Source organism: Chlorocebus sabaeus, chromosome 11 (assembly GCF_047675955.1).
Source record: "Chlorocebus sabaeus isolate Y175 chromosome 11, mChlSab1.0.hap1, whole genome shotgun sequence".
Taxonomy (NCBI): domain Eukaryota; kingdom Metazoa; phylum Chordata; class Mammalia; order Primates; family Cercopithecidae; genus Chlorocebus; species Chlorocebus sabaeus.
This window is the reverse complement of record NC_132914.1, coordinates 53,280,027-53,420,253: the sequence shown is the minus strand read 5'-3', so window position 1 is coordinate 53,420,253 and position 140,227 is coordinate 53,280,027. Positions and strand designations below refer to the sequence as shown.

At 45.1% G+C, this 140,227-nt stretch overlaps 5 protein-coding genes, 1 long non-coding RNA gene and 1 other non-coding gene across 17 annotated transcripts; 4 read left to right on the top strand and 3 right to left on the bottom strand.

Annotated features, from left to right (window-relative positions):
* Positions 1-9,351: 9,351 nt before the first annotated feature.
* On the bottom strand, positions 9,352-9,515 carry LOC119624081 (U1 spliceosomal RNA). The gene has a single exon (XR_005240169.1). It is a non-coding gene; the product is annotated as a U1 spliceosomal RNA (small nuclear RNA).
* A 28,990-nt stretch (positions 9,516-38,505) lies between these two features.
* MMP19 (matrix metallopeptidase 19) lies at positions 38,506-45,130 on the top strand. 3 transcript variants are annotated; one of them, XM_037996975.2, is made up of 9 exons: positions 38,507-38,835; positions 39,132-39,217; positions 40,446-40,576; positions 40,861-41,007; positions 41,835-42,080; positions 42,853-42,981; positions 43,583-43,747; positions 43,905-44,032; positions 44,206-45,130. In XM_037996975.2, exons 1-9 carry the CDS (start codon positions 38,746-38,748, stop codon positions 44,542-44,544), a joined length of 1,461 nt encoding a protein of 486 aa, XP_037852903.1. In that variant the 5' UTR covers positions 38,507-38,745; the 3' UTR covers positions 44,545-45,130. The 3 variants fall into 3 exon arrangements, with proteins under 3 accessions (XP_037852904.1, XP_037852903.1, XP_008001766.2); XM_008003575.3 differs by having other exon boundaries at positions 38,571-38,835; positions 40,792-41,007; XM_037996976.2 differs by lacking the exon at positions 40,861-41,007 and having other exon boundaries at positions 38,506-38,835.
* A 5,661-nt stretch (positions 45,131-50,791) lies between these two features.
* On the top strand, positions 50,792-60,931 carry DNAJC14 (DnaJ heat shock protein family (Hsp40) member C14). 4 transcript variants are annotated; one of them, XM_037996973.2, is made up of 8 exons: positions 50,792-50,878; positions 51,944-52,091; positions 52,878-54,346; positions 58,396-58,502; positions 58,713-58,832; positions 59,172-59,332; positions 59,429-59,531; positions 59,715-60,931. In XM_037996973.2, the coding sequence occupies exons 3-8, from the start codon at positions 52,934-52,936 to the stop codon at positions 59,923-59,925; spliced, it is 2,115 nt and encodes a 704-aa protein (XP_037852901.1). In that variant the 5' UTR covers positions 50,792-50,878; positions 51,944-52,091; positions 52,878-52,933; the 3' UTR covers positions 59,926-60,931. The 4 variants fall into 4 exon arrangements, with proteins under 4 accessions (XP_037852901.1, XP_072876946.1, XP_037852902.1 ...); XM_073020845.1 differs by lacking the exon at positions 50,792-50,878 and adding an exon at positions 51,071-51,251; XM_037996974.2 differs by lacking the exon at positions 50,792-50,878 and having other exon boundaries at positions 51,977-52,451.
* A 505-nt stretch (positions 60,932-61,436) lies between these two features.
* ORMDL2 (ORMDL sphingolipid biosynthesis regulator 2) lies at positions 61,437-63,904 on the bottom strand. Its single transcript, XM_008003574.3, has 4 exons — positions 63,806-63,904; positions 62,748-62,922; positions 62,428-62,579; positions 61,437-61,654 (listed from the first exon to the last, which is right to left on the bottom strand). Exons 2-4 carry the CDS (start codon positions 62,919-62,921, stop codon positions 61,519-61,521), a joined length of 462 nt encoding a protein of 153 aa, XP_008001765.1. The 5' UTR covers position 62,922; positions 63,806-63,904; the 3' UTR covers positions 61,437-61,518.
* Positions 63,905-64,145: 241 nt separating this feature from the next.
* On the top strand, positions 64,146-129,915 carry SARNP (SAP domain containing ribonucleoprotein). 6 transcript variants are annotated; one of them, XR_012094514.1, is made up of 13 exons: positions 64,146-64,253; positions 77,947-78,046; positions 80,779-80,825; positions 81,055-81,122; positions 85,874-85,925; positions 87,112-87,185; positions 87,635-87,663; positions 88,777-88,872; positions 90,709-90,734; positions 92,484-92,552; positions 122,285-122,374; positions 125,314-125,484; positions 129,655-129,915. XR_012094514.1 is itself a non-coding variant. In XM_073020848.1 (12 exons), the coding sequence occupies exons 1-12, from the start codon at positions 64,218-64,220 to the stop codon at positions 129,679-129,681; spliced, it is 714 nt and encodes a 237-aa protein (XP_072876949.1). In that variant the 5' UTR covers positions 64,146-64,217; the 3' UTR covers positions 129,682-129,915. The 6 variants fall into 6 exon arrangements, 4 of the variants coding, with proteins under 4 accessions (XP_072876949.1, XP_072876948.1, XP_008001762.1 ...); XR_499202.3 differs by lacking the exon at positions 88,777-88,872; XM_073020848.1 differs by lacking the exon at positions 125,314-125,484.
* LOC140712771 (uncharacterized) lies at positions 97,711-122,265 on the top strand. The gene is made up of 2 exons (XR_012094515.1): positions 97,711-120,355; positions 120,915-122,265. It is a non-coding gene; the product is annotated as an uncharacterized lncRNA (long non-coding RNA).
* GDF11 (growth differentiation factor 11) lies at positions 129,907-139,203 on the bottom strand. The gene is made up of 3 exons (XM_008003573.3): positions 138,733-139,203; positions 133,509-133,906; positions 129,907-132,995 (listed from the first exon to the last, which is right to left on the bottom strand). The coding sequence occupies exons 1-3, from the start codon at positions 139,172-139,174 to the stop codon at positions 132,615-132,617; spliced, it is 1,221 nt and encodes a 406-aa protein (XP_008001764.1). The 5' UTR covers positions 139,175-139,203; the 3' UTR covers positions 129,907-132,614.
* Positions 139,204-140,227: the final 1,024 nt, after the last annotated feature.

Below are 140,227 nucleotides of genomic sequence, written 5' to 3'. Positions count from 1 at the left end.
AACCTCCTCTTCCTGGGTTTAAATGATTCTCCTGCCTCAGCCTCCCAAGTAGCTGGGATTACAGCCACGTACCACCACGCCTGACTAATTTTGTTGTTGTTGTTTTGAGACGGAGTTTCGCTCTTGTTACCCAAACTGGAGTGCGATGGCGTAAACTTAGCTCACTGCAACCTCTGCCTCCTGGGTTCAAGAGATTCTCCTGCCTCAGCCTCCCCAGTAGCTGAAATTACAGGTGGGCACCACCACGCCCGGATAATTTTTTGCATTTTTAGTAGAAACAGGGTTTTACCATGTTAGCCAGGCTGGTTTCGAATTCCTTACCTCAGGCCATCCGCCTGCCTCGCCCTCCCAAAGTGCTGGGATTACAGGCGTGAGCCACCACCTCCAACCTGTTTTTTGTGTTTTTAGTAGAGATGGGGTTTCACCATGTTGGCCAGGCTGGTCTTGAACTCCTGACCTCAAGTGATCCACTGCCTTGACCTCCCAAAGTGCTGGGATTACCGGCGTGAGCCACAGCTCCCGACCTGATATGAATTCCTTCTGCCTGAAGTTCCTTTCCTTGAGTGACAAGCTTGTTTTAAATGGGTTGTGAAAACAATGCCTTATCTAACAATAGTGTTTCAGATAATAAAGTGCAGGCTGTAACAGTCCTCAAACACTAAAATACAAAGGCAAATTCAGTGAATTATTCCTATTTATTCCTACTAGATTGGGAGCTCCGTGTGGCCGTAGAAATGACTAGTCTTATCCATTTCTAAATCCCTGATTCTTGGTACCTAGTGTATAATGAAACATAATATAGATGTTTGTTTTTTGAACAAATCTAGTCCCTAGGGTTTGGTGTCAGAATACCTGGGTTCAAATCTTAGTTCTTTTTTTTTTTCTTTTTGAGACAGAGTCTTGCTCTGTCTCCCGGGCTGGAGTGCTGTGGCGTGATCTCAGCTCACTGCAACTTCCACCTACTGGGCTCAAGCAATCCTCTCACCTCAGCCTCCCAAATAGCTAGGACTACAGGCATGCACCACAATGCCTGGCTGCTTTTATAATTGTATTTGTAGAGACAGGGTCTTGCTATATTGCTCAGGCTGGTTGTGAACTTCTGGCTTCAGGTGGTCCTCCTGCCTGGGCTTCCCAAAGTGTTGGAGTTACATGCCCAGCCTAAAGTTAGTTATTATTGATGACGTTTTGAAACAGAGAACTGATGGAAAGATCATGGAAAACGATGAGAAACCAGGTATGTACTTCCCAAGACACCTCAACAAAATAGTATTTCTTTTCCTGATGTGTTAACCATGGTCTGGATCTTGCCAACATCCCTACAGACATCTGGTTTTGTCAGCACAGATAGTAGATCCAACTCTTGAGGATAGACTCATATTAGTCAAGTTTACAAGGCTGATTTATAAACGAGAACATATAAATTAGAATGTTAGTTTATCAATTTATACAAACCAAGCCTACCATGAGGAATAGAACATTTCAGTCAGCACAACTAGCGCTTTCACTGCCCACAAACATTGCTCCTTGGTTTACTAAGTTATATTCAGAAGGTTACTTGGTGAGTATGCATATTAGTTTCCTGTGACTGCTATAACAAATTACCAAACTTGGTGGCTTAAAATAGCAGAAATGTATTCTCTGAAAGTACTAGAGGGTAGAAGTCCAAAATCAATATCACTGGATCAAAGTAAAGGTGTCAGCCAGGCACGGTGGCACACGCCTGTAGTCCCAGTTACTAGGGAGCTACTAGTACTAGGCAGGGTGAGTTAGGAGGATTGATTGAGCCCAGTGGGTGGAGGCTGCAGTGAGCTATGATTGCACCACAGCACTCCAGCCTGGGTGGCAGAGGGAGACTCTGTCTCAAAAAAAAAAAAAAAGAGAAAAAAACCAGGCATGGTGGCTCACACCTGTAATCCCAGCACTTTGGGAGGCCGGGTGGATCACCTGAGGTCAGAAGTTCGAGACCAGCCTGACCAACATGGTGAAATCCCATCTCTACTAAAAATACAAAATTAGCAGGGTGTGTGGTGCACACCTGTAATCCCAGCTACTTGGGAGGCTGAGGCAGGAGAATCATTTGAATCCAGGAGGTAGAGGTTGCAATGAGCCAAGTTTGCACCATTGCACTCCAGCCTGGGCAATAAGAGCAAAACTCCATTCTCAGAAAAAAAAAAAAAAAAAGAAAGAAAGAAAAATCAAGGTGTTGACAAGGCTGCACTCTCCCTCCCCAGGGGCTGTAGGGGAGAATCTAATCCTTGTCTTTTCCAGCTTCTGGTAGTTGCCAGCATTTCTTGGCTTGTGACAGCATCACTCCAATCCCTGCCTTTATCGTCACATTGTCTTCTCCGCTCTTCATGCGTGAAACCTCTCTCTCTCTCTCTCTCTCTCTCTCTCTGTGGAGGATACAGGTGACTGTATTTAGGGCCCACCCACATAATCTAGAGTAATAAAATCTCAAGATCCTGAACTTAATCACATCTGCAAAGACACCCCCGCCTCCCTTTTTTTTTTTTTTTTTTTTTGCCACATAAGGCATTGTTTACAGGTTGTAGGGATTAGGAAGTTAAGATCTTTTTTCAGGGAACATTTTTCAACTTATCACAGCATGGAAATTGGGACTAGGGAAGTGACCTGGTTTAGATGTGTGTCCCTCCAAATCTCATGTTGAAGTATGACCTTCAATGTTGGAGGTTGGAGGTGGGTGTTTGGGTCATGGGGGCAGATCCCTCATGAATGGCGTGGTGCCCTCCCCATGGTAATGAGTGAGTTCTCACTCTATTAGCTCACACAAAAGACGGTTATTTAAAACAGCCTGGAGGCCGGGCGCAGTGGCTCAAGCCTGTAATCCCAGCAGTTTGGGAGGCCGAGACGGGCGGATCACCAGGTCAGAAGATCGAGACCATCCTGGCTAATACGGTGAAACCCCGTCTCTACTAAAAAATGCAAAAAACTAGCCGGGCGAGGTGGCGGGCGCCTGTAGTCCCAGCTACTCGGGAGGCTGAGGCAGGAGAATGGCGTGAACCTGGGAGGCGGAGCTTGCAGTGAGCTGAGATCCGGCCACTGCACTCCAGCCTGGGCGACAGAGCGAGACTCCGTCTCAAAAAAAAAAAAAAAAAAAAAAAGAGCCTGGAATCTCTGTTGCTTCCTCTCTTGCCATGTGATGTGCCTGCTCCCGCCCACCTTCCGCCATGAATAAAAGCTTCGTGAGACCTCACTGGTGCCATACTTGTACTGCCTGCAGGGCCATGAGTCAAATAAACCTCTTTCTTTGTAAATTACCCACTCTCAGGTGTTCCGTTATAGCAATGCAAAATGGACTAATACAGGGAGTGAGTTATACTGCTAGAAAGATTGAAGACATCAGGCTACCATTGTGCGATGCATTTACTTCCACAGTTGGGATGGCCTAGTGGAGTGTCCTGAATACTCAAGTCCATTGCCAAGATTTATTCTCCGAAATACCATCCTTGAATGATCACTACCAGTGTTTGCCTCCTTTTTTTTTTTTTTTTTTTTTTTTTTTTTGAGACGGAGTCTCACTCTGTTGCTCAGGCTGGAGTGCAGTGGCATTATCTCGGCTCATTGCAACCTCTGCCTGCTGGGTTCAAGCTATTCTCATGTCTCAGACTCTCAAATAGCTGGGGTTACAGGCGCCTGCCACCATGCCTGGCTAATTTTTGTACTTTTAGTAGAGACAGGGTTTCACCATGTTGGTCAGGTTGGCTTCAAACTCCTGACCTCAGGAGATCCACCTGTCTTGGTCTCCCAAAGTGCTGGGATTACAGGCATGAGCCACAATGCCTGGCAACTCTGCTCCTTGATAGCTCTATCCCAACCCCTTTTAGTTGTTGATATCACAGAATTATATCTTTTTTTTTTTACTTTTTTTTTTTTTTGAGACCCAGTCTCCCTCTGTCACCCAGGCTGGAGTGCAGTGGCACGATCTCCACTCACTGCAGCCTCCACCTCCCAGGTTCAAGCGATTCTCCTCCCTCAGCCTCCCAAGTAGCTGGGATTACCACCACACCCGGCTAATTTTTGTTTGTTTATTTGTTTGGAGACCTAGTCTCACTCTGTTGCCCAGGCTGGAGTGCAGTGGCACAATTTCGGCTCATTGGAATCTCCGCCTCCCGGTTAAAGAAAGTCTTGTGCCTTAGCCAACTGAATAGCTGGGATTACAGGTGCGTGCCACCATGCTCAGCTAATTTTTGTATTTTTAGTAGAGATGGTGTTTTGTCATGTTGGTCAGGCTGGTCTCAAACTCCTGACCTCAGGTGATCCGCCTGCCTCGGCCTCCCAAAGTGCTGAGATTACAAGTATGAGCCACCGTGCTCGGCCTAATTATTTTTTGTTGTTTTTTTGTTTTGTTTTTGAGACAGAGTCTTGCTCTGTTGCCTAGGCTGCAGTGGCGCGATCTCGGCTCACTGCAACCTCCGGGTCCTGGGTTCAAGCGATTCTCCTGCCTCAGCCTCCTGAGTAGCTGTGATCACAGGTGCTCACCCCCATGCCCAGCTCATTTTTTTTTTGTATTTTTAAATTAGAGACAGGGTTTCACCATGTTGGCAGAGGCTGATCTAGAACTCCTGACATCAAGTGATTCACCCGCCTCGGCCTCCCAAAGTGCTAGGATTACAGGCGTGAGCCACTGTGCCTGGCCTAATTTTTGTATTTTTAGTAGAGACGGAGTTTCACCATGTTGCCCAGGCTGGTCTTGAACTCCTGGACTCAAGGGATCCTCTCTCCTTGGCCTCCCAAAATGCTGGGATTACAGGCATGATCCACCATGCCCAGCCAGAATTACATCTTTATACATTATATGCCCTACAACATAAACTAACACTTCTTTAAAATGCATTACTCTCTGAAATGATGTAGAAAACAGAATGTGGATTTACAAACTAAAGTTATAATAATAATACCTTTTAGACTAATAGTTGTTTTTGAAAAATGTGTTAGTCTTTTAAATCATGTATTAAGCAAAAAGTAGTTACAAACCATTGTTACAATGCTATCTTTTATAATTGCCCATGTATTTTCCTTTTTTTTTTTTTTTTTGAGACGGACTCTCACTCTGTTGCCCAGGCTCGAGTACAGTGGTGCAATCTCGGCTCATTGCAACCTCCACCTCCCAGGTTCAAGTGATTCTCCTGTCTCAGTCTCCCAAGTAGTTGGGATTACAGGTGCACGCCACCACACCCCGCTAATTTTTGTATTTTTAGTAGAGATGGGATTTTGTCATGTTGGCTAGGCTGGTCTCAAACTTCTGACCTCAAGTGATTCACCCGCTGTGGCCTCCCAAAGTGCTGGGATTATAGGCGTGAGCTACTGAGTCTGTCCCTATGTATTTACTTGTTGAGGTCTGTGTTTCTTCATACAGCTTCAAGTGACTGTCTAGTGTTCTTTTATTTCACCCTGTAGGACTCCCTTGGACATTTCTTGCAGGGCAGGTCTAATGGTAATGAACTCTCTCAGCTTTGTTTTTTGAGAATATTTTAATTTTTCCCTCACTTTTCCAGGTTCATTATTTGAGAATATCTTAATTTTCCCTCACTTTTGAAGGATAGTTTTGCTGGATATAGAATTATTGGTTGAACTTTTTTTTCCCTTTGAATATATCTGGCATTTCTGAAACTCTGAAGTTTTTGATGAGAAATCTGTTCATGATCTTACTGAAGATCCCTTGTATGTCATGAGTCACTTCTCTCTTATTACTTTTGGCTTCTCTCTGTCTTTTGACAGTTTGATTATAATATTTGTCATGTAGATCTCTTCAAGTTCATCTTACTTAGAGTTTTTTGAGCTTCTTGGCTGTTCAAATTCATGTTTTTTAAATCAAATTTAGAAAGTTTTCAGCTACTGTTTTTAAAAATATTCTCTGTCCCTTTCACTTTCTCTTCTCCTCTGGGATTCCCACAATGTGTATATTGGTCTGCTTGATGATGTCCCACAGGTTCCTTAGGCTCTGTTCACTTTTCTTGAATCTTTTTCCTTTCTGTTCCTCAGGCCTGATCATTTCCTTTGTCTTTTATTCAAGTTCCCTAATTCTTTTTTCTGCCTGTTCAAACTGCCTTTTAGTTAAATTTTCTCTTCAGTTATTATAATTTTAGCTCCAGAATTTCTTTTTGGTTTCTTTAAAAATTTTCCATCTCTTTATTGATATTTACATTTAGTTTATGCTTCATTTTCTTCACTTTGTCCATGTCTTCCTTTAGTTCTTTGAGCGTCTTTATGATAGTTGTTTTAAAGTCTTTGTCTAGTTTATCCATCATCATGTCTTTTTCTGGGACAGCGTCTATTGATTTATATTTTTCCTTTGGGCCCTTTCTTCTTTGTATATTTTCTGATTTTTCACTGAAAACTAGACATTTGAATCTAATAATGTGGTAACTCTGGAAATTCTCCCTTCCCTGAGAGTTCTTAGATATTATTTTTGTTCTTAGATATTATTTTTATTGATCACTTTTTTGTTTTAATTAATTTATTTATTTATTATTTTTATTTTTATTTTTTTGAGATGGAGTCTTGCTCTGTCCTCCAGGCTGGAATGCAGTAGCACGATCTTCACTCACTGCAAGCTCCGCCTCCTGGGTTCATGCCATTCTCCTGTCTCAGCCTCCTGAGTAACTGGGACTACAGGTGCCTGCCACCACGCCGGGCTAATTTTTTTGTATTTTTAGTAGAGACGGGGTTTCACCATGTTAGCCAGGATGGTCTCGATCTCCTGACCTCGTGATCCGCCCGCCTCGGCCTCCGAAAGTGCTGGGATTACAGGCTTGAGCCACCACGCCCAGCCACTATTTATTTATTTTGAGATGGAGTCTTGCTCTGTCGCCCAGGCTGGAGTGCTGTGTTACAATCTCGGCTCACTGCAACCTCCGCCTCCAGGGTTCAAGCGATTCTCCTGCCTCAGCCCTCCTGAGTAGCTGGGATTACAGGTGGGCGCCACCACGCCCAACTAAATTTTTTTGTATTTTTGGTGGAGATGGGGTTTCACCACATTGGTCAGTCAGGCTGGTCTCAAACTCCTGACCTCATGATCTGCCCACCTCGGCCTCCCAAAGTGCTGGAATTACAGATGTGAGCCACCACACCCAGTCTATTTTATTTTATTTTTGAGATGGAGTCTCGCTCTGTCACCCAGGCTGTAGAGTAGTGGCGTGATCTTGGCTCACTGCAACCTCCACCTCCTGAGTTCAAGCAATTATCTGCCTCAGCCTCCTGAGTAGCTGGGATTACAGGTGCCCGCCACCACGCCAGGCTGATTTTTTTGTATTTTTAGTAGAGATAGGGTTTCACCATCTTGGCCAGGCTGGTCTTGAACTCCTGACCTCGTGATCCACCCACCTCGGCCTCCCAAAGTGCTGGGATTACAGGCGTGAGCCACCGCGCCCAGCCTGCTTTTTTATTTTTTAATTATTGTAGGCTGTGTCCATTCTGAGGATTGGCCTGAGATGTGAATTTAGGGTCTTCCTTCTCAGGTCTTTTCTGAGATTTTTGCTGTACATGCATGGTCATTTTCTAATTTTGCCCCACATGTGTAGTTGCTTCTGAATGTCCAACTCTTTAATGTCTGGGTTCCAAAAGGAGAAAAAGAGAAAAATGAAGTGTGGCTAGAGGAAAGGGTGTTGGCTTTAAAGGATTTAAAGGGGAGAGGTTTGCGACGATGGAAGGGAGTAAAAAAACCAAGGGCACCCAACCCTTTTTCTGCAGTTCTGAGACCAGAAGCAGCAATCAATTATGAGAGCATAGATAACCAATATTTGGAAAATAAGGTCCTTTTTTGTCTACCCTGGCTCTATGAACTGTGGCAAGCCACTCCAGGAACACAGGCACAGCTGCCTGCAGCTGAGGTGTGAGGAATGAGTGGCTAAGGGCTGAAAAAATTTACTGTGCTAAGAGAGCTGAAATTGACTGAAAGTAGCTGCAATTTACAGTCCAAGCCCTGCCCTGGAATTTGCAAGCATTCAATAGACTCTAGAGTTTCAGAATAGTTCACACCAGACAGATTCTACCAGTGCAATTATCATGTAGGTGAAGAGATAGATTCCCAGTGCTTCCCACTCTGCCATCTTCCTAGAATCCTTAGATAATGTAGATAATCTATTTTTTTCTTTTCTTCCTTTTCATTTCCTTTTTACAGGCAGCCCACCAGAACTTGAAGATTCTAGAATAGATTTGGAGTGACTGCCTAGATAATCTATTGATTCCGTTGTTTCTCCTTGGTGACATCCCTCTGGGGCCTACCTCTATACCTTTCAGTTGGGACTGGCTGCTGCAGCAGCAGAACTGGGCCTGCTATATAGTTGATATCCTGGAATTTCCCTTTGCCACATCGTAGCAATGATCTTCACCCATCTCATGGGTAGACTCTCATTTTCTGGCCCTCATATTTTCTTTCTTGGCTTAATTCCTTTTGGTGGAGAACACTGAAAGAAATAAAAATATTTTACCCCAAAATATATTTATTTAACGTATGTTGAGACGGCTGTCAGACAGCCAGAAAACAGAAGTAGCTCTGCAAAGCTGTCTTTTGTTGGAGAGATTTGCATCTGTAGAGAATCTGTACTGATGTAGCCATCTCTTGCGTTATCCAGATCCAGAGACGATTAACTGAGAGTTTGATATCTTTAAAGGTCTGAAGGAAACATTTACCATCATTCCTCTTTGAGGGCTGCTACCTGTGAGGTTTCATTTGCAGAACAAGACCACTCTTGCTAGCCAGGCCTCCTCTTCTCTCGCTCCCATAACCTGTTTTGTCACTATAACCTGATTTACCACCATAGTTCGTTTTTGGCCATGCTCTAAGACACCATTCTTTCTGCAACCTCACGATGGTATATAAGCTTCTGCACCACACTGGGGGGTGGGGTAATCATTGTGTGGTTTTCCCCCATGTGCACATTAGTAAATATGTATGCTTTTCCCCAATTAGTCTGCCTTTTGTGAGATAATTTTTCTTTTTCTTCTTTTTATATACTTTTTTTTTCTTAAAAAAAAACCTGGCCATCCAGGTGCGGTGGCTCACGCCTGTAATCCCAGCACTTTGGGAGGCTGAGGGAGGTGGATCACCTGAGGTCAGGAGTTTGAGACCAGCCTGGCCAACATGGTGAAACCCCGTTTCTACTAAAAATACAAAAATTAGCTGGGCATGGTGGCGTGCGCATGCAATTCCAGCTACTTGGGCTGAGGCAGGAGAATCGCTTGAATCCAGGAGGCGGAGGTTGCAGTGAGCTGAGATCATGCTACTGCACTCCAGCCTGGGCAACAGAGTGAGACTCCATCTCGAACAAGCAAACAAATGTATTATATATTTGCAAAAACAAGTGACCTGCTTTTTGGAATGAAAAACATCAGGGAAGAGTGCAAACACAGTTCCCCACTACCACAAATTGTTTACTTGAGTTTCCCACATTTGGGGAAATTGCAGGAGTCAGCACATCCAGAGTGCAAAGGAGAAGCCTCGCCCTGGAAAAATCCCCTTTGTGATCATGATATCTCCCCTGCCAGGTAAGTATTGTGAGTTGGTTTTTCATTGAAACTTCAGTGGGCAAAGGGGAAGTTTCCCATTGGCTCGTACACTTTTGGCACTGTGAGCAGAAGACCAAGGCTCCACTCTTCTGGAAGCCACAGTGAAGGGAACCCAGTGTGTGACAAGCCGGAAGAAGGCTAAGAATTTCTCAGTCAGGCTTCCAGCCTCTCTTTCTGTGGAATTTGGTCAGGCAGATGGTAAAAATCACTGTTTGTCCCTTTCTCCTCTGCAAAGTCTAATGGGAGAAAACAATTTGTGTGACTAAATCTTGAGTATAGCCACTCTGGTGTACTTTTTGGTATGACTATTCATATTGTTTGATCTCTTTCCTCCCAGAAATAGTTTCTTCCTTTGTCTTTGTCTTTCTGTGTTGCTCTTGTCGTGAAGAGAGGTACCACAGAAGCGCATTATTCCAGCCGACCCTGCAGACTGCTCAGTTCTGTGGTTCTGGTCACACTGGCATGTACATTTCGTTGTGGGTCCCCAAAATATAAGCCCAGTGAAGTTCCCCTCTCAGCTTGTTGTATGTCCTTGAGAGCTTGATGGATGACCTAGTGGGAGCACTTTCTCGTAGTTTCTGCCATCTGAGGGGTTGTGATTTTCAGGTCATGTCAGGTTGCCAGTCTGAAAATGGCTGGGAACCCAAGACATGTAAGATTTTAAGCAACCTACTTTTTGTTCTGAATGTGTCAAGCTCTCAGGAGAGTTTGTCTTAATAATAAGTTCCGGCCGGGCGCGGTGGCTCACGCCTGCAATCCCAGCACTTTGGGAGGCCGAGAGGGGTGGATCACGAGGTCAGGCGATCAAGACCATCCTGGCTAACACGGTGAAACCCCGTCTATACTAAAAATACAAAAAAAAAAAAAAAAATTAGCAGGGCGTGGTGGTGGGCGCCTGTAGTCCCAGTTACTCAGGAGGCTGAGGCAGGAGAATGGCGTGAACCCGGGAGGTGGAGCTTGCAGTGAGCCGAGATCGCACCACTGCACTCCAGCCTGGGCGACAGAGCGAGACTCTGTCTCAAAAAAAAAAAAAAAAAAAAAAAAAAAATAATAATAATAATAAGTTCCATTCATAAGGGAATTTTGTGGTGGTTGTTGTTTTTGAGACAGAGTTGCCCAGGCTGGAGTGCAGTGGCTTGATCTTGGCTCACTACAACCTCCGCCTCCTGGGTTCAAGTGATTCTCCCACCTCAGCCTCCCAAGTAGCTGGGACGACAGGTGCGTGAGACCACACCTGGCTAATTTTTGTATTTTTACTAGAGATGGGTTTTCACCATTTTGGCCAGGCTGGTCTTGAACTCCTGGTCTCAAGTAATACACCCACCTCGACCACCCAAAGTGCTGGGATTACAGGCATGAGCCACCATGGCTGGCACATAAGGGATTTTTTTTTGTTTCAACCCCTGTTGCCAAATTAATCCAGAGAAGATCCAGTCCCAGGAGGGCTTACGGAGTGTCACAGATTAATGAGTCTGTGACTGCCAGCCCCTGCCCCCAAATTTGTGGGTTAGTGAAGGAACTGTATGCACAAACACCATTCTTAACTGTCTGTGGCAACAAGAGTCTTTGTTATCTCAGGCTACTCCTGGGAGTGAATTTTTGGGTGGAGATCTTTGGGATTGCCTTTTCTACTGCTCTCTAGGAAACACCTCTTTTTCTAGACCTGGAAAATTACATCGTGGGCTTTCCATGAAGAGACTATTGGATTGAGTCACTATTGGAATAAATGCAACATAGGCAATTCTAATCAGTGGCCAAAAAATGGATTCCTGAAATCAGAAAGACCCCTCAATTAAAAAAAAAAAAAGATTCTAGAGATTCTCATTCTAAATAATTGTGTTTATTTGTATTTATGAGAGTAAATTAAAAGAAAGACACATAATCATGTCATGGCTAGTCTTAGAAATTCTCTTGGCTGGGCTTCGTGGCTCATGCCTGTAATCCCAGCACTTTGGGAGGCCAAGGTGGGCAGATCACCTGAGGTCAGGAGTTTGAGACCAGCCTGGCCAACATGGTGAAATCCCATCTCTAGTAAAAATACAAAAATTAGCCGGGCGTGGTGGCACATGCCTGTAATCCCAACTACTAGAGAGGCTGAGGCAGGAGAATCGCTTGAACCCAGGAGGTGGAGGTTGCAGTGAGCCAAGATCATGCCACTGCACTCCAGCCTGTGCAACAGAGTGAGACTCTGTCTCAAAAAAAAAAAAAAAAAAAAAAAAAAAAAAGAAAGAAAAAGAAAAAGAAAAGAAAAAACGAATACATGAAGGGCTGGCCCTTTTCTAGTTTAGCGAAAACTAGAGAAGATAAAAAACTAAAACCTGAGGCCAGGCACAGTGGCTCCCACTTGTAATCCCAGCACTCTAAGCGGCAGAGGCCGGATTGCTTAAGTCCAGGGGTTCGAGACCAGCCTAGGCAACATAGCAAAACCCTGTCTCTACTGAAAAAAGAAATACATAAAATTAGCCAGGTGTGGGGGCACACACTTGTAGTCCCAGCTACTTGGAGAGCTGAGATGGGAGAATCACCTGAGCCTGGGAACTCGAGACTCCAGTGAGTCAAGATTGCACCACTGCACTCCAGCCTGGGCAATCAGAATGAGACCCTGCCTTCAAAGAAACAAAAAACCCTGTATTAGTCAGGGTTCTCTTAGAGGGACAGAACTAACAATATATACATATATATATAGTAGTTTATTAAGTATTAATAAATACAAAATATTAGCCGCACGTAGTGGTGGATGCCTGTAATCCCAGCTACTCGGGAGGCTGAGGCAGGAGAATCACTTGAACCGGGGAGGTGGAGGTTGCAGTGAGCTGAGATCGCGCCACTGCACTCCAGCCCGGGCAACAGAGTGAGACTCTGTCTCAAAAAAAAAAAAAAAAAAAAAGAGAAAATTATGTGCTTGGTATCTCTGTTCTCTTACTTTCTAAAGAATTGCTCTCCCATTTACTTCTACTTCTCCCGGCTTCTCTTTCCCCTTCATTAACACAAGAAAGGATCTAGAGGGGACTTTTATTTTATTTTATTTATTTTTACAAATATTTATTTTATTATTATTATTTTTATCATTTAAATATTTATTTTATTTATTTTATTTTATTTAGTATTTGAGACGGAGTCTCACTCTGTCACCCAGGCTGGAGTGCAGTGGCGTAATTATGGCTCACTGCAGTCTTGACCTCTGGGCTCAAGTGATCCTCCCACCTGAGCCTCCCAAGTAGATGGAACTACAGGTACGTGATGTGCCACTACCCTCAGCAAATGTTTGTATTTTTGTAGAGATGGAGTTTTGCCATGTTGCCCAGGCTGGTCTCAAACTCCTGGGCTCTAGTGATCTGCCTGCCTTGACCTCCCAAAGTGTTGGGATTACAGGCGTGGGCCACCGCATTTGGCTTAGAGGGAACTTTAAACTACGTCTCTACTAAAAATACGAAAATTAGCTGGACATAGTGGCGCGTACCTGTAGTCCCAGCTACTCAGGAGGCTGAGGCGGGAGAATCACTCGAACTTGGGAGGTGGAGGTTGCTGTGAGCTGAGATCGTGCCACTGCACTCCAGCTTGGGCGACGAGAGTGAGACTTCGTCTCAAAAAAAAAAAAAAAACAAACTTCCATGGGGGATGGGCTGATCACAGGGTGGGCTGGTTGGTGTTGCGTTACCCACCAGCTTTGGGGGAATGTCCTTGCAGCAAGGTGCACTGTGGAAACATGGTGCTGTCTCCTGGTATTTCCCTCTTTTGGTGGGACCCAGGATTCAATGTAAAGTTAGAATTCTTGATTTTTAGGCTGGGTGCAGTGGCTCACACCTGTAATCCCAGCACTTGGGGAGGCTGAGGCAGGTGGATCAACTGAGGTTAGGAGTTCGAGACCAGTGTGGCTGACATGGTGAAACCCCATCTCTACTAAAAATACAAAAAATTAGCCGGGCATTGTGGTGTGTGCCTGTAATCCTAGCTACTCATCCAGGAGGCTGAGGCACAAGAATCACTTGAACCTGGGAGGTAGAGGTTGCAGTGAGCTGAGATCACACCACTGCACTCCAGCCTGGGCAACAGAGCAAGACCCTGTCTAAAAATAAATAAATAAATAAATAAATAAATAAATATATTTTTTAATATATATATTTAAAGAGCTGGGTGCTCTGTTTTCCAGCTGTACCTGCTTTCACATATTTAAATTATTAGGCGCCCCTAAACTGCAAATGCTTTGTTGGCCATGTTCATTAATGGGCCCTGCCCTGAGTTCAGCAATGCAGTGAGAAAACAGAGACTAAATTAAAAACTGTCTAGCTAGGTTAGTCTCCAAAATACAACTTTCTGGGATTTAGCTGGTTATTTTAATAAGATTTCTAAATTCCCTCTAGGCTCATCTATATGTTTCCTTGTAAAATCCTATGGTAAATTCTTGTGATTTTGTGTTTCCTTTTTTTTTTTTTTTGAGACAGATTCTTGCTTTATTGCCCAGGCTGGAGTGCAGTGGCGCAATCTTGGCTCATTGCAACATGTACCTCCTGGGTTCAAGTGATTCTCCTGCCTCAGCCTCTCAAGTAACTGGAATTACAGGTGCCCGCCACCACGCCCAGTTAATTTTTGTATTTTTAGTAGAGATAGGGTTTCACCATGTTGGCCAGGCTGGCCTTGAACTCACAACCTCACATAATCCACCCACTTCAGCCTCCTAAAGTACTGGGATTACAGGCATGAGCCACAGAGTCTGGGTTTTTTTTTTTAAAAAAAACAAACTCTTGGCAAGCTATGAATGGCATTCATTTTTAATCTTTATCTAACACACCCAAACTCCTTTTTCAAAAAGCTTAAATTTTCTTTCTGTGCTTTGAGATATAAATTTGCCACTTTGTTTTCTCTAAAACTCAGGGCTTCAGCCATGTGAAACAAACCTTACAGAAGGAGCAGGAATGAAAAAATACACTTTAAACTTCTCCATTTACAAAGGCAGAGTTTTAATCCAACTGTCCTTTTAAACTAGTGAGTTTTACCAGTCTCATGGCTAAAATTTAAAAAAATAAAGATATAAAGTCTTTATTTGTGTTTGTTTGTATATATTATATGTGTACATGTCTATGTTTATATATTGTCTGTATGATATCAAACTAGATTATAAATAAATGAATACTTATAAATTAAGTAAATAAGCCCAAATACTTTTCAAGTTCAAGTGACTTTAATAATCTTTGGTAAATAAAATCAGTTCAAAAATTGTTAAAAATCAAACAGAAACATCTTCAAAATTTAATTTAGACATTGTTTTGCCTAGGTCTATCAGTCTACCAGGTTTATGTTATCTCTGCTAGATATTTTTAAGTTATTGCTTTTATGATATTTTTTGATACTTCCTTGTTTTGTCTGTGAGCTTATGTCTTTGAATTTGAGCCTTTAGATTTCCAGGTCTAGACAAGTGGCCATGGTGAGGCCCGGGGACAGCACCCAGCCCCATCCTCACTATTCCAGCTGTGCCTCCTGGCCATGCTGGAGTGGCTGGATCCTCCAGGCAGTGTCTTCACAGATCTGTCCTTTGCCCTGGGATCTGCACCTGGTACGTAATTAAAATTGCCTACTTCGTAGGGTTTACACTAAAAATTAGGGTTACTAAGAGCTAATACTGTAATGAATATGTGTAATTAAAACTACTAGATATAAAAGGAAAAAGACAAACAACAAAAAAACAAACAAAAAACTACTACATACAAGAGAAACAGTTCTGTATGCAAAGTATATAAGAAAAGTAGGATGTGGTTTTGATAAAAGTAAAAAATGTTATAAGAAGACATGAGAATGTGGTTTTTGTTAAAGGAAAACTGATTTTTTGTCTACTTTAGAGGATTTAAAAAAGTTGTTTTAGTGCTGGGCACTGTGGCTCACAGCTGTAATCCCAGCACTTTGGGAGGCCGAGGCAAGCAGATCACCAGGTCAGGAGATCCAGACCATCTTGGCTAACATGGTGAAACCCCGTCTCTACTAAAAATACAAAAAATTAGCCAGGCGTGGTGGCAGGCGCCTGTAGTCCCAGCTACTCTGGAGGCTGAGGCAGTAGAATTGCTTGAATCCAGGAGACAGAGGTTGCAATGAGCCAAGATGATTCCACTTCACTCCAGCTGGGGCAACAGAGCGAAACTCTGTCTCAAAAAAAAAAAAAAAAAGTCCGGGCATGGTGGCTCACACCTGTAATCCCAGCATTTTGGGAGGCCGAGGCGGGTGGATCACGAGGTCAGGAGATCGAGACCATCCTGGCCAACGTGGTGAAACCCCATCTCTACTAAAAAAAAAAAAAATACAAAAAAAAAAAAAAAAATTAGCTGGGCATGGTGGCAGGCACCTGTAGTCCCAGCTACTTGGGAGGCTGAGGCAGGAGAATGGTGTGAACCCGGGGAACGGAGCTTGCAGTGAGCCGAGATGGAGCCACTGCATTCCAGCCTGGGTGACAGAGTGAGACTCTGTGTCAAAAAAAAAAAAAAGAAAAAAAAAAAGGAAGTTATTTTAAATTGAAGAATGAAAATAGATAAAACAAAATGGGTATAAAAAGTTGGAAAAAAAGGGAATGGAAAAATTATTAAGAGGTTATAAAAGGTTTATGAAAATGTTACCTTGTGTGGTCAAAACTGGTTGAAATTAGATGGATTTCTTTATGAGATTTTATTAAAATTAGCTTTGGCATTAATAATAAACATGCAAAGAGAGAATTTGGCTTTCTCTTTTAAACAAGGTTTTTGTGCAGTATTAATAAGAGATAGTAAAAGATTTTTGCTTACTTTTTTTTTTTTTGAGACGGAGTCTTGCTCTGTCGCCCAGGCTGCAGTGCACTGGTGCAATCTCAGCTCACTGCAAGCTCCGCCTCCCGGGTTCACACCATTCTCCTGCCTCAGCCTCCCAAGTAGCTAGGACTACAGGTGCCCACCACCACGGCTGGCTAATTGTTTGTATTTTTATATATTTATTTATTTTTGAGACAGAGTCTCACTTTGTCACCCAGGCTGCAATGCAGTGGTGCGATCTCAGCTCACTGCAATCTCTGCCTCCCAGGTTCACACCATTCTCCTGCCTCAGCCACCAGAGTAGCTGAGACTACAGGTGCCCACCACTATGCCCATCTAATTTTTTTGTATTTTCAGTAGAGACAGGGTTTCACTGTGTTAGCCAGGGTGGTCTCGATCTCCTGACCTCGTGATCCGCCTGCCTCGGCCTCCCAAAGTGCTGGGATTACAGACATGAGCCACCGCGACCAGCCAATTGTTTGTATTTTTAGTAGAGACAGGGTTTCACTGTGTTAGCCAGGATGGTCTTGATCTCCTGACCTCGTGACCCACCTGCCTCAGCCTCCCAAATTGCTGGGATTACAGGTGTAAGCCACCACACCTGGTCAATTTTTGCTTACTTTTTAATTAAACTGCCAAAGCTACTTGGCCTCCTGACTAGCTGACTAATGTCACAAAGCCTGGCTAATTTAAACAATATTTGTAGAGATGTGGTCTCACTATGTTGCCCAGACTGGTCTTGAACTCCTGGGCTCAAACAGTCCTCTGACCTCAGCCTCCCAAAATGCTAGGATTACAGGTGTGAGCCAATGCACCTGGCTCCTTGTTTTGTTTTTTAGAGACAAGATCCCAATCTGTCACCCAGACTAGGGTACAGTGGCATGATCATTGCTCATTGAGGCCTGGAACTACTTCTGGGCTCAAGTGATCCTCCCACCTCAGTTTCCCAAGTAGCTAGGACTACAGGGCCATGCCACCGTGCCTGGCACCTACCTATTTTTAAAAGATTTTGCAGAGATGGGGTCTTGCTATGTTGCTCAGGCTAGTCTTGAACTCTTGATCTTGTGATCCACCCACTTTGGCCTCCCAAAGTGTTGGGATTACAGGCATGAGCCACTGCACCCAACTTTTTATTATTATTATTATTATTATTATTTTTTTTGAGACAGAGTCTCTGTTACCCAGCCTGGAGTGTAGTGGCGTGATCTTGGCTCACTGCAACCCCTGTCTCCCAGGTTCAAGTGATTCCTATGCCTCAGCCTCCTGAGTAGCTGGGATTATAGTCACATGCCACCATACCCAGCTAATTTTCCTAGTTTTTGTAGAGACAGCATTTCACCATGTTGGCCAGGCTGGTCTTGAACTCCTGATCTCAAGTGATACACCCGCCTCAACCTCCCAAAGTGCTGGGATTACAGCATGAGCCACTGTGCATGGCCTAATGCTTGTTTTTGAGACAAAGTCTCTCTCTGTCACCCAGGCTGTAGCGTAGTGGCACAGTCATGGCTCACTGCAGTGTTGAGCTCATGGGCTCAATCAATCCTCCTCAGTCTCCTGAGTAGCTGGACTACAGATGCATGTCACTGGATAATTTTTGTATTTTTTGTAGAGATGGGGTTTTGCCATGTTGCCCATCCTGGTCTGGAACTCCTAGGCTCAAGTGATTTACCAGCCTTGGCTTCCCAAAGTGCTAGGATTACAGGCATGAACCACTGCACTTGGCCTGGAGCAATTTATAGTTTATAACAATTTGGTAAATTATACTTCTATGAGTAAAATCAAAATATTTACTTTTCTCTGTGCCTGATTTCTCCAGAATTCAGAAACTATTTGTGAGTATTCTTAGTTTATGGCAATATGGTTATTTGAATAAGTTCAATAATAATCTATTTTCTTTTGTGATGAGACACAATTGGAGTCTTATTTTACTAAGGCTGTGGCTGGATTGGCATATTTTCAAATATGACCAGATTGCTTTCAGGAATTGAAGTAGACTTTGTAGAGCTGATATAAAGCCTCCTGGAAAGCCTGACCTGCTACCTTGTCTTCATAGTTCCCTTACAAGGTTTCTGACTTGTGATAAGTAAAGAATGTCACTTTCTGGTAGGTCTAGGAATTTATTTTATTTTATTTTTATTTTTATTTTTTAAGACAGTGGTTCACTTCATCACCCAGGCTGGAGTATAGTGGTATGATCTCGGCTCACTGCAACCTCTGCCTCCTAGGCTCAAGTGATTTTCAAGCCTCAGCCTCCCGAGCTGGGATTATAGGCGCCCACTGTCATGCCTGGCTAATTTTTGTATTTTTCGTAGAGACGGGGTTTTGCTGTGTTGACCAGGCTGGTCTCAAACTCCTGGCCTCAAGTGATTCACACATCTCAGCCTCCCAAACTGCTGAGATTACAGGCATGGGCAACTGCACCCAGCCCAGGTCTAGGAATTTCAAGGTATTTTGAAGACCTTGAGAAGAAAATAATTCAGCAGATTCATATAGGTGTTACAAACACAATCTCACGATAAATCTTTGATGTGAGTTTCTAGCCTTAAGGCTTTTAAAAGTCTAATATAAAATTCCTTATTAAAAAATTCTGGCCAGGCACGGTGGCTCATGCCTGTAATCCTAGCACTTTGGGAGGCTGAGGCGGGAGGATCACTTGAGGTCAGGAATTCAAAACCAGCTTGGCCATCATAGTGAAACCCCGTATCTACTAAAAATACAAAAAATTAGCTGGGCATGGTGGTGCACACCTGTAATCCCAGCTACTCGGGAGGCTGAGGCAGGAGAATTGCTTGAATCTGGGAGGCAGAGGTTGCAGTGAGCCAAGATCATGCCACCACACTACAGCTTGGGAGACAGAGTGAGACTCCATTTCAAAAAAAAAAAAAAAAAAAAATTCAGCAAAGACAACTTTAAAAGAGCCTATATGACCAATTCTTGCTGCACTTTATGCAGATAATCAGGCCACATATAATAAAACTAAAATGTATTTTGCAAATAAATTTATCCTATTATTATTTGTCTTTGGTAGAAATGGGGAGCTGGAAAGGGAAAAATTATGTTTCAGAAAAAATATAGTACACATGATATTAGATTGTAACTCTGGCCATTGTTTTTGAATCTTTATTATTTGCCTACAATCTGGACAGAATCTGAATTCTTTCCCAGATACAAGTCTCCAAACTAACGTTTTCAACAAATTTTCCTACAATTTTTCTGACTTGGACTCACTAAAAATTAAAATTGTGCCTTTATTGAAGCCCTGCATACTAAAGCTAGATAGCCTGATGTAACCTCCAGGAGAAATCACCACAGCAACTTATGTAGAAACAGCATTTGTGCTTGTTAATATATAGAATACTCAGAACATTCACCTGAACACCTCGTTTGAATTACAATTCAGAAAAATCTGTCAGATTGCACTGGCAATCTGAAGATACCTTAGAGACTCTGCAAAAATGAATTTATAGACTACTCCAGACATTAACTTTTGTTTTTCTTCTGTTTCCATAGAAATGACTCTTACTAAAGATCTGTTTGTCTGCATCATATATAGAGGCCTAGCCCATCTGCAGTGGCACCTCCTGGAATGGGACACAGCTGTTTAACCAAACTGATCTATTCTCAGAACTAAGACTGATTAATGAAGATATGGGATGATATATTTAAATTTGCTCTTTTCTGCTTATCCAAATTTGTCAGCTCCTTTCTCTATCTCCATCTAACAACCTTCAACTCAAATCTCTCCAAAGCTATCAACCTGACTTTTAATATTTGAATCATTTTTAAGTTTCAAAGTGGGGATGGAAGGAAATAAAAATGTTTTACCCCAAAATATATTTATTTGACATATTCTGAGATGGCTGTCAGAGAGCCAGAAAATAGTAGCTCTGTAAATCTGTATTTTGTGGGGAAGATTTGCATCTGTAAGAATCTGCATTGATACAGCCTGGCCTTCCCTTGCCCAAATCCAGAGAAGATTCACTGAGAGTCTGACACCTTTAAACCTCTGAAACATGTACCATCAATCCTCTTTGAGGGCTGCTGCTTGAGAGGTTTCATTTGCAAAACAAGACCACCTTTGCTAGCCAGGCCTCTTCTCTCCTTCCCATTATCTGTTTTGCCACTATAACATGATTTACCACTGTAACCTGTTTTTGGCCATGCTCTGAGCCCCGTTCTATCTGTAACCTCAAGATGGTATATAAGCTTCTGTACCACACTGGGGATGGGATAATCATTCTATGGCTCTTACCCCTGTGCACATTAACAGGTTTGTATGCCTTTTCTCCAATCAATCTGCCTTTTGTGAGTTGAGTTTTCAGTGAATCTTCAGAGGTTAGAGGGGAAGTTTTCCTTTGGCCCCTGCAACACCTTACTGAGAAAAGGTACAAGAAAGATCAATAGTGAGCTTGAATTTCTGAAGATGCCTTTATTTACCTTTCACGTTTGACTTATAGTTTGGCTGGGTATTTAATTCTAGGTTAAAAAAACTTCTTTCAGAATTTTAAAGGCATTGCTCTTTTAATGTTAGCCTTCAATATTACATTGACAAAACAGGTGTCATCTGATTCATGATACCTAGTATATGACTTGTGTTTTCTCTCTGAAAGTTTTAGGAGCCAGGTGCGGTAGCTCATACCTGTAATCCCAGCACTTTGGGAGGCCGAGGTGAACAGATCACCTGAAGTCAGGAGGTTGAGGCCAGCCTGGTCAACATGGTGAAACCCCATCTCTACTAAAACAAAAAACAAAAAACAAAAAAAGGGCCGGGTGTGGTGGCTCATGCCTGTAATCCTAGCACTTTGGGAGCCCGAGGCAGGCGGATCACAAGGCCAGGAGATCGAGACCATTCTGGCTAACATGGTGAAACCCCATCTCTACTAAAAATACAAAAAAAAAAAAAAAAAAAGAAAGAAAGAAAGAAAGAAAGAAAAACTAGCTGGGCGTGGTGGTGGGCACCTGTAGTCCCAACTACTAGGGAGGATGAGGCAGGAGAATGGCGTGAACCCAGGAGGCGGAGCTTGCAGTGAGCTGAGATCTCACCAACGCACTCCAGCCTAGGCGACAGAGTGAGACTCTGTCTCAAAAAAAGAAAAAAAAAAGAAAAAAAAAAAAGCCAGGAGAGGTGGCTCACGCCTGTAATCCCATCACTTTGGGAGGCTGAGGTGGGCGCACAAGGTCAGGAGATCAAGACCATCCTGGGCAACATGGTGAAACCCTGTCTCTACTAAAAATACAAAAAAAATTAGTTGGGTGTGGTGGTGTGTGCCTGTAATCCCAGCTACTCGGGAGGCTGATGCAGGAGAATTGCTTGAATCTGGGAGGTGGAAGTTGCAGTGAGCTGAGATCGCTCGCACCACTGCACTCCAGCCTGGGCGACAGAGCGAGATTCTGTTTTTGTTTTTTTTTTTTTAAATTAGCTGGGTGTGGTGGTGGGCGCCTGTAATCCCAGCTACTCGGGAGCCTGAGGCAGGAGAATTGCTTGAACCCAGGAGGCAGAAGCTGTAGTGAGCCAAGATTGTGCTACTGCATACTTCAGCCTGGGCAACAGAGTGAGACTCTGTCTCAAAAAAGAAAAAAAAAAAAAAAAAAAAGAAAGTTTTTGGGATCTGCTCTTTAACTTGATGATATGATTGGTATATTTCTATCTTTATTTTTATCTTTCTGAATGCTTAGGACACTTTTTTAAATTTTGAGACTAATCTTCAGTTTTGGAAAGCATTTTTTTTTGAGACAGGGTCTTGCTCTGTCACATAGACTGGAGTGCAGTGGCACAAACACAGCTTACTGTACCCTTGACCTCCTAGGCTCAAGAGATTTTCCCACCTCAGCCTCTGGAATAGCTGGGACTACAGGTGCTCGCCACCATGCCTGGCTAGTTTATTTTTATTTTTTTGTAGACATGGGGTCTTCCTGCGTTGCCCAATCTGGTCTCAAACTCCTGGGTTCAAGTTCTTCCTTCCTTGGCCTCCCAAAGTGCTGGGACTACAGGCTTGAGCCTCTGTACCTGGCCTGGAAAGCATTTTCACATTATTTCCTTGGTAATTTCCTCCTTATTTCTCTCTCTGTTGTTCCTTTCTGATATTGTATCTTCTCAACTGACATTTGAGGTTTCTACCCTTTTCACTTCTATTGTCACTTGTTTAGTCTTTTTGTTCTACTTAGAGATTTCCTTGACTTTAGCTTCCAGCTTTTCCAATGGAATGTTTTTAATGTTGGTTATCATACTTTAAATTTCCATGACTTTTTTCTTCTTCTTTGAATTATGAAAAATAACACCTTTTCATTTTGATAGGCCAAGGCAGGTGGATCACCTGAGGTCAGGAGTTTGAGACCAGCCTGGCCAACATGGTGAAACCCCGTCTCTACTAAAAATACAAAAAGTGGCCAGGTGTGGTGGTGCTCGCCTGTAATCCCAGCTACTCAGGAGGCTGAGGCAGGAGAATCGCTTGAACCCAGGAAGCAGAGGTTGTAGTGAGCCAAGATTGCGCCACTGCACTCCAGCCTGGGCGACAGAGTGAGACTCCATCTCGAAAAAAAAAAAAAGGAAAGAAAAAAAACCAGCATCTTTCATTTCATGGCATTGATGTTTTCTCTTATCCAAAAATATAAATTATATATTTAAAAAGCAATCTTTTTCTGTTGCTTATTCCCTTTGTTTCTTCCAAGTCTTTATTTATTTATTTATTTATTTATGTATTTATTTATTTATTTTTTCTTCTTTGTTCTGGTCTCAGTTTTCCATATTGGAAGTTTTCCTCAGATGTCTTGTGAACTGTGACTGTTCATTCATATGTAAGAGTGTGTAACTAAAAAACCTGGTTAGAAGCTCTGTGTGTTTCACAGTGACCTGCTGATGAGATTCACTGTGGGGAGGCAGGCAGTGTGTTGGCTTTTTGTTAAGGGGCACCCAAGTATCAGTGTTTGTGTTTTCCTCTGGAGCTATTCAGTCCTGCCAGAGAATACTCCAGCTTTCTGTATGGTGGGTGAAATTTTGGCTGCTAGTACACTGGCAACGGGGAAGGAAAAGGAGTCTCATTCTTCGGTGTGGTAACTCTGATAGGCAGAAAGAATGCCCCCACCTCCAGAGATATATTTTCTTCCTATTCCCCGGGACCTGTGACTATTACATTATTTGATGGAAGAGTTAAAAGTACAGCCGGGCGCGGTGGCTCAAGCCTGTAATCCCAGCACTTTGGGAGGCCGAGACGGGCGGATCACGAGGTCAGGAGATCGAGACCATCCTGGCTAACACGGTAAAACTCCATCTCTACTAAAAAATACAAAAAACTAGCCGGGCGAGGTGGCGGGCGCCTGTAGTCCCAGCTACTTGGGAGGCTGAGGCAGGAGAATGGCGTGAACCCGGGAGGCGGAGCTTGCAGTGAGCTGAGATCCGGCCACTGCACTCCAGCCTGGGCGGCAGAGAGACTCCGTCTCAAAAAAAAAAAAAAAAAAAAAAAGAGTTAAAAGTACCTTACATATGACCAGGTGCAGTGGTTCAGGCCCGTAATCCCAGCACTTTGGGAGGCTGAGGTGAGCAGATCATGACGTCAGGAGATCGAGACCATCCTGGTCAACATGGTGAAACCCAATCTCTACTAAGAATACAAAAAATTAGCTGGGTGTGGGGGCAGACGCCTGTAGTCCCAGCTACTTGGGAGGCTGAGGCAGGAGAATCCCTTGAACCTGGGAGGTGGAGGTTGCAGTGAGCCAAGATCACACCACTGCACTCTAGCCTGGTAACAGAGCAAGACGCTGTCTCAAAAAAATATATAAATAAATAAAAAATAAATAAATAAAAAATTACCTTGTATAGCAAAAGATGTGATTAAATTAAGGATTTTTAAGAAAAAGATTTTTATTCTGCATTATCCAGATGGGCCCGAAACACTGTTACACACACCTTTATAAGAGAGAGGCAGAGGGAAATTAGATGGTTAGATGGAGACACTCACAAAGGAGAAGATAATGTGAAGACGAAAGCAGAGATTGGAATAACATGGACATAAGCCAAAAAACACCTGGAGCCACCAGGGGCTGGAAATGGCAAGGAACAGATTTTCTCCATGGCCTTTCCAGGGTGTGTGACCCTGCTGATGCCTTGATTTCAGACTTCTGGCTTCCAGGACTGTGACAGAATACATAGCTGTTGTTCGAAAGCCAGCCAATTTATGGTATTTTGTTTTATCAGCCATAGGGAACGAATACAGTGACTTTCACTTAAACCCCTGCTTTCAGTCTGGTTTCATGCCCCGCTCTGCCTCTCCAGGCTCAATTTCTCTGGAGAACAAATCTCACATCTGCTGGGAATTTGCCTGGGCCTGGTAAGAGAAACACAAGTATGGGGGCCTCAATACATTTTATTTGTTCAGGCAGATTCTTGCTGTGTCACCCAGGCTGGAGTTCAGTGGCATGATCTTGGCTGACTACAACCTCCACCTCCCAGGTTCAAGCGATTCTTGTGCCTCAGCCTTCTGAGTAGCTGGGATTACAGGCTTATCCCACCGCACACACACCTGTAATCTAACTTTTGTATTTTTAGTAGAGATGAGGTTTCACCATGTTGGTCAGGCTGGTCTCCAACTCCTGGCATCAAGTGATCTGCTCGCCTCTGCCTTCCAAAATGCTGGGATTATAAGCGCAAGCCACTGTGCCTGTCCCACAGACTTTTTTTTACTGCGGATCTTATATAAACTATATGTCTTATTTAAATTATCCCTTACCCCTGCCTTCTGAGAGACCGATGCCTTCCATTGCTGATACTTCTGGAATAAAAGAGACAGGGTCGACCAGGCATGGTGGCTCACGCCTGTAATCCCAATACTTTGAGAGGCCAAGGCAGGTGGATCACTGGAGGTCAGGAGTTCAAGACCAGCCTGGCCAACATGGTGAAACCCCGTCTCTACTAAAAATACAAAAAATTAGCCAGGTGTGGTGGCAGGTGCCTGTAATCCCAGCTACTCAGGAGGCTGAGCAGGAGAATCACTTGGACCCGGGAGACAGAAGTTGCAGTGAGCTGACATCATGTCATTGCACTCCAGCCTGGGTGACAACAATGAAACTCTGTCTCAAAAAAAGGAGACAGGGTTGGGGCATAAATTGACTTGCTTCCTGTTTGTTTCACCTTCCATGGGCATTTAGGCTTCAACTCTCTCCAAACTAAATGTTATCACTCCTCTATTTGATTTCCCTCTTCCAAAAATATGTTGTCATCTCCCATGCATTGACTCTTCTCCTGTTCTCCCGGTCCTTGTAGGTTTATTCCTTTATTATCATTTTAGAGGACAGAGTGAACATAAATTCATGTATTTATTTTGTTAATTAACTAATTCATTTATTTTTGAAACAGGATTTCACTCTGTCGCCCGGCTGGAGTGCAGGGGTGTGACTACAGCTCCTCATAGCCTTGACCTCCTGGGCTCAAGCAATCCTCCTGCCTCAGCCTCCCGAGTAGCTGGGACCACAGGTGCACACCACCATACTTGGCTAATTTTTGTTTTTGTTTTTGTTTTTGTTTTGAGACAGAGTCTCACTCTCCTGCCCAGGCTGGAGTGCAGTGGTGCGATCTCAGTTCACTGCAACCTCCACTTCCCAGGTTCAAGCGATTCTCCTGCCTCAACCTCCTGAGTAGCTGGGATTACAGGCGCCTGCCACCATGCCCAGCTAATTTTTGTATTTTTAGTAGAGACGGGGTTTCGCCATATTGGCCGGGCTGGTCTCAAACTCCTGACCTCATGATCCACTGCCTTGGCCTCCCAAAGTGCTGGGATTACAGGCGTGAGCCATCGCACCCGGCCATTTTTGGTTTTTTGTAGACATGGGATTTTGCCATGTTGCCCAGGCTGGTCTTGAACTCCTGGGTTCAAGGGATCCTCCTGCGTCAGCCTCCTAAAATGGCAGGATTACAGGCATGATCCATCACGCCCAGCCTGACACTGATCTTTTTACTGTTTCCATGATTTTGCCTTTCCCAGAATGTCATATAGTTAGAATCATACATACAAGCTACATCATAGCATGTAGCCTTTTCAGATTGGCTTATTTTATTTTATTTATTTATTCATTTATTTTTGAGAATGGGTCTCACTCTGTCACTTAGGCTGGAGTGAAGTGGCACGATCTCAATTCACTGCAACCTCCTCCTCCTGGGGTGTAACGATCCTCCCACCTCAGCCTCTGAGTATCTGGGACCACAAGTGTGTGTCACGACATCAGGCTAATTTTTTTTTTTTTGAGATGGAGTCTCACTCTGTCGCCCAGGCTGGAGTGCAGTGGCGCGATCTTGGCTCACTGTAACCTTCACCTCCCAGGTTCAAGCGACTCTCCTGCCTCAGCCTCCCGAGTAGCTGGGATTACAGACACCCGCCACCACACCCGGCTAATTTTTTTTTTTTTTTTTTGTATTTTTAGTAGAGACAGGGTTTCACCATGTTGGCCAGGCTAGTCTCAAACTCCTGACCCCAGGTGATCCACCTGCCTTGGCCTCCCAAAATGCTGGGATTACAGGTATGAGCCACTGTGCCAGGCCCAGATTGGCTTCTTTTACTTAGTAATATGCATTTAAGTTTCCTCTGTGTCTTTTCACAGCTTGATAATTCATTTCTTTTTAGTAATAAATAATATTCTGTTGTCTGGATGTACTACAGTTTATTAATACAGTCGCTTACTGAAGGACATCTTGGTTGCTTCTCCATTTCAGCAGTTATGGATAAAGCTGCTGTAAACATCCATGTGGAAGTTTTTGTATGGACATAACTTTTCAGTTCATTTGGGTAAATATGAAGGAGCACAACTGCTGGATCATATGGTAAGAGTATGTTTAATTTTGTATGCAACTGCCAAACTGTCTTTCAAAGTAACTGTACCATTTTGCACTTCCACCAGCAATGAATGAGAGTTCCTGTTGTTCCACATCCTTGCCAGCATTTGGTATTGTCAGTGTTTTGGATTTTGGCTATTCTAATAGGTGTAAGTGGTATCTTACTGTTGTTTTAATTTGCAGTTCTCTAATGACATATGATGTCAAACATCTTTTCATATGCTTACCTGCGATCTTTATGTCTTATTTGATGAGATGACTCTTCAGATCTTTTGCCCACGTTTTAATTGGGTTATATATTTATTGCGTTTTAAATGATCTTTGCATGTGAGTCAGCAATCCTTAATCAGTAAACATATCTGGTAAACAAATCAGATATCTGGTTAAGATATGCAAATATTTTCTTCCAGTCTGTGTCATGTCTTCTCATTCTGTTGACATTGTCTTTAGCAGAGCAGTTTTTAATTTAATTTAATTTTATTATTATTATTTTTTGAAACTCTCACTCTGTCACCCAGGCTGGAGTGCAGTGGCATGATCTCGGCTCACTGCAACCTCCGCCTCCTAGATTTAAGCGATTCTCCTGCCCCATCCTCCCGAGTAGCTGGGACTACAGGCGCCCGCCATCACGCCCGGCTAATTTTTTGTATTTTTAGTAGAGATGGGGTTTCACCATGTTAGTCAGGGTGGTCTCAATCTCCTGGCCTCGTGATCCACCTGCCTTGGCCTCCCAAAGTGCTGGGATTACAAGCGTGAACCACTGTGCCTGGCCAGTTTCTAATTTTAATTAAGTCCAATTTATCAACTTTTTAAATGAACCATGTCTTTGGTATTGTATCTAAAAAGTCATTTCCATACCTAAAGTCATCTAGGTTTCTCCTATGTTACATTCCAATTCTATCGTTTTGCATTTTATATTTAGGTCTATGATCCATTTTGAGCTAATATTTTTTTTTTTTTTTTTGAGACGGAATCTGCTCTGTTGCCCAGGCTGGAGTGCAGTGGCATGATCTAAACTCACTGCAAGCTCCGCCTCCCGGGTTCATGCCATTCTCCTGCCTCAGCCTACTGAGTAGCTGGAACTACAGGCCCCGCCACCATGCCCGGCTAATTTTTTCTATTTTTTTTTTTTGAGGCGGAGTCTTGCTCTGTCGCCCAGGCTGGAGTGCAGTGGCACTATCTCGGCTCACTGCAAGCTCCGCCTCCTGGGTTCACGCCATTCTCCTGCCTCAGCCTCCCGAGTAGCTGGGACTATAGGCGCCTGCCACCACGCCCGGCTAATTTTTTTCTATTTTTAGTAGAGATGGGGTTTCACCGTGTTAGCCAGGATGGTCTCGATCTCCTGACCTCGTGATCCACCCATCTCGGCCTCCCAAAGTGCTGGGATTACAGGCTTGAGCCACCGCGCCCGGCCAATTTTTTCTATTTTTAGTAGAGACGGCGTTTCACCGTGTTAGCCAGGATGGTCTCGATCTCCTGACCTCATGATCCACCCGCCTCGGCCTCCCAAAGTGCTGGGATTACAGGCGTGAGCCACTGCGCCCGGCCGACGAGCTAATTTTTGTGAAGGATATAAGGTCTGTGTCTAGATTCTTTTTTTTGCATAAGGATTTCTTGTTGTTCTAGCACAGTTATTGAAAAGACTATCTTGCTCCATTGTATTGCTTTTGCTCCTCCATCGGAGATCAGTTGACTATATTTATGCAGCTCTATTTCTGTTTCTGGGCTCTCTATTCTGCTCCATTGATCTACTTGTCTATTCTTTTTTTCTTGAGACAAGATCTGGCTCTATCACCCAGGCTGGAGTGCAGTGGTGCGATCTTGTCTCACTACAACCTCTGGGTTCAAGCCAACCTCCCACCTCAGCCTCCCAAGTAGCTGGGACTACAGGTGCACGCCATTATGTCCAGCTAATTTTTGCATTTTTTGTTGAGATGGGGTTTCACTATGTTGCACAGGCTGGTGTCAAACTCCTGAGCTCAAGCGACCCACCCACCTCAGCCTCTCAAAGTGTTAGGATTACACGTGTGAGCCACTTCACCCAGCCTACTTGTCTATTCTTTCACCAATACTACGCTGTTTTGATTACTATGGCTTTATTAGTCATGAAGTCAGGTAGTATTAGCCCCTCTGACTTTGTTCTTCTTGAATATTGAGTTGACTATTCTGTTTTGTTGTGTTTTGTTTATTTTTACCTTTCCATATAACCTTTAGAGACCCTGTCTCAAATAAAAAAAAAAAAATTAAGAAAAAAGAACAAGCAGCAAGCAGAACAGGTGTTTGTAGACGATTTTTTGAGACAGGGTCTTACTGTGTTGCCCAGGCTAGAGTGCAGTGGCAGGATCACAGCTCACTGCAGTTTCAACCTCCCAAGCTTAAGTGATCCTCCTGACTGCATCCTCCAGAGTACCTGGGACCATAGACATGCGCTATGACATTTGAATAATTTTTTTTTTTCTTTTTGATATGGAGTCTCTCTCTGTCACCCAGGCTGGAGTGCAGTGGTACTATCTCAGCTCACCGCAACCTCCACCTCCCGGGCTCAAGCAATTCTCCTGCCTCAGCCTCCTGAGTAGCTGGAATTACGGGTATGTGCCACTATGCCCAGCTAATTTTTGTATTTTTAGTAGAGACAAGGTTTCACCATGTTGGCCAGGATGGATTTTTTTTTTTTTTTTTAAAGATGGGGGCTTCCCTATGTTGCCAGGCTGGTCTCAAACTCCTGGGCTTAAGCTATCCTCCCACCTTAGCCTCCCAAAGTGCTGAGATTATAGGTGTGAACTACCATACCTGGCCTAGAATACCTTTGATGGAATACAGACAGGGAAAGAACATGAGGGTCCCTTATGGGGTACCTGAAATATTTTCTATCTTGATCTGAGTGATGGCTTCATAGACCAACATACACATTTTTTAAAAAATCAAAATACACACTTAAAATTAGTCCACTTTATACATTTTATTGCATGTGTGCTATCTCTCAATGAAGAAAAATATATTAACCAAGTATTACATTAAGTAGAGAACATCCACAACCAAAAAAGAGAGCTAGGGCATCCACAGAGTTAGGTTCCCCTTGTGAAACTCCTTCCTGTAACAAGGCTTTTGATCTCACTAAAGAGTAACTCCCTGCTATGCTAGCAGCAAAGCCTGGAATGTGATCAGGAGTCAACAAAGTGCTGGGCCAGGTTTCTCCAACTCATGACGAGGCACTTGAAAATGGAAGACTTGAGGATGTAATGTCCCCTTTGGACTATTATGGCTTGAGACATATGTTCTCTAAACCAGGCGCTGAGAAGAGGCAACAACCCCAGGACAGATTATCTGAAATATCCAAGTAACCTATTAGGTCCTGCCTGGCTGGGTCCTCCCCATTTCAGTTAAAAGGCCCTGAAGACCAGGGATCAATCCTCAGGTCCTGCAACCTCACTGTCTTCTGTCTTTCAGCCTTTTGCAAAAATGTTGTCAACATTTCCTGCGTTTTCACTTAATAGGATCTTAGGTCCCTCTGGAAGTTGAGAGCATAAAAAAGCAGTCTGGAATTTCTTTGTATTATGGCATTGTTTAGTTCAGACTTAATTTCCCCTTCTGCTTCCTCCTTTGTGCCCTCTTACCCCAGGTCAGACAGGGTGACGGTCACATAGCCAGCTTGTGATCTGCAAGGGTGTATTATAGACAACAGGGAGGTATTTGTGTGGCTCTAAGAATTCACTGGGGAGGGTGACACTAGCCCTGTAAAATGTCCTCTGTAGTTTGTGGGGCTGTGTGAAGGCACCAGCTCACATTCTGTTTGCCAGGGAGAGACTCACAGTGAAGGAGGTTCCAAACCAGTGAATGCAAAGAAAGATAAAAGAAAACAGTCTCCTTAGGATCAACGTCTTTTTTCTCAGTTATCTTTTCCTATTTCACATTTCAAACACTCCTTTCACAGCTGAGCAGCAGTGCTCATTGTGCCAAAGTTGCACACAGCTCCATTCCAGTTTGAGTTTGGAATTGTGCCCCTTTAAAACCACTTTAAAACCTTTTAGTTCTTTCTTCCTATGTGCAAGATATACTTGCACACAGTATCAACCCTTCCTCTATGGTCAAATTAATGAATTCCATTTAAAAAAGAATAAAAACACACTGGTGAACACCCAGTATCCTTCTTAAGAAATTTAGAGGCAAAATAAGGGTTGGGGAGAACCCCCCACCCCATCAAAGCAGGTGTCAAGGCATCCCTTTGCCATCAAGGACAGACTTCTTACTCCAACACTCCTCTCTGCGGTTGCTGGCCTGGCACAAACAGAGCTAGGTCTTTCCCAACTTTCTCTCCCTCATCTAGTTACTACCCTCTTCAAAAGGAGAGGTCAGGCCGGGCACAGTGGCTCACCATGTTGCATGAAGGGATACATTCTAGCCCCTGGGACAAGGGGGAGACTAGAGAAATAAGAAATGTCAGTGTTCTCTCAGCATCTGGGATGACAGGGAAATGAAGGTAGCACAGGGGTTTTTTGCTTCTTCTAGGAATGGCAGCCTTTTCTTTGAAGAAAACCAAACTGCTTTTCCTAAGGGAGGTAGGATGTGGGTAAGCGCTTTTCCCTCTTGTCCTCACCCAAGGTAAGGACAGAGCGAGACTCTGTCTCATCAAAAAAAAAAAAAAAAAAAAAAGAAATAGAAAAAAAAAAAAGAAAGAAAAAGAAAAGCCACCAGCCATTTCCAGGGGAATCATGTGGGCAGCACCTTTTTCTGAGAAATGGAGAAGGGGAGTAGATGTTGGTCTTCCTCACACTTTGGCAGAAACTGAAGAACTTCTGGATTTGGGTCTGACATCCTTTGGGTTTTAGTAGAAACCCCGTCTCTACTAAAAATACAAAATTAGTGGGGCGTAATGGCACATGCCTGTAATCCCAGCAACTTGGGAGGCTGAGGCAGGAGAATCGCTGGAACCTGGGAGGCAGAGGTTGCGGTGAGCCAAGATCATGCCACTGCACTCCAGCCTGGGCAACAAGAGCGAAACTCCGTCTCAAAAAAACAAACAGGAGAGGTCAGTGCTGGGCTCTTTCCCTTGCCAATCCCCTATCAAGCCCTTCTGCCAACAAAAAAAAGGAACCAAACATGGGTTTTCCAGGCCCATGACAGTCCCCAACATCAAGACAGATCTGTTTCCTGGTGTCACAGGGTGAGGACAAGAGGGCAAAGTGCTTACCCACATCCTACCTCCCTTAGGAAAAGCAGTTTGGTTTTCTTCAAAGAAAAGGCTGCCATTCCCAGAAGAAGCAAAAAACCCCTGTGCTACCTTCATTTCCCTGTCATCCCAGATGCTGAGAGAACACTGACATTTCTTATTTCTCTAGTCTCCTCCTTGTCCCAGGGGCTAGTACGTATCCCTTCATGCAACAGGTGCTGTGCTGGGGAATAAGACAACCAGTAGAAGCCTCCAGGCTGGGGGTGGTGGCTCACGCCTGTAATCCCAGCACTTTGGGAGGCAGAGGTTGCGGTTAGCCAAGATTGTGGGTGAAGGAGGGTGGATCGCCTGAGGTCAGGAGTTTGAGACCAGCCTGGCTAACACGGTGAAACCCCATTTCTAGCAAAAAAAAAAAAAAAAAAAAAAAAATTAGCTGGGCATGGTGGCATGCGCCTGTAATCCCAGCTACTCGGGAGGCCAAGGCAGGATAATCGCTTCAACCCAGGAGGCGGAGGTTGCAGTGAGCTGAGATCACGCCATTGCATTCCAGCCTGGGCGACAGAGCAAGACTCTGTCTCACACACACAGAAAAAGAAATAGAGAAAAGAAGAGAAAAGTCGCCATTTCCAGGGGAGTCCTGTGGGATAGCACCCTTTTCTGAGAAATGGAGAAGGGGAGCAGATGTTGGTCTCCCTCACACTTTGGCAGAAACTGAAGAACTTCTGGATTTGGGTCTGACGTCCTCTCAACTGAGCTGATGCAGGTCAGTGCCCGATGCAGTGTGTGTGCATGCTGCAGTGGTGGGTGGGTGGGAACGCCAGGAAGTGTTCATATGGGGGTTGAGGAAGTTTGGAGCATCGTGGGAACAGAATGTGCTGGCCCTGTCCCTGAGCCATACCCAAGCCCCTCCCACTTCCCTGGTCACTAACCGGTTCCAGCTGTGCACAGTCCTGACCATCACTTCCCATACGGCTTCTAGGAACTTATGCGTAATTAAAGAAGTGTGTGCGTATGTCTGTGTTTGTGGGTATGTAGGGGAGTCCTCCTAAAAACAGAGGTTTCCAGGGTAACAGCTTAAAAATTCAACCCCACTCTGCCAAAGAAAGCTCCCTATCTCCTGATTCCCTCGGGGTTCTGAGGAGGAAACAGGTCAGAGGCTAACACCACCAACTCCCACATTTCTCCAGATCAAGGGCAAAGTCGTGGCCAGCCCCAACTTGGTTACAGCTCATGTTTTTCTCACCTCCAGTTTCCAGTTTCAGGCTCCAGATTTGCCCTCCAGGATTCCCCTTTCTTCTTTCCCCAGCTTCCCTGCCCACTGCCTCCACAGGGTAAGGGTGACTGTCAGAGGGGGTGGGCGATGGCTTCAAGATGAGCTTCTCCTGAGCTTAGAAATCTCTACAAACTTTCGCCTTCCACTCATAGCCCCTTGGCCCCTGATCATTAGAAAATACTCTCAGAGGTCTACCCTACTCTCATTTCCTATAGTTTAAAATATTGTATTAAAAATATTTCTGTAAAACTCTTTTGCCACAATTTGTGGACAGAGAGGGAAACCAATTTGCAGGAAGGGAGCAAGCAAGACAAATAACCCCATTTTTTTCTTTCAGATCAAGTTCTCCTTTTGCGGCAGGCCAGCCACATGTCCTAACCTTTCGCACACATGCCCACATCTCCCCCAGTGAGAGATGACAAATTTAGAGGGAAAAAGAGCTGGGTCAGCCTGGCTCAGGGGTTAGGGGCTGGTGGAGAGGTGGTCATGATGCTGTGCTGGCAACAATTAGTCATCCAGTCCTTGCACATGTGCCTGGCCTGCAGCTCCTGACTCTAGGGGCTTTTGTTTGGGTCCCAGTGGGAACTCTGGGAACTCTGGGAGACTGAAGAGCGCTGAGCAAAGATGGCAGCTTTAGAGCCCGCTCTAGGCTCTGCTGCATCCTAGCTATGTGACCTGAAGCAACTTATTAGAGACTCGGTTTCTTTTTCTGTAAAAAGATGATAATACTGGCCGGGTGCAGTGGCTCACGCCTATAATCCCAGCACTTTGGGAGGCCAAGTGGGTGGATCACTTGAGCTCAGGAGTTTGAGATCAGCCTGGCCAACATAGTGAAATCCCGTCTCTACTAAAAGTACAAAAATTAGCTGGGTGTGGTGGCACGCGCCTGTAATCCCAGCTATTCGGGTGGCTGAGGCAGGAGAATTGCTTGATCCCGGGAGGCGGAGGTTGCAGTGAGCCGAGATTGCACCACTGCACTCTCCAGCCTGGGCTACAGAGACTCAGTCTCAGAAAAGGAGTAAAAAAGATGGTAATACTGGCTCAAGGGTTGTTGTTAAAATTTAAATGAAGTTAACTATTTGGCAGCTTTTACTTTTGATTTATTCTCTCTCCTGGCTCCTAAGTTGCTAGAATGTGGTTCCACCCCCAGGCCTTCTGAGGCTAGAGTTAGTACCCAACTTTACCTTATGATAACCGCCATCTCTCTCCCTAACACACTAAATATATATATATATTTATTTTTTATATATAATATATATATATATATATTTTTTTTTCTGGCTGGGCACAGTGGCTCACAGGTATAATCACAGCACTTTGGGAGGCCGAGGTGGGCGGATCACTTGAGCCCAAGACCAGCTTGAGTAACATAGGAAACCTACCTCCCCCACCCCCCACCCTCTCTACAAAAAATACAAAAATTAACTGGGCTGGGTGGTGCATGCCTGTAGCCCCAGTTATGCTGGGCTGAAGTGGGAGGATTGCTTGAGCCCAGAAGGCGAAGGTTGCAGTGAGCCAGGATTATTGTGCCACTGCATTCCAGCCTGGGAGACCAAAGAAAAAATAATAATTTTTTTTTCTTTTTTTCCTTACGTGAGGTTTCTAAGAGGAGGGAGTAATTTGCTATAGCATTCGTTTTACTTTACTCCTGTCCCTTGCATCCTCCTTGTCTGTCTCTTCCCCACCTCTCCCCTCACGTCTCCTCCATTATCCTCTCTGGCTCCTAAAGCTTTCTCCTCCATCCCAGCCAGTCTCCAGTGGCTGAGGTCAGGCAGGCAGAGCTGGATAAACTCAGGTCCTCAGACAGTTTCAAAGAAATGCATCAAAATGTTACTAGTGGTTCTCTTTTGGGTAGAATTTACTAGTGGTTTTCATTTTCTTCTTTGTTTTGGTATTTTCTAATACCAAATATTATAATGAATGATGAATAACTTATTCAGGAAAAAAACACAAAACATTACTTTTAAAAATCGTAATTAATTTTCAATTGGCCCATGTTCTGTTCTCAAAAGGAGAAAGACAGGAATGGGGGTAGAACGAGGGAGGAAAGAGAGGAGAAAGAGCCCTGCAGGGGACTAAGCAGGAACTTGTCCCCAAACTCCATCATTTCCTGGGTGCATCAGCCTTGGTGATGGGCCCTGTCACTCATCTCTCAGAGGTTTTCTGTCCTTCCTTGCCTGTCACTGGTCACTTGAGACTTAGTCACCCAATGGTTACCAGTTGGGTGGTGGATGGCTCAGAGGGACCAGCATCACTGAGGGCAGCAGTGTGAATCAGGAGCATCCCCCACCTTGATCCTGGGCTATGAGGTGTTCTCTTATGGCCTCCCAGCCCTTCTGAGAACATAAGTTCAGCTACCTTTCCCCCCATTCCTATGTCTACTTCGTTGTGCTTTAGAACAATATGCAAATGTATGATGCGTAACTGATGGTGGATCCTTCAGGGGCTCCTAGTTACTTAAAGAACAAACCTCTAAGTGTCATTGTGGTGTATGGAAAGAGCATGAGTTATAGAGTCAGCAGAGGGATTTGAATAAGGTCAGGCCAGTTGGGAGTTCCATGTTCTTGGTCAAATTTCCCTTTCTGAGTATCTATTTCCTCCTACAAAAAGTGGTCAGAATAATTCTCCCCTCACCAGATGGCTGTGAGAACTAAAGGAGGTAATATATAAAGCATGTACTACATAGTAGCTATTTTTTTTTTTTTAACTATTTTTTTGGGACAGAGTCTGGCTCTGTCACCCAGGATGGAGTGCAGTGATGCAATCTCGGCTCACTGCAACCTCTGTCTCCCAGGTTCAAGCAATTCTCCTGCCTCAGCCTCCCATGTAGCTGGGATTACAGGCGCGTGCCACCACGCCTGGCTACTTTTTGTATTTTTAGTAGAGAGAGGGTTTCACCATGTTGGCCAGGCTGGTCTCAAACTCTTGACCTCAGGTGATCCACCCACCTCAGCCTCCCAAAGTGCTGGGATTATAAGTGTGAGCCACCATGCTCGGCCTTTATTTACTTTTAATTTTTTATTTCCATAGGTTTTTGGGGAACAGGTGGTATTTGCTTGCATAAGTTCTTTAGTGTTTAGTGGTGATTTGTGAGATTTTGGTGCACCCATCACCCAATAGTAGGTATTTTTATTTTAATTAACTAATTAATTAATTAATTTTGAGACGGAGTCTCACTCTGTCACCAGGCTGGAGTCCAGTGGCATGATCTCAGCTCACTGCAATCTCCGCCTCCCCAGTTTAACCAATTCTCCTGCCTCAGCCTCCCGAGTAGCTGGGACTATAGGTGCATGCTACCACACTGGGCTAATTTTTTTATTTTAGTAGAGACAGGGTTTCACCATGTTGACCAGGATGGTCTCGAACTCCTGAACTCGTGATCTGCCTGGCTTGGCCTTCCAAAGTGCCGGGATTACAAGCATGACCCACTGCGCCTGGCCATATTTTTATTTATTTTAATTTAATTTTATTTTTTTCCAAGACAGAGTTTTGCTCTGTTGCCTGGGCTGGAGTGCAGTGGTGCGATCTTGGCTCACTGCAACCTCCGCCCCCTGGGTTTAAGTAATTCTCCTGCCTCAGCCTCCACAGTAACTGGGATTACAGGCGCATGCCATCACACCCGGCTAATTTTTGGTATTTTAGTAAAGACAAGATTTTGCTGTGTTGGCTGGGCTGGTCTGAAACTCCTGACCTCGTGATCTGCCCACCTCAGCCCCCAAAAGTGCTGAGATTACAGGTGTGAGCCATCGCGCCCAGCCGGTATTTTAAAATGTAAGTTTTTCTTCTTTTCCTTGCATAGCATTTAAGGCCCCCTCCAAATTCTGTCTCCCAACCACTTTCCCACCCTGTCATTCTTTGACAGTGATTTATTAAGTAGGGCCTCGAAAGCATGGAGATGGCCTGGGACAGGCACTTGGGATTCAGTGGTGAATGAAGCAATCCTGACCCTTCTGACTTACTGAGTACAGCAGGCTCTCAGCTCTGCACTTTTACTCAAGACCCGCAGTGTCTGTCTCTCAGTATCCTTTTACCCTATCAATTCTTTTTTTTTTTTTTTGAGATGGAGTTTTTGCTCTGTTGCCCAGGCTGGAGTGCAATGGTGTGATTTCAGCTCACTGCAACCTCCGCCTCCTGGGTTCAAGCGATTCTCCCGCCTCAGCCTCAAGAGTAGCTTGGATTACAGGCACCCGCCACCATACCCGGCTAATTTTTGTATTTTCAGTAGAAACAAGGTTTCACCATGTCGGTCAGGCTGGTCTCGAACTTGATCTCAAGTGATCCCCCTGCCTTGGCCTTTCAAAGTGCTAGGATTACAAGAGTGAGCCACCATGCCTGGCCTTCCCCCATCAATTCTTAGCTGGCCTTCAAAGCCCATCTCAAAGCCTGCCTTCTCAGCAAACCTCCCCCCAGCCCCAAGCCCCTTAAGGTGAGTCACCGCTGGCCCGGAATGCTGGCTCCCCTCTTCCCAGGTGTTTGGATCTGCCTCACCGGATCTGTAAGGGTAGGCTCTGCGCCCTTTACTTATTTGTGCCCTTGTTAAGCCCCACCTACACCCACATATTCCAAGCTCATCAGATTCTTGAAATAATGGCTTTTTATTAAAGCAGACATAAGTGGGTTTCAGGAGCATTTATATTCCCAACTTGGTCTTGGGTACAAAGAAACTGAGGACTTCACCCTTGACTCCTTCACCTGAAACCCAAGCTACCTCAGCTGTTTCCTACCTCTCAGCTTATCCTAGGGAAACTCAAAGGTAGGGGCGGAGTGATTTGCTGGCCCAGGGTCCCTGGGGCACAGCGATGTCTAACTCCAGGGGATGTCCATGGTCCCCATCTCTAGACTCTCCAGAGATTCTGGTTCTTGTCCTGCCCGGATGCTCACCCTAGGGCAGTATGAAAAGTTTTTCCATCTCCAGCAGAGGACTCTGAGGGAAGGGATTGGGAACTCTCTTTGGCTTCTGCTCTCTGGTAGGGCAAGTGTTAATGGTGAATTGCAACATATCTCTTGGCTGAGTCACCTCCCTCTGCCTCTCCCCACAATTCCCCTCAGCTGTTATAAAGAGGACCAGAGGCTGGAGAGTAAAAAGAACTGGAGGAAAGAGTCCCTCTGCCTAGCATTGCTTCCCCCAGGCTCCCAGAAATCTCAGGTCAGAGGGCACAGACAGCCTCTGGAGCTCTGGTCTGGTGGGACCATGAACTGGCAGCAGCTGTGGCTGGGCTTCCTACTCCCCATGACAGTCTCAGGTCGGGTCCTGGGGCTTGCAGAGAAGGAGATGGCCGTGGTAAGTCCTCCAAGAAAGAGACCTGGGCCAGGGGAGGGACAGGGGTTACTGCCCATCCAAGCCTCCCTCCTGACCCCCAGCCTGCCTGCCTTTCCCTTGCTCCCTCTGCCCCATGGTCTACCCTGCCCATCTCCCGCTGCCTCCCCTTGTTCCACCTGAGCCCCTTCTGTAAGGTGCTTCTGCATTAGTGCTTCCATATCTGGCCCCTTCTCTCCTGAGGGACCTGTTAGGTCACTTAGAAGCTTTACTCTGAGACTAACCCCCTTTTAACCTGCTTACCTCCACTCCCATCACAGGAGTACCTGTCGCAATATGGGTACCTACAGAAGCCTCTAGAAGGATCTAATAACTTCAAGCCAGAAGATATCACCGAGGCTCTGAGGTGAGAATCTATGAGGTGCATGCCTTTAGGGCTAAGGTCTAAAGGTCTTCTTCCTTCTCATCCCTTCCTCTCCCTAGGCCCACCTCCTCCTGACCCTAAACCATGGCAGGGATCTAGAGATGGATGGCGATCATTATTATGGTGGTGGGGCATGGGGTAAGATGGGGATTCACAGACCAGGAATACAGTCATTGGATCTCCCTAGGCCCTAAGCACTCCTTTGGAGTCTCTACCCATATCATATCTCAAATACTAATATTTAGTTATAGCCCACATAAAGTATAATGATATGTAAAACTGAGTTGAGTTGTTGACATGCTGTTACCTTTTGTGGGCCTTTAATTCAGTACTTATTTCTGTTTTATAATTTTATATGTTGATATAATGGATTGTTTTTCTTTCTGCTCTCAGATATGTTCAGATCCCTTGAAAAGCCCATAGGCCCTATGACAGTCCGTAGATGGATGAAATTGCTCCAGAGCAAGCTGGGCTGGGAGGGGTATCCAGCCAGGAGGGGAGGAGGTTGAAAGAGGACAGGCTGTCAGGTGGGAGCACTAGTGGGAAGCTCTCCAAAGCAGGGGAGCCGGACACCTCCACAGAGTAGGAGAAGGTTAGAAATTGCAGTAGAGGGGCCGGGCATGGTGGCTCATGCCTATAATCCCAGCACTTTGGGAGATCCAGGCAGGGGAATTGCTTGAGCCCAGAAGTTTGAGAGCAACCTGGGCAACACAGTGAGACCCCATCTCTACCAAAAAAGAAAGGAAGAAAGACAGAGAGAGAGAGAAGAAAAATAAAGAAAGAGAAAGAAAGGAAGAGAGAGAGAAAGAAAGGAAGAAAGAGAGAGAGAAGAAAAAGAAAGAGAAAGAAAGGAAGAGAGAGAGAAGGAAAGAAAGAAAGAGAGAGAGAGCGAGCGAGAGAGAGAAATAAATAAATAAATAAATAAATAAATAAATAAATAAATTACAGTAGAGGAGGAAGGCTACACCTGAGGGCCAGCTTACTCGAGTGAAAGAGCCTGAAATGGGGAGATGAAGCTGGAGTATCTCCATTTCTGTAGAAAGTCCCAATTATGAGGACTGGAGGCTGGAGTAACCCTGTCAGCTTCAGGGATTCTGTGCTATTCTTGGCCATGACCTTGGGCAGCAGGAAGTCAAAGAGCAATCATCTCCAGCTCCCAGTCATTTCAGATTTTCCTGTCCTGGTAGACCCATCCCTCTCCCTCCTTCAGAGCTTTTCAGGAAGCATCTGAACTTCCAGTCTCAGGTCAGCTGGATGATGCCACAAGGGCCCGCATGAGGCAGCCTCGTTGTGGCCTAGAGGATCCCTTCAACCAGAAGACCCTTAAATACCTGTTGCTGGGTGAGAACGGAGCCTGGAAAAGGGAGGGAGAGGAGGGGGTGCTGTGATTCTGGACTGTGGGTGGCATTAGGACAGTCTGGACCAGCTCAGTGTTGAATACCTGGTGATTACCTGGTTATCACCTGTCTTGGGGGTTGAGTGCCTAAACCCAGAGGAGCTCTCTGGGGTTGGCAGAAGGATCTGTATTTCTAATCTGTTTTCTGGTCATTAACTAGGCCGCTGGAGAAAGAAGCACTTGACTTTCCGCATCTTGAACCTGCCCTCCACCCTTCCATCCCACACAGCCCGGGCAGCCCTGCGTCAAGCCTTCCAGGACTGGAGCAATGTGGCTCCCTTGACCTTCCGAGAGGTGCAGGCTGGTGGGGCTGACATCCGCCTCTCCTTCCATGGCCGCCAAAGCTTGTACTGTTCCAATTCTTTTGATGGGCCTGGTAGGCAACAGTTCTCAGTTCCCACCTCATAGACCTCTGAGATTACCTCTGTCTCCTTGAACCAGTGACTCTGGAACCTTGATGTTTGGGCTGCCCTTTATCCCACCTGCACCATACACTCTAATTACCTTCTAACGGGAGCAGGGGAGCAGTTGGTCATCTACATGGTGCCTCCCTCCCTCCCTCCCTCCCTTTCTTCCTTCCTTCCTTCTCTCCCTCCCTCCCTCCCTTCTTTCCTTCCTCTCTCTTGCTTGCTTGACAGAGTCTCACTCTGTTGCCCAGACTGGAGTACAGTGGCACAATCATGGCTCACTGCAGCCTCAACCTCCCAGGCTCAAGTGATCCTCCCACCTCAGGCTCCCAGGTAGAGACTATAGGAAAACACTACCACACCTGGCTAATTTTTGTAGAGGTGAGGTTTTGCTATGTTGCCCAAGCTGGTCTTAAACTCCTGTACTCAAGCAATCATCCTGCATTGGCCTCCGAAAATGTTGGTATTACAGGTGTGAGCCATCGTCCCTGGCTGCCTGTGCTTCTTTTTCTCCCTTAAGTTCCCCTGTTCAAGGCATACCTTAGAGGTATTGGCCAGAGAGGACTGGGTCAGAGAGCACGGAGTGGCTGGGGAGGTAAGGGACAGTGATGGGCATTCCTGAGAGAACTGGGTGATGACAGGGGAATCTGAAAGGAGAGAAAGAAGCATCCAAGAGACAGTGGACATAGCTAGGGGAATTTTAAGGGCATGCATTAATTAGAGTTTATAATAGGCAGGGTGTGCTCTGGCCTAACGGGCTCTGACCTCCTTCCTGTTCACCTTTACCTTTTTCCAGGGAGAGTCCTGGCCCATGCCGACATCCCAGAGCTGGGCAGTGTGCACTTCGATGAAGACGAGTTCTGGACTGAGGGGACCTACCGCGGGGTGAACCTGCGCATCATTGCAGCCCATGAAGTGGGCCATGCCCTGGGGCTGGGGCACTCCCGATATTCCCAGGCCCTCATGGCCCCAGTCTACCAGGGCTACCAGCCCCACTTCAAGCTACACCCAGATGATGTGGCAGGCATCCAGGCTCTCTATGGTCAGTCCCTTCCCCTAGTGAGGGGGAGGGTCAGTCTGACTCCCATGTCAAGGCTTGAAGAGACAGGTCTAGCCTCCATGTTGGGATATAGCTTAGTGTCTTTCTTCTCTTCCAGCCCAGTTACTCAGTCTTCTTCATTTTCAGGAACAGTTTCTCTCTGACTTTTCTATGTCTAATCTACCTTCCAGGCCTCTCTCTCCTTACACCCATGCTTGGGGATGGAGAATGCACATTCTTCTTCTTCTTCTTCTTCTTTTTTTTTTTTGAGATGGAGCCTCACTCTGTCACCCAGGCTGGAGTGCAATGGCACAATCTTGGCTCACTGCAACCTCTGCCTCCTGGGTTCAAGCGATTCTCCTGCCTCAGCCTCCCAAGTAGCTGGGATTACAGGTGCACGCCACCATGCCCAGCTAATTTTTTTTGTATTTTAGTAGAGATGGGGTTTCACCATGTTGCCCAGGATGGTCTTGAATTCCTGAGCTCAGGCAATCCACCCGCCTCAGCCTCCCAAAGTGCTAGGATTACAGGTGTGAGCCACCACACCCGGCAAGAATGCACATTCTAACAATCCTCCTTCTCCCTTTCTGGTGCTTCTCAAACCTATAATGTGTCTTCCACTGATACCAACATAATATTGCCTACCACGAATGACAATGCTCTAGGATTCCCTTCTCCCCTCTGTATGGGGCCTCTGGGCAAAATTTACAGGAGACTGGTGCGGAGGACAGATGCTGTGAGTTCTCTCCCTAAGCAGCATTACTTCACCTTATAGGCAAGAAGAGTCCAGTGATAAAGGATGAGGAAGAAGAAGAGACAGAGCTGCCCACTGTGTCCCCAGTGCCCACAGAATCCAGTCCCATGCCAGACCCCTGCAGTAGTGAACTGGATGCCATGATGCTGGGTGAGGTCCTTCCCCTCCAGGCTGTTGGCAGGCAGTGGGGGCAGCCTGCTGATCCTGAGGCCTGGACATATGGGAATGACATGGGACTTCAGCATGAGCAATGGAGGTTAGATCCCAGGCATTAATGACCATGGAAGGAGACATGTGACATGGGGAGGGAGAGTTCAGAGCCAAATTAAAGGTGGCTTAGGCAGGCACTTACCAAGGTTGCCACCCTCTAAGGGTCACTAGAATACATCTGGAAATGCAGCAAGATGGAGAAAACTATATTAACCAGATTGCCTGTTAGAGAGGGTGTTATACCTAGTTGGAAGGACAACTAGGAAGCCACTTGGAGGGGAGGCTGAGGTTCCTAAGGAGGAATAGTTATCTGCAGGACTTTTGTTTTGTTGAGTAGACCAAAGCTGAAATGCTCTGAGCAACAAAATGTTCTGAGTCCTCTTTCTCTGCCTTTAATTTTCTCCTTGAATCAAAGTTGAATGAATATTTGAAGAATCAGCCTGCAGGGGGAGGGCAAATTGTTAGTCAGCCTGAGATACCCCCAAGTTTCTGTCTACTTGACCTCTGTCTTTTTGACTTGTTGACACACCATTACTCTAAGGGCCCCGTGGGACGACCTATGCTTTCAAGGGGGACTACGTGTGGACTGTATCAGATTCAGGACCAGGACCCTTGTTCCGAGTGTCTGCCCTTTGGGAGGGGCTCCCCGGAAACCTGGATGCTGCTGTCTATTCGCCTCGAACACAATGGATTCACTTCTTTAAGGGTAAGGGAGCTAGTTTACAGTATCTTACTTGAGGAGGACCTAATCTTAAACTATAAAAGGGAGGGAGATGAGAAGTTTCTGAATGGGTGGACCGGAGGAGACCAAAAGTTATCACCTGAGGACAGAGGTGACTTGTTCTCTCCTCACATGCTCTCAGGAGACAAGGTGTGGCGCTACATTAATTTCAAGATGTCTCCTGGCTTCCCCAAGAAGCTGAATAGGGTAGAACCTAACCTGGATGCAGCTTTCTATTGGCCTCTCAACCAAAAGGTGTTCCTCTTTAAGGTATAAAGTTCAAAGCAAGGGCAAATCCCTTCTTAGGAGGGGTGGGCTAACTTATACTGAGAATCAAAGCTTGTGCTTGAAGGGAGATGTTCTGCAGCTGCACTGGGCTGGGGGTAGACCTCTGGGGGTCCTAAGCTTTCTCCTCTTCCTCTCCCCACCCATCCCATATCCAGGGCTCCGGGTACTGGCAGTGGGACGAGCTGGCCCGAACTGACTTCAGCAGCTACCCCAAACCAATCAAGGGTTTGTTTACGGGAGTGCCAAACCAGCCTTCGGCTGCTATGAGTTGGCAAGATGGCCGAGTCTTCTTCTTCAAAGGCAAAGTCTACTGGCGCCTCAACCAGCAGCTTCGAGTAGAGAAAGGTTATCCCAGAAATATTGCCCACAACTGGATGCACTGTCGTCCCCAGACTGTAGACACTACCCTATCAGGTGGGGATACCATTCCTTCAGGTATGGGCACAACCTTGGATACCACTGTCTCAGCCACAGATACCACATTTGAATACTGACTGCTCACCCACAGACACAATCTTGGACATTACGCCCTCAGGCTCCACCACCCACCCTTTCATTCCCTCCCAGAGGCCTACTACCTGAATGAAATACCTGTCTGCTCAGTTGAACCTCGCAGGTGCTGTAGCAGGGGCATGACTGTAGACCTCAGGCCTCTAACAGTTCCAGCACCAGCCACCACTCTCCTGTGCTCTTTCAATCCTGAGAAGTGCTCCCCTAACTCAGATTTGGCCCCCAACTCCGTTTCCTGTCTGTCTTAGACAGCCCTTCCAACTGTGTCATCTATTCTTTGGAGGTCAATGGTGGAGGCAGATGCCTGGGTCCTGTTCTTCTTACATAAAATGCAAGAAAACAGCATGGCCACTAAACTGAGCAAGGGCCTTGGAATCCTCAAGAATCACATTTACGTGCTTATGGTTATGGGCAAGCTAATTAACCTTTGAACCTCAGATTCCCCATTTGCAACATTAGGTTAAGACCAGTCCTGCAGGGTTGTTGCACTAAATGAAATACTGTATGTGAAGTACCTGGCACAGTGTCTGGTACATTTGTGTTTAATAAAGGCTAACTCCAAGTTCATAAGAGAGGACTGAACAGCTCTTCCTCTAGCTGTCTGGTTGTACAACTCTTACAGTAGTCTGTATGATAAAGGTACCTCTATTAGATCTTTAGGGGACAGAGGATTTGTCAAGATGGTTAGCTCTTTGTTTTGGGGTACAGAGAAAGAGCAGCAACAGCAGAGGCTGGACTCCTGGTTCAGTATTTAATGCCATTTTATTCACATGCTCCCATGTTCTCCCTCCCTCCCATTGTAGCCTTGCTGCCCAGGGGAGGGATATGTCTTCCTTTATGCATCTGGGAAACCAGGAACAGACCTGGGGCAGGAGAGTCAGAGGGGGAAGAGTTAGAGTGGGTTAGTGGCTGGAACAAAGTTCTGGTTAAGGAGGAAATTAGTGCCACCCACAGTGAGAAGCAGAGAAAGCACTTGTCTCCTATGCAGCCCTGAAGACCAGGCTCCTTTGGGCAAAAGGCAAGACTCTGGCAGGTGGGCCAATGCTCTCTCCTTGGAGCAAGAAGCCAGCTTTTGGGGAAGGAAGGTCCTGAGGCAGGCACTGCCCTGTGGTCTTCCCCAGGTTGAGGAGAAAAGTGGAAGCACCATGGAAGATAGTGCTCCTAGCTGAGGTAGGAGGTGGGGGTTTAAGCCTATGGGGCCCGGGGGGAAGGTCAAACAAACCCAACTACCCCCTAATGAAGTGCCTGGAGGTGGGGGTATCTTGGAGCTCCTCAGAGCCCTTCTTCCCATCAAAAAGCTATCAAATGCCTTAGAAGCTCCCTGATCCTATAAAACAAAAAACGCTTGTTTCTACCACTGTGAGGCATGCTGAGGTGGATATTTAAAAGGCTATTTCAAGACCAGGTATGGTGGCTATAATCCTAGCACTTTGGGAGGCTGAAGCAGGAGGATCACTTGAGCCCAGGAGTTCAAGACCAGCTTGGGCAACATAGGGAGACCCTGTCTCTACAAAAAAAATAAAAACAAATGAATAAAAATTAGCTGTGTGTGGTGCCTGTGGTCCCAGCCACTTGGGAGGCTGAATGAGAGGCTTGCTTGGGCCGGGGAAGTCAAGGTTGTCATGAGCTATGATCACGCCACGGCACTGGACAGAACAAGACCTTGTCTCAAAAACAAAACAAAACAAAAAAAAGACTATATGGGTAAGGCTTGGAGGGAATTCGGTAGTCAGTTTCTTCGGGGACCAGGGTACCTCTATTATTGGTCAGAGGTAAATATTCATACTTCCCTTCTTCCCCCTTCCCCATAAGACTCTTCTCTATTCTTGGAACATATCCCTACAAGGCTGGTCTGGGTTGAGGCACAGATCCTATCCCCAAGTCCAAGAGGTGGGGAAGTTTATGTGCAGGTCCTGTGGCTCAAACCCTGTCCACCTAGTGCTCCCAGGCCCTCACAGGGGTGAGGGCAAAAGTGGAAGTCCAGGCTCAGGTCTGGTTAGAACCAGAGATTAAGATAAGGGGTACAGTGGAACCACAGTCAGAATCCAGGTCCAGGACAGCGTAGGGGGCTGTGGCCTGGGGTCCTGGTCCCAGTTGGCACTCTTGAAGACTCTGGAAATAACTCTGGGGGGACACAGGGCAGAGAGAAAGGAGGGGCCTGGGTCAGAGCCCCCCTCCCACCCTGACCATCCCCATATGCCCTCTGCTCCATCTGCCCAGGGTGTCCCCAAGCCCCCCACTCACTGGAGTGAGACTGTCAGCAGGGCTCCAGGTATTGGCAGGGAGCTGGTGCCGATAGCTGCCCTCACAAAGCCCCACCCCAGAGGGGATCCAGTGCCATTTGGCCTTTTGCTAAAGGGTCGGAAGGAGTTGGAGATGCCTTTGCTGGTGGCTTAAGACCACTGCTGGCCGGGTGCGGTGGCTCACGCTTGTAATCCCAGCACTTTGGGAGGCTGAGGTGGGTGGATCACTTGAGGTCGGGAGTTCAGGGCCAGCCTGGCCAACATGGTGAAACCCTGTCTCTACTAAAGATACAAAAACTAGCCGGGCATGGTGGTGCACATCTGTAATCCCAGCTACTCGGGAAGCTAAGGCATGAGAATCACTTGAATCCAGGAGGCGGAGGTTGCAGTGAGCCAAGATCATGCCACTGCACTCCAGCCTGGGTGACAGAGTGAGACTGTCTCAAAAAAAAAGGACCACTGCTTAGGAGGGGGCAATACAGACTCAAGGAGGCCTCTTTAGACCTGAATCCTACCCTAATACACTCTAAAGAAACCCATTTGAACTTCCTGTTATGTTTCTCTCAAGCCTCATCTTCCCCCTATTTATTCTTTTTTTGTTTTTGAAACGGACTCTCGCTCTGTCACCCAGGCTGGAGTGTAGTGGTGTGATCTCGGCTCACTGCAAGCTCCGCCTCCCGGGTTCAAGCCATTCTCTTGCCTCAGCCTCCAGAGTAGCTGGGACTACAGGCGCCCGCCACCACGCCTGGCTAGTTTATTTTTTGTATTTTTAGTAGACACAGGGTTTCACCATGTTAGTCACGAGGTCTCAATCTCCTGACCTCGTGATCCGCCCGCCTTGGCCTCCCAAAGTTCTGGGATTACAGGCATGAACCACCACGCCCGGCCCCCCATTTATTCTAAAAGAAACTCTTTGGAATTCTATTCTTTCCTTCTAGACTTCCCTGAGATCCTCCTTTCCTTCTGCAACTCTTTCCTGCTTTCCCTGACTCCTTCAACTTTTTTTTTCAGTGCCCTGCCCCATTCACCTTGGACATCCTCCCCCACTCTCCTTCCTCAAATGTATTTCTCCCCTTCCCCTCCTCAAGTCTAGGAACTGGGGACATAAGTAGGCACAGTTTGGCTGCTTCTGTACCACAGCACTAACTCACCATTGGTGTGGCCTCCATGTTCCTCAGGCATGACCTTGCTTCTGTACCACAGCACTAACTCACCACTGGTATGGCCTCCATGTTCCCCAGGCATGAGCTTCCACTGGGCCAGGGCCCCAAGGGCCCCCAAGGCTGGCCAAATCCCCAGTAAGACCCAGCTATATCAGCAGAGAGAAGACAAGGGTGGAAGTGTCTACAGGTGTTGGCCCAGCCGACTGCCCAGTGCCAGCCCCTCCAGGAATTAGTCAGCATAGGCCACAAACACTGCAGAACCCAGCAGGGTTGTACCCAGAACTGTGAATGGACGTGACCACCCAAGTGTGAGCAGGGTTCCCAGCAGCGCCGGCCCCCGCGGCCCCCCAGCTGGCACCCATGCTGAAGGTGGTTGGTAGATAGGCTCAGTGGAGAGCAGGGCTCCAGCACCCAAGGTCAGGCGTAGCAGGAGACCAGTTAATAAGAGCCCAACACAGTGAACCAGCATGGTGACCACGCCGTAGAGGAGTGGTCTATGTAGAGAGTGCTGTGGTGATGACCACAGCAATGCTCACTCTCATTTCCAGGCTCAGCTGTGTCTCCAGCACCCGCACCTTGTGGCACAGTAGGAAGCTCCTGACAGCAGACCGGAGAGAAATATCACTGTCTTGAAGCAGCGGTAGCCTGGGAAGTGAGGCAGGAGGCATTGAGAGGCAGGAAGGGGGCTCTATGGGGATGACTCTAATGAATTCCAGGGGAGAGGAATGGCTCACTAGAGGAGCAGAAGACAGGAGCAGCATGTCAGGAGACCTCAAGCCCAGGGGCAGAAAGGGGTAGCTTAGGGTCGGGGGGTCACTGTTTCCGGAACTGTGAGGGAATGGGAGGGAAAATCAAGAGGTAAGATGGATACATTGAGGGGAGTAAGGATAGAAAGAAGGTCTATCCTTTCAAGGATAGCAGATAGGAAAAAATCAGCACAAGCTGATTCAGGTTTTTGGGGAAGAGTGAAGAAGCCTGAAACATAGAGAATAATTTAGGAATGGGGTTTTCAGGTAGGAGGTAAGAGAAGGGCAAATGATAGATGCCAGAAGTGAGAGCTAGAAGGCATGGGCATGGAGGATGGACAAGAAGCTGGCAAGAGCAACAACATAGGCCTAGGAATACAGCCAGAGCAACATGGGCCACACTGGAGGTAGGAACCCCTGGCAGGGAGGCGAGATGGCTCAGGAGCAAGGAGGAAAGTTGGCATCATCCTTGAGGGTGACAGTCTCGGGTAATGGCCCCCTAGGTCCTTGGCCCTGCCCTCACCGAAGCAGCAGTAGATGATTCCAAAGCAGCAGCAAAGGGCACACACCAGGGCAGGTGCCACTTCAGGATTGTCCTGGGGTTCCAAAACACATCTTGGGTCTGGAGGCTCTGGGAGTTGTTGATTAAAGGGCCTGGGGTCAGATGTCACAGCCAGGGGTGGCAAGACTTCCTCCAGGGCCAAAGAGAAAGTGGTCACAGAGCGGGAGATGTCAGCTCCTCTCATCCATCCATGAATGTCTTTAGGGGATAGGGAAACCTGCAGGGGGGCACGGGACAGAAACTTAGGTGCCCATAAATCTTGAGGATTCTGTACCTCTATTTACTTTAAATAATGGTGCCCATTTCAGAAGCCAGTATGACCCTGTTGAGGTAACTGAAGAAATCTATAGGATTGGATTGAGAGGAGCAGGATCTGTCTTTACCACTCTCTGAAACAAGGACACTTAAGTAAAATGTAAAAGGAAATCTTATAAAATAATGAAAATCTTACAAAGTAATGAGCCTTTGCCTGCCCCCACCACCCTGCAGCTCTTCAGGGTGAGGATGGAAGGAACAGGAAGCCCTGGATGTGTGGAGGGAGGGTTGCAGGGACATTATTGCCCTATCTGCGATTGGGACTTAATACTATCCCACGAGATTGGGAAGGGTGAGGTTAATAGAGAGGGGAGAGGGAGGGAGACCAGGAGAGTATGAGTCATGGTAGGGTCTCGGACAGCTCCTCCAGCCACAGGGCAGAAAGAGGGAAAAAACCAGACACCAAGAGTTTGGAAGGAGGAATTAAGTAGAGACACACCCACAGTTTGTCAGGGTTTTAAAGCCTCAGCTTCATGCTGAGATGGAGTTGTTGGAGGAAGGGGCATCCAGCCACAGTCCTAATCCCACAGCCCCTCATGGAATAAGCAAGGACTTTGCCCACAGACATCTCACATCCCGGTAGCCACTCGCACCTCCCCTTAGGATACTGGTGGGAATTTTCCTACCTTACCCTTCCCCCAGCGGTATCAGGGCTGCCAAATGGGATTTGAATTCAGATCCTGAAAGGAGAACACCAAGGAGGAGCTGGCATTTCCGGCACTGTGGGAATGAAGTGGTATAAATGCAGGCGCTTTACTTCCTTCAGCTGTCCTTTGGATATCAAGGTCCTTACAGGCTGGAGGGTTGGCTCTCGGAGCTCCTCTCCTCAATCTGCTTGGAAGTCTGGGGACCCTGAACAAGATGGGGGTTGGGGAGGGGATGTTAACTACTCACCACCCTGCCAGGGTTGAGGAGGAGGGGGTGGAAGTGCTTCCCTAGACCCCCAGCTGCATCCCCGCTCGGAGGTCCTAGACGCCGAGGGGTCGGCTGTCGGTCGAGGGCACCCCCAGGGCCACTCTGTTTGTTGCTGCCTAAACTCTTTCAAGTCGCAGCCCAGGCTCTGTGAGCTAAATGCAACTAGCTTGGGGGGTAGAGAAAGGGGACAGGGCGTGTGTGTTTGTCTGTGTGTGCGCGCGCGCGCTCGCGCGCGCGCCCGCGCGTCGCGGTGGGTGGCGGGGTGGGGGGTGACATCACAAGGCAGGCCCCTCCAACTCTTTCCCCTGTGTGTGTGGGGACCCAGGTTGCCTACTGCTCTAGTCCAGGACCAGAGACCCCCAACTATATAGCAGGTAAGAGTCTTGAGAGTCACCCCAAGAGTTTTGGAGAAGGGTCTCCGAATACTTAGGAGATGACAACCGGAAGCTCTCAAAGCCCCAATAGGGGTCCCAGCGCCCCCCTAGCTCCAGCTTGGTTTCTTCCACTTCCCAGAGAATTGGAGTATTGTCTTCTGGACAGCCGGGTGGTCAGGATCGGGGACCCAGGGAAGAGGCTTTTGCTAGGCTGGGAGCGCCAGCGGGGGTTCATGGGTGGAAAAACTTTCGGATCAAGACGGGGCCTGGAAGGGGCACTGACAGGAGAGCTATAAGGCTAGAGGCGTGTGCAGAGGAGGGGACCGACGGAACGGGAGTCGGGGGCGCATGTGGACGTCCACCAAATAGCTTGGTATGCAGATAAGATGTCAAGCAGCATGTAGATGAGTTCAGTGTTCTTTGGCTCTCGGGTAAGGTTCTGAGCCGAGCTGAGTTACGCTCCCAGTTCCTAGGCACCGCTCGGTGATCGGGCCAGGGGAGCTGCGTCGCAAGGGGCGGATCCAGGTATAAGGGGCAGCTTGCCAGCTGGGTCAAGCGAGGGGGAGGCCGTGGGTTGCTGTGAAAGGAGGGGCAGCGCTGCAGGGCGAGGGTGGGGGCCAGTCCGGGGCACCCTCTCCTCTGCTCCACCTCCGCACCGCAGGATACAAAGGGGCCTCTGTCCTCGCAGCTGCCAGCACGAAAGGGATCAGGGCAGTGACTCTTCTGAGCTCCCCGGTTTTGTCTGCAAGGGAAACAGACTACGTGTGGCTCGGTGGCTGCCCTCCATCTCCCAGGAATACAAAGCCCAGGAATACACCCAGAGCAACCCTGAGAGTCTGCCCTTAGTCTGCAGGCATTGGTGCAGAGCCCACTTGCCTTGCTTCCAGCGGTGCAACCTGCGGGAATCCTATTCCCACACGCGGAGGGAGGGGTCTTTAAATGGCGGAGCCAGTACTTCCTTAGGACCGCCTCCTTGGAGTCGACGCAGCACTAGCTGGACTGGCTCGCCTCTCAGCCAACCACTATTTCTTTTCCTTCCCGTCTCTTCCCTGGTGACCCCGGAAGTGGAAGTAGGCCCAGGTCGGCGGCGGCGGCGGGGACGGAAGGCGGAAGCAGAGCGTGAGCGGGAGGCGGAGCCGGGAGAGCGGCTCTCGTAGCTCACCCTGGCCCCAGGCCGGGCGGCTCGAGGGGGAGGAGTTACCGCCGTTCTTCGGTACGTCCGTTTTTTTTCTGTTTTTATTTTTTTTGTTTGTTTGCTTGCTTGTTTTTGAGATGAAGTCTCGCTCTGTCGCCCAGGCTGGAGTACAGTGGAACGATCTCGGCTCACTGCAACCTCCACCTTCCGGGTTCAAGCGATTCTTCTGCCTCAGCCTCCCGACTAGCTGGGACTACAGGTGCGCGCCACCACGCTTGGCTAATTTTTGTATTTTTAATAGAGACGGAGTTTCACCATATTGGTCAGGCTGGTCTCGAACTCCTGACCTCGTGATCCGCCCTCCTCGGCCTCCCAAAGTGCTGGGATTACAGGCGTGAGCCACCGTGCCCGGCCACCTTCGTCCCTTCTACACAGCCGGTGGGTTCCCTGGTAGTCTTTCTTAGGGGCAGCCCTAAGCTCCGCCCCCAGATTTTCCTCCAGGGCCGCACGGCCCCCACCCTTTACTGGCAGTCTGTGGCCCCCTATCCGGCCGCCTTTCCCATTTTCCTAAGAGTGACCCACCCTCCCCCGACCACACCCTTTACGGTACACCTCCCTTTTTCCCTGATTGAAGGTTATAGTTTTCTGGGGAAAGAAGAAAAACTTAGGTGATTTGGAGGAGAGGGGAGGGAGCAAGCAGGGTTGTGGTGAGTCTAGTTTTGGCTTATTGCTAGGAATAGCGAATGCCCCCAAAGAACTTGGGAAAACAAGGGAGGTGGATGAATTAAATGTCCACTACTTAAGATTGTTTAATTCCTCTCTTGGTCTCATCCTTGACCGTCTCCACCTTGACATCTGTTACAGGCATCAGAACACACCATGATGGCTGTGACCTAAGACCCTCAGGAAGCCCTGGGGTCATGGCCCAGAAGCACCCCGGAGAAAGAGGGTTGTGTGGAGCCCACCACAGTGGTGGTGCCTCCCTCAGGACTTTAGGACCCTCCGTGGACCCTGAAATACCTTCATTCTCAGGACTCAGGGACTCAGCAGGGACTGCTCCTAATGGTACCCGCTGCCTCACAGAGCACTCTGGTCCTAAGTACACACAGCACCCAAACCCAGCCCATTGGTTGGACCCAAGCCATGGCCCCCCAAGGGGTCCAGGACCACCTAGAGATGCAGAGGACCCTGACCAGAGTGAGACATCGTCAGAAGAAGAGTCAGGAGTGGACCAGGAACTCTCAAAAGAAGATGAGGCGGGGTACCAGGAGGATGGGAACCCTTCTTTTCTTTCCATTCCATCTTCTTGCAACTGCCAGGGAACACCTGGAATTCCAGAAGGGCCTTACTCTGAGGGAGAAAATGGCTCTTCTAGCAACTTTTGCCACCACTGTACCTCTCCAGCCTTGGGGGAAGATGAAGAGTTGGAAGAGGAATATGATGATGAAGAATCTCTTAAGTTCCCCAGTGATTTTTCACGTGTGTCCAGCGGAAAGAAACCCGCATCCCGGAGACAGCGGCACCGCTTTCCAACCAAGGAGGATACTCGGGAGGGTGGACGAAGGGATCCCAGGTCCCCTGGTCGACATCGACTGGGCCGGAAACGAAGTCAGGCAGATAAGCGCAGAGGCCTGGGATTGTGGGGAGCTGAGGAACTGTGTCAACTTGGACAGGCAGGCTTTTGGTGGCTGATTGAACTGCTGGTATTGGTGGGAGAGTACGTAGAAACTTGTGGCCATCTCATCTATGCATGCAGGCAGCTGAAAAGCAGTGATTTGGACCTTTTTCGAGTTTGGATGGGAGTCTGGACAGGGCGGCTGGGGGGCTGGGCCCAGGTCATGTTTCAGTTTCTAAGCCAGGGATTTTACTGTGGAGTAGGATTGTTTACCCGTTTTCTTAAGCTGCTGGGTGCTTTGCTGCTCCTGGCTGTGGCCGTCTTTTTGGGCTTTCTGCAGTTGGGATGGCGGTTTCTGGTGGGACTAGGTGACCGGTTAGGCTGGAGGGATAAGGCCACCTGGCTCTTCTCTTGGCTGGATTCCCCAGCCTTGCAGCGTTGCTTGACTCTGCTGAGAGATAGCAGGCCATGGCAGCGGCTGGTAAGAATAGTTCAGTGGGGCTGGCTGGAGTTGCCTTGGGTCAAGCAGAATACTAATAGGCAGGGGAATGCACCTGTAGCTAGTGGGCGCTACTGCCAGCCTGAAGAGGAAGTGGCTCGACTCTTGACCATGACTGGGGTTCCTGAAGATGAGCTAGACCCTTTCCATGTACTGGGGGTTGAGGCCACAGCATCAGATGTTGAACTGAAGAAGGCCTATAGACAGCTGGCAGTGATGGTGAGTACCCTTCTGTTTCCTGTTCCTCTCTTTTGTTCCCATATTTTCTTTCTTTCTTTTTTTTTTTTTTTTGTTGAGATGTAATCTCGCCTTATCGCTCAGGCTGGAGTGCAGTGGCACAATCTCAGCTCACTGCAACCTCCGCCTCCTGGGTTCAAGCGATTCTCCTGCCTTAGCCTCATGAGTAGCTGGGATTACAGGTGCGCACCACCATGCCTGGCTAATTATTTTTGTATTTTTAGTAAAGACTGGGTTTCACCATGCTGGTCTCGAACTCCTGATCTCATGATCCATCTGCCTCAGCCTCCCAAAGTGCTGGGATTACAAGTGTGAGCCACGGCTCCTGGCTTGTTCCTATATTTTCTATTCCAGTTTTAGGGAGAGTGGAATAAAGGGAAGGCAGAGTAGAAAGTTAACGGGCAGGTGAAGATTAACTTTTTTTTTTTTGAGAAGGAGTCTCGCTCTATCTCTTAGGCTGGAGTGCAGTGGCACGATCTTGGCTCACTGCAAACTCCGCCTCCCAGGTTGACGCCATTCTCCTGCCTCAGCCTCCCGAGTAGCTGGGACTACAGGCGCCCACCACCATGCCCGGCTAATTTTTTGTATTTTTAGTAGAGACGGGGTTTCACCATGTTAGCCAGGATGGTCTCGATCTCCTGACCTTGTGATCCGCCCGCCTCAACCTCCCAAGGTGCTGGGATTACAGGTGTGAGCCACTGCACCCGGCCGGTTAACATAGTCTTAGGAAGGAGTCATAAAGACTTTTTGGGCCAGGTGTAGTGGCTCACACCTGTGATCTCAGCACTTTGGGAGGCCAGGCTTGGTGGCGCATGCCTGTAGTCCCAGCTACTAAGGAGGCTGAGGTGGGAGGATCAGTTGAGCCCAAGAGGTCGAGGCTGCAGTGAGCCAGGATCATGTACCTACAGTCTGGGCAACAAAGCCAGACCATGTGAAAAAAAAAAAAAAGATATTTTCCCCTCTACGATGGGGTCTGATCTTCCCTCCATTTTGTTTCTTTTCTTGAGATATATTTTTTGAACCTGATATATTAGGCAATGTAGCACTCATTCACTTGGAATATCTAGGTTAAGTCCCTCTAACTAGAATGGGAAAAAGACCTGTTCAGAGAACACCTCAGTTGCTCTTCCCTGAACAAATGAGGTTTTTTTTTTTTTTTTTAAACGTGGGGCAACCCAACTATTTCTCCCAGAGAAGCAAATATGGACCTAGTGTGGGAGGGTCAGGGAGTGCATGTAAGTATTTTAGCACCAGGTAGGAGAAAACAGGCTGTTTCAGGGTCAGCAACTCAGAATAGGAGAGAGAAAGAAAATGGAAGTGTATGCATATGTACATCATACGTGAAAATATGGTTGCTTTTATTGATAAGAGGGTGTGCAGGGCCGGGCGCGGTGGCTCACGCCTGTAATCCCAGCACTTTGTGAGGCTGAGGTGGGTGAATCACGAGGTTAGGAGATCGAGACCATCCTGGCTAACATGGTGAAACCCCATCTCTATTAAAAATACAAAAAAATTACCTGGGCGAGGTGGCGGGCGCCTGTAGTCCCAGCTACTCGGGAGGCTGAGGCAGGAAAAGGGCATGAACCCGGAGCGGGAGCTTGCAGTGAGCTGAGATCGTACCACTGTACTTCAGCCTGGGCGACAGAGCAAGACCTTGTCTCAAAAAACAAAAAAAGGAAAAAAAAGAGGGTGTGCAGATGGGAGTTGTGTTGCAACTTATGACTGAGGGAAATGGTTTAATACAAGCATGCTATCAAATTGTATTAGAAGTAGATATTAGATTGATATTAGATACCAGATTGTTACTGCTATTTCTGTACAAATAAAACTATATTATGAATGTAAGTAAGCTGTGTAAATTGGAGGCCTACTTACACTGGAGTGTATGGAGCTGGACTGGTAAAACATCACAGTGTGCAAATTACCTCAATGGCTGCATGACACCAAAAAGGAATGGGCAACTAAAGTTTTCATTAATGATTAAAGGTACAGTAAACCACCACACCTTTAACTTACCAAAGGACTGAATTAATTTGGTGGGAAATGTATGCCCCTTAGTAGGTAGCTTGGTATATATATATATATATATTTTTTTTTTGAGACAGGGTCTCACTCCAGTTCCCCAGGCTGGAGTACAGTGGCAGGATCTCAGCTCACTGCAGCCTTGACCCCCACCAGGCTCAGGTGATTCTTCCACCTCAGCTTCCCGAGTAGCTGGAACTACAGTTGTGCACCACCACACCCGGCTATTTTTTTTTTTATTTTTAGTAGAGATGGGGGTCTCGCTATGTTGCCTAGCCTGATCTTGAACTCCTGGACTCAAGCAATCCACCTGCCTTGGCCTCCCAGAATGCTGGGATTATAGGCTTGAGCCACTGCGCTTGGCCTCTGCTCTATTTTTAGAGTGGGTAACAATTGGTTTTTTTTTTTTTTTTTTTTTTTTTGAGATGGAGTCTTGCTCTGTCGCCCGGGCTGGAGTGCAGTGGCCGGATCTCAGCTCACTGCAAGCTCCGCCTCCCGGGTTCACGCCATTCTCCTGCCTCAGCCTCCCGCGTAGCTGGGACTACAGGCGCCCGCCACCACGCCCGGCTAGTTTTTTGTATTTTTTGTAGAGACGGGGTTTCACCAGGTTAGCCAGGATGGTCTCGATCTCTTGACCTCGTGATCCGCCCGTCTCGGCCTCCCAAAGTGCTGGGATTACAGGCTTGAGCCACCGCGCCCGGCCAACAATTGTTTACTCAATTTTTAGAGTGGGTAACAATTGTTTACTCTCATTGTTACTAATTCTACTAGTAGTAGAGCTCTTTTCTCACCTTTTAGTAGACATCCTGTTTTGGAGAATATTATTCTTAACAAAAATTCTCATTTTTCAATTTCTCTTGGAGTAGAGATGTAGTTAAGTTCCGCTACCCTCAAAACATCTATCCCTATACCCCAAAGATCTCTCTTGTCCTGGACCAGAGTGTCTGGGCTTTTATTGAACCTCTCACTGCCACTAAGCCCTAGTGTGAACATGACTAAAAGGCTGTTCAATTAGCTTGGGAATGTGGGAAATTTAACAGCATTTTAGTTATTTGGCATCAGGCAGGAGACTAGCTTTATCTCTTTGGGGAATGGGGATGCGTACAATCAGGAAGCTGTAGGAAGAGAGGATATTATTTGTCTTGGAGAGAAGGCTGAAAGTATATAAAAAGCCTCTGAGACCATGATATGCTATTTCATTTCTGAGACTGAAAGGTAGATCACTGTAGGAAGTTTTGGATATGAGAATTTTCTAGTTAAAAAAGAATGAGTTTCAAGATGTAACATCTTTGGAACTCTTATTTTATGATTGATATATGTGTGCCGGAGACCAACTGTCCCAATTCATCTGGGATTGAGGAGTTTCTAGAGGCATGGGACTTTTCAGTGCTAAAACTGGGAAAGTCTCAGGCAAACTGGGATGATGAATCCACCATAGTGCCTGATTCTTTGCTACATACTTCATATATATTTTTATCTAGTCCCCCCAGCAATCCATGATATGTATATTCAGGCTGGGTGCGGTGGCACACGCCTGTAATCCCAGCACTTTGGGAGGCTGAGGTACGCAGATCACTTGAGGTTAGGAGTTCGAGACCAGACTGTCCAACTAGATGAAACCCCGTCTCCACTAAAAATACAAAAAAATTAGCCAAGTGTGGTGGCGCGTGCCTGTAATCCACCTACTAGAGAGGCTGAGGCAGGAGAATTGCTAGAACCTGGGAGGTGGAGGTTACAGTGAGCTGAGATCGTGCCACTGCACTCTAGCCTGGGCGACAGAGCGAGACTTCGTCTCAAAAAAAAAAAAAAAAAAAAAAAGATAGATATTCAAGGTAATATAGCTAATTAACAGAGCCGTGAATTGAACCAGATCTGCAGAGCCAGAGCAATTAATCATTAAGCTACGCTAACTCTTCAAAAGGGTGATGAAAGAGAGCCCTTTGATATGAGAATAAACTCAAGGTGGGGAGAGGGTTGGAATGGATTTGTAATGAAATCTGTCTTGGTAGGTTCATCCTGACAAAAATCATCATCCCCGGGCTGAGGAGGCCTTCAAGGTTTTGCGAGCAGCTTGGGACATTGTCAGCAATGCTGAAAAGCGAAAGGAATATGAGATGTAAGTTGGAGATGGGAAATCATCAGATAATGGTAAATGAAAAATCCTCAATAGGAGAGGCATCTGGACTTGGGGGTGGAGGCTCGTTGAGGTGGAGAGAACTGAAGTCACTTGTCTTTCTCGCTAGACAGGGGCCTCAAGAGGCCAATTGATGTGTCTCCCTTTGTCCCTCCCTCAATACCTTCTGACTTACAGTGTTTCTTCTCTTAGGAAACGAATGGCAGAGAATGAGCTGAGCCGGTCAGTAAATGAGTTTCTGTCCAAGCTGCAAGATGACCTCAAGGAGGCAATGAATACTATGATGTGTAGCCGATGCCAAGGAAAGCATAGGTATGAAATAGAAGGAGAGGGATGGGACAATCACAGCTCAGGGATTAGGTAACCAAAGATCTTCCTAGTGAGTATTGGTAATTATGAGTTACATCTGTATCTCATAATTAGTAAAAAGACCCTTAAGTTTCTACGTTTCTCATATTGTCAAGAGATTGACTATTTTAATTAGCACTAAGAAAAATTAGCTTTAAGATAGAACACTGAAGGCATATGAAATATCTAAGTGGGGGTAATTTTAGATGTTTCAGCCCTATTTGTGAATAATGGTAAGACTACTAGTAATGCCCTAAGTAGGCTTGACAAACTATTAAAGAACTATCCTTTTGTTGGTTGCAGGAGGTTTGAAATGGACCGGGAACCTAAGAGTGCCAGATACTGTGCTGAGTGTAATAGACTGCATCCTGCTGAGGAAGGGGACTTTTGGGCAGAGTCAAGCATGTTGGGCCTCAAGATCACCTACTTTGCACTGATGGATGGAAAGGTGTATGACATCACAGGTACTCTCTGTCCTCTAGAAATACAGGCTCATACTTCCTGATCTTTTATGTGCTCTAAACTGCAATGTTTTGGCTAATTATTTCTCATGTTTACAGAGTGGGCTGGATGCCAGCGTGTAGGTATCTCCCCAGATACCCACAGAGTCCCCTATCACATCTCATTTGGTTCTCGGATTCCAGGCACCAGAGGGCGGCAGAGGTAGGTGGTATTTCTGTAAATAATCTACCCACTATTTCAGTTTTGAATACAGTTTCAGATGACCTGCTTTTTAGGACACTCAGGGGCCTTATTTTCTAGGAAGTTTGGGAACTGGTAAGTATATCTAACTTTAGGTAACCATATGACTCTAACATCTCTTGCCTTATTTCTGTTTTATCTCAGAGCCACCCCAGATGCCCCTCCTGCTGATCTTCAGGATTTCTTAAGTCGGATCTTTCAAGTACCCCCAGGGCAGATGCCCAATGGGAACTTCTTTGCAGCTCCTCAGCCTGCCCCTGGTGCCACTGCAGCTTCTAAGCCCAACAGCACAGTACCCAAGGGAGAAGCCAAACCGAAGCGGCGGAAGAAAGTGAGGAGGCCCTTCCAACGTTGACGCCCCTTCTCTTTCCTCAAAACAATGTCAGGGAGTCAAAAGGGCTGTGTACAGCACAGGATGGAGTTTGATTTATCCCTCCTCCCCCAACACCTAGGAAGTGAATCTTTTGTTTTTTTTTTTTTTTGAGAGACGGAGTCTCGCTCTATTGCCCAGCTGGAGTGCAGTGGTGTAATCTCGGCTTACTGCAACCTCTGTCTCCTGGGTTCAAGCAATTCTCCCCTCTCAGCCTCCTGAGTAGCTGGGATTACAGGCACACACCACCACACCTGGCCCAACTAATTCTTTTTTGTATTTTTAGTAGAGACGGGGTTTCACCATGTTGCCCAGGCTGGTCTCAAACTCCTGAGCTCAGGTGATCCACCTGTCTTGGCCTTCCAAAGTGCTGGATTACAGGCATGAGCCACCGCGCCCGGCCTGAATCTTGTCTTTTGACAATACCAAAGAAATAGGGGGTAGCTAGAGTAAAGAACCTAGGGCCTGGACCTGGGCTGGACAGTATATCCCTTTAGGTGTGGGAACTGGGTATTTCCCTGGGGTCTGTATGCCTTTGTCTTGTCATTTGCTTTTAAGGCAGATGACACTTTTTCCCACCTTTTTAAAGCCACAAGTCTGTCTTCTTTCTTGAACCATTTCAGGTGGAGCCCTCTCCTTTACCCCGATATAATATTTAAAAGACAGAACAAGAAAGCATGTAGCCCTAATGATAGGAGATTACCGCATAGAGTTCAGAGAGTGGAAACTGAATTTTCCCTCGACTTTCACTTTGTGGGTAAATCACCCAATTTTAGGCTCTTTTCTGCAAGGATGGCCAAAATTAATCATTTTTAAAAAGTAGATTCATGCCCACTGCCCTTGGGTGAGGGGGAAGGATGCAGGGGTTCCCAGAAGCCCCCATGTGAGTCAAGGGTTTGTATTTTTTTTTTTAAGTTTGTTCATATTTGTATGTACATACCTATTTAAAGCCAGGGGATTATCTTTCTATAAATGTATAACTGGTAACCTGTATCTTCCCTCTTTTTTGCCCATATAACTGGAGCCCTTTTTCTCATTTGAGAATCCCTTCCCAAGAAGTGTTAAGCTTAGAGTGAAGGGCACCTCCTACTGGACCAAAGGAGAGGGGACTAGAGAATTGTTTTAAGTTTTATACATTAGGTCAGTATTCCATCTTCCTACCCCCAGCCTTATGAGGACAGCTCTCTGCCCTTCCTGCTGATTAAACTGCAGCTATAGCTGGAAAAAATTATTATAAGAAAAATACACAGCAAAACAGAGCTGGAAGGTGGTAGGTGTAGAAGATATGGAAAGATGTAATCACTGAACAAGCTGCCCAAATGGCTTCCTGCTATGGAGGAGAGTGATTTGGCCTTTACCTCACCTGCCTTCCTGATTCAAAGAAACTTGCCGTTGGCAGGACTGGGCGCAGGAGCCCCATTTGCCAATCTCTTCTCTTCCTGGGAGTCTGGAAAAGGTTGTATAGTTCTCACGCTTTCAAGGTGTAGAAGACAGTATGGAGAATAAGAGAAGGATGTTTTATAGTCCTCTGTTTCACTGCCTTCCCTATGCCCATGGAGCTGTCCCAAAACCCATCCCTCAGTATTTGTTGATGCCAAAGACACGAACCCCATGGAACTGGGGCAACTTCGGCAGCAGTACACTGAGCAATGAGGCTGTGTTGATGAGGAAGTGAGCAGCATCATACTTGGTATAGAAGCTGGCCAGGAGATAGCTGGGGAGAGAAAAAAATAGGGTGAGTGAGGTTGGCCTTCCCTATCCATATTCTTTTTTTTTTTTTTTAAGAGAGACAGTTCTCACTATGTTTCCCAGGTTGCAGTGCAGTGGCTATTCACAGGTGTGATATGTGCAGTACAACCTCAAATTCCTGGGCTCAAACAATCCTTCTGCCATAGCCTCCCAGGTAGCTGGGACTCCAGGCATGCACCACAGTGCTCTGCTCTTTCTCTTCTATTTTAAATGACCAGTTTTACTGTATATTTACTGTTCTAGATTATCTAAAACTATTCCAGCTATATCAACAGCATTTACTTTGGGGTTCAGGAGATAGCACCTTTAACTGGAGACTATAAGTCAGTATCTGTTAATTGCTAATGACATGGCAAATGACAGCTGAAGCTATTTCAGTCTGTATGACTGTTAAGAGTCCTCTTTGCTTCCACTCCCTACAGTGTTTTTGAAGATTACTATCAGTTCTGCCTTGATTTACTTATTTTGGCAGTGTAAAATCATTTGGTTTTATTTGGCACTTATCTTTTCTAACTCCTTTCATTTCCTTACTACCAAGGAGGCAGCAAGGAATGCTTGATTACAGCATTGACTTCTACATTTTACTGCTCTCTGTAGACTTGGAACTAGTATACCTTAATATCTTCAAAGGGTTTTAGATGGGTAGTCTGTTTTTTAACAGCTTCCCTATGGGCCTTTCTACCTGGCTCTTGGAGCTCTTTCTAACCCAGCATATCCTCATTTCCCCCATAGACTCACAGCACAATAGGAGAGATGCTGAGGAACTTGCGGGAAGAGGTAAACTGGAGCCCATAGTCCATTTGCTCCCAGTGTGTCAGTAGCCGAGCCTTTCCTTGGTCAGGAGTCTCAAAGGGTGTCCCTTTCACCGTATGAAGGAAGACATACATAGCCTGGGAACAGGGAAGGTGGCAGTGTGAGGGGCGGAGAGTAGTTCTTCAGTCAAAGAATTATGTTAAGATCCCAAAAGGAACACATAAATCCCCAAACAATTGGTGATTTTATTTTGCTTTTGGTCGGGAAACCCTGGGGTGGGTACAAGGCCGCGGTTTAGTGCTCACCAGGTTATGGATGACGTTGGTCAGGGTCCAGACAACAGGAATGCTGAAGAAGGGGATGCTGAGTAGAACCACATGCAGCAGTCCTACCAAGATGATGTAGGCCAGCCAGATGCCTCGGCTATTCATCACTCGAGTGTTGGGGTTTACTTCGCTGTGCGCCACCCCCACATTCATCCTAGCCATAATGGGGGATCAGGCAGGAGTCCAACTCAGTTTTTTCTCAACCCCTCTTTGAGCTTTCTCCCAGTTGTCTCTCAGATAGCCCCAATTCCCTGAACTCTATTGGGAATGAAGAACTTACCCATCACGCAGAAAATAAAAACTGAAAACTTGGGGAAAACTTTAAAAGACAAGAAGAGTCCTCACTACATTTTAGAGACATAGTCATTTTTGCTCTGATCTTTACACTTCAACTGTAACATGAAGGTGTACGTAGACTTGGGGCACTCCCTTCAGTGAGCGAGGGAAATAGGAGTATCTGACTTTCCTGAAGAAGTTAATAACCATAAAGAGGTCACGCACACCCAGTATTCCAGGAGAAAGTCATGGAATCATCAAAGAACCACTAAAAAGGGATGACAGAGTAAAGCTCACTCTGGTCCCCACTTTGTTCTCTGGGGCTTGTCCACCCTCTCACACCTCCGTGGCATGTAAGCAGTCAGCATCTCCATTACTTCTCTCAAGCGTGGGGCACGACAACAACTTGCCCACGGCTTCTGGACTGGGTTCGGAAGGGACCTGAGCTCAACGCCTGGAGAGATGGAGCCTTGGCTCTGACTCCAGGGGCGGCAGTGATTATCTGAACTTGGTTCTTTAAAATTGTGGTAGCTCTCAAGCTGATGATGTCTGGTTAGGAAGCGGCTGTTGCCCGCCCCAGCCCCACCGCCAGTTCCTTAAGCCCGCCCCATGCCCCTCCCAGCTTCCTCCTCACGTTCGTCGGTATTTTCAGGGCTCCCTTCAGCGCTCCCCTCTCAATATTTAGGTCACCGCTTCCTCGGCGCCCCTTTCCTCTCCCACCATTTTTCCTCAGCAACCCTTACGGTCTTTGCAGCCCCTACCTGCCAGCTCAGATCCCCGTCCCGGCTATGGGCGCAGCACCGGTTACCACACCTGAAGTCTCCAGGAAGTAACGCCTCCCCGTCTGCCCCTTTCCTATTGGAGGAACACAATCAGCGCTGCCACCACCCATTGGTTGGTGATCTGTAATGCAGATGCACAGTTGGTTGCCATTTCTGTCGTTCGCAAGATGCAGTGCCCGCCCCTTTCCCTGTTCCACCTTTTGAAAGAGGTGGGGAAAGCTGCCTAGAGAAGTGAGAACGACATCAGCCATTGACCAATGGGAAGAGTTGATGGTATGGCGTGGGAGCAAGAGTGACAACGATTGGTCGGTCTTGCATCTCTACGCCTAAGGCGGGAGCTCCTGGAGGCGGAGGCAGCGGGTGGGGGCCTAGTGGAGTGAGGGGTAACAAGATGGCGACCGAGACGGTGGAGCTCCATAAGCTGAAGGTACAGTGAATCGGGGAAGGGCTGAGTTGGACTTTTCTAGGAACTGAATTCTACAGGGTGGCTTGCGCCTTCTCCTACGTGTTGTCTTTGCAGCCTTTTCCACTTCGTTTTTCGGCTCCCACTGTAGCTCTTTTGTGCCACCCTTCCACACTACGCCTTCCCTAATTTCCCATTTCTCCTCACGGTTTTACTGCTATATTTATTTGTTATTTCTGCTCCCTTCATCGTTGTATCGTCCGTTATCCTTCCCCATCGGGTTGTGTAAGTGCCTTATACCTGTTATACTCCTCGTTGCTTTTCAGGGCTGCATTACGTCAGTTGGTCCCTCCTTTTTGCCCCATGTCGGACCCAGGATCCGTTTTTCTTCCCTGGGATGATGTTTCCAGTCTGTCGTCCGAAGCTGAGATTCCCCTGTTAGCAAATGGTGGCATTTTTGTGTATTTCTCTCTAAATAGGTCCCAGACACTCAGAAAATACTTCCACTCCCCTTTTCTAGGTGGGATTATGCCCCCAGGCCGAATTTTGAAACCAGGGAGAGGCCTCTCAGAAAAGATCGGTCTCGCCTTAGAAGGCTGGGATTGAGGAGATCTTGAGAATAGTAAAAGTACAGACACCTCTGATTTAAAAGTTTTCGAGTTCTCTCACGCGGCTCTCGGCCCGCCGGCCTTCCTCACACACCATCTCCTACCACCAGAGAGAACTCATACCTGCAATATTTGGGAAAAACAGTTCCAAGGTTAAGATTATCTCTTTTCCATTTCATATCTCGGATGGGCCCTGCATCTCCTGGTGTTACCATTGGCTGACACTGAATCACAGAAGCTGTTTTAAATTGTCTTATGAGAATCTTGGTAGTTTTCTCACACCTAGATATATAAAAACGTTAAAAATATATTAAAAAGAAGAAAACTTTAAAAAGTATTTTCTTTTAGGGTAAATTAAGATAATCTTGATTGTGGTTTCACAAGTAGTTTTCTCATTACATGTTTTGGACAAACCAGGCTGATGTAGCTGAAACTGAAAAGTGATCCTTTAAAGCTTGAAGAGTTTTTTGTTTTGTTTTGTTTTGTTTTTTGTTGTTGTTGTTGTTTAAGAAAGCTTAAGGGTAGTAAGGGTAGGGAGAGGACCCTTCTTTAGTCACTTATTAGTTGACCCCAATTAGTCTTTCTGTGAAAGCTGGTGTTTTTCTTGCTCTTGGATTCTAAACTCTATTAGTGGATTTTTGTGTTATTCTGGAGTTATTGTTAACTTGATGGTACTGAAATGCATAGATTACATCAGTGGTCTCCTGATACTGTGATGAGTAAAAAAAAAAAAAAATTGAGCAATCATCTCCACTTTGTGTATATATACTGTACTTATAGAAATTGTATACTTCTGTACTGTTATAAAACATACACAGAAAAGGAATTTTTGAATGAGATAAAAAGGAACTGTGAATAGAAGAGCTAATATTTTCTTCCTATTTGTCCTATTTTTGAAATCCCTGGAGTAAGTCACCAGCTGCCTGATGACTGACTTACACTTATAGATTGTGTTGGTTTATGGAGTTCCTCCTTCCATCAAATCTGTATTTGTCAGGTCTATATTAAATTTGTATTTGATTGGATAAGTAACTTTTACATAAAGTTCTCTGGCCTGATTTTAGTGTCACAGTCTAAAGAGAACATTAGGCACTCCTGACAGCCTAAAAAGAACTCGCTCTTTAATCACATTTGCTTGTCTTTGCTTTTTCTCTAGAGCACTTCTTAACCTTTTGGAGGTCACAGATATCTTTGAAACTCTGATGAAAGGTATGGACCCTCTCCCCAGAAAAAGGCATGTACACATATTTTGCATGCAGTTTGAGGGGCTTCATAAAACTACCTTGTAGCCCTGAGGAGTCCATGGACCTCTGGTTAAGAACTCATGCCTTTGGCTGGGCGTGGTGGCTCACACCTGTAATCCTAGCACTTTGGGAGGCCGAGGTGGGCGGATTGCTTGAGGCCAGGAGTTCGAGACCAGCCTGGGCAACATGGCGAAACCCTGCCTCTACCAAAAATGCGAAAATTAGCCAGGTGTGATGGCAAGTGCCTATAGTCCCAGCTACTGAGGAGGCTGAGGCACAAGACTCGCTTGAGCCCGGGATGGAGGTTGCAGTGAGCCGAGATGGTGCACTGCACTCCAGCCTGGGAGACAGTGAGACTCCGTCTCAAAAAGAAAAAAATAACTCATGCCTTTGATTCTGATTTTTAGGGCAGTTAGTTCCACTGGCGATCTTGATGCAATGATCCTGACTTCTGGTTTGACTTGGGGTTTTATTGCCTTTGAAAAAAATCTTGGCTGGGCCCAGTGACCCACACCTCTAATCCCAACTCTTTGGGAGGTGGAGGCCAGGAGTTTGAGACCAGCTTAGGCAACACAGTGACACCCTGTCTCTACAAAAAATTAAAAAATTAGCTGGGCATGGTGGCCCACACCTGTAGTCCCAGCTCCTCAAGAGGCTGAGGTAGGAGGATTGCTTGAGCCTGGAAGGCCAAGGCTGCGGTGAGCTGTGTGATAATTGCTCCACTGCACTTCAGCCTGGGTGACAAAGGGAGACCTTGTCTCAAAAAAAAAAAAAAAAAGAAAAAAATATCTCCATTGTCATAAAGAGATTTTGGGCTTTGGTATGGAACTTCAGGGGAAGGGAATACCTTTGAAGCAGGAAGGAAGCATAGTATGTATCTGAGTTGATATGTAATGTCATATCAACAGCAAATTTCTGAGGATTTTGTAGAAATGCATTTTTTTTTTTTTTTTTTTTTTTTTTTTTTTTTAAATTGAGATGGAGTCTTGCTCTGTCACCCAGGCTGGAGTGCAGTGGCAAGATCTCGGCTCACTGCAACCTCCGCCTCCCAGGTTCAAGCGACTCTCATTCCTCAGCTTCCAGAGTAGCTGGGATTACAGGCACGTGCCACCGCGCCTGGCTAATTTTTGTATTTTTAGTAGAGACGTGGTTTCGCCATGTTGTTGGCCCAGCTGGACTTGAACTACTGACCTCAGGTGATCCTCTTGCCTTGGCCTCCCAAAGTGCTGGGATTATAGGCATGAGCCACCGCACTTAGCCCATTCTAACACATTTGGAAAGAGATTGAACTGTGGATGAAAATGGCTTGAACTGTAACAATATCAGATATCCAGTCAAACATCAGAAAAGGAACTATTGCAGAGGAGAGGAGAAAGCGGTAGTGGTGTCAGAGTGTTGAGAATTGTGAGACATTTGTATTGGAAAGTGAAGTGAGGAAATACATTGGCGGTTGAAGATAGTTTGGAAAGGAAAATAGGTAAACTATAAAGGTAAATCAAAAGTGATGTTGAAAAGGGCTTTCTAAGTTGTATAAGGAATTCTGGCCTTTGTCATGTAATAAGTAGGGCTGGGAGCCTTTGGAAGTTTGAAAGGAAGAGCTTGATGTGATCAGCTTGTATTCTGTTGGCAGATGGGATTTGTAGGGGGAGTGATTTCACCACTTAGATGTTTATTTTCAGAGTCATTCCTCTGCTTAAAACCTTCAAATTTTGTCCCTGCCGGTCTCTGCGGTATAGTTACTAACACTTCAACTACTGCAGCCTTATTTTATTTCATTTCTTCAGAATGATTGTCTTCATCAATTGCTAACACTTAGCATTTATTATGTGGCAAAGCACTGTTTGAAGCCATTTGCATGCACTGATTTAATTCTCATAATAACCCTATAAGGTAAATACTTATATTATCCTCATTTGAAAATCAGAAAAACTGTAGCTCAGAGAGAGTAACTGAGTAACTTGCTTTGGTTGCAAAGCTAATATGTGGTATATTAAATCCAAGCAGGCTGGGCGTGGTGGCTCACGCCTGTAATCCCAGTACTTTGGGAGGATGAGGCGGGTGGATCACCTGAGGTCGGGAGTTCGAGACCAGCCTGACCAACATGGAGAAACCCCGTCTTTACTAAAAATACAAAATTAGCTGGGCGTGGTGGTGCATGCCTGTAATCCCAGCTACTCGGGAGGCTGAGGCAGGAGAATCCCTTGAACCTGGTAGTCGGAGGTTGTGGTGAGCCGAGATGGCGCCATTGCTCTCCAGCCTGGGCAACAAAACTGAAACTCCGTCTCAAGAAAAAAAAAAAAAAAAAAAAAATCCAGGCAGCCTGTCTCCAGAATTCCTGTTCTTAATCATTGTACACTGCTTCTCCTTCTTACCTCAACCCAGAACCTTCACATATGCTGCAGTTGGAGTTTTCTTTTGGCTGTGGTACTTCTGCCAGCCTTCCTCCCTAACACCTTTATCTAATTAATTACTACACCCCTTTCAGGTGTTTCACTCAAATATTATTTACCCAAGGAAACTTTCTCTGTTCTATCCACACACATGGTCAGGCCACTTTCTATATAGTTTCATAGGACCCTGTATGTTGTTTAAAAATCAGCTGAACATGCTGGGCGCAGTGGCTCATGCCTGTAATCCCAGCACTTTGGGAGGCCGAGGTGGGCGGATCATGAGGTCAGGAGTTCAAGACCAGTCTGACCAATGTGGTGAAACCCCATCTCTACTAAAAATACCAAAATTAGCCAGGCCTGGTGGCGCGCACCTGAAACCCCAGCTACTCGGGAAACTGAGACAGGAGAATCGCTTGAACCCGGGAGGCAGAGGTTACAGGAGCTGAGATCGCGCCATTGCACTCCAAGTCTGAGCAACAGAGTGAGACTCTGTCTCAAAAAAAAAAAAAATCAACTAAACACTATCTGGTCATTGATTGGCTTGTTCCCTCCCTGCAAGATTGTAAGCTCCGAATGGGAAAGGACTCTCTGTTTTGCTCATGATTATTTGCCTGTATCCAAGATAATACTTGATACACAGTAGGCGCTCAATAATGATTTATCGAGTGAATAAGCATGTCAAGAGTTCAAAAGAATGGGAATGAATTTGAAAGACATTTAGGATGTGGTAGAATTTCAAGTATTTATAGATCAGTTAGATATGGGAAGAATGAAAGATGACTCCAGGGTTTGGGCAGTGATACCTTTAGTCTGGGTTGGAGGAGAAGAAGCCAGTTTTGTGCAGAAGAGATAAGTTCAGTTTGAGGCTTAGGTGTCTGTGGGACATCCACTTGGAGATGTCAGGTAGTCAGTTGGAAACGTGGGTCTTTCATTCAAGAGCTGAAAGCTGATGATGCAGACTTGGTTTATTCAGAAAATATGGAGCACCTGCCATGTCCCAGTTACTGTGGGTGCCAGAGATACAGCAGTGTACAAGACAGACAAAATCCTTGCTCTCATAGAGCTTGTATTTTACTGAGGGAAGGCAAAATAAAAAGTAAAATTTATGGTATGTCAAATGGTGATTGATAAGGCACATAGAGAAAAATAGGAGAAAGGAATAGGGAGTACAATGGGAAGGGTATTGTAATTTTAAATAGGGTGACTGGGGAAGGCCTCATTAACAAGGAGATGATTACAAAAAGACTTTAAGGAGGTGAAGGAATGAGCTATGTGCAAAGTGTTAGAGGAATAGTACAAGACCAGTTTGGCTTATCAGAGTGAGCAGTGGTAATAAGGTAATGGTAGGGGAGGGCAAACTTGTAGGACCTTTTAGGCGATAGGATTCAGCCTTTTACCCTTAGTGAGATAGGAAACCAGTGGATGATGTTTGACTAGAGGAGTGACATGTTCTGACTTAAATTTTCAAACGATCACTGTTCCTTTTTGAGAATAAGCTGTAGTGAGGCAAGGGCTGAAAAGTTTTGACAATAATCTGTATGAAAGAAAGACTAGAGTAGTAGTGTTTGCAGTGGTGAGAAGGGTTTGATTCTGGATATATTTTAAAGATAATGCTGATAGACTTTGCTGCTGATTGAGATCAGGAAGTGAATTAGCCTTTGATATAGTGGAATGACAAGAGGCGCAAAGAAGGAATCTTAGTGAATATTTACAGGTTTGGGTGGAAGAAGAGCTAGCAAGGAGGCTGAGGAGAAGAGAATGAAAGAAAGAAGTGCCAAGACTTTGGCAGTTAATATTGGGCATAAATGAGAGACACTTGGGCTGGTATATTGGCCTACTGTTTACAAGCTGTGGTTTGTTTGTTTGTTTGCTTTTTGAGACAGTGTCTTGCTTTTTCTCCCAGGCTGGAGTGTAGTGGCATAATCAGGGGTCACTGCAGCCTCAGTCTTCCTGGACTCAAGTGATCCACCTCAGCCTCTGCTCCCACCCAGTAAGTGGGACTACAGGGGCACACCACCACACCTGAACTGTGTATTTTTAAATTTTCTGTAGAGACCAAGTCTCCCTGTGTTTTCCAGGCTGGCCTCAAACTCCTGGCTTTGAGCAATCCTCCCACCTCAGCCTCCCAAAGTGCTGGGATTACAGGCATGAGCCACCACATCTGGCCAAGCTGTGTGATATTTAAGCAAGTTATTGAATTTCTTTAAGCCTAATTGTAATACCAACCACTTAGGTTCCTTGTAAAGATTTTGAGTTCCTATCATATATGTTATAGGTGATATAAAACATTTCTGCCTTCAAAGAATTTACAAACTATACGTTGACATAACATGAAAAAGATGATTTTTTTTTTTTTTTTTTTTGAGACGGACTTTTGCTCTGTCACCCAGGCTGGAGTGCAATGACGTGGTTTCAGCTCACTGCAACCTCTGCCTCCTGGGCTTAAGCCCTTCTCCTTCTGCCTCAGCCACCCGAGTAGCTGGGATTACAGGTGCCTGCCACCACGCCCAGCTAATTTTTGTATTTTTAGTAGAGACAGGGTTTCACCATGTTGGCCAGGCTGGTCTTGAACTCCTGACCTCAGGTGATCCACCCGCCTTGGCCTCCCAAAGTGCTGGGAATACAGGCGTGAGCCACCACGCCTAGCCAACATGAAAAATATTTCTGATAAAATATTTTAATCAAAATTTGGCCGGGTGTGGTGATTCACACCTGTAATCCCAGCCCTTTGAGAGGCCGAGGTGGGAAGATCACCTGAGGTCAGGAGTTCAAGACCAGCCTGACCAACATGGTGAAATCCTGTCTCTTCTAAAAATACAAAATTAGCTTGGCATGGTGGTACGTGCCTGTAATCCCAGCCACTCGGGAAGCTGAAGCAGGAGAATTGCTTGAACTGGAGAGACGAAGGTTGCAGTGAGCCAAGATTGTGCCACTGCACTCCAGCCTGAGTGACAAGGGCGAAACTGAGTCTCAAAAAAAAAATTCAAGGTCAGTTAATTAGAAGAAATCACAGGGCAAGCTGGGCACGGTGGCTCATGCCTATAATCCTAACTAACACTTTGGGAGGCTGAGGCAGGAAGATCACTTGAGCCCAGGAGTTTAAGAACAGCCTGGGCAACATAGTAAGACCTCATCTCTACAGGAAATCAAAAAATTAGTTGGCTGTGGTGGCACACACCTGTGGTCCCAGCTATATAGGAGGCTGAGGCAGGAGGATTGTTTGAGCCCCAGAGGTCAAGGCTGCAGTGAGCCATGATCACGCTGCTGCATTCCAGTCTGGGCAACAGAGCAAAACCCTGAGTCAAAATAAACATAAATAGAAATCACAGGGCAATGCATGATTAATGTCAAATGTATTATGGGGGTAAGTTGATATGTCCTTTCTCTGTGGGTTGGATAGGTAGAATAGAGAATGCTTTATTGACCTTGAAAAATAAGATTTAAAAAATTTTTTGAATGGGTAATCATGCACAAGTTCACAAAAGTGTATATGGTAAAATGTTTCTTTCCTACACTTTTCCCGAACTAAGCTTCCTCTTCTCAGATTCAACCAGTGTCAACTTACCTGTTTCTTCTCCAGACATCTTGTTTATATACATTATACAGAGACATGATGTGTGTATTATTTTTTACATTAATGTTAGTGTCCTATATAGAATGTTCTATAACTTTTTTTTTTTTTTTTTTTGGAGACAGGGTCTCCCCTCTGTCACCCAGACTGGAGTGCAGTGGTGTGATCATGGCTTACTGTAGCCTCAACCTCCTGGACTCAAGTGATGCCCCTGCCTTAGCCTCCCGAGTAGCTAGGACTACAAGTGTGCACTACCATGCTCAGCGAGTTTTTTGTTTTTTGAGAGACAGGGTCTCACTGTGTTGCCCAGACTGGTCTTGAACTCCTAGGCTCAAGTGATCCTCCTTTGTTGACCTCCCAAAGTACTAGGATGACAGATGTGAACCACTATGCCTACCTAGCTGTTTTTTTTTTTTTTGTTTATTTTCTTCTTGGGACAAGGTCTTGCTATGTTGCCCAGGCTGGAGTGCAGTGGCATGATCATGGCACATTGCAGCCTCAGCCTCCCAGATCCAAGTGATCTTTCCACCTCAGCCACCTTAGTAGCTGGGACTGTAGGCACATGCGACTATGCTCGGCTGATTTTTTTTTTTCTTCAGTAGCCTTACTGAGATATAATTCATGTACCATACAATTCATTCAGTATACCTGTTAAAATATTTTTTGTTTGTTTTGAGACAGGGTCTCCCTTTGTCACCCAGGCTGGAGTGCAGTGGCATGATCTCAGCTCACTGCAGCCTTGACTTCTTGGACTCAGGCCATCCTCCAGCCTCAGCCCCTCCGGTAGCTGGGACTACAGGCGCATGGGCCTACAGGCGCATGCCACCACGCTTGCCTGTTTTTGTATTTTTAGTAGAGATGGGGTTTCAACATGTTGCCCAGGCTGGTCTTGAACTTCTGGACTCAAGTGATCCGCCTACCTCCAGCCTCCCAAAGTGCTGGAGTCAAAACATTTCAAATCAAATCAAATCAATTTAGAAAAATGGAGTAAGATTTTATGTTAGTCCTATTTTAAGTTTTAAAAGGTTTTAGTTCTGCTAATGTAATTGTGCTGAAATATGTGCAAAAAGAAATGACATCATTTTCAGCTATTTTATGTTTTTATTAATCTTTCTTTCTTTCTTTCCCTCCCTCCCTCCCTCCCTCCCTCCCTCCCTCCCTCCCTTCCTTCCTTCCTTCCTTCCTTCCTTCCTTCCTTCCTTCCTTCCTTCCTTCCCTTTCTTCCCTTTCTTCCCTTTCTTTCTTTCTTTCTTTCTTTCTTTCTTTGCCAGGTATCACTGTGTTGCCCAGGCTGGAGTACAATGCTGTGATCACAGTTATATAGCAGCCTTGACCTCCCAGGTTCAAGCGTTCCTCCCACCTCGGCTTCCCTAGTAGTTGGGACCACAGGCGTGTGCTACCTTGTGTGACTAATTAAAAAAAAAAAAAAAAAAAAAAAAATATATATATATATATATATATTTTTTTTTTTTTTTTTTTTTTAGGAACAGAGTCTCACTCTATTGCCCAGGCTGTTCTTGAACTCCTGGGCTCAAAGCTGTCCTCCTGACTCAGCCTTCCAACGTGCAGGGACTACAGGCATGAGCCACCATGCCCAGCCTCTGTTTCCCTTTTAAAATAATGTCCTAGTATATGAGAAGAACTCACTATATGACAAAAGAAGTCATACAACCTTATGTAAAAGCTGTGTGTAGGCTGAGCGCAGTGGCTCACGCCTCCCTACAAATGATATATGTAAATGTTAAGTGATCTGTAAGTGCTGGGATTACATATGACTTTTATTTTCCTCTAAACTTTTCAGAATTTTCTAACTATTCTATAGTGAACATAATACTTTTATAACAAACTAACAAAAAATTTAAGGTGTAATTAAAATCAAATGACTTGTTCTCCAGGAAGTGGAAAGAAAATAAAGTATCAGCGTGAGAAAGAACAAGATTCTTTTAAAAAAAAAATTTTTTTTTTTGGAGACGGAGTCTCGCTCTGTCACCCAGGCTGACATGCAGTGGTACGATCTCGGCTTACTGCAAGCTCTGCCTCCCAGGTTCACGCTATTCTCCTGCCTCAGCCTCCCGAGTAGCTGGGACTACAGGTGCCCCCCATCACGCCCAGCTAATTTTTTTAAAAATTTTTTTGTATTTTTAGTAGAGACAGGGTTTCACCATGCTAGCCAGGAAGGTTTCAATTCTTGACCTCATGATTCGCCCGCCTTGGCCTCCCAAAGTGCTGGGATCACTCCCAAAGGCGTGAGCCACCGTTCCTGACCAAAAAAACTTTTTTTTTTAATAGAGATGGCATCTCATGGTGTTGCCCAGGCTGGTCTCAAACTTCTGGGTTCAGGTAGTCCTCCTGCCTTGGCCTCACAAGGGACTGGGATTGTAAGCATGAGCCACAAAAATCAAGATTCTTACTTAATAAAGGGACATTAAAGATGACTTACAATGTTATTTAAGGTATAGTTCACAGGCCTCTGCTGGTCCATGAACTAGCTGTTCCTGGTTAGTGGTGAAATAAATACAAAAATTGCGTGTAAGCTTTTAGAAAGTTTTATAGCAGTTTGATAGCACTGCGATATCCAAGTGTGTGCTCATTTTTGTAGTAATTGATTTTTATTGTTATTGCAAAAGTATTGCTCCATGACCTGATTGGAGTGTTGTAAAAAGCAACCTTATCAGCCTATCTATTTAAAAGTACATTGAGCTGGGCACAGTGGTGTGTACCTGTAGTCCCAGCTGGGGTTTGGGGTGGGAGGATTAGTTGAGTTCAATAGTTTAAGTTCAGCCTGGGCAACGTGGCGAGACCACTGTCTCTAAAAATAAATAAATAAAATAAAAATACATTGATTTGTGAAACTATGAAATCTGAGACCAGTGATTTAGTACTTAATAAATATAAAGCACTTACTAGCTGTCAGGCACTGTTCTATAGAATTTTTGATTTAAGGCCGGGCGTGGTGGCTCATGCCTGTAATCGCAACACTTTGGGAGGCCGAGGCAGGCGGATCACAAGGTCAGGAATTCAAGACCAGCCTGGCCCATATGGTGAAACCCCATCTGTACTAAAAATACAAAAATTAGATGGGTACGGTGGCGTGCGCCTGTAGTCCCAGCTACTCGGGAGGCTGAGGCAGGAGAATCTCTTGAACCCGGTGGGCAGAGGTTGCAGAAGCTGAGGTCGTGCCACTGCACTCCAGCCTGGGTGATATAGTGAGACTTCATCTCATAAAAAAACAAACAAAAAAAATATATGTATATATTTAGTAGAGATAGGGTTTCACCGTGCTAGCCAGAATGGTCTGGATCTCTTGACCTCATGATCCTCTTGACCTAATGATCCTCATTATATATATAAAAATATATATATACTTTTTTTTTTTTTAATGGCTCACACCTGTAATCCCAGAACTTTGGGAGGCCAAGGCAGGTGGATCACTTGCGGTCAGGAATTCGAGACCAGCCTGGCCAACATGGTGAAACCCTGCCTCTAGTAAAAATACAAAAATTAGCCAGGCGTGGTGGTGGGCGCCTGTAATCCCAGCTACTCGGGAGGCTGAGGCAGAAGAATTACTTGAACCCAGAAGGCAGAGGTTGCAGTGAGCCGAGATCGTGCCACTGTACTCCAGCCAAGGCACCAGAGCAAGACTCCCGTCTCAAAAAAAAAAAAAATTTTTTTTTTTTTTTTACTTAATCTTCATAACAACCCTATGAAATAGGTACTGTTATTGTTCCTATTTCACAAGTAAGGAAACTGAGGCACAGAGAGGTGAAGTTATTCATATAAGGTTGCAAGTAGTAAAATTGGAATTCTAACCTAAGTAGTCTGGCTTCAGAGTCTATGCTCTCCAGTCACTCTGCAGTCATTTTTTTTTTTAAACAGGCTAAAGCCTTAAAAATAATTTTTTTTTTTTTTTTTTTTTTGAGACATAATTTCGTTCTTGGCATCCAGGCTGGAGCGCAATGGCGCGATCTCAGCTCTCTGCAACCTCTGCGTCCCAGGTTCAAGCCGTTCTCCTGCCTCAGCCTCCTGAATAGCTGGGATTACAGGCATGCGCCACCATGCCTGACTAGTTTTGTATTTTATATTTTAATTTTTATTTATTTTTTTGAGACAGTCTCACTCTTTCACCCGCTGGAGTGCAATGGCACGATTTCGGCTCACTGCAACCTCCGCCTCCTGGGTTTAAGCAATTCTATTGCCTCAGCCTCCTGAATAGCTGGGATTATAGGTGCCTGCCACCATGCCCGGCTAATATTTGTATTTTTAGTAGAGACAGGGTTTCACCATGTTGACCAAGTTGGTCTTGAACTCCTGACTTCAGTTAATCTGCCCACCTAGGCCCCCCAAAGTGCTGGGATTATAGGCGTGAGCCACCGCACCCAGCCTAGTTTTGTATTTTTAGTAGAGATGGGGTTTCACCATGTTAGCTAGGCTGCTGTTGAACTCCTGACCTCAGATGATCTGCCCGCCTTGGCCTCCCAAAGTGCTGTAACAGGCGTGAGCCACTGTCCCCGGCCTAAAAATAATTTTTAATGGATGATTACCTACCATGTTCCTCAGTAGAGGTTGCTTTCGGCTTGTTGGGTTGGGCACTTCTGTTCGTAACATCCCCGCCTGCCTGCCCCACTCACTAAATGCTTTACCAGTAATTGTGATATATTTTAAAAATAGAAAAAAACTCTCCACTCTTCATTATGAAATGTTCCCCTGGCTGAAAAATGTAGAGGTGCAGGGAATACTCCATAGTTGTAAAATTTTTTGTCTATAGGAATCTGCCTTCTAGCTTCTGATTGGTCATAGATCTGTGCTTCAAAACAAAAAAGGTCATCTTTCAGACCAGACATCTGTCTGTGTGTTGATCTGCATATAGAATTTCTGGAGCCTTTCTTTCCTGCTTGTTCTCCTGGGTCAGCATGTCATTGTGCTTCATAAAATAAGAATATAGAGCCCAGTAAGGCCATTACATCATTTATTATGGAGTCTATATTTCAGTTACCTATGACTTATAGGTAGCAAATCATACTGTTAACCTTCTTTGCCTAAAATTCTGAGGTCTTTATCCTTTGAGTTACTATTGAGCCAATCCTCACTTACCCAGTTTTTGTATAACTTAAGTTTTGAATCTAAGTGTAGGAATTTATATGTGTACCTTATTCCTTCTAAATTGAGTCTTTGTTTTGGCTTATTATTAGTCCTGAAGAAGTGTTGTTTTTTTTTTCTTTTTTCTGTTTCTGTGGTTTTTTTAAGCTTAGTTATGTCCGTAATACATCAATTCTCCTCCTCCTATTGTCTGTAAAATTGATGAACCTAGCTTTTATATCTTTAGATAAGTTACTGATTTTAAAATCTTCAGCAGAACTCTAGGGTATGCCATTAGATATTTCTTCTCATTTTGACATAGATCCTTTAATCAGTTCATTGTTGACATTAGCTAATGTATCTACTTGATTCTACGGTGGTTAGATCTGTATGCATGTATATGGTAGATTATAATAAAGGATCTGGGATAATAAGTGGTAAGGATAATCTGCTTTTAGATCATTGGATTTTCTGCCTGAAGGTTCATTCTTCCAATATGCTGGCTGCCACAGTAATCTTTGGAATAAAACCTTTTTCCCCCTTAGAATATTTAGAAATAACTAGAGATTTGTGACAGTTAGTAGGTATGCAAATAGATGAGGTTTTTATTAAAGTGTGATGTTTATCCTTAGGCAGTTCCTCTTGTGTATTGAATATCATTAGAGGAAAATGGATCATCGTTGTGGACCTAGAGTCTTGGTAGAATTAATGGCAGTAATTTGGGATGGAACTTCATTTTCTTTTTTTCTTTTCCTTGTGGGAACTACCGTTTTATTCACTGGTGTTCGTCCTGTTAACTAAGGAAAAGTTTTATTTTTTTCCCCTCAGCTTGCTGAACTAAAGCAAGAATGTCTTGCTCGTGGTTTGGAGACCAAGGGAATAAAGCAAGATCTTATCCACAGACTCCAGGCATATCTTGAAGAACATGGTGAGTACTTTGTGGAGGCAGAGTGATGTGAGTGAGGGGATTTTCAGGCTTTGACACTGAAAATATTTCTTTTTTTTTTTTTTTAAAGTCATTAGTGATGTAAGCTCTTAATTAACGGCATCAAGAAAACTCTTTTTTTTTTTTGAGATGGAGTCTCGCTCTGTCGCCCAGGCTGGAGTGTAGTGATGCAGTCTCAGCTCACTGCAACCTCCGTCTTCCGGGTTCAACCAATTCTCCTGTTTCAGCCTCCCGAGCAGCTGGAACTACAGGCGCACGCCACCACGCCTGGCTGATTTTTGTATTTTTAGTAGAGACGGAGGTTCACCATATTGGTCAGACTGGTCTAGAACTCCTGACTTCAGGGGATCCACCCGCCTCGGCCTCCCAAAGTGCTGGGATTACAGGCGTGAGCCACCGTGCCTGGCCATCTTGTACAACCTTCATCTCAGGTTGTACAAGTCCCCTCTCTAATTTTTATTTACTTATTCCCTTTTATTTCCATTCCTCGTTTCACTTCCTCCCCAACCCATTTAGGCACCCATTCTAATGTGTTTGAATGTATTTTTTTGGTCTTTTTCATGATAAAATATATAGTGTTGTTTCGTAGAATGTTTTCATTTATATAATTAGTAATTATATAACTGGCCATAGCCTTGCTTTATTTCTCATTTCATTCACTAAGTGTTGTGTTTTTTTTAAATGTGTCCATGTGGAATGTGACTGTGTAGTTATCTAGTCTGTTGATTCTAATTCCTGCATAGCATTCCATGATGGATAACCACACATTTTACTTAATTCACTCGGTGACAGAAACATATTGCCACCAAGCCTCTGCTACTACAAGTGATACTACTTATAGTATACTATATGTATATAATAGTATATAGTATATATTATGTTATGGGTTGAATATTATATATTTGAAATGCTTGAGACCAGAAATGTTTCAGTTTTTAGATTTTTTTTGGATTTTGGAATATTTGTGTATATATGTAATGAGATATCTTGGGGGTGAGATGCAAGCCTAAACACAAAATTCATTTGTTTCTTATCCATATATTTGAAAGTAGTTTTACACAGTATTTAAAATAATTTTGTACATGAAACAAAGTTTTGACTGTGACCCATCGCATGAGATTAGGTGTGGGGTTTTCCACTTGTGGGGTTGTATCAGCCTTCAGAAAATTTTAGATTTAGAAGCATTTTAGGTTTTGAATTTTCAGATTGGCGATGCTTGACCTGTAGGATATAGTATACTATATTCTATATACTAATAATATATAGTATATTATTATGAACTACTTATTTCATGCTTTTAAGTTCCTGTGAAAGTTATTTTGGGGTGTATGCCCAAGAGTGGTATTTCTAATTAATATTCATACATATATACTTAATGTGACTAAGGACTCCCAAATTGTTTTCCAGAATTGCTCTATAGATCTACAGTCTCATTACTAGTACATAAGGGTTCTTGTATCTCCACAAACTTAAACTTGGCACTGTCCTATCAAGTGGCCTAAGTTTTGCTAATTTGTTGGCTGTTTTATGTTCTCCATGAAAAAAGTTTAAACATTTCACAATTCTTTTGTTTCTTCTTTGCCCATTTTTCTATTGAGGTTCCCATAATTTGCTTGTTGGTTTGCAGGCATTTCTTTTATATCCTAATAACTATTCTTTTGTTGGTTTTAGGCACAAATATCTTCTTTGGCTGTGCAGGGTGGTTCATGCCTGTAACTCAGCACTTTGGGAGGCTAAGGTGGTATGACCTCTTGAGGCCAGGAATTTGAGACCAGTCTGGACAGCATAGTGAGATCCATCTCTAAGAAAAATAATAGAATTAGCTGGGTGTAGTGATGTGCACTTATAGTCCTACCTACTTGGGAGGCTAAGGCAGGAGAATCCCTTGAGCCCAGGACGTGGAGGCTGCAGGGAGCTGTGATTGTGCCACTGCACTTCAGTCTGGGCGATAGAGTAAGACTCTGTCTCAACAGAAACAAATATCTTGTCATTTGTCTTTTAACTTTCTTTGTGCTATCCTTAAGTAGAAGTACTTAGTTTTGAAAAATATTCAGTTTTTCACCTCTTACTTTTGCTTCTGAGTTGTTTTTCTTTTAAACAAATCTTTCCCCACCACTAAATCTCAAAGATATTTTTCCACATTACTTTTTTTGTTTGTTTATTTTTCAAGACTGGGTCTTGCTCTGTCACCCAGGCTGGAGTGCTGTGACATCATCTCAGCTCACTGCAACCTCTGCCTTCCAGGTTCAAGTAATGTTCTCACTTCAGCCTCCCCAGTAGCTAAGACTATAGGCACACACCCCCACACCCAGCTACTTTTTAAATATTTTTTGTAAAGACGGGGTTTCACTGTGTTCCCCAAGCTGGTCGCTTGAACTCCTAGGTTCAAGGATCCACCTGCCTCTGCCTCCCAGATTTGTGGGATTACAGAGAGCCACGGTGCCTGACCCCACATTACTTTTAAAATTAAAATTAATTCTCTAGTTTGACTTCACATTTAGTTCTTCAGTCCAACTGGAGTTCACATTTGTAATTAATGTTAGGTAGAGATCTGGTTTTGTCTTCTCCAGATGTAGCAGATTTTATGTGCATCAGTTTCTGCCTTCACTATTGGATTTTTTGGGGGAAAGCAAAGTGATTATAATTTTAACCTTGGTAAGTGATCAAGATGGTTTTGTAGCAGGGCTTGACCTGAATATTTTAATATTCTTTAGCTGAAGAGGAGGCAAATGAAGAAGATGTACTGGGAGATGAAACAGAGGTGAGTTGGATAGAGTAAGGTTAGTCTCTGGTCTGGTAATATGACACTGCTTTGGCCACATTGCTTTAACATCAGTCATTGGAAGACTTAGATATAAATTTATTAGGGGAGCATAAGATGGGTATGAAGGTTCTGAGAGACTGGTTTATTTTGGAGTTCTGATGTTCTTCTATTGATAGATATTTTTTATTTAGATTTATGTTAACCACCTTGTTTCATTTGGTTTTAGGAAGAAGAAACAAAGCCCATTGAGCTGCCTGTCAAAGAGGAAGAACCCCCTGAAAAAACTGTTGATGTGTAATTATCTCTTTTTTATAATCTGAGTACAGAGCAGGCAGCTCTTTTTTTTATTGTGTTTAATGTTTAACTCTGTTTACCTCTTACATGTTCCCATTGGCCTTTTCATTTCTGATTAGGTCATTTTTTGTTTTTTAGAAGGGACTACTTCAAAGTACTTGGTCCCAGTGAAACAAAGCAAATTGTCTCTGATTTATGTAATAGGTAATTAGGACAAGGCACCTTCAAGCCCAGACATAGTTTAATTCTCCTAGCCTTTGTTGTTCTTTTGTAGGGTCACTATAATAGATTATTCTGTTACTCTATAGAGAATCTGTACAATTCTGTATACAGTGTAAAACTGTATAAACTCTGTTAACTCCTTTTTTTTTTTTTTTTTTTTTAGACAGGATCTCACTCTGTTGCCCAGACTGGAGTGCAGTGGTGCAATCTCGGCTCACTGTAACCTCCGCTTCCCAGGCTCAAGCAATTCTCCTGCCTCAGCCTCCCGAGTAGCTGGGATTATAGGCATGCGCCACTACTGCCCAACTAGTTTTTGTATTTTTAGTAGAGACAGGGTTTTACCATGTTGGCCAGGCTGGTCTTGAACTCCTGACCTCAAATGGTCCACCTACCTTGGCCTCCCTAAGTGCTAGGATTACAGGTGTGAGCCACCATGCCCAGCCCATTCTCTTAACTGTTTATAAGAGTTTTGCACTTTTCTGTAAAAGTGTAAAACTTAGGCCAGGCACGGTGGCGCATGCTTGTAATCCCAGCACTTTGGGAGGCCGAGGCGTGTGGATCACGAGGTCAGGAGTTCAAGACTAGCGTGCCCAAGATGGTGAAACCCTGTCTGTACTAAAAACACAAAAATTAGCTGGGCATGCTGGTGGGCACCTGTAACCCGAGCTACTCAGGAAGCTGAGTCAGGAGAATTACTTGAACCTGGGAGGTAGAGGTTGCAGTGAGCTGAGACTGTGCTACTGCACTCCAGTCTGGGAGCCAGAGCTGTCTCAAAAAAAAAAAAGTGTGAAACTGTATATAAGGAGTTTTGTAAGGGAGGAAGGTGTTGGGTAGAGGTTATGTTTCTAAAGTAGCACTCTGTTCTCTCTTGCTTTCTGATCTACAGTGGAGGAGGGGAGGACAAAGTGCTAGAATGGAAAGTAGATCTTGATTTATTTAAACTGTTCCACAAGGGTGATCCTAAACATCTTTAATTTGGGACTTTTCCCACAAATATCTGGTCATTTTGTGTATTACAGCACATTAAGAACAGTTGAGTCGGGCCGGGCGCGGTGGCTCACACCTGTAATCTCAGCACTTTGGGAGGCCGAGGCGGGCGGATCACGAGGTCAGGAGATCAGGAGGGTGAACACGGTGAAACCCCGTCTCTACTAAAAATACAAAAAAAAAAATTAGCTGGGCGTGGTGGCGGGCGCCTGTAGTCCCAGCTGCTCGGAGGCTGAGGCAGGAGAATGGTGTGAGCCCAGAAGGCGGAGGTTGCAGTGAGCCGACATCGCGCCACTGTACTCCAGCCTGGGCAACAGAGCGAGACTCCGTCTCAAAAAAAAAAAAAGAACAGTTGAGTCCTAAACTTTTAACATTTTTGTTCCTCATAGCTGTGTCAGTGCATTTAATTATAAAAGGCAATATATTTACAAGTAAAAAGTCAGTACATAGTGAAGTATATCAATTAAAAATTAAGTACTCTTTGTATCCATTCTCATCTGACTTTACTGAGGTTTTTAGAACAGTACATACTTTTGGAAGATTTTATATGGGTCTGCGTGTGTTTATGTGCATACGTATGTATGTGTATATATAGATACACCTGTACACACACTATGTACACTCTTGATTTTTTTCGTATCTGGAAATTTTTTATATCATCATTTTCTTATGTAAGTGTTAGTTATACGCTAGGCATTGTTCTTAAGAGTTATATGCTAGGCATTGTTCTAAATGTTTTACAAATACTTTCATTTTATCCTCAGTAGACCCTATGAAGTCAGGATAATTATCCTAGGAAGTAGTCTCTTTTTTGTTTAGCTTGTCATTATGGGAAAGTACAAGTATATACAAAAGTTCAACTAGTATAATAGACTCTCATCTACCTGTCACCCACATTTGCTAGTTATCAACTTAGAACCTTGTTTTTTCTAGCATTTAATAGTATTCCATTCGGTGGATAAACAGTAATTTATTTCACAAGCGTTCTGTTGATGGACATTTAGATTATTCATAAAAGAAAAAAAAAATGTAGTTCTGCATGTCCTTTTCTAATTATTTATACTCACAAGTATACCCGTAGGGTAAATTCCTAGCAGTGGATTTGCTGCATCACAGAGGATGTACATTTAACATCTTGATAGATTTTTGTCAAATATCCCTTTATATATTTTTGAGACAGGGACTCTTATCCAGGCTGGAGTGCAGTGAAACAATCTTGGCTCACTGCAACCTCCTTTTCCCAGCTCAAGCAGTCCTCCAGCTTCAGCTTCCCGAGTAGCTGGGACTATAGGCATGAGCCACCACGCCCGGCTCTTTTTTGTATTTTTTGTAGAGATAGGGTTTTGCTGTGTTTGCCAGGCTGGTCTCGAACTCCTGAGCTCAAAGCAATCCACCTGCCTTGGCCTCCCAAACTGCTGGGATTACAGGTGTGAGCCACCATGCCCAGCCTTTCAAATATTACTTTCTAAAGCCATTTAGTTATCTTTCCATCATAAGATGTTTATGATTAGATATAGTGCCTTGAAAAAATGACTTTGTGAGATAGTTTTAAAGTAGAAATGTTACGGGGATTTCTGGAACAAGAAAGAAGATCAAGTGAATACCATCATAATTGGCTTGTGTGGGTTAAAAAAATAGAGGTTCAAAAGTTTGAAATTCATTATTCATAGAATATTTAAAATGTGCATTCTGTTCAGGGGGTTTTAATTCTATTAATGAATTTTGAAGCTAGGAAATTGAAGTGGGTGGGGTGATCATTTTGATTTTTAGAGGATAGTTGTGGTTAGACTGAAGTATGTACAAAAAGATTCTGGGTCTCTGTATTTCTGAGAATGTTGTTTATGTGATTGGGTAGGAGAGAAATTTCTCAGTGAAGAGTGGAAATTTCCCATGCATTTGATGTTTGTTTATTGCGCTTGAGTTTAGTTATACCTAAGGGAATTGGAATAGAATGGAAGGAAACTTCCCTTCTGGGGTTCCCTTTCTGCCATGAGGTGCACTGCATTGACTGTACTTCAGAGTGGGAATGGGGGGAAGCCATTGCAGTTGGGTTAATGGAGAGTACTGCTTTCTTGATGGCATTGTATTTCAAGTAAAACATTAAACTTCTTTGGCCTTCTGTGCCTGAATTATAAGACAAGATTAGGGAAGGATGGCAAGGAAATTGGAATTGTTTAGAAATTTCTTTAAACATCAGAATAGTCAGGGCTAGTTTAGATTCTTTGACTATTTAAAAGGAGATCCCTTTCTTCATCTTTGGCCTGAGGTTCTCCAAAAATGTATCTGTTTCTAGTTTGATTCCCCACCCCCAACCAGCTAAAGCAGTTACATATTGTAGGACTTTGTTATGGTCAGCAGGGGGCACCCATTGCTTGTCTGTCAGTCCAGGGATTTCCAATAAAAGGGTGGAAGAGAGTACTTGTTCCAGAATTGCTTCCTCTGAAAATGTCATTAAACCATTACTACCTTTCAGGGCATCAAATGGGAAAAGTGTCCGGGATATTGGAACAAAAGCTGCCCATGTCTCTAAATGAGGGACCTTAATGAGACTGGTTATGACCCACAGTTTTATGGGAGTTGTTTGGTGGAGGGTTAATGCCCTTCCATTTATCCTGGGTACTTCCGAACTTTGTCTCCCGCCCCTATGGTCCCCCCTCTTTTGTTTTCTCTTAAACCTTTGACCAGTAACTTGCCATGTTTTCCTAATTCAAACTCCCCTTAGACTTTTTTCTTCCTACCTTCTTTGGCATTTTTATTTGTTCCACTTTGTTCCAACTAGAGCTACATTCCTCATGGGAGAAATAAGGGATTTTTAAAAGAAGGAAACCAGACCTTGTAGAGTACTTAATTGTGATGAATATTGGGAGCTGGTACTTAAAGGAGGATTGGAGGGTTACTCATTAGTTCAAAAGTAAATTAAAGGCTGGGCTTGGTGGCTGACGCCTGTAATCCCAGCACTCTGGGAGGCTGAGGCAGGTGGATCACTTGAGGCCAGGAGTTCGTAACTAGCCTGGCCGACATGGTGAAACCCTATCTTTACTAAAAATACAAAAATTAGCTGGGCGTGGTGGCAGACACCTGTAATTCCAGCTACTTGGGAGGTTGAGGCAGGAGAACCTCTTGAACCCAGGAGGTGGAGGTTGTAGTGAGCCGAGATTGCACCGTTGCACTCCAGCGTGGGTGACAAGAGCAAAACTCTGTCTCAGAAAAAAAAAAAAGTAAATTAAAAAGTTCCTAAAAGCAAATGAGATGGTTTCTGGTGTCCTTTGAGTGTTTCCCTTCAGCCCAGTATATTTAATCAGACTTCTTTCCTTATTTCTTTATTGTACTTTAGCTAAAAATTAGTTTGTTATTTGAACTCTTTCTTCTCAATAGATGACAGTTAAAGGAACCAAAGCTCTAGTGAACTTCATGTTTCTTTAGCTTAAGGGGTGGCAGAGAGATAATAGGGCAGAGATAATTCAAGTGAATTCTTACACATTTCTGAGGTTGTGGTTTAGAATATCAGTTTTCTCATTTTAAAAGATCTCTTTCTTTTCTAGGGCAGCAGAGAAGAAAGTGGTGAAAATTACATCTGAAATACCACAGACTGAGGTAGGTATTCTGTTCCCTAGTAGAACAGTCTATACATTTCTGTCTCCCTCTTACCCTTTATTATATCCGCATCATCCTCTAAAATTTATTCACAGGCAGAAAATCAGTATTGACAGATTTTGGCGTTGAAACGTTTCACTGCCAACTGCTCTTTGGAAAATATTTGGCTGGCATAGGGGTAGTCATTCTTGAAGCTGTAGTCTTTTTATATGTAACACTATTGTCTTAACAATGACTCTCTTTGAGATGTTTACAAACCTAGGATTAGAATTTGGGAGGATTGTACTTTGAAAATGTATTGGTAGATGTGACTCTTATGTTGCTACCGGCCAGTAGCTGAGATTGAAATTCCACTGGTTTCTGTGGTGTAGGACTGTGAAACCAGGTTCCAGTTGAGATCTTGTGTTCAGTGTCATACTTGCAAAGTAGAGAATTATTAAACTCTTTTAGAATGGCGTAAAACAATGCTGCCTCATTTCTAACTGAAAGAATGCCATTAGTGTTGGAACCAAGCTATTCCTTTGATCACTTTTCAAAGGTCAGCCAAACATAGCTTTTGACTTCTTGGCTTCATGTATAATGTAGGTTTTACTTTATTTCTCCCTTTTGTTTTTGAGGGTATGTAATAATAGTCTTTTTGTGTTTGCTTTCTGGGAAGGGCTGTTAAGTCCTAGTATGGACACAACCTGCTATCCTCTAGGATTGTCAGTATTTTCAGTTTGGACCCATAAGAAATTACTTCTGATGTTTTTAAGATACCTTCTTTTGGCTGGGCGAGGTGGCTCACGCCTGTAATCCCAGCAGTTTGGGAGGCTGAGATGGACAGTTCACTTGAAGTCAGGAGTTCGAGATCAGCCTGGCCATCATGGTGAAATCTCATTTCTACTAAAAGCACAAAAATTAGCTGGGCACAGTGGCACAGTCCTCTAATCCCAGTTACTCGGGAGACTGAGCCACGAGAATCGCTTGAACCCAGGAGGCTGAGGTTGCAGTGAGCTGAGATCATGCCACCGTACTCCAGCCTGGGGGACAGAGTGAGACTTTTTAAAAAATTTTTTTATTTTTATTATTTTTATTTTTTTAAAGATACCTACCTTTGACTAACTTTCTTAAACCATAAATTGACTTCTTTTTTCTTCCTTTTTTTTTTTTTTTTTTTTTTTTTTTTTGGTCTGTTTTTACTTAGAGAATGCAGAAGAGGGCTGAACGATTCAATGTACCTGTGAGCTTGGAGAGTAAGAAAGCTGCTCGGGCAGCTAGGTGAGTGTCCCCAGCCTTTTGGGCCTGCGATAGTGATGTTGTAAAGGTGAAGATATGTGATCCTAGGTTTTTGATATAATTGTTGATTTAAGTAGAATAGAGGCTTCCTGAAGGATATGAACACTTTTTTGACCCTATTCAGAACATATCTACTGGTTTGGTTATAGTAGCTATAAATTGGGCTTTATTGAGAAGGGTTTTTGTAACAGTTAAAGCCAGGAACTGACTACTACTACTACTAATTCTGATAAGGCTTACTCTTAGCTTAATCTCTGTACTTGGTAAGAGGGAGAGTAAACTGAACCTCTTTCATGGGGTTGTTAGAATTAGCTAATGATTGCAAGACTTGAGATCACAAGCAAGAAGTGTCATATGTATACTTGACACGGAGACAGACAACCAGGAGTGTGAACAGCTTCCTAAAATTTAGTTTGTTTTTCCTTCTTCAGGTTTGGGATTTCTTCAGTTCCAACAAAAGGTAAGAGTACAGAGATACTTCTGAGAAAGTTACCCTTTTATTCTTTCTTTTCTGGTATAACAGGTTTCATTTCTCCAAAATAAGGTAAATTTGCTAGCTGTAGAAACTCTTAAGAGATTATAGCATTCATCTCCTGCTTTAGATAAAATTATTCTTAGGCCTTCCTGGGCAATTAAAAGAGATACTGAATGTTATGAGAGGATAGGAAGTGCCAACATTTGTCTGTCTTTCTTGAACATCTTCAAAGAAGTTTCTCTAGTACTTTGCTTACTTATTCTAGGGTCTCAACTGCATAAAATTATTGCATACTATCCGTGTTATACTGGCTATTATAAGTGATAAAAGGGAAAAGAATATCTTCTACCTTAACAGTTTTACTTCTAGGAACGTATAAGGAAATAGTCTTGAATGTGCATAAAGACTTAGCCTCAAGGATTATCACAGCATTATTTATAGTGATCAATAACTGGAAACAACCAACTGTACAACAGAGAATTGGTTATTAAATGTGTGCCATGGTATAGAAGACTATAGTGTGCTGAAATAATATTGAAAGGTATTTATCAGCGATATTAATAAAAAGTTACAAATTTATATTAACAGTATGTTCCTGTTTTAGTCATGTAAGAGTGCATGTATAGATAGGAAAAAGGATTGAAAGGATATACAGTAGACACTTGAACAACACAGGTTTGAACTGCACAGGTCCACTTATACATGGATTTTTTTTTTTTCCCCCCAATAAATACACTTTGCCCTCTGTATCTGAGGGTTCTTCATAACCAAATGTGGTTCAGAAATACAGTATTTTTGGGATGCGAAACCTGCAGATATGGAGGAGCATCTTATTATAATCTGCTACAGAACTTGAGCATAGTGGATTTTGGTATCAGCTGCAGGGGTGGGGTTGGATCCAATCCCCTGAGGAAATGGAGGGATGACTGTATTCTAAATTGTTAGTACTCATTATCTGTGGTTGGTGGAATTTTGAATGATTTCTTTCTTTTTGCTTGTCTGTGTTTTTAAAATCCATACAATGAATATGTATCACTTTTATAATGAATTAGAGGAAATTATTACTATTTTTTGAAACAGTCTTGCTCTGTCACCCAGGCTGGAGTGCAGGGACGCAGTCTGGCTCTCTGCAACCTCTGCCTCCCGGGTTCAAGCTATTTTCCTGCTTCAGCCTGCTTCAGCTGGGACCGCAAGGTGCGTGACACCACACCCAGCTAATTTTTGCATTTTTAGTAGAGACAGGTTTCACTGTGTTGGCCAGGCTGGTCTTGAACTCCTGACCTCAAGTGATCCACTCACCTCTGCCTCCCAAAATGGTGGGATTACAGGTGTGCCGAGCCTGAAATAGTTATTATTTTTAAGAAACTCTGGGTGTGGTGGCTCACGCCTGTAATCCCAACACTTTGGAATGCCAAGCTGGGAGGATTGCTTGAGCCCAGGAGTTGGAAACTAGCTTGGGAAACAAAGTGACACCTTGTTTCTACAAAAAATTAAAAAATTAGCTAGACATGGTAGCAGGTGCCTGTAGTCCCAGCTACTTGGGACGCTGGGGTGGGAGGATCTCTTGAGCCTGGGAGGTCTTTGCTGTGCTTTTAAAAAGGTGGAAAAATTTCTGGCCACTATCACTAAGTGTTATAGAAAAAAAATTTTTTTTCTGACTCTTAGTTATACCAAGAGAGATATAATATAATAGATAGTCTGAAAAGGGAACCTGATAAAAAATAGTTTCAGTTCTACTCATAATTCTGACATCTTAGAACTATAGAGTAACTCTAAAATAACGGAATTTGGGAACATTTAAAAGGAAGCATTGTTTTTTGAATGAAATCCTGAAAAGTTTGAAGTAAATAATTATTGGTTAGGTTCTTGGTGATAATTTCAGTACAGAAAATTGGCCTTAAGGAAGCATAATTTCTTTTTATTTTTTTTGAGTTGGAGTCTTGCTGTGTTGCCCAGACTGGAGCGCAGTGGCACCATCTTAGCTCAGTGCGGCCTCTGCCTCCTGGGTTCAAGCAATTCTCCTGTCTCAGCCTCCTGAGTAGCTGGGACTACAGGCGCATGCCACCACGCCCTGCTAATTTTTGTTTTTTTAGTAGAGACGGGATTTCACCATATTGGTCAGGCTGGTCTAGAACGCCTGACTTCAGGTGATCCACCTGCCTTGGCCTCCCAAAGTGCTGGGATTACAGGCATGAGCCACCGCGCCCGGCCCAGGAGCCAAAGTTTCAACTCGTGATAGTAGTTCTTGTTTGTCCAGATGTGATCTCTTTTTTAAGAGCTTTAGAGAGATGCAATTTATATGACATAACAATTCATCCATTTAAAGGTATATAATTCATTATTTCGTAGTATATTCACAGGGTTGTGCAGCCATCATCACCGTGCTTATCACCCCAAAAAGAAGCTGTGCCCATTAGCAGATATCCTCCATTACCTCTCCCTGCCCAGCCCTAAGCAGCCGCTTAGTTTTTTTCTCCGTGGAAATTTGCCTTCATATGAATGAATTCATATAGTATATTGTTTTTAGTGACTGGATTCTTTCACTTAGCATAGTTTTCAAGGTTCACTTATGTTGTAGCATGTGTCTCTATTCATTTTTATTATTTAATAATATTCCATTGTATGGATATACTATACTTAATTTAGCTAGTCATCAAGCTGATGGGTGTTTTTCTTTAACTTTTTGTCTAATATGAATAATGCTACTGTGAACATTTATGTACAAGTTTTTGTGTAATTATATGTTTTCCACCGCTGTATACTAGCGGTGGAATTGTGGGATCATACGTAACTGTATTTACCTTTTGAGGAACTGCCAAACTGTTTTCCAGAGCAGCTGTACCGTTTTATGTTCCTGCTAGCAGTTAATGCAGACATGATTGCTAGATGGAATTTCTGCCTTTTCTTTGTCATCATAGGATAAAGGGGGTGTGTCCTGTATACAGTTTTTATGTTGCCTAATTTGACTTGAAGACTGTCGGCTTTTATGACTTTTAAAAATATTAAATAAAATTTTGTTTACTTCCTTAGGTCTGTCATCTGATAACAAACCTATGGTAAGAAATCTTTTTTTATTTCTTACACACCCAGATCTTAATTCTGTATAGCTAACTTTAGAGACTCCTCCTCACCAGATTAGAAGAAACTCTGAGAACATTAATTTGTTGACTGTTTTCAGTATAATGTTATATGTCCTGAATTTAAAAAATTGTTGGAGATACTGAGAGGTCAGGAAAATTGTCACATGTTCAGTTACTGCAGACGTCTTTCTTCCTACCACTCTTTTCGAAAGTAAGAATAGATTTTGTTAGCTAGAGAACAACCCGTGCATGTAACTCTTCGTTTTATGGTACTGAAGCCTTGTCCAATGGCCTTAGATAATGTCTAATTCATAATTACCACAAGAGAATCTATGGAAACAATTTAGGAGTTCTGTTTGTAGATAGTGCTTTTTTTTTTTTTAAATTTTTTAAATACTATCCATGAAATGTGAAATCAGAGTAAAGAATGGTAGAATAAAATGGCTTTCTGGACCATTGTTACTAGTCAGCATATTTTTTTTTTTTTTTGAGACGGAGTCTCGCTCTGTTGCCCAGGCTGGAGTGCAGTGGCCGGATCTCAGCTCACTGCAAGCTCCGCCTCCTGGGTTTTCGCCATTCTCCTGCCTCAGCCTCCCGAGTAGCTGGGACTACAGGCGCCCGCCACCTCGCCCGGCTATTTTTTTTGTATTTTTTAGTAGAGACGGGGTTTCACTGTGTTAGCCAGGATGGTCTTGATCTCCTGACCTCGTGATCCGCCCGTCTCGGCCTCCCAAAGTGCTGGGATTATAGGCTTGAGCCACCGCGCCCGGCCTAGTCAGCATATTTTAAGAATGGTAACGAATACTGTGGTGAAATAGAATCAGCTTTATGAAATCCTGCTTTAGGGGTTGCTGCTTAATATTGTAAGTTAAGATTTAATATTATTAATGAAAATTTCCTATTCTTTTTTTTTTTTTAAGATGGAGTTTCATTCTTGTTGCCCAGGCTGGAGTGCAATGGTGCAATCTCAGCTTACTACAACCTCCGCCTCCTAGGTTCAAGGAATTATTCTGCCTCAGCCTCCAAAGTAGCTGGGATTACAGGTGCCCCCCCCCACCATGCCTGGCTAATTTTTGTATTTTTAGTAGAGACGGGGTTTCACCATGTTGGCCAGGCTGGTCTCGAACTTCTGACCTCAGGTGATCTGCCCACCTCGGCCTCCCAAACTGCTGGGATTACAGGCATGAGCTGCCGCACCCGGCCCTAAATAATTCTTACAATAGTAACGAGTCCATGTACCAAGGTTTCCAAGAAAGAGGAGGGAAGAGAATCGAGTGGGTAGTGGTTATAGATTATCTTCTGAAAAAGGTGCTTCTGTGATAGTTTCTCTTTGCTTGGAGATAGATTTAAGAAACACTTGCAGAGGCGATATGAGAATTAATGATTTTGGATTGAGAATGGTAGACTTGTTTGGAGGTGATGATTTAGACATGTGTTTGCTTTCTCCAGCAGTGTTTGCCTTCCCTTGATCTTAAGCCCTCCTTAGGCTGTTGACACCTGTGATAAATGCAGGAGGCAGGACTGAATGTTTCACTGCATTCCAGAGGGAGGCCTTTTAATAATCAGTGGACTGGATGGTTGCTGCTTAGTTTTCTTATTTTTCTCATAGGGTATCTTTGATGTTATAGGCTTGTTTGAACTCTTAGCTTCAGACTATAGTTTCTGCATTTTTTGTTTTCTGTTTTGATTTTTTAAAACTGTGTTCTTTCCCCCATGTTTTTATAGGTTAACTTGGATAAGCTGAAGGAAAGAGCTCAAAGATTTGGTTTGAATGTCTCTTCAATCTCCAGAAAGGTAATGTAGGTTCGATGGAAGTAATGTTTTCGTGACATTAGAGCAGCTTATGGGAACTACATAGTCTGGAAATGACCCTCCTGAGAATGTAACTGGCTACAAAGCATTTCATTTCACATACTCGTTTGACTGTCACCTCCTCTCGCTGGCTCTTGATTATATTATAGGAATTACTTCACAAGCCGATTGCTTTTTCCCGTGGATTGTTTTCATAGCTTTCACCCAGGCTGCTAGAGCATGGTCTATATTTCTTTTCTTTTCTTTTTTTTTTTTTCCTTTGAGACAGGGTCATTCTGTTGCCAGACTGGAGTGCAGTGGTGTGATCATGGCTCACTGCAGGCTTGACCTCCTTGGACTCAGGTGATCCTCCCACGTCAGCCTCTCACGTAGCTAAAACTGCGGCGCGTGCCACCATGCCCAGCTAATTTTTTTCTATTTTTGGTAGAGACGAGATTTTGCTATGTTACACAAGCTGGTCTCGAACTCCTGGGCCTAAGGGATCCACCCACTTCTGCCTCCCAGAGTGCTGGGATTACAGGCGTGAGCCATTGCACCCAGCCTGAATATGGTCTATATTTCTGTTGGTTAAGATGTTGAATTCAGTGAAGTTAAAACTTATTACAACTACTTTAACTTTGATAATAGGCATAATGGGAATTAAATAATCAGGAGAAGATAGTCTTGTTTTTAGGTCAGAAGTACTTAGAAATAAAACTTGGAGGATTGGTGGAACAAAAATAAAAAAGTTAACTCATTCTTTATGCCCCTCTGCTAACTGATGTTATTTACTTTATTAAGCAAGATGACTTTGTTTACTTCATGCTGTGTGGGGTGATTGGTTCCCCAGGGCATAGTTGCCTTTGTAGTTTTGCTAGGCACATTGGAGAAAATGATAAGGATTTTTCTATTTGCCTAGAGCAGGTGATCTCTTAATCTTTGTTGTTTAGAACAGGAACATGTTTCTTGGTTGTCAAAGTGGTGGCAGGGTATTTGAAACCAGAAAAACCATCGTTTAAGAAAAAAATCGGCCAGGCATGGTGGCTCACGCTTGTAATCCTAGCACTTTGGGAAGCCAAGGCGGGCGGATCACCTGAGGTCAGGAGTTCGAGACCAGGCCAGCCAACATGGTGAAACCCTGTCTCTACTAAAATTACAAAAATTAGTCGGGCGTGGTGGCACATGCCTTAAACCCAGCTACTTGGGAGACTGAGGCAGGAGAATCACTTGAACGTGGGAGGCGGAGGTTGTAGTGAGCCGAGATCATGCTTCTGTACTCCAGCCTGGGCAACAGAGTGAGACTCCGTCTCAAAAAAAAAGAAAAAAATCATATTTCCAACTCAGCATAAAAGTATTTAGCTCTCTAGAAAGCCATTGGAAGAAACTTATCTGACATTGGTTATATGTTTTGCTTAGTAAAAAAACTAAACACTAAAAGTAATCATTATTGTGCCACTATGGAACACTTGTGTACAACTTTGTTCCATCTTCCATTTAGGTTAACTTTTTTTTTTTCCCCAATCTTTTTTGAGACAGGTTCTCACTCTGTCACCCAGGCTGCAGTGCAGTAGCATGATCACAGCTCATTGCAGCCTCCATTTCCCAGGCTCAAGCAAGCCTCCCACCTCAGCCTCCTGAGTAGGTGGGACCACAGACGTGTGCCACCGTGCCTGGCTAGTTTTTTGAATTTTTTTTTTAAGAGACGAGGTCTCCCTGTGTTGCCTAGCTGGTCTTGAACTTCTGGCCTCAAGCCATCCTCCTGCCTTGGCCTCCCAAAATGCGGGACTATAGGTGTAAGCCACTGCACCTGGCCTGGGCCATCATTTTTTATATTAACCAGAAATATAGCATCAGGTCCGTGTGCCTAGCATGATGCTGAGACCATCTATGCTCAGTGGGAATACTTGCTCATTTATGTGAAGTAAGAAAAAATTTGGAGTTGAGAGGCAGAGTATGTGATTCTTATGCCACATGCACCTTAATTGGGAAGGGCTGTTATAAACCAAAGGTCACTTGTGTTGTGCCAGATGGCCAAGGGGAAGGATGCCTTGGATCTGTGGCCCTAGTTCTCGTCTGTCTTCTCTTTTATATGAGGGCTAGATGTCTGAGAACCCAGCAGTAAAAATTCACTCCATCTTCTAAGGGATTGTCTGTGTTCCTTCAGAATCTACAAAATTGAACATCATATCTCTTACTACATAGCTCATAGCTCCTACTACACATTGCTGAGAAGAATTTGTCCATCAATGCTATACTATATACCTGTGTTATTTTTATAGTATTTCATTACAGGAATAGCAGGTCTTTCTCTTCCCTTCCCTAGACTTTTTCTCTTTCTTTGACCTTTTTTCATTTTTAATCCACAGGAGGCTGAGTAAAACAGATACATATATTAACTTTGTGACTTTGAGCAAATTACTGAACTTCTTTGATCCTCATCTGTAAGACTTAGAGCAATACCTAGCAACCTGGTTGGGAAGAGTAAATAATTGGATACAGGGCCAGGTGCAATGTCTTATGCCTGAAATCCCATTATTTTGGGAGGCTGAGGTGGGAGGATTAATTGAGCCCAGGAGTTTGAGGCTGCAGTGAGCCATGATAGTGACGCTGCACTCCAGCCTGGGTAACAGAGTGAGACCCTGTCTTTTTTTTTTCTTTTTTCCTGAGACAGGGTCTTGTTCTGTCACCCAGGCAGTGCAGTGGTGCAATGGTGCGATCTCAGCTCACTACAACCTCTGCCTCCTGGGTTCAAGTGATTTTTCCCACCTCAACCTCTTGAGTAGCTGAGAATATGGGAGTGCGCCACCACACCCAGCTAATTTTGCATTTTTAGTAGAGATGGAGTTTCTCCATATTGTCCAAGCTGGTCTCAAACTTTTGGTCTCAAGTGATCCACCCACCTTGGCCTCCCAAAGTGCTGGGATTACAGGCGTGAGCCACCGCACATGGCCTAGACTCTGTCTTTAAAAATAAAAATTGTATACAGTATTTGAAATTACCTAACAGTGCTACTTTGACCCTCAATAAATGTTGGTTTTCTTCCTTTTTTCTTAGTTCAGTTCTGTTGGTAAATTGCCTTTATGGCCTTAAAATTGAGTCAGTTAACTTGACTCAATTTTAGTTTTTGTTGATCATTGATAAGATTTCAGCACCCATTTTAAGTCTTTGGAGGGTTGTAATACAATAATGGTAATTGGCAGAACTCTGGCTCTGAGCTTCCTTCTCTAATAACATTGATTGCCAATATGTATAGCATATTTTTTTATTTGCATATGTGCTAGAGTAGTGCTTCTGAAATTATCTGTGGCAAAAAACTAGTTTAAAAATTTTTTTGATTATTGCAGAGTGATTACTTTTATAAAATGCAATTAAAATGTTACAATAGTATTAAATTATTCTGAAAGTTTCTTAACATTTTCAATTTCTGGACCTTTACACACTGGTAAGAAACAGTTTGGAGACTAGCACCAGGAGGCAGACTATATTTTAAGTAGCACTTTACTAGCATATGTATGGTTTCTAGGGACTACTTTACTTGGAGATTTGTGACCTTTTGAGATGTCCTCTTTGAGTATAGGCCCCATTTACATTGGTTATAAGTCTGGATTTTCAGAACCATCCTAATTTGAACAGTTTGGTCTGTTTTGTCCCGTAAACCATCACAGTGTCCCAGAAATGCTGATGTTTTGCTGTCTACACCAGCACTGTCCAATAAAACTTATTTTACAAAGCCATTTGTGGCTAGTGGCTACTGTATTGGACAACTCATATCTAGCTTATATCTCCCACACAGCTTTCATACTTGGAAGTGGCATAGAAATTACTTGTCAGACCACATACTTGCACCACTGTTAATCTGTAGCTGAGAATTTTTTTTTAATAATTGTAGAAAATATAAGCAGTTTCAGAGTAAATCTATGAAAGGAGAGAAGTTGGAGGAAAAGGAGTAAGACATAAGAAAAGTAAGGATTCTTTTTTTCTAGAACTTAGTGTTCTAGTGAACAGTTCCACATCCTGGAATTGCAGCTGGGTACATTGTCTGGTGAGAATTGGCTAGTTCTTGTGCTTAACTATTTATCACCAGAATGAGTTGTTACCTAGTGTTTGGTTGGTTGGCAGAGGTTAGTGACTTAGTTAAGTTTGTGTTTATGGAACTGCCAGATGAGCATACTTTTGTCCACTTCATCCTGGGATTCTGGGTTCCAGTGTAACCTTCTATATAATTTGGTCACTTGTCTTTTAAGTTGTGTAATTCTCTAGGCACGGATTTTATTCAGTTAGATGTGGTACACATAGTGGCAGTTAGCAGGTAATGTAGCCTCTTCTAGTATTCTAAGCAAGACAATGAAAAACCCACTTTTTGTCATCTCTGTTGCGTGGGGTTTGTCTGCTTGATCCAACTTATGTCCCTGCTTGCTTGCTGATTTCTCTTTAGTGACTGACTTGGCTACTGATCAGTGTAGTATATGAATAAAGAGAGGAAGTATGTGAGAGCAAATGAGCTGTGGATTGAATAATGTTTATGATCGATTTCTTTTTTTCTTCTTTTTTAGAGATAGGGTCTCATATGTTGCCCAGGCTGGTCTCCAATTCCTGGGCTCAACTGATCCTTCTGCCTCAGCCTCCCAAAGTGCTGGGATTACAGGTGTTAGCCACTGTGCCCAGCCTATTTTTTATTTATTTATTTTTTATTGTCACAGTCTGCTCATCTCCTCTTCATATTTTAGATTTATGGCTTGAGCATATTACAGATTTAAGGAACCTGAGTCTCTGCTATTTTTCCTAGGCTGACTTTTACATGACTATTTACATATTCAGTTTTTAGCTCCACTAGTGTACTATGCACATATCAGGCACTACACAGAAATGTAAAGAAATCTCTCTCCCACGTCCCCCCAGCCTCCCCTAAATCATCATCTCCTTTTCCCTCTGCCCAAGAAAAGTCTGTTTGTTCATGTTTCCAGCTTAAGTCTCAGTGAATAGAATCTTACTGGTTTAGACTAATGGAAAGTTACAAGGCGAAGAATGGCATTGGCATTTACAGAAATTTTTTTTTTTTTTTTTTTTTTTGGTGAGACAGAGTCTTGCTTTGTCGCCCAGGCTGGAGTGCGGTGGCGCGATCTCCACTCACTGCAAGCTCCGCCTCCCGGGTTCACGCCATTCTCCTGCCTCAGCCTCCCCTGTGGCTGGGACTACAGGCACCCACCACCGCACCCAGCTAATTTTTGTATTTTTAGTAGAGACAGGGTTTCACCGTGTTAGTCAGGATGGTCTCGATCTCCTGACCTCGTGATCCGCCCATCTCGGCCTTCCAAAGTGCAGGGATTACAGGCGTGAGCCACCGCGCCCGGCTACAGAAATTTTTTACACAAGAGGCTATAAATTGTCCCCTTCAACCCTTTGGACTGTTTGAGGATAGAGTGGCATGGCTTTTCTCATAAGTCTCATGGTGACAATGGACTAACAAACCTCCCACCCCCCTCAAACAAAACAAAACAAAACTCAGATAAATAACATCTAGCTGGTTTGCTCTCATTGATCACCAGCTAGGTTTTCTGTCTTGTGCTTGACTGGTTGTTTTTCCTCCCTCTGTTTCCTGTGCCTCCCAAGAGAAGTAGTGTTTGGGTCAGTGCCGTTGGTGAAGGACAGAACTTAGCCTGGCACATAGGAAACCATTTTTATTTTTCTTTTAAGACAGGGTCTAACTCTGTCACCCGGGCTGGAGTGCAGTGATGCAATGATAGCTCACTGCAGCCTCAGCCTCCTAGGGTCAAGTGATCCTTCCGCCTCAGCCTCCTGAGTAGCTGGGACTACAGGTGTGTGCCACCACACCCAGCTAATTTTAGTATTTTTTGTAGAGATGGGGTTTCACCATGTTGCCCAGGCTGGTCTTTTTGAACTCTGGACTCAAGCAGTCTTCCAGCCTCAGCCTCCCAAAGTGCTGAGATTACAACCATGAGCTACTGTGACTGGAAACTCATCTTCGAAAGGAGTTTGAAGCCTGGGCAACATAATGAGACCCTGTCTTCTATAAAAAGTAAAAACAAATTAGCCAGGTGCAGTGTGGCACATGCCTCTGGTCCCAGCTACTTAGGAGACTTAGGAGGGAGGATTACTTCAGCCTAGGAGGTCAAGACTGCAGTGAGCCATGTTCATATCACTGCATGCCAGCCTGAGTGATGGAGCGAGACCCCATCTCCATAAAAAATTTTAAAAAAGAAAAGAATGGGAGATGGATAGAGGGAATAAAGCCAGCTCAGTTAATATATTTGTAGTCAAGGGATATTAGTTTTGGTAAAAACTAAGTCTGGGCTTAGTGCTGTAGTATTAACTGCTATGCTAATTTGAGTGGATTGTTTTGTATTTTTCAAACATTGGCACCTCGGGAAGGAGGAACTTGGTACTTTAGGACATTATAGGAAATCCATCTACAGGAGTATTTAAAAAACAAAACAAGTCTAATCCCAGGCACTAAGCAGAAAACTGGAATGTGGTTGATACTCTTCTTTCCCCAGGAATGTGAGGGCGGTATATGTTACTGATTCTTGGTTACTAGTAGAAGGTACAAGCATCTTATATCATTATTGACCTTAGTACATCTTCCTTTTTTATGTATTAGAATAGTACCAGGATTTTTCTACTTCCAGCCCTTCATATAGGTAACTGTCCTAAAGAGTTATCTCAGCCGGGCGCAGTGGCTCACGCCTGTAATCCCAGCACTTTGGGAGGCCGAGGCGGGTGATCACAAGGTCAGGAGATTGAGACCATCCTGGCTAACATGGTGAAACCCCATCTCTACCAAAAATACAAAAATTAGCCGGGCATGGTGGCGGGTGCCTGTAGTGCCAGCTACTCGGGAGGCTGAGGCAGGAGAATGGTGGGAACCTGGGGAGGTGGGGCTTGCAGGGAGCCGAGTTCACACCACTGCACTCCAGCCTGGGCGACAGAGCGAGACTCCATATCCAAAAAAAAAGAGTTATCTTAAGTCCAGTAAACCCTGAAGGATACTTTTCCCAGGTTTATGATTTTTGCCACGCTTATTTCCTGATGGATATGATCTGTGTTAACACAGTGTCACAATATAAAAAGTTCAGGCTGGGCACAGAGGTTCACACCTATAATCCTAGCGCTAGTACTTTGAAGTATCACTTGATCCCAGGAGTTCGAGACCAGCCTGGGCAACATAATAAGATCCTATCTCTACAAAAAATAAAAATAGCCAGGTATGGTGGTGAGTGCCTGTAGTCCCAGCTTCTTGAAAGGCTGAGGTGGAAGCATTGCTTGAGTCCAAGAGGTCAAGGCTGCAGTAAGCCATGATGGCATCACTGCACTTTAGCCTAGGAAACAGAGCAAGACCCTATCTGAACAGCAAAAAAAAGAATATAAAAAGGTTGAAAGTAGACTATGCCTCTACTGACTTCTTCATAAGGCTGGTGACTAGAATATTCTTGGGTAGCTGCAGTGATCATTTTCATGAACCTTTTGTATTACATTTTTTATCACCATTGGTAGGAGATGAACCACTTCACAGTAAGTGAGATATTGGATGTGCCTTTTTTGTTGTTTGTTTGTTTCGTTTTTGAGATGGAGTTTCGCTCTTTTGCCCAGGCTGAAGTGCAGTGATGCAATCTCAGCTCAGTGCAACCTCTGCCTTCTGGTTTTAAGCGTTCTCCTGCCTCAGCCTCCCAAGTAGCTGGGATTGCAGGCACCCGCCACCACGCCTGGCTAATTTTTGTATTTTTAGTAGAGATGGGGTTTCGCCATGTTGGCCAGGCTGGTCTTGAACTCGTGACTTCGTGATCTGCCCGCCTTGGCCTCCCAAAGGGACCTGCCTTGTTTGTTAGGAGCTTGTCACTTAACTGTATTGAGGTATCAAAGAGGAAGCTGAGACAAAGTCAATTGAAAGTACAGACGGGCACCAGTCTTCTAGCATACAGATTTCATTGTAGCTAACTAATGGCATGCTGTTCTCAATTCACTCTCTGGAAGGCCTGTTGTATTCTATCTTCTATTCTCCCACCATCTGAAATAAGTGAAGAAATATTTTTTGTTCCTTTGCTTCAGTGCTGGGTTTTGGTGTACAGGTTAGCCATTGGGATGTGGAAAGATGAAAGAAGTTCATACAGCAGTCCTCCCTTACCTGTGGTTGTGCTTTCTGTTGTTTCAGTTACCCTCAGTCAACCACAGTCCTAAAATATTACATGGAAAATTCCAGAAACAAACAGTTTATAAGTTTTAAATTGCACACTGTTCTGAGTAGCATGATAAAATCTTGCCCTGTCCTGCTCAGGTACATGAATCATCCCCTTGTCCAGCATATCCCTACTACTTCCCCATTAGAGCAATGCTTGTGTTGAAGTAACTGTTATTTTACTTAATATTGGCCCTAATGCGCAAGAGTAGTGATGCTGGCATATTGTTGTAATTTTTTTTTTTTTTTTTGAGACAGAGTTTTGCACTTGTTGCCCAGGCTGGAGTGCAGTGGCATGATCTTGGATCACTGCAACCTCTGCCTCCTGGGTTCCGGTGATTCTCCTGCTTCAGCCTCCCAAGTAGCTGGGATTACAGGCATGTGCCACTGTGCCCAGCTAGTTTTTTATTTTATTTTTATTTATTTATTTATTTTTTGAGATAGAGTTGCTCTGTCACCCAGGCTGGATGGAGTGCAGTGGCACAATCTCAGCTCACTGCAACCTCCGCCTCCTGGGTTCTAGCAATTCTCCTGCCTCAGCCTCCCGAATAGCTGGGATTACAGGCGTGTGCCACTATGCCTGGCTAATTTTTTTTGTATTTTTCATGGAGATGGGGTTTCACTATATTGGCCAGGCTGGTCTCGAACTTCTGACCTTGTGATCTGCCCACCTTAGCCTCCCAAAGTGCTGGGATTACAGGCATGAGCTACTGTGTCCGGCCTTATTTATTTATTTATTTATTTAGAGACAAGGTTTTGCTCTGTCACCCAGGCTGGAGTGCAGTGGCATGATCACAGCTCACTGCAGCCTCCACCTCCCGGGCTTAAGTGACCCTCCCATCTCAGCCTCATGAGTAGCTGGGACTACAGGTACACACCAACATGCCCAGCCAATTTTTAAATTTTTTTGTAGAGACAGGGTCTCACTATGTTACCCAAGCTGGTCTCAAACTCCTGGGCTCAGGTGATCCTCCCGCCTTGGTCTCCCAAAGTGCTGGGATTACAGGGTTGGGCCACCATGCCTGGCCTGTTCTATTTCATTATTGCTGTTAATCTCTTATTGTGTCTAATTTAAAAATTAAAATTGCAGGTAAAAACAGTATATATAGAGTTTGGTACTGTTTGAGGCTTCAGGGGGTTTTGGAATGTATCCCTCTTGTATAAGAGGGACTACTATACTATGGTTTTAGAAGTTGGTCACCAGCCTTCTCAGAGGGTCTGTAATTAGGGTTTGTTTGTTTAAGTATGGCTGTATAAACCTTTTCCAAAGGAAGAATGATGGGGCCATGCATAGGATATTACCAACATGGAACTTTATAAACCTAAGGAACCATAAGCTATGGTGAAGAGTTTGGTAGAGTATCTTTAAAGGAAGTAGTGGTAGAAGAATTAGATCCCAGAATAAGTTGGAAAAGTAGCCTGCTTAGTAAATTTGGGTTCTATTCAGATACACTCAAGCAGCAGTGCCTAGGCTTGGTGTAAAATTTAATTCTCCATTTCTCTTTCTCATACAGCCATGGGACCAAGAAAAACGCAGATAGTAGACTTGTGAGTGGAAAAACCAAAACTAAATTGTAGGCCCCTCAGCCATTGATACCTCACTGATCAAGAGCTTTTGGGGGAATTTCCCTGCTCCTTCATCCTAGGTTATTTCAATAACTGTTCTTTTCAACTTAGATTAACCAACAAGAAAAGAAGATTACTCTATGGTAGATAGAGATAGCAATTGAGAGAGTGGATATCTTAGAAGATAAATTTCAGGAAAAGCTAAAACTCAACCTCATAGTCTTCAGGATTTCTTAAATAACATTTCTTGGAGTTTTTTGTTTTGTTTTGTTTTGTTTAGTTTTTTGTTTTTTTGTGTGTTTTGTTTTGTTTTGTTTTGCTTTGCTTTTTGAGACAGTCTCACCCTGTCCCCCAGGCTGGAGTGCAATGGCATTATCTTGGCTTACTGCAACCTCCGCCTCTCAGGTTCAAGTGATTCGCCTGCCTCAGCCTCCCGAGTAGCTTGGATTACAGGTGCATGCCACCACGGCCGGCTAATTTCTTGTATCTTTAGTAGAGACAGGGTTTCACCATGTTGGCCAGGCTGGTCTTGAACTCTTGATCTCGTGATCTGCTGGCCTCGGCCTCCCAAAGTGCTGGGCTTACAGGCGTGAACTACAGCCCCTGGCCTCTTGGAGCATTTTTAAGACTAAACAAATGTTTAACCACTCTTTTACATTCCCTTTTCATTCATAATACTTTGAAAATAAATATTGGGCCTTTTCAAGGAGAGATACAATGTGTAATCCTATATCTGTTTTCTTCTTCTCTGTCTCCTCCCCTTTAAGATAAAAAAATGCAGTACTCTTCCCCACCCTCCCAGTGGAACAAACTTTGAGAGAGTGGTAAAAGGAGCTGTTTAAAGGGGAAACAGGCCAGCACAGTGACTCAAACCTATAATCTCAGCACTTTGAGAGGCTGAGGCGGGTGGATCACCTCAGGTCAGGAGTTTGAGACCAACAACCTGGCCAACATAGTGAAACCCCATCTCTAGTAAAAATACAAAAATTAGCTGGGTATGGTGGCTCACGCCTGTAGTCCCAACTACTCAGGAGGCTGAATCACGAGAATTGCTTGAACCCTGGAGGTGGAGGTCTCAGTGAGCTGAGATTATGCCACTGCACTCCAGCCTGGGCAACTGAGAGAGACTTGGTCTCAAAAATAATATTAAGAAAAATAGGCCAGGCGTGGTGGCTCATGCCTACAATCCCAGCACTTTGGGAGGCTGAGGTGGGCGGATCATGAGGTCAGGAGATCGAGATCATCCTGGCTAACACGGTGAAACCCCGACTCTACTAAAAAATACAAAAAAAAAATTAGCCAGGCGTGGTGGCAGACGCCTATAGTCCCAGCTACTCAGGAGGCTGAGGCAGGAGAATGGCATGAACCCGGGAGGTGGAGCTTGCATTGAGTTGAGTTCACACCACTGCACTCCAGCCTGGGCAACACAGCGAGACTCCATCTCAAAAAAATAATAATAAATAAAATTAAATTTAAAAATAATAATAATAATAAAGAGGAAACAATAGGGGAAACTCTCTGACCTCAGTTTATTCCATCATCTGGTTCTTCATCTGTCCCTGCAGAGAAACAGAACTTGTCTTTTGTCTGTAACACAAATACATCATCTCCCTCCCTTCCCAGGTTCCCCTACACCCACACGTCTCACTTCCTTTTATTATGGGTCCAATCAGTGATGTCAATTATGTGCGCCATTCAACTGCTGTTGAACAACTTGGCTATAGGAATTTGGAAGAGCGAAGAGGCAGAATGGAATTTTTCTCTCTCCTGACTAGAGCAAGACAATGTATTCTAATTTCAACCAGAGAAGTAGGAGATGGGTTTTTGTTTGCTCAACTTCTCCTTCTACTGTCCCACTATTCCCTACAGTCCTCCAACATATAGTTTTTACCTAGCCAATGTATGAGGAAAAAATTGGACAAGAGATGTTAGAAGTAAAAATTGAACATTTTAAGAGGAAAAGTTTGGCCGGGTGTAGTGACTCACACCTGTAATCCCAGCACTTTGGAAGGCTAAGGCTGGTGGATCATGAGGTCAGGAGATCGAGAACATCCTGGCTAACACGGAAAAACCCTGTCTCTACTAAAAATATAAAAAATTAGCAGCACGTGGTGGCATGTGCCTGTAGTCCCAGCTACTCGGGAGGCTGAGGCAGGAGAATCGCTTGAACCCGGGAGGCAGAGGTTGCAGTGAGCCTAGATCACGCCACTGCACTCCAGCCTGGGTAACAGAGCGAGACTCCGTCTCAAAAAATAAATAAATAAATAAAGAAGAAAAGTCTTTAATATTTAGGGAAACAAGGTGAAATTTTTGATGCTATGTCAGCATTCATGGCTGGTGCTTTGCGCTATATTTATGGTAAACTGGGTATTTGGGAAAGTTCTGTTAGATGTTTAGACTTCCCTGAATGTGCATGGCTGAGATCATTAAGCTCTTGTACCTTTTAATTTTATGTATTTCTCTCTGATTTCATTCATTGAATTTGCACCTGAAGAACTTCAGGTAAAGAAATTTGTAGTAAGAAAAAACTCTTTTCTGTTTCCCCTGGTCAATACCCCCTCCATAATGTCTTTGCATTCCTTTGTCTAACATGTCAGAATTGATGACTTCGATAAAAGACAAGTTTTATGCCTCTCTTTGGCCCCCTGCTCGTCTTTGCCACAAGAGTAAACACAGCCTGAAAGGGAGAGGAGTGCTGGATTCTGTTAAGTCTGTTTTACTTTTCAATATGTTCAGTTGTTTTTGCTAGCCTCTTTCTTGAGATGGGCTTATTCTCTGGGTAAGAGTTTTTTCTTTTTTCTTTTGAAAGTACCACTCTTAGTACATACGGTAAATAATTTTAAAAATTACATTATATCTGGTTGTATATCTAATTTTGGGGTGATAGATAGTTGGCGTGGCCTTTCTGAGTGAAGCAGTATCTATCCACACTCCCAGATACTCTCCCCAGCTGTGGTGAAATGTGAGCTCTCTGAATTCAAGTATACTCAGCTCTCTGTATCCATGGGTTCTACATCTGTGGATCAAAAGCATTTGGGGGGGAAATACAACAATAAAAAATAATACAAATGAAACAGGATCGTATAACAGCTATTCATATAACATTTACATTCTATTAGTTGTAAGTACTCTGGAGATGATTTAAAGTATATAGGCAGATGAGCGTAGGTTATATGTAAATACTATGTTTTTTTGTTTTTTTTTTTTTTTTTTTTTTAAAGATGTAGTCTCACTCTCTTGTAGAGTGCTGTGTCCCAGATCCTGGCTCACTGCAGCCTCCACCTCCTAGGCTCAAGTAACCCCACCTCATCCCCCGCAAGTAGCTGGGACCACAGGCGTGCGCCACCACCACGCCTGGCTAATTTTATTTTGCAGAGACAAGGTCTCCCTATTTTGCCCAGGCTAGTCTCAAACTCCTGGGCTCAAGCAGTCCTCCTGTCTTTCAAAGTGTTTAGATTACAGGCGGAAGCCACTGCACCTAGCCTTATGTCATTTTGTATAAGGGACTTGAGTGCCCACAGATTTTGGTATCTGCAGGTGGGGGCAGGGGTGGTCCTGGAACCAATGCTTCTTGGATTCTGAGGGACAACTGTATATCCTTCAGAGTCTCTATGGGAGGAAATAAAGTGGTGTTGGGGAAGGAATTTTTTGGTATATGTGTATGTGATTAATTTTTTTGATAGGAAATTTTGGTTAAAGGCTCCTCATGTTGTGAGATCTATAGCAGAATGGGAATGTTTAAAATGTATGTTAATACTTGAGAGGTTTATACATGTGGGTTCAGTTAAAATAAGATTAAACAATTATGGGATAGTTCATTTTCTTATGTACTCACCAAAGTAGCAGAGTTGCTCTTCATGACAGATAGCTAAAGGAGGTCAGATCCCATAGTATTTTGGAGATGGAGGTGGGGACGAGGCAGGACATCAAATTGGAGATACTTTAAGGGGATTACTTGGTGGTGATGTTTGTAAATTAGCAAAGACCCCATTTTTAATATAATATGAAGTCCCTTGTTAAGATCTAGAAAATTTTAACTCCTTTTTTCCTCTCCCCTTCCTTTGCTACTCTTTTTTTCATGGTTTTTTTTTTCTTTCTTTTTTTTTTTTGAGACAGTCTCACTCTGTTTCCCAGGCTGGAGTGCAGTGGTGTGATCCCAGCTCACTGCAACCTCTGCCTCCTGGGTTTAAACAATTCTCCTGCCTCAGCTTCCTGAGTAGCTGGTACTACAAGTAGGCACCACCACGCCTGGCTAATTTTTGTATCTTTGGTAGAGGCCGGGTTTCACCATGTTGGCCAGGCTGATCTCAAACTCCTGACTTCGGGTGATTCGCCTACCTCGGCCTCCTAAAGTGCTGGGATTACAGGTGTGAGCCACCATACTTGTCCATCTTTTTTTCATGTTTTTTTTTTTTTCTTTTTTAATTTAACCTTTTAACTCCCAGAGCAGATTCTTAAGACAGAAATAGAAATGTGTGGCCGGGCGTGGTGGCTCACGCCTGTAATCTCAGTGCTTTGGGAGGCCAAGGCAGGCAGATCACGAGGTCAGGAGGTGGAGACCATCCTGGCTAACATGGTGAAACCCTGTCTCTACTAAAAATACAAAAAAAGTTAGCCGGGTGTGGTGGCGGGCACCTGTAATCCCAGCTTTTTGGGAGGCTGAGGCAGGAGAATGGCTTGAATCCGGGAGGCGGAGGTTGCAGTGAGCCAATATTGCGTCACTGCACTCCAGTTTGGGTGACAGAGCAAGACTCCACCTCCAAAAAAAAAAAAAATACAAATACAAATAGAAATGTGTTTTCAGGGTATTGTACACTTGTAGTTTGTAACAAATATTAAATCGGAAGTCCCTAGCAGGGGAGATATGTAACTGAGAAGGAGATTATATTTGAAATACTTGATCTGGACTTTATTTTATTTATTTATTTATTTTGAGGGGGTTTCACTCTCATCACCCAAACTGGAGTGCAGGGATGCAATCTCGGCTCACTGCAACCTCCACTTCCTGGGTTCAGTCGATTCTCCTGCCTCAACCTCCCGAGTAGCTGGGATGACAGGTGCATGCCGCCACGCCTGACTAATTTTTGTATTTTTTTGTTTAGTAGAGACGGGGTTTCACCATGTTGGCTAGGCTGGTCTTGAACTCCTGACCTCAAAGTGATCCACCCGCCTAGGCCTCCCAAAGTCCTGGGATTACAGGTGTGAGCCACCGTGCCCAGCCCCTTGATCTTGACATTAGGAAGTAATTATTGGTAGGGAGTTTATTGGGTTATAGAGGAGGCAGTTACAGAATTTGCATATCATACCCATGCTTAGGTATGAGGTGGTTGAAAAGAAGGAGCAATTAGAAATGAACAGAGGTGGTACAGTGGCTCATGCCTATAATCCCAACACTTTGGGAGGCCAAAGTGGGAGGATTACTTGAGCCCAGGAATTGAGACCAGCCTGTGCAGTATAGTGAGACCTTGTCTCTACAAGAAAATAAACAATTAGCTGGGCGGGCTGGCATGCCTGAAGTCCCAGCTACTTGGGAGGCTGAGGTGAGAGGATTGCTTGAGCCAGGGAGGTCCAGGCTGCAGCGAGCTGTGATCATGCCACTGCACTCCAGCCTGGGTGACAGAGCGAGAGACTCCGTCTCAAAAAGAAAAAAGGGCCAGGTGCAGTGTCTCATGCCTATGATCCCAGCATTTTGGGAGGCCAAGGCGGGTCGATCACTTGAGGTCAGGAGTTTGAGACCAGCCTGGCCAACATGGTGAAACCCCGTCTCTACTAAAAATACTAAAATTAGCCGGTGTGGTGGTGGGCACCTGCAATCCCAGCTACTCAGGAGGCTGAGGCAGGAGAATCACTTGAACCTGGGAGGTGGAGGTTGCAGTGAGCAGAGATCACACCATTGCACTCCAGCCTGGGCAACAAGAGCAAAACTCTGTCTCAAAAAAAAAAAAGAAGAAGAAGAAGAAATCCCATTTTCCCTTTCCCCCGCTTTATTGATATTCCTCCTTTTCCTTTGTATCAGTTCTGTAGGAAAAAATGCCTTTGTGTGCTGCAATCTAGTTGCCTCCCTCTTTTTCCCACATAACTGCAGTGTGCCCTGATCTTGTTTTGGCATGTTCTTCCTGTATTGAACTGTGATGAAAGATTTCTCTGCTTTTCTATTTGAATTGTAGGAGAGCAGTAAGACAGGTGTGCTACCCAGAATCCTCTGTGATTTCGTCACAGCTATCTTCTTACCCCTCACATCTCTGCGGCTGAAATAGTGTTTGTAGGAAGCATAAACTTTGGAATACCCTTAGCATTTATAGGAGATAATTGGAGCAGATGGCAGTCTTCTTTGGACTTGATGAGAACTTTTAAAAAGTTATTTGGTCTGTATTTTTTCAAAGCTACTTGAAATTGGCCCCAAATAATGGTTGCACATAAGGGTTACGGGGAACCTTTTAAAAAATACAGCTCTGTAGGCCTTCCCTTTTGAGATGTCGATTTATTAGGTTGGGTTGTGGCCTGAAATCTGCATTTTTAAATACTTTATATGAAAATAATCTGGTTTCCTAGTGCTCACTCTTAAATTTCTGAATGGTCAGTTGACTGTCCTCCCTTCTCTGTATGTTTTGGCTAAAACAGCATATACGTCTCCTGAAAAGTTTCAGCTTCCCAGGCTGGGCACGGTGGCTCACGCCTGTAATTCCAGCACTTTGGGAGGCCGAGGTGGGCGGATCACCCGAGGTTGGGAGTTAGAGACCAGCCTGGCCAACATGGAGAAACCCTGTCTCTACTAAAAAATACAAAATTAGCCAGGTGTGCTGGTACATGCCTGTAATCCCATCTTCTCGGGAGGCTGAGGCAGGAGAATCGCTTGAACCCGGGAGACAGAGGTTGTGGTGAGCTGAGATCGTGCCATTGCACTCCAGCCTGGGCAGAAAGAGCAAAACTCTGTCTCAAAAAAAAAAAAAAAAAAAAAATTTCAGCTTCCCTCTACTGACTTCTTGCCATTTCTGCCAGGCTCTGCATCACTTATCCTTAAAAGCAGCAGCTCGGCCGGGCGCGGTGGCTCAAGCCTGTAATCCCAGCACTTTGGGAGGCCGAGACGGGCGGATCACGAGGTCAGGAGATCGAGACCATCCTGGCTAACACGGTGAAACCCCGTCTCTACTAAAAATACAAAAAACTAGCCGGGCGAGGTGGCGGGCGCCTGTAGTCCCAGCTACTCCGGAGGCTGAGGCAGGAGAATGGCGTAAACCCGGGAGGCGGAGCTTGCAGTGAGCTGAGATCCGGCCACTGCAGTCCAGCCCGGGCTACAGAGCAAGACTCCGTCTCAAAAAAAAAAAAAAAAGCAGCAGCTCCTTGGCTTTTAAGGGAGGGAGATGGGGACTTTTAATAGAAACTTGATTTCTGGGGGTCTCAAGTGTGAAGCCTTCATTTCCTCTACCTGCCTTGCTTTGTCCTACAATCAGCTAGAGCAGGACCGAAACGACCTCCTCTGGGGTTGAAGAGGAGTAGGGGTTGGGGAAAGAGCTTGATTTGGACAAGAGAAGGAAAAGGTGGTGGAACCTAGTGAGCGAGTAGTTCTTACCTGACTGTGTTCTTGGGCTTCAAATCCTGTGAAGATAAGAGGAGATACGATTCCTGGTGTTCTCTTTAAAGTTCCTAGCACCCTACCAGCCCTAGAAAGTTGATACTGATCTCACACTTGAAAGAGACTGTTGCGAGTAGGTTAAGATAGTTATATTGGGGAGGTGTGTTATGTGTATGTGTGTGGATAGTGTTGGAGTGTCTCTACTATATTATTTGCTAAGGTGGTGTACTTGCTGCTAGTCTGGTCTCTCACCTTTATCTACTTAAGCTCTGTGCATTGATTTTTGGGACCACCCTATGTTCTGTTGTCTGGCTGGCATAAAGGCTCGGGAATAAACAGTTTCAGAAACTGGGGCAGGGGAGGTGACAGCTGTGTTTTTAAGCATCCAAGTGTTTCTGAGAGAATAACCATCAGTTGCTGTCATTCATCCTGAGAGTATGAAATTGGAAGCTCGCTTACCCTGGAGTGTTTCATAACCTTTACCTCTGGGAAGTCAAGACCATGTCATCATTAATCTACCATCGCCTGAAAGCCCCCAGGCTCTGCTTTTCATCCTGCCATCAGTCATGTGGCACTGAGATTCAGGAAAAGTGGCCAAAAGGCTCCCTCTTTTCCTTTTTCCATACTACCTTGCATTCCCTTGGAAATCAGACTGGCCTGAGAACTATTAACATCTTAATATGGTAACTCATTTACAGAGGGGGGCAGTTATTTGTTATTTTTGTGAAATATGACATCTTAGCTCTCTGTCAGCCTCTTTTCTATCACTCTAGGGAAAAGACTTCTGAGGGGGAAAATAATAGCAGTACCTGAGCTCCCCTGAAATGCTTCTTTCTGCTTGTAAGGATTTTTCTCACTGGACTCTTTAGATTGGAATTTCTGCTTCTCACACATGGTATAAGGAGGGATAAGTGAATGAGCTTGTTACACTTGACCAGGAACAGTGCCTGGCTTGGTTAATTCTTTTGGTCGCAGAGAATAATGATGTTTCTTATTTGAATCCAGTAAAAGTACTCATGTTTTATGTTCTTGGGAATTACTGAGTTCAAATTCCCTAATGATGCTTGGGTTACACTTTGCTTTGTTTCTGCTAGTTTCTTTTTATATGATCCGGAGTGGCAGTGGTAATAAGATTGAAGAAGGTGGGCCGGGTGCGGTTTCTCACACCTGCAATCCCAGCACTTTGGGAGGCTGAGGCAGGTGGATCACCTGAAGTCAGGAGTTCGAGACCAGCCTGGCTAACATGGTGAAACCCCGTTTCTACTAAACACACACACACACACACAACTAGCCAGGCACGGTGGCACACGCCTGTAATCCCAGCTACTTAAGAGGCTGAGGCAGGAGAATCACTTGAACCTGGGAAGCAGAGGTTGCAGTGAACCGAGATTGCGTCATTGTACTCCAGCTTGGGCAACAAGAGTGAAACTCTGTCTTAAAAAAAAAAAAAAGATTGAAGAAGGTGAATGCTTTCAACACACAACCCATGGGGTGCTAATTAAATCAAATTGGACCCCTTTTGGCAGAGTAAATAGCCATGGCACACAAGCAAGGAGCAGTATTCTTTATTGTATTTAGGATAAAATTAGTAAGATTCGAAAAATATTCTCATGAATTTGAATCTTGAAGACACAGATTAGGTTTAGAAAATAAAGTTAGAACTCCATTTTGGGTAGACATAGTAATGGTACTCTGCTGTAAAAAGGGAACAGACACTTTAGAAAATATCTGTGGTATTCAGCTGCCAATTATTGCATCTGATCTTCCTTTTGCAACTTACTTCCTGGCTACAGTATATATGCCATGGAAATAATTGCTAAGAACCCTTAATTTAAAATTTCTAGTTATAGGCTGGGTGTGGTGACTCATGCCTGTAATCCCAGCACTTTGGGAGGCCGAGGTGGGTGGATCACTAAGTCAGGAGTTTGAGACCGGCCTGGCCAACATGGTGACACCCTGTCTCTACTAAAAAACAAAAATTAGCTGGGTGTGGTTGCAGGCACCTGTAATCCCAACTACTCGGGAGGCTGAGGCAGGAGAATCATTTGAACCCAGGAGGTGGAGGTTACAGTGAGCTGAGATTGTGCCATTACCCTTCAGCCTGGGCAACAGGGCGAGACTCTGTCTCAGAAAAAAATAAAAAAATAAAAAAAATTCAGGGCCAGGCGTGGTGGCTCGTGCCTGTAATCCCAACACTTTGGGAGGCTGAGGTGGGTGGATCATGAGGTCAGGGGATTGAGACCATCCTGGCTAACACAGTGAAACCCTATCTCTACTAAAAATACAAAAAAAAAAAACCCAAAAAACTAGCCGGGCCTGGTGGCAAGCACCTATAGTCCCAGCTACTCGGGAGACTGAGGCAGGAGAAAGGCCTGAACCCTGGAGGCGGAGCTTGCAGTGGGCTGAGATCTCGCCACTGCACTCTAACCTGGGTGACAGAGCAAGACTCCATCTCAAAAAAAAAAAATTCTAGTTGTAACCTGGTAACTCTTTCCCATCTCTTTTTTCTTCTCAGTACATTAAGTATTTTAATGTTTATAGAGGAGTATGTTCTAAAGAGACCAGCAGCAACCTTGTAACTAACTACACTTCATCTTGCTTTCTAAATTCCTATCTCTGTTTCTGTGTGTTTGCTTTTCATCTCTGGATCTCATGTTTCTCTCTCACCTCAATACTTCTGGCCTCTCTCTTCTAATAGAAACACAAATACTCCTCACCTTACGACGTGGGTTATATCCTGATAAAAACCCATCTTAGGCTGGATGCAGTGGCTCATGCCTGTAATCCCTGCACTCTGGGAGGCCGAGGCAGGCGGATCACGAGGTCAGGAGATCGAGACCATCCTGGCCAACACGATGAAACCCTGTCTCTACTAAAAAAACACACACACACAAAATTAGCCAGGCATGATGGCAGGTGCCTGTAGTCTCAGCTACTAGGGAGGCTGAGGCAGGGGAATGGTGTGAACCCAGGAGGCAGAGCTTGTAGTGAGCCGAGATTGTGCCACTGCATGTCAGCCTGGGCAACGGAGCGAGACTCCATCTTAAAAAAAAAAAGACCATCTTAAGTCAAAAATTCATTTAATACATCTAACCTTTTGAATATCATAGCTTAGCTAGTTGACCTTAAACATGCCCAGAACCCTTATATTAGTCTACAGTTGGGCAAAATCATCTAACACAAAGCCTATTTTGTAATAAAGTGTTGAATGTCTCATGTAACTTACTGAATACTGAAAGTGAAAAACAGAATGGTTGTGTGGGTACATCAAGTATAGTTTCTACTGAGCATGCATCGTTCGCTGTTGTAAAGTTGAAAAATCTTAAGTCAAAGCATCGTAAGTTGGGGACCATTTGTATGTTCAAAATCACTTGCTAAAGACAGGCTAAACATTTGGCTCCAAGCCTTATGGCAGCCAGTAGAAAGGGAAAGCACAGTTGCGCTGTTTATGGTTATTCACAGGATTCAGAAGGTAAAAACTAACAAGTTGCCTAAGAAAAGCATAACTCTTTTGGATCTGGGGGCTAGAAAGAAAATTTCCCTCATGAGTCCTCATAATGCAGTTATGTAAAGAACAGTAGTATACACCTTTATAGTAACTTGGTGAATTCATAAGCCTCGTGAAGTTAAGGATCATATTCCTTAACTTTATCTTATTCGTCTCTGTATTCCCAGTACCTGACCCAAAGTAGATACTCATTTGACTAGTGAATGAACGAATTAGTTTTGTGGCTGCAGTGCTATTGATAATGTTGATGTCACATAATTCAGTGAAAGAGATTCCTCAGGGGCCTTTAGAGAACCTCTATTTAACCTATTACCTTAAATAGATATATTTTATTGGTAGTCGTTAATTATTAGGGTTTATGAAATCAGTAAAGCCTAGCAGCCGAGATTTTCAAGGTCTGAGAAAGAGAAGATAGTTTGACCTGGTGTGATGGCTCACACCTGTAATCCCAGCACTTTGGGAGGCTGAGGCGGGTATATCACTTGAGGTCAGGAGTTTGAGACCAGCCCGGCCAACATGGTGAAACCCCATCTCTACTAAAAATACACAAAATTAGCTGGGCATCGGGCTCACGCCTGTAATCCCAGCTACTCGAGAGACTGAGACAGGAGAATTGCTTGAACCCAGGAGGCAGAGATTGCAGTGAGCCAAGATTGTGCCATTGCACTCCAGCCTGGGCAACAGAATGAGACTTTGTCTCAAAAAAAGAAAGAGGCTGGGTGTGGTGGCTCACGCCTATAATCTCAGCACTTTGGGAGGCTGCGGCGGACAGATCACCTGAGGTCAGGACCAGCCTGGCTGACTTGGTGAAACCCTGTCTGTACTAAAAATACAAAAATTAGCCTGGTGTGGTGGTGGCGGGCACCTGTAATCCCAGCTACTCTGGAGGCCGAGGCAGGAGAATCTCAAGAACCAGGAAGTCGGGGGTTGCAGTGAGCTGAGATCGCACCACTACACTCCAGCTTGGGCAATAGAGTGGGACTTGGTCTCAAAAAAATAAATAAGAGGGCCAGGCATGGTGGTTCACGCCTGTAATCCCAGCACTGTGGGAGGCTGAGGCAGGTGAATCACCTGAGGTCAGGAGTTTGAGACCAGCCAGGCCAACATGGAGAAACCCTGTCTCTACTAAAAGTACCAAAAAAAATTAGCTGGGCAAGGCCGGGCGCGGTGGCTCAAGCCTGTAATCCCAGCACTTTGGGAGGCCGAGACGGGCGGATCACGAGGTCAGGAGATCAAGACCATCCTGGCTAACATGGTGAAACCCCGTCTCTACTAAAAAATACAAAAAACTAGCCGGGCGAGGTGGCGGGTGCCTGTAGTCCCAGCTACTCGGGAGGCTGAGGCAGGAGAATGGCATAAACCTGGGAGGCGGACCTTGCAGTGAGCTGAGATCCAGCCATTGCACTCCAGCCTGGACGACAGAGTGAGACTCCGTCTCAAAAAAAAAATAAGCTGGTCATGGTGACGGGCACCTGTAATCCCAGCTACTCGGGAGGCTGGGGCAGGAGAATCGCCTGAACCCGGGAGACAGAGGTTGCAGTGAGCCGATATTGCGCCATTGCACTCTAGCCTGGTGACAGAGTGAGACTCTGTCTCTAAATAAATAAATAAATAAGCGCCGGGAGACAGGAAGGAAAGGAGGGGGGAGGGAGATGGTTAATAGGACTTTGTGGAGAAGACTGATTTTGTCCAGTAACTGTTCTTCCACAACCCAAATTTTAACCCTTAGTCATCTGTCCAAGTATATACTCTTTTTTCTTGCAGCTAAAGGGAGTTTTCTTGTTGCCTTGGTAATGGATCTGATTCTTACCAGCCTTTGGTGATTTCGCTCATTTATTTATTTGTTTATTTGTATTTATATATTTTTGAGACAAGATCTCACTCTGTTGCCCCGACTGAAGTGCAGTGGCATGACAATGGCCCACTGCAGCCTCAACCTCCTTGGCTCAAGCAATCCTCCCCAGTCAGCCTCTCGAGTCTCGAGTAGCTGGAACCACAGGCATGTACCACCATGCCCAGCTAAATTTTTTTTTTTTTTTTTTTTAGAGATGGGATCTCACTATGTTGCCCAGGTTGGTTTTGAACTCCTGAGCTCAAGTGATCCTCCCACCTCGGCCTCCCAAAGTGCTTGGGATGGCAGGTGTGAACCACCATACTAGGCCACCATTATTTCACTTCTTGTCTAGAAGAATGAATGGCATTGTTAGCTTAAATTTTGATTGTGATCTCAAACTTTGTTTCAAGGAGCAGGAGAAATACGGCAATAAAAGTAATAGCTAACGTTTATTAAATACATTTTATAGTTCCTGTGTGCAAAGTACTCTTTACACATGTTATTTGTATCTTAGAGCAGGCTTGAATGTCTGTCTTTTCTCTTCCAGGTATTGTTTTCAAGGGCTCAGTTTGGAACTGTATTCTACAATGGAAAATACAGTGATAGTAAGGGTATTTGGTTTTATTAAATATAGACCCTGGGGCTGGGCATGGTGGCTCATTCCTGTAATCTCAGCACTTTGGGAGGCAGAGACTGGGAGGCAAAGGCGAGTAGATTGCTTGAGCTTAGGAGTTCAAGACCAGCCTGGGCAACATGGTGAAACCCTCTCTCTACAAAAAATACAAAAATTACCTGGGTGTGTTGGCTTGCGCCTGTGGTCCCAGCTGCTTGGGAGGCTGAGGTAAGAAGCTCCCTTGAGCCTGGGAGGTGGAGGTTGCAGTGAGCCGACATCGAGCCACTATACTCCAGCCTGGGTGACAGAGCGAGACTGTCTCAAAACAACAACAAAAAAAATCAAAAAACAAAAAACCCCAAAAACTATGCTTTATGTTCTTATATAGGTACTCTCTCCTCTTTTGCACAGTTATTTCTCATTTTTATAAATGAGATCTTAAGGAAAGCAAACAAGGCAGGTATTGGGTACCATGAGGGTTGCATATATTGAAATTACTGGCATCCATCAGTTGGTTGGCTTGGTGTTTTAAATCTTGAGAAGGAAGAGGAGGGAGGAATTGAAATGTATGGATTAATCTGAACTTCCAATGCCTGTGTTTGGCCAGTAAGGACAGTTTTCTCTTGATTTTGTGTGCAAGTTGTTTGTTTTTAGGAGTATAGATTTGGTAGGAAATAAGGGCACTTCAGACTCAAGCACTTCTCTTCTCACACAGCAGTATGCATGGGAAAAAAAAAAGTTTTGTTAGTAGTTGAGGATTTGAGGGAGGGTAGTGGGGGAGGGATGAAGAAGGGAAAGGTTTGCAAATGCATGTGACACTGAGCTAGAGGGGTCACTGCTGCCTGCAGATGCCACAACCCCATTTGTGCACTTGAGCATGGCCTGAGGGAGCATTGGCCTGATGAATGCAGAGAGACATGCGTTTTGATCGAGGTAATTTCCCTCAGATGGGTTTCGCCATCCCATGAATCAAAACCTGTCAGCAAGGAGCTAAAGATGGAGTGAAGTTTATTGTACATTTGTTTCCATGCGACACCGTCACGCTAGAAGGGTCAAGTGAGAGAGATCATTAGAACTGTGTTGATTTACTGGGCCCAGTTGTGCACTTTCCCTGCAGGGAAAGGAGGAAAGAGGCTTTAAGAGAGGAGCTGAGGGGTGCTGGGTGGGGAGGGAAGGGCAATCTATTTGTGGGGAGTTGGGGGAAAGATGTATTGTTGTTGTTGTTTCCCCTGGAACCCCTGATGGGTTTAGAACAGATGCTGTGCCTGTATCTCTGGAAGAGGCACCAAAGATCTTATTAAAAAGGAAAGCTAGACTGGGTGTGGTGGCTCATGCCTGTAATCCCAGCACTTTGAGAGGCAAGGTGAAAGGATTGCTTGAGTCCAGGAGTTTGAAACCAGCCTGGGTGACATAGAAAGACCCTGTCTCTGTTAAAAAAAAAAAAAAAAAAGCCAGGCATGGCACATACCTGTAGTCCTAGCTACTCAGGAGTCTAAGGTTAGAGGATTACTTGAGCCCAGGAATTCAACATTTCGGTGAGCCATGATCATGCTACAGCACTACAGCATGGCAACAGAGTGAGGCCCTGTCTCTTAAAAAGGTGGGGAGCGAGGCAGGTGGCTAATGGAGAAATCAGACCCCCCATTTCAGGATATAGCAAAATAAAGAACCAGGAGCAAAACTGGCCCGCACATTCCAAGTGGACATACGCTGGGGGAGGGTGTGGCCTCAGGGTTTGTGCTGATATAATCTCTGAGTTTCAAAAGTCTTATCTCCTTTGTGATTTGAACTTGCTGAAGTACTGCTAGTGCTAAATTGAATGGAAAAAAAGTTTATAATGGTAGTTTAACTAAAGATGGTGGTCTAGTCTTGCCTCTCCACAAGAAGAGAGCCTCCATTTATTTTCCTGAAAACTGTTTCCTACTTGGCCAGGAGACTTAGTGAAGATATGTCAACTAGAACATTCTAGAGGTTCTCAATTTGAAATCTCTATTTATATTCTATATTCACTTTATCTTAGTGGTAGTAGATCAAGAAAACTTTCCCTCTTGACTTTGTTAGTAAAAAATGTGGTGGGCCTTAATGTTTGTTGGAAACCTTACTTATTCTTTTTTTTTTCTTTCTTACGAGATGGAGTCTGGCTCTGTCACCAGGCTGGAGTGCAGTGGTGCGATCTTGGCTCACTGCAACCTCCGCCTCCCAGGTTCAAGTGATTCTCCTGCCTCCGCTTCCTGAATAGGGACTACAGGCACGCGCCACCACGCCCAGCTAATTTTTGTATTTTTTTAATAGAGACAGGGTTTCACTATGTTGGCCAGGATGGTCTCAATCTCCTGACCGTGTGATCTGCCCGCCTCGGCCTCCCAAAGTGCTGGGATTACAGGCGTGAGCCACTGCGTCCAGCCTTATTCTTATTTTTAGCCTTATTTTTTTTGAGATGGAGTTTTAGTCTTGTTGCCCAGGCTGGAGAATGTCGTGATCTCGGCTCACTGCAACCTCCGCCTCCTGGGTTCAAGAGATTCTTCTGCCGCAGCCTCCTGAGTAACTGGATTACAGGCATGCATCACTACACCTGGCTAATTTTGTATTTTTAGTAGAGATGGGGTTTCTCCATGTTGGTCAGGCTGGTCTTGAACTCCTGACCTCAGGTGATCGCCCGCCTCGGCCTCCCAAAGTGCTAGGATTACAGGCGTGAGCCACCGCGCCCAGCCTAATTTTGTGTTTTTAGTAGAGACGGGGTTTCTCCATGTTGGTCAGGCTGGTCTCGAACTCCCAACCTCAGGTGATTTTAGAAAATCCTTCCTGGAATTTTCCCAAAGTGCTGGGATTGCAGGTGTGAGCCACTGCTCCTAGCCCCTTATTCTTTTATTACATCTCAACAAATGGAATAGCCAATTAGGCAAAATTAGAAACAGATTCAGCTGAGAAAAACATTAGTACAAGATTACTAACTGGAGCCCTTTCCCTAGATACTGTTACTTATAAATTGTAGGTATATGGTACGCTAGAAAGAAGAAGGGGTCCTAATATTCTTGACCTGATTATTTGAGTGAAGTGATTAAAATTTACTAGTGTGTTTAGCTAAGGGTTCTGATGATCCTTCTTCCTTCTGAATTAAGCACTTAATTGTCCTACTGTTCTTCCAAAGAAATACTTAAGTGAGATACCTTGAGGAGGTGGTAAAGCTAAGGAAGTGGATTGCTGAGTAAAATGTCCTGGATTCCAATCCTCATATTATTTGTGAAATTTTGGGCGAGTCACTTAATCTCTCCAAGACTCATTTCGTATCTATGGAATGAATTTAATTATAGTGACTACTCCATGGGATTATTATAAGAAGTAAATGATGCCAGGTACAGTGGCTCACACCTGTAATCCCAACACTTTGGAAGACTGAGGCAAGAGGATTGATTTGAGCCCAGGAGTTCAAGACTAGCCTGGGAAACATAGTGAGACCCCCTCTCTGCAAAAATGAAAATAAAGTAGTAAATGAGCCTGGGTGCGGTGGCTCATGCCTGTAATCCCAACACTGGGAGGCTGAGGTGGGTGGATCACCTGAGGTCAGGAGTTCGAGACCAGCCTGGCTAACATGGCGAAACCCCATCTCTACTGAAAATACAAAAATTAGCCAGGCGTGGTGGCGTGCACCTGTAGTTCCAGCTACTCAGGAGGCTGAGGCAGGAGAATTGCTTGAACCTGGAAGGCGGAGGTTGTATTGAGCCAAGATGGCACCACTGCACTCCAGCCTGGGTGACACAGCGAGACTCTGTCTCAGGGGGGAAAAAAAAAAGTAGTAAATGAGATACTGCATGTAAAGAACTACACACAGTACCTGGTACATACTAAGCACTCATATGTTAATGGCTATAGTGTTATTATTTTAATTTATTATTATTGAGGACAAGAATACTTCTTTTTTTCTTTGAACCTGGCTTAATGTTTTTATAATAGTTTAGAGTACATTAAAGGTACCCATTGTGGATTTGCTGGTGGTCATAATGAGAAAGGCAGAAAAACTGTGGAGGCAGTAGTTTATTCTAGTAATACACTGTGATTAAATGATAACTTGTATAGGATTCTTAATTGCTTTGTAACCGTCATTCTTTCTTAGGTCCCTTCCTACTCACTAGAAAGCAGATGCAGCAAAAGGGAGAAAATGAACATCTTTCTCAAGCTGAAAGAGTTAAAGAAAGACCAAGACAGTACTCATGCCTGCTGTGTTCAGACAGGTGGACTAGTTAAATTGAGCACAGAAAGCTGGATAGCTGCTCTGCTTTTAATTTGTACAGGTGGCTGCTGTGGCCACAGGGACAAAGGCAACTCCTTAGTTGGGGTTGAGAGTAGATACATGGAAAAATTCCTGTGTTTCTGTAGGTCTTTTGGTGTAACCTTTGCTTTTGACCCTGTAGTTTTGGGACACCCAGAGAGACAGCCTGCCTATGGACTGTAGGAATATAATTTCCTTGGGGTTTAAAAACAAATCCAGCTCAGAAACACCACACAGACGTTCTTTAAAAGTTGGTTTGAGGCCGGGTGCGGTGGCTCACACCTGTATTCCCAGCACTTTGGGAGGCTAAGGCGGGCAGATCACCTGAGGTTGGGAGTTCGAGACCAGCCTGACCAACATGGAAAAACCCCGTCTCAACTAAAAATACAAAATTGGCCGGGCGAGGTGGCGCATGCCTATAGTCCAGCTACTTGGGAGGCACAGGTTGCAGTTAGCTGAGATTGTGCCACTGCACTCCAGCCTAGGTAACAAAGTAAGACACTGTCTCAAAAAAAAAAAAAAAAAAAAAAAAGGTGGTTTGTTTGAACTCTTTTGAGACGGAGTCCCGCTCTGTCACCCAGGATGGACTGCAATGGCATGATCTCAGCTCGCTGTAACCTCCGCCTCCTGGGTTCAAGCTGTTTTCCTGCCTCAGCCTCCCAAGTAGCTGAGATTACAGGCACCTGCTGCCATACCTGGCCAATTTTTGTATGTTTATTAAAGACAGGTTTCACCATGTTGGCCAGGCTGGTCTCCAACTCCTGACCTCAAGTGATCTGCCTGCCTTGGCCTCCCAAAGTGCTGGAATTACAGGTGTGAGCCACCGTGCCCTTGTTTGAACTCTTCTGATCTGTCCTTCTGTTGGGTTAACTTATATAAATAAAGTCAAAGAAACTGTCCTGCTCTTTAATGAGGATGGGTACATCTGTAGGGAGTAGAGGGTCTCTTGAGATTATGAGAGAATGAGATCTTTGTATATATGTGCCAAAGTTTAGAAAATCCTTCCTGGGGGAAAGACACCTGAGGAGCCTACCTGATTTCAGATGTTTTCTAATCCTGAGGCTGAGCTTCTGATGACTGGTGATAAAATGTGAGGGGAAGGTGGAGAAAGAAAATAACTGTTAAAGTGGGCTAAATAAAGTGGTAGGGTTTAGGTTCTGATAGGAAAATATATAGACTCTTATACTGAACAGTGTTGGACATCAATGATGTCCAACACCTAGGATAATGGCCAGCTCCAACTCATGGTAAACTGAAATATTCTCTTATTCCCAGGCAGACATCATGAGTTTCACAGATGCTTAGAAAATGTCCACAGCATTTCTCTTAAAGAGTTGACTGTGACTGTCACCTTGATTGACCTGTTTTAAGAATCATTTCAAAGAAGCCTTCTATGGCTTTGCTGGGTGTTTCAAACAAATAAGTTTTTCAGAAATACCACTCTGGTCCTCTTCCCCTTTCTTTCCTTGGTAACGTGTAAGCAGTGTTCAACAAGTAGTTTGGGTACCTTCTAACTAGGTGTTACTAGGTGTAACTGGGTGTTACTCAGTGAAACCTTAGTTTTCCATATCCCTCAACTGCCAAAATTACTTGAGCATAGAAATTTGTTTTATGGGTGTTTCTTACTGTTTATTTTATTTATTTATTTATTTATTTTGAGACAGAGTCTTGCTCTGTCACCCAGGCTGGAGTGCAGTGGTGCAATTTCAGCTTAGTGCAACCTCTGCTTCCCAGGTTCAAGCAGTTCTCTGCCTTAGCCTCCCTAGTAGTTGAGATTACAGGCAGCTGCCACCTCACCCGGCTAATTTTTTTGTATTTTTAGCAGAAATGGGGTTTCACCATCTTGGCCAGGCTGGTGTTGACCTCCGGATCCACCCGCCTCAGCCTCCCAAAGTGCTGGGATTACAGGCATGGGCCACCATGCCCAACCTCTTACTGTTTATTTACTCTACTTGTCTATGAGTATTGAGGCCCTGCCTAAAATTAAGTTTTTAGTCATTATAGGTACAATATAGTATATGCTAGCTTATTCAGTTTCTTATGTATCTTATCTCTTTATGTGATCCTTAGTTCTTGGTGCAAGGTTGGTTAGCACCTTGTGACCAATAAGTTATCATTTCATTCCCATTTACTTGGTGAATGGAGGCTAGTTTGTTTCAATTCTTTCCTTTGTCCCTGAACAGTCTGAAGATGATGAGAAACTGAAAAAGAGGAAGGAGCGATTTGGGATTGTCACAAGTTCAGCTGGAACTGGAACCACAGAGGATACAGAGGTAAAAATATACCTGGAATGCTTCATAGACCTTGAAGGGAAATTAGAGTGAATAAACTGAATGGAGAAATATTGTTTCCCCACCTATTTATTTATTTATTTATTTATTTATTTACTTACTTATTTAAGTAGAGATGGGGTCTCTGTTACTCAGGAAGTGAGTGAATAAACTGAGTAGAGAAACACTGTTTTCCCACCTACTTCGTATGTATGTATGTATGTATGTATGTATGTATGTATGTAGAGATTGGGTCTCATTCTGTTGCTCAGGCTGGTCTCAAACTCCTGAACTCAAGCGATCCTCCGCACTCAGCTCCCAAATTGTTGGGATTATTATAGGCATGAGCCACTATGTCTGGCCACCCACCTACTTCTTAAGTGCCCAAATATTTTGCCTTTTTCTTGATAAATTTTTTTCTGGATGAAGTGGCAACACTGAATTCCATCAATATACTTAATTCAGTGTTAGAGTCTATTAGACTAGTGGCAAAGAGTATAACGTTTGGAATCAGGTAGGCTTGGATTTTAAAAGTGGCTCTGGGCTGGGTGTGGTGGCTCATGCCTATAATCCTAGTATTTTGGGAGGCTGAGGCAGGCAGATCTCTTGAGCCCAGGAGTTCGAGACGAGCCTGGGCAACATGGAGAAACCCTGTCTCTACTAAGAATACAAAAATTAGCCAGGTATGGTGGCACACACCTGTAGTCCCAGCTACTCAGGAGGTTGAGATGGTTGAGCCCAGGAGGTCAAGGCTGCAGTGAACCTGGATGTCGCCACTGTACTCCAGCCTGGGCAATAGAGTGAGACCCTGTCTCAAAAAAGAAAAAGGCAGCCAGGCACGGTGGCTCATGCCTGTAATCCTAGCACTTTGGGAGGCTGAGGTGGGCAGATTGAGGTCGGGAGTTCAAGATCAGCCTAGCCAACATGGTGAAACCCCATCTTTACTAAAAATACAAAAACTTAGCCGGGTGCAGTGGCGTGTGCCTGTAATCCCAGCTACTCTGGAGACTGAGACTTGAGAATCTCTTGAAATCGGGAGGCAGAGGTTGCAGTGAGCCAATATTATGCCACTGTACTCCAGCCTGGGCTACAGAGTGAGACTTGGTCTCAAAAAAAAAAAGAAAAAGAAAAAGGCTTTGCCACTTAGTATTAATAAGTTATAGTACTTCCTGAGCCTCAGTTTCATTATCCAGGAAGTGGAGATAATATATCTACCTCAAAGTGATATTTAAAGAATGAAACGATTCTGTGTAAAAAGGGATAGTTTTTAAATATTTAATAAGTACTGGTTGTGCCTAACTCCCTTCTGGAAAAGGACAATGGACTCAAATGAGATTTCCTGTTCTTGTCACTTTGTTTACAGATAGTTTCTCAAAATGAAAGAATCCCAGCACTTTAGGAGAGCAGTGTGGGAGGATCACTTGAGGTCAGGAGTTGGAAACCAGCCTGAGCAACATAGTGAGACCTCATCTCTACTAAAAGTTTTTTAAAAATTAGCTGGGTGTGGTGGCATGTGCCTGTAGTCCCAGCTACTCCAGAGGATGAGGTAGAGGTTGCAGTGAGCCCAGATTGCACCACTGCATTTCAGCCTAGGCAACAGAGAAAGAACGTCTCAAAAAAAAAAAAAAAAAAAAAAAAATATATATATATATATATATATATATATATGGCTGTTCTTGCATTGCTATAAAGGAGAAATACATGAGACCGGGAAGCATGGTGCTGGCATCTGCTTGGCTTCTGGGGAGGCCTCAGGAAGCTTACAATCATGGTGGAAGAAATGGCCATATCTTACAAAAACTTACTATCTTGAGGACTGTACCAACAGGATGATGCTTTATGAAAAGTTTTTTTTTTTTTTGAGACAGAGTCTTGCTCTGTCGTCTAGGCTGGAGTGTGGTGGCACAATCTCAGCTTACTGCAACCTCCGCCTCCCGGGTTCAAGTGATTCTTCTGCCTCAGCCTCCTGAGTATCTGGCATTACAGGCGCGTACCACCACACCTGGCTAATTTTTGTGTTTTTCGTAGAGACGGGGTTTCGCCATGTTGGTCAGGCTGGCCTCAAACTCCTGACCTCATGATCTGCCTGTCTCGGCCTCTCAAAGTTCTGGGATTACAGGCGTGAGCCACTGCGCCCGGCCTATGAAAAGCTTCTTTATGAATAAGTATCAGAGTTAGTCTTGTAAATTAAACCCTGAAAATTTTAGAATCAGATCAGTTAGCACTGTTCACTAGAAAAAAGCCAGAGGAGTTTGTATTCTGTGAGGGGCAGTGGTTGGGAGTGCCCATGAAGGACTTGGTGCTGTTCTGTGAGTCACTTCCAGAACTAGAAGTCTTCCCTCACCATTTTGTGTCCTCTCCAGTGTTGCTGCCTCCTTTAAGAGATCTGTGATAGGGACTCACCCACATACCACTCACTCCCTGTTCCTTCTGTTGGCATCAAAGATTTATATGCCTTTTTTGTGAGTTGGAGTCCTAAGGAATAGCTACTGTCTGGGCCTGACTGCTCAGAAGGGCATCTCCTTCACCTCTGTGAATAGCATTTCTTAATGCTTTATCCTCTGAAATCTTCCATCTCCCCATTGACTGGAAGGCTTTCCCCAGCCTGTTAAGAGCCTGTTGTTTCCAGGCTAGCTGATCTCAGGCTGAGTGGTCCTCCTTCAGGAATCTTCCCATTTTCTACCACTGTTCTCTCTCTTCCTCGACCCCAATAATCTTTACTCCTCACCCTCCTTAGCCACTAAACTTTCTCAGCTCCTCCTGGTTAACTGGAAAGATTGGAGAAATTCAGGAATGAAATCTCTAGCTGCCAAGCTCAAGTCTGGGCGATCCTTCCTTCTCGGGCCTTGTGACAGTTCATGTGAGTTTGGGTTGAAGCGGCCAGGAACCCAGGCAACTATTGTCTTCAGTCTAATTTTTTTCTTCTTGCTGCTTCTTTACAGGCAAAGAAGAGGAAAAGAGCAGAGCGCTTTGGGATTGCCTGATGAAAAGTTCTTGATACTATCTGTTCTCCAGTGTTTTCCATTTCTCTCATTCTTCTTGGTCACATATATGCCTAAATGCACAGTCATGTGCCTACGTCCTGCCTCGCAATGAGGGAGCATGTACCCCAGGTACATCCGTGAACTGCGGCAGCAGTTTGACTTATTGCTGTTTCAGCTTTAAGGTTGTTGTGTTTTTGTTTTTGATTATGTTGCTCGTTAATAAAAAAAAAAAAAAAAAAATAGAAAAGAGAACAATGTGTTTTATTAGGTGCTCCTTTGATTTATTGGAGCCAGATTAGACCAGCTAAGAGGAGCTTCAAGGGCAAATATTATAGAGAGAGAATTGGCCATAACATCTTTATCCCTTAGAAGAGAAGACGAGGAAAAAGATTGAGTTTACCCTTTAAGCCTATTTATTCCCTTCTCTCATACTCACAAGCATTTTTTATCCTCTGTGAAGAGGTTAAGTTACCCACCCACCAAGTCTTTGCTCCAGCAGCTTGTAGTGACCCGCTGAAATAAAACAGAACATGGGAGGTTTTAGGTGTTGCAAAGGACATAAATACAAGGGCAGTGATTAGCAGCCTTCTGTTCCGAGCTAATAATGCTGACTTTTTCTTGGATAAAATGGAGTCCAGGGTCCCACATTAGAGGAAAAGGGCCCTCATTTCAAGGCTGGCCTGGCATGATACTGTGTTGGTCAGTCAGTTCAGGAAGGGAGATGGGCTAGATATCCCTCAGAGATAGAAGAAATTTTGTATGCGGAATCAAAGCATGACAGAGGATGTCAGAGCTGTTACACATTGTTAGCTAAGTCATTGGGAACATAAGCAGTGGAACTGGAGGCTTCAAGTTCATGTAGGTCTGAAACCTCCTACTTAATCTTTTTGTATATGTTAGTGCAGAGTTTCTCCTCTTAATCTTTATGTAAGCTTGGTTTTTGTTTGAGTTATTTTTGGTAATAAGATTTAGGAGCCTGGCACCTTACCTGAAAACTTTGGTACTATGATCAGATCCCATGTTGCTGTGGTATAATCCTTTATCCTTATTTCTACTAAAACCTGCCTGGTTTTGTGCTTAATGAAATGGTAATGGTTTGATCACCTTTCTAATGTCAAGAATCTCTTTATTTCTCTATAGTCTCTGGTCGGTGAGGAAGGCAGGGACCTAAAGCTTAGATACTTTAGGAAAATTGTGCCTCAGAGAGCAGATCCAAAAACTGCTGCCCATTTGTTGTGAAGTTTGCCCCATTCTGAGACTTTGGAGAAGTGAACAAAAGGGAATGCTGGTTAAATTTCTGACACCTCCTCATCCAAATAAACCTTACAATTGGAATGACCTTCCCCTTTTCCCTCTTTTCTGTCTGCCTCCCTTTTCTTTACCTCAGGCTCTGATCTTGGGGCTAGCTTTTCCTGTCTCTACTCTGTCTGCATCTGAAAACAGAATAGATCTTATTTGTAATTTGAGAGATCATAGATTCACTAATGGTTTCTACCTCAATGTGGTTTTAAAAAGAGAAAAATGCATGAGGGAATAGAGCAGATGCTGACTATGAAGTGGAACAGTGGATCTTTTGGAAGTTTTCTTCACTTTGTCTCTTTATCCTCTATAACCTTCCAGAAAGATATTCAGCCTTACTTGCCAGGATTCTCTTCTTGAAACCTAATTATTCTCCTCACTCATCTTCCCCCAGATCTTTGAACAGTGTTTTCCAATAGGTGAGGATATTTTTTTTCTTACTAACCTTTTTCTTCCCATTTCAGCAGCTGTTCCTGTGTTGGTCAGAAGTCTCTAACCTCCGAGCCAGATCAAATCCTCCCCTTCCTATCTCGTTATAATCATTCCCCACATACTCTTTGAACATGAATAGTTCAGGATGCCTTTTTCCCAATTCAGTTTTAAAACAGTAATTCCATTTGGAGATGGAACAGACATTGAGGCTTGTAATTGTTTACCTGAGATCTTAGTACCCTTCCTTCCTATCCCCCAGTTTCCCTACTGTAGCTGATCCAGCATCCAGATGTGGTTAACTGATTCCAATTCCTGAAGCTGTGACATTCTCTGCATACCTGGAAGCTCTTAATGAGGGAGTCTATAAAAGCTGTGGGGAGAACTAGTTTCCTCAGCTGTAAATCTGTACTTTTTTATGGTTCTCTAGGATTATTCTCTTTTTTTCCACTCTCACTCTAAACTGCCCAGCCCCTCACCCCATCTCTTAAGAACTGCTGAAGATAGAGGCTAGAAGCTTCTGTGAGGATGAGGGCTATAGGAAGGAAGGTGTGAATAAGGTCAGGACTTCTTGGTGTTGAGCTGAGTTTTCTTGCTGTGTCTGACATGAGGAGTGAGGGAGGAGCTTAAGGGAGGATAACTTTTTTGCTGTTCTCTTATATGATTATTGGAATCCCCCCAAAATTTAACCTCCCCTTCTCTTGCCATATCTAGGCTTTTCTTGTTTTTTCCCTCCAAAGGGATTGACAATTACAGATTTCACATCTTTCCAGATTCTTTGAGCCCAAGGTATCCCCAACTTTCTTGTTATCTCTTTCCCTTATGTTGTTCCTGTATTTAGGTTTCTACCTCCTGGATCACTTTTAATAGGATAGATTAGAATGTAATATTGTTTAGCAACTACTTAGGTTTAATTTCTTGTTCTGCCACACTAGCTCTGAGACCTTGGGCAGATAATCATTCTCTTTTCAGACTGTACCAAAAGGAACCCCATTGTGAAGGTTGCTGTGTGAATGAAGTGATATTCTCATATCATGTATTCACACTACAATTTGATTACCATAATTTACATAGTAATCATTTAATAAATATTAGCTCTTAATCTTACTGGGTGTCAGGGTACTATGGAAATACATATTTCTTTCCGAGTAGGTTCTAGCTAGGTGTGAGTGCCCTAGTTTGAACATGTTTGTGTGTGCATACACCCAGTTAGCAGTTGTATTTGGAGAAAAAAGGCAGAAAGAGTCCCATTCACTCCCTCAACCCCAGCTCACTGGCAGGAAAGCTGGACATTGTTGCTTTGGAGCATTGACTTTCCTGCTTCTGCTCCACTATAGACCAGAAGCTGTAAATGCCACTGCCTGCTGATTCTTAGCTTGGGGCCCCTGCCATTTAAAATATGGGCAAAGTCAGAGTATAGGATAGCTTCTCATGCCCTTAGTTGGAGGATGTTTTAAGATAAAGAAGAAAAGACTTGTAAAAAGTCATCTTGAGTGGTCTCTTTTGGGTGTTCTCTCAGTATAGGAAACAAGTGAGCCACGGGGAGAGAAAACCCATTTTCAGCTCAGGACAAAGTTAGGGGTAGATGTGGATATAGTTCCCTTGGGAAGATAGAATACATAACACTTCTGCTACTCAACCAGTTCCAGCCTCAGTCTTGTAGTTGGTCTCTGGTAGGGTCAATGTGCTGATAGAACTGATAAGACAGGGAAAGCATGGCAGTACACTGAACCCTCAGTAGCCCTGTCCCCAATTCTGGATCAGGTTGATGTCACAAGAGCTTTCCTTATTTTTATTTTACTTTTTTTTTAGAGACAGTGTCTTACTATGTTGCTCAGCTTGGAGTACAGTGGCTATTTACAGGTCCAGTCATACCACACTGCAGCCCTGACCCTCTGGCCTCAAGTGGTCCTCCTGCCTAACCTCCTGAATAGCTGGAACTACAGGAGCACACCACTGGGTCCTGCTTTCCTTATTTTTTAAAAATGTGAGTCAGGCAGTATTCTTTTGCCATTCCCAATTCATATGCCCGGGGAATTGTGCTCTAGTTACATGGGAAAAAATTTTACAGTGAACTGAAAGAATATTTGAGATGCTATTTTAGCCACTCTTGTGTAACAAGGCAAGTTGGATGGCTATGTTGGTTTACAGATTTTTGTCAAACTTCGTTGAGGAAACCTAGGAACAGGGACTGCAGGAGAATAGGACACTAGCTGGATCATCTCAAGAGAATCTTTAGATCTTCCATTCTGTGGAGGCTGGGAGAGGGGTTTTGTAGTCTTTGGGACTGTTTTGGCTCAAGCTTTTCAGAGGGGTTGTTCTAGCTGCCCCCAGTTTCCTGTCCTCTTCCCATCCTTCCTTGGCCTGCATGTCCCAAACCTCATACCACCATGCCCTTAGTGTTTTCTGTCTTGCTCCAGGACCCCATCTTCTTAGTCATTGAATACGAGGTTTCCTGTCTCAGATCCTCTTCACCTCTGGTTCTCCAAGGTGTAAATGTGGCACTTGATTAGGGAGAAGAGCTCAGCACTGAATTCTAAACTCTTTGACTGCTTTTATTTTTTTTTTCAGGTTCAAGTGCTGGATTGTGTCATGTGACCATCCCAAAACTCAGAGCACCCTATGGCCATCTTTGCCCTCTGTCACATAACTTGAAAACTGCCTGATGGCCTTTTTGCAGTGGTTCCCTCCAGGAAGCCTTGATCTCAGTTGAAGAAGTTCTTTCCCGGCATTCCAGTGCCCCTGTCAGCTCCATACTCCTCAGACACCCTTAACAAAGGCTGTCATGCACACAATGTAACAAATACACAAAATAAATGATAATTACACTAATAATGATATGTTCAGAGGGGCACTGGCCAGGTCCACACATATCATAGGTGGGAGGGGGTGCTAACTCCCACTGGGTTGCTGAGCTGTCCCCCAAGCCCCTTTACTCCATGCCTCTTTGGGGGTAGGGAGGAACAGGGGAATGAGAGTTCAGCTCACAGATTTATGTTCATAAGAGAAAGACCCCTGCCCTCGCCACCACACACACAAACAAAGGTCTTTATTTGGTGGTATTAAAGGGGCAGTATTCTAAGTGTCCCCCATATTTAATGGCCCAGCTCTCTAGATAATCTGTAGAAGGAAGATATACCTGATGCTTACTGCCCAATCCCTACTCTTCGAAGATCAAGAGGCATTTGACCTTGGAGGGAGATATCATCTGTTCTTCACTTCTCTGTTCCTTTCCTTCCACCAAGGAAATGTGAGTGGTGTTGATGGCCGGGTGTGTCTTGTTCTCCAGGATTGGGGCAGAAGGAAGGATGAAGAACAGGGCCAGAGAGGCTTCGGGTTAGCATAGCTGCTATATGGGTGAAGGCAAGCTGAAGAGCCTAACAGCCCCTGCCCATTCCTCTACTGAAACACCTTGTTTCACTTTCTCACTATAAGAATAGGAATAAGATGTTAAAGCTCACCAACATCACCTTCTCAAGGGTGGTCACATACCTTTGCCCCTTCCACCAACTGGCCAAGAGGGAGAGTCATGCTCTTGGGAAGAATGAGCCATCCAGGTTTGCTCACCAGCTTGGGCTTTACTTTAGTTCAGTACTGTTTTTATCAGACCCGTAACTGCTGGCTCTACTTAGAGTGACAGTTTTGCTGAAGGTTCTTACCCCACCTCTCCTGACATCCTCTAAGCTCTTGCCTGGAGCCAAGAGGCGTGGTGGTGAAGTAAGGATAGGGTGTGGATCAGGAGATTCTCAACTTGGCTTCTAGGCACTGTCCAGCTGGGAGGCAGAGGGGAACTTGTACTCTGAAGCCTGTGACTCCTCTTAAGCCTCACATCTCTTCACCACTACTCTGGTGCCCTGGTTATCTGTCCCACAGCGAGAGGTATTTTATGTCCATAAAGTGCCCGTGGTAAGTGCTCAGAATTCATCTCTTGGCTGTGGCGGGTGCTGTCATTTCTCATTCCATTGAGGGGAAGAAACTGAGGCACAGCGAGTCCAGAGGAGAATGGGTCAGGGTTGTGGGAGGAATTAATGGGCCTAGCTAGTAACTTGAAATGGCAACCAGTCTCTGCCTGCTTCCTAGCCTTCCAAACCCAGGAGTCTCCATCCTTCCCATCCTCTGTTCTAACTGGCCTTGTCAGATGCTTTTCCCCACTGTACTTTTCCCTCCCTGCTGCCAGGTACTGTTAGATTCCAAAAATAAAAGGAAAATAATTATACACTCTGCTTCCTTGTTCTCCCCTCTTCCACCCTGAGCTTTGGGGTTAGGGGACTAAAATATCCCCCTTCCAGAATCCCTCCCACCTTGGTCTGCTGGCTTTATTCCCTAGCCCAGAGCAGTGATTTGGATTCAAATGCCCTGTAACCTTCAGCCTCCTTACTGCTCCTTTCTTGACCTCTCCTAACGCTTTCCAGACCCAGGGGACTCTAGGGTCTCTATACTCTTTCTTATTGACCTGAAGATAGAGGCTGGGAGCAGGGCCATTCCAGAGGCTCTTTGGTCTCTCTCTTGGCTGAGGGAATTTGGGCTTAAGCAGGCTGCACCCTCTGGCTAAGTAACTCAGTATCATGAGGGTTGACCTGAGGGTTTAAAGTAGCTCTCATCATATAGATCCTGGATGTTGAGGGTTCTTTCTCCCACCCCTCTATCCCCAGCTCTTAAACCCTAACCTCTTACTATTTCCATGACAACTGGCTTAAATTCAACCCATTTGGCTCAGAAAAGGTTGAGTTAGGGTGATAATGGGTTAGAAACTAAACTTCATGTGTCGACCCTCTTGCCCTTTACTCCCATTCCCAACCCTGGAGGCTTTATACAAGTGCTTAAGTGGGTAGGTGTTGGGGAGAGCAGGGTTTGGGGAATAAGGGATAAATGGGGCACAGGGGGCAGGGGCCCTCCTATTCCAGTAAAGCCAAATACCAAAAAAAATGAAAAGTCACAATAAATAAATAAATAAAAATTCCCAAATCCTTTTGTCCCTGCCCTCACTTCCCTTCCCCTAGCCACTGTGGAGGGAGAGAAGGGAAAAAGAACGGATTTTTGATTTCTTCTCCTACTGAGTAGTCAGGGGATCTCCCCAAACTATACCAAGCCCCTCACCTTGCCAGTGGAAGAAAGGAGGCTTGGTGTGGGGCTTTCATTTATTACTCCATTTCAGTCTCTTTCTCAGTGTTTTGTCTCTGCCTAATCTGTCTCTTCTGCCTCTCTCTCTTTGCCTTCTCACTGCTGCTCTTTTTGTTCCTCTGTCTCTATCCCTCTGTCTCTACATCTCTCTGTCTTTTTGTCAAACCTTCGCATCTGCAAACTTCAAACACTTCCCCACCCTGACTATGCCCCTCCTTCCCCTTTCCCCCAAACCCCTCACCCCTCAATTCCCACCTGCCTCCCTCTGTTGTATTGCACACTGCTTGGTCGGGGAACAGGGTGTGATGTTCATGGGAAGAGTGGAGGGAGCTCTAGGGCTTGGGGGAATGGGGGCAGGGCTGGGGGTCTTGGGGTAGGGTCTGTGGGGGAGGCATCCTCTATCCCCCACCTTAAGAGCAGCCACAGCGATCCACCACCATGCCAGGGATCTTGCCGTAGATAATCTGCTGCTTGTCATTGAAGTAGAGCATGTTGATTGGGGACATCTTGGTGGGGGTACAACAGGGCCCAGCAGAGCCTCTTGGATTGGCCTGCTGCACCAAATGGGTATGCGGATATTTTTGCATGAACATGTACTCGCACTGGCCGGAGCAGTAGTTGGCCTTGTAGCGCTTAGGTGCGATGATCCAGTCCCAGCCGAAAGCCTCAAAGTCCACTGTGAGGGGATATCGGCAGCAGCGGGACTCGCTTGAGTGCTCGTCGCAGTCCAGACCCAGGTTCCGCCGGGAACGTTTTGTGTTCTCTAGGACTCGAAGCTCCATGAATGGATGCTGAGGGTCAGGGAGAGGGGAAAGAAATGTGATACGGCCCTGAACAGTTCCTCTTCCCTGTTCCTTTCCCACCTGCCAGGGGCATCAGAATAGAGACCGCTGACTTCTCAGCTTTTCCATTGCTCCCACCCCCAGAATTTATCTTCTGCCCACTTTTCTTGCCAGCTAGCTAGCTCTCCTTCAACTCACCATCTCTAATTCTTACTCTTCTGGTAAACTGACCCCCGTCAGCCCCTTGGCCCAGTGCCTCAACAGCCAGTTTTTGTGTTCTCAGCTCTTCCATTAACTGACACCTTTACCTTCAAATCCAGTTTTCAGCTGTTGTCTGATTTGGATCCTTGAGAAGTAACAGTTGCCACCCCACTCCTTAGCTCCTCTAGAATGAGCTCCTGACCCTAGAGAAGTAATGCTAGACCCCAGTCTCCTTCACATTCCTTGTCTACCTTTTCCAATGTAACCCCATCTCCTCAGGGCCAGGTTACACATATCCACCACCTCAGGCCCCCTGCTCACCAGCCCCTCAGCTCCTGGCCCCAGGGAGGTGACAGCCAGGTCTGTGCCACTGGGATCAAAGGCGTTGATCTCGATGCCCCAGTTGCTCTGTGGCTGGCGGAACCAGCTGTGTAGCACTTGCTTGAAGTCGATGCTTTGCCAATGGCCTGAGCGTGAGTGCAGCTCAATCTTCAGTGAGCGGATACGGATGTGACGCCGGCCTCCGCCCCCTCCCCCTGCGGTCCCTTCCCCAGTTAGGGGTTTTAGTCGCAAAATCTGCAGGTAGACTGTGGCTGGGCGGGGTACAGGCCGTAGGTACACCCACAGCTGGGCCTTCAGTACCTTTGTGAACATCACCTTGGGGCTGAAGTGAAAATGGCAGCAGAGAGGGCTGCCATCTGTCTGTACTGCTGGGTCCGCTGATAAGAGAGAAGGGCACAGCATCAGCAAAGGGTGTTTGTGTAGGGCATCAGTAGTCCTGGGTGGCATTGGCAATCTGGACTTCTCAGCCTGACTTTTCCAATTCTTTACCCTTCTCCCATGCCTGTCTTATAACATGTCTCTGGTACCTAAAACAGCACTTCCTCTATAGGATGATGACCCTATAAGGCCTTACTGATACGTATTCATTTCCTAATCCACTTGCCCTAATATATAGATTCTCGTCTACCAAAATAACCTGCAAAATTATTCCTCCACCACCATCCTTACTAGCCTCCAACTTTTCCCAGCATGTAAGGCTCCAACATTTTCTGAATCTTTGAAGCTCTTTATAGAAGCCATACCTCCTATCACACCTGCTGCCCTTACGTCACCTTGCCCCCTATCTGCTCTGACTTATCTGCTGGGCAGGTAGAGCCTGGCACATCCCTCCCCCACAAAAAAAAAAAAAAACACAGATGGCCTCAGAGAGGGGATAACCCAGGGTCCAGATAGGGAGCATGAGCTAAATTTATCCCATTATGTAAACCAGAATTCAGATCTAGGCTTCTTGCCTCACTCCCATTAGGAATAACACCTAGCAAAATGGAACTATCCAAGCACTTCCTATACATCTGTCTCCCCATTCTCTCCTAAGAAGTTTCTTCAGCTGCTGCTTCATCATCATCACCATGACTGCTCCAGCTCTTGAGGAAAGGAATAATTACCTTCATGGTGTTGCCTCCTATTTGCCTAAAGCACCAGAAATAATATTAAATACACCAGATCAACTACAATGCCTTTTTTCTCCCCTGAGCTTCCTTTGGCTTCTCAGTCTAGTGCCGGTAGGTCATGACAAAGTTTTAACATCCCAACTTTACATTTTGACCCATTTCCCCTTGCTCTGGACCATAAATTGATCCTTCTTGGGTCTAATGAACGATTCTCAATAAATATCTGCCTCTGCTTCCATTCCAGCTCGTCTTCACTGCCTTTCCTAAGTCAGTTGGGAGTGCCCTACAATATGTCTCCATTGGACAGTATATGTCTATCCTCACTCTAGATAGGAAGAATCAGGAATGAGCTTCCAGAGCCATAGAAGCAGAGTCAGGAAGTCTGGGCCTTTAAGTATCCTCCCCATGTCTTGAGTTCTGCGAAATCAGGACGGACTTAGGATGTCCTGTCAGCTCTTCCCCACTCCCATCCTGGGAGAAAGGACCTTCTAAGTGAGATGAGGAGGAAAATGCTTAATGAACTTCATATATTCAGGGTATGATACCCAAAGTCTCTATAGCTTTTTTTTTTTTCTTGATTATTCTCTGAGGTCCCAGGGCCCTGGCAGTCCAGCTATTTTACTGGCTGGAGCTTCAGTGATGGTGCAATGGAGTAGGGTTTGGGGAGTGAGAATTCAGAGATTAGAAGTAGGGGTAGGGAAGCTACTAGTGAGATGGGGAGTGACAAGCAACATCCCAAATAGCATACTCTACCTAATTTCAGCATAGGAATTGCCTATTTTCTTGCCATTAGGTACTAACCTCCATGAGAGTAGACACTATGTTATTCATACTGTGTCTGTTTTGCTCACCATTGTAGCTTTAGTGCCTCCCATAGTGGCAGACAGCACTCAGTAAATACACAGTCAATGAACTCCCTAAACTCCCAATCTTAAATTATACAGGCAAGTGCCTGAAAGTTCTTCCTGGCATCTAAATTCTGTTCTTTGACTATAATTGAAGTGGGTTTAATCACTGCCTGATTCCTTACTAACCACTGTATAACTTTACCAAACTTCTCAGTGTGATACAGATAATTCTTGCTTCACATGAGTGCTAAGCATTAACTAGAGAATGTGAAAATAGAAAACGGACAAACCAACATTTATTGAGAAGCTACTACTATTTTCACATTCTCTACTAAGCTCTAAACATAACCCTCCCTCTACCTAAGCTGATCCAGGGTTTGAAGATGAGGGTTACATCTAAGTCTTTGGTTCCATGTACTTGTCCCCCAGTGGACAGGGGACAGTCAGTGCTACAAGGAGGTAGGGCGTAGGGAAAAAGAAAAGAGCAGAGAGAAGAGCCAGGGGAGAGACTGGAGATGGTGAGGGAGATGAGTTAAGAGTTGAAGGCAGATGAGTAGATATAGGGAGAGAAATAGAGGCTAGAGTGGAAAAATGCAGGGGATAATCATGGCAAAGGGAGAATAAGTTTGGGAGTTTGAGAATCCTGATGCGGGGGCAGTGATAGAAAGGAGTGGGTGATGGTTAGAAAGCTAAAGGTGGGAGGAAGCTAAACCTAGTGGGGTAAAGGAGAGAAAGGATAGAAAGGGTACAGACGGAGGAACAAAGGAGAAGCAGGTAGAGCCACAGAGGGAAACGGGGCTCGAGAGAGTCCCCAACACACATATGCCGAGCTCTGATGGGGAGGAAAAGGGGCCACATCTGTGTTGAATTGATCGGGCTGGTGGCAGGCAGCAGGTCAGGTTTAGTAGGCGGCGCTGGTGGGAGAGAGAGGTCACTGCACTATTTTCAGCAAATGCCCAACCCCCTCCCTGCACACCACCTCCCCTTCCCCCCACCCTAACCCCCCCAACACACACACTCCCAACCATGGCTGGAAGGCCTAAGGGCAGGAGGTTGGGCTGAGAGGGCAGGGGCCTCTTGGTGTGGGGAGGAGAGAAACTCAGGGGCTGGGCTTGGCTCCCAGAAGGGCAGGGGGCTGGGTTCCCAGGATGAAGGCTCGGTGGGAGAGCCTGAGAGGGTAGAGGGAACTAGGGCAGGCAGAGCAGCCTAGGAGAGGTGGGGGCTGGGGTCCAGGGTTGAGGGCTGGGGGAGGGGAGGGAGGGGGAGGGGAACGGAGGCCATCTCTGCTGACAAACACCTCCCCCGATTAGCAGAGCACAAGTCTCTTATTAAAGCGGGTCCCTGGGGATTAGACTATAAAAGTCTCTTTTTCCTTTTCCCCTCTCTCCCTCCCCTCCCCTCCCCTCCCCTCCACTCCCCCTCCCTCTCTTAAGAGCTCAGCTAGGCTCTTAAAGGGGACGTACAATACCTGGCCGGAGACCCAGTTCCCTACTTGCACAAGTCCTGGGGTGGCACCAGAGTGGAAGTTGGGATGGGATCCCACCAGCTAGTGTCCCCTCACCACCCACCCAGGCCTCCCTGCATAGCCCAACTCATGTAGGCAGGGTCCCTTCACTTCGTGTATTCCCATTGCCAGAGCTAACTCTGGTGGGCTCGGGCCTGTTGGTTAAGGGATGCTAAGGATATTTAGGGGCAAGGGGAAGTCCACAGCCCCATCACCCATCCTGGAAATCTTCACACACACTACACCACATAGACTAGAGTATCTTTTCCCTCTGTAACCTTCATCTTCCAGCAAACTCTTGATCTGAATTCCTCTATAACTCTGTTTCCTAGAAACCCCACCCCCTACCCTCAGTCGATCTGAGACTGATCCTACTAGCTTCCATAAGCAGAAGCCTTAAGAATAGAAGGGAAACTGAGGAACCCGAGACCAGATCCCCATGCCTCCCACCCCCACAGCCAGTTAGTTTCCTGGTTCTTTGAGCTTAACAGCCCCGACCAAGTATTGTGGAATTGAGGTCTGCAGAAATACCAGGGGCAGTGTGAGGCACTCAGCCTCCCAGATGCACACCTGGGTTCCTGTGCCTCTCCCATGGGGGTGGGCCACTGGGACTCCCCTCAGCCCCCAGCTTTTTATGACCCATCTGCCAATAAACCAGTCTCCCCCGTCTTCTGTTCACAGCCATAAAACCAAACTCTGTGTGTGTTGCAGGGGGCTGTGGGAAGGGGGGAACCTTGCCAAACCACTAGGGAATAAGAGAGGCCTGGTTCCCTGCAGTTGGGGAGGGGGGGAGACCTCAGTGGGGGAGGAGGAGAAGGAGTCACCTGACCCTAGGGAGAGCTGGAAAGGGGGGGGGGTGTAGTATTCGCCTGGATTTTCCAGGTCATAAAATTTCAAAGCTGCTCATGTCTATTATATGTGTTCATCTTCCGTTTGGTCAGGGGCTCGGATGCCTGGGTTCCCGCTCCCCCATCTATTTCTTTCTCTTTTTTCCTAGGTCTTCCTCTCTCTCAAGTCCAGCTGCGGTAGGGGCGGGCAAATAAGGGATGGAACACTAAGGTTTGAGTAGCCAATGAGTGTCCTTAGCCCCCAGCGCAATGGAGTTGAGTTCTCTGAGCTCGGTCAGTATCAAGAAGGCACAGCTTTTCCACCCCTTCGGATACCCGGTCTGAGACAAGGCTCAGGATGGAAAGGGTGCCAGCTGGGTTGCCAGGAGGTGTACAGGGCTCTGGGACCCTATTCTTGGGAGAGAGCACACAGTTCTCTGCAGCCGAGTGGGCACGTTGCGAACGGAGCATGGAGTGGGGAGTTAGCGCCAGGGCCACTGGGAGGCAGGGAGCACTGCAGTCCAGCTGGAGCTGCGGGGGTCCTGCAGCCTCCCGATTCTGTTCTCCAGTCTCCCCGCCACGGCTCTTCAGGACAGAGTCGCTGCCCAGCCCCAGCTTCCCCGGACTCCAACAACGGTCTTTTTCGCATACTGGGGGTGGAAGGCAGTATCTCGAAACCCGCCCCATTTCCCCCCGCCCCAACCTCCGGAAACTGGGCGTGCATACAACTTTGCAGCCCATCTCCATCGCTCGAAAAACTTCTATGAAGTAGCCCCCGCTCCCTAATTCGTCAAGTTTTCGCAGAAAAAGCTTCCGGGCCGGGGCAGCAGGGAGCGCCCCGCTTGGAGCAGAAGGCGCCCATCGCGGGGCCAGAGCCAGCACCCCACTGCTCGCGCCCCGCAGCCCACTTACTCTCCTGGGCCATGCTAATGACGGTCTCGGTGGTGGCGTGGTACTCGTCCTCCTCCAGGAAGTCCTCGGGCTGCAGCGCGTCGCCCTGGAAGTCGTGTAGGTCCAGGATCTGCTGCAGCGGCGGCGCCTTGGGCAGCAGCTGCTTCACCACCTCGCGGCTGATGTTGGGCGCCTCCTTGAGCCGCAGTTTGCTCAAGATCTGCGACTTGATGCTCTCTAGGCGCAGCTCGCGGCTGTGCTGCCGCCACACGCACACGGGGCAGCCGTCCGGCTCGGGCGCCACGGACGGGGCTGGCCGGCTAGAGCGCTCCCCCCCGACCCCCGCCGCTGCCGCCGCCGCCGCCGCCGCCGCCGCCGCGGGGCCCTCGGCCGCCTCCCCCCGGGGCCGCAGCTCCAGGGCGAGGAGCAGGAAGCCCAGCAGCAGCGGGGCCGCGAGCACCATGCTGGAGGGGAGGGGAGGGAGGACTGGGGGGCGGGGACGCCGGAGTCCCGCGGGGAGGGGGCGGAGGGAGGAGGGAGGGAGGAGGAGGGGGTCCGGGCGGCGCGGGATTGGGGGCTGCCCGGCCGAGGGGGGACCCGGGGGGCCGGGGGCGGCGGGCGCGCGGGCGGGGCGGGCGGGCGGCCGGGGCGGGCGGCTGGGGGGGCCCGAGCCCGGGCCAGGCCCTTTATAGCCCCGGCCCCCGTGTCGTCAGCGGCCGCGATTGGCTGCGGAGCCAACAAAAGAGGCAGCGCTGTCATCCGAGGCGAGAGAGGGAGCCGGAGAGATCCGAGGAATAGAGAGAGGGAGGGAGTGAGGGAGCAAGGGCCAGAGAGAGATGAAGAGACAGAGATATGAGGGGGCGGGGGGGGCGGATATAGGGGAAAGTCAGAGCCAGAGAGACCAAGGAGAATCAGAGAGAAAAAGGAGGAAGAGACAGAGATAGGAAAAGGAGGAGGAGAGAGAGGGAGAGACAAAGGAGGAAAAGAAGAGTCAGGGGGAAGACACAGAGGTGAGAGACTTAGCTAGAGAGGGAAATAGTGTGTCTGTGGGAGACACAGAACCAAGAAGGAGAAAGATTGGGACAACTAGTGGGAGAGTTAGAGTGGAGACAAAAATGGGGAGAAGAGGGGTACCACTAGACAGGGGGAGACAGAGGTCTACAGAGCCAGACCACAAGAGATCGGGGGTCATGGAGATGGGAACAGGGGCAGAGGAACACAGGACAGAGGAGTGCCCTGGGAAAGAGAGGTGGGGAGAGAAATCAGGATTGGGGAGGAGAGAGAGGGGCACAGACAGGGAGATACCAAGGGAGCCCCTGAGGAGGTAGGTGCAGGGGATTGGGGGTGGGGGAGAGGAAAGGCAGAAACTCCTGAGAGAAGGAGCCACGAGAGTCAGCCTCGGTGGGAGCACGGAGAGCCCAGGGGACAGAGGTGGAGAACTTGAGACCAGAGGAGCTCTAGCCATCAGAGGTAGCCCAGAGAAGATGCTCAAGGAAGCCGTGGAAGGAAGCATCAG

What these genes read in the sequence shown, in the direction of transcription:
- MMP19 (XM_008003575.3), top strand. Translation starts at nt 38,746, where the DNA reads ATGAACTGGCAGCAGCTGTGGCTGGGCTTCCTACTCCCCATGACAGTC. An exon ending in CAGAGAAGGAGATGGCCGTG is followed by an intron (nt 38,836 to 39,131) that starts GTAAGTCCTCCA and finishes CTCCCATCACAG; the next exon opens with GAGTACCTGTCGCAATATGG. An exon ending in CAATTCTTTTGATGGGCCTG is followed by an intron (nt 41,008 to 41,834) that starts GTAGGCAACAGT and finishes ACCTTTTTCCAG; the next exon opens with GGAGAGTCCTGGCCCATGCC.
- DNAJC14 (XM_037996973.2), top strand. Translation starts at nt 52,934, where the DNA reads ATGGCCCAGAAGCACCCCGGAGAAAGAGGGTTGTGTGGAGCCCACCAC. An exon ending in AAAGGTGTATGACATCACAG is followed by an intron (nt 59,333 to 59,428) that starts GTACTCTCTGTC and finishes TCATGTTTACAG; the next exon opens with AGTGGGCTGGATGCCAGCGT. An exon ending in GGCACCAGAGGGCGGCAGAG is followed by an intron (nt 59,532 to 59,714) that starts GTAGGTGGTATT and finishes GTTTTATCTCAG; the next exon opens with AGCCACCCCAGATGCCCCTC.
- ORMDL2 (XM_008003574.3), bottom strand. Translation starts at nt 62,921, where the DNA reads ATGAATGTGGGGGTGGCGCACAGCGAAGTAAACCCCAACACTCGAGTG. An exon ending in CCAACGTCATCCATAACCTG is followed by an intron (nt 62,580 to 62,747) that starts GTGAGCACTAAA and finishes CCCTGTTCCCAG; the next exon opens with GCTATGTATGTCTTCCTTCA. An exon ending in AGCATCTCTCCTATTGTGCT is followed by an intron (nt 61,655 to 62,427) that starts GTGAGTCTATGG and finishes TTCTCTCCCCAG; the next exon opens with CTATCTCCTGGCCAGCTTCT.
- SARNP (XM_073020847.1), top strand. Translation starts at nt 64,218, where the DNA reads ATGGCGACCGAGACGGTGGAGCTCCATAAGCTGAAG. An exon ending in TACTGGGAGATGAAACAGAG is followed by an intron (nt 80,826 to 81,054) that starts GTGAGTTGGATA and finishes ATTTGGTTTTAG; the next exon opens with GAAGAAGAAACAAAGCCCAT. An exon ending in CATCTGATAACAAACCTATG is followed by an intron (nt 90,735 to 92,483) that starts GTAAGAAATCTT and finishes ATGTTTTTATAG; the next exon opens with GTTAACTTGGATAAGCTGAA.
- GDF11 (XM_008003573.3), bottom strand. Translation starts at nt 139,174, where the DNA reads ATGGTGCTCGCGGCCCCGCTGCTGCTGGGCTTCCTGCTCCTCGCCCTG. An exon ending in CATTAGCATGGCCCAGGAGA is followed by an intron (nt 133,907 to 138,732) that starts GTAAGTGGGCTG and finishes CTCTCTTATCAG; the next exon opens with CGGACCCAGCAGTACAGACA. An exon ending in GGCCAGGAGCTGAGGGGCTG is followed by an intron (nt 132,996 to 133,508) that starts GTGAGCAGGGGG and finishes CCTGACCCTCAG; the next exon opens with CATCCATTCATGGAGCTTCG.